Genomic DNA, 144,179 nt, shown 5'->3' on the forward strand with positions numbered 1-144,179 from the left:
TCAAACATATTCCTCTAGCTGGCTTTTTTACATCATTTATGCCTTAAGGCAAGAAACCATGTTCTCAGAAACAGGCCTTCCTAAAGATCATATCGTGAGCTCCTCTTCCAACCTTGTCCTCTGTAATGTCATATATATGTATATATAATAAAATGAAACTAACAAAATCCCCAATATGTGCTAACCCTCCCAAACTGATTTTTTAAATCTTTTATTTATTTATTATTATTATTTATTTGCAAGCAGAGAGAGAGAGTTGGCACAACATGGCCTCTAGCCAATGCAAACAAACTCTACACTCATGCACCACCTTGGGCATCTGGCTTCACCTGAGTACTTGGGAACTGAACCCAGTACCTTAGGCTTTGCAAGCAAGTGCATTAACCATTGAGCAATCTCTCCATCCAGAGAACATACTTTATTTTTCTTGGTTTTTTGAGGTAAGATCTCTCTGTAGCCCAGACTGACCTGGAATTCACTAAGTAATCTCAGGGTAGTCTCAAACTCACAGCAATCCACCTACCTCTGCCTCCTCAGTACGGGGATTAAAGGTGTACACCACCACGCCCAGCTGAGACCATACATTTTGTGGTCACATCTCTCCAGTCTGTTCTGGCCTGTGACAGTCACAAAAACGCCAATAAGTAGAAACAGGAAATTAATCTTTAAGCCATGCTTTTTGCAGAGATCTCTTATCTCAAAAGGTGGCAAATTCATACCCTAAAGGCAGTGGGGACAAAAGAAGTGACATCTCATCTCCATTCAGCAGGTTATATAGGAAAGGAAGCAAAATAAATCATTCCAGAGTTCAGTCTTGCCCCTCTCTCACATTAGTCACATTTCTAAGACTTGTCATGTCTGAGCCTGTCTCGTCATCATCACTTGCATTATTATCTGGGCTCAGGGATTTCTAGAAGCAGTTAGTATAGTTTGTGTCTCCTAGTGTCGTGCTTGTAGTGCAGGACCATCGAGGCTGGAGAGGTAACTCAGAACAAGTAAGCCACTAGCAGCATATGCCTGCTATTAACAGCATGCCCACCGAGATTTCTTTTTGCAATATGGAATACAAAAGGACCATCTGTATTCTATCCCATCTCTTATCACTAAAGATGTGGGCAGATGTAATGCAAACTCACAGTCTTGGGTGCTTAATTTGTTCTCCTGATTCACCATTAAAATCATTAATCAAATAAGCCACATAAGCTCCCAAAATCAAACGTGTTTCTTAAAGAGATTAAGTGTGTAAGGAAAATGTTAATCGCCTGAAACTTGAGTCATGAGGGAGGAGAATACATCCTTTTTACCTGGATTCTGTATCATTTATAGATATTTCCATTTCTTTGAATAGGTTTTACATTATTGAATAAGGAGATATCAACATAAAAGTTATTTTTTAATGCCACACAGATGAGTAATCTAAAGATAATGTTGTTCAAAGTCATTTCACATCAATACAAACAGCAATTTTTTCATGATCTCAGAGGAAGCTTAAGAGTAGGATTTAGTAAGTTATATGTAATGATATATTTTGGATGGTATTAAAAACAGGATACAAAAGATTTTTTTAATTTCTGATGGGCATGAGATGTTGGGAGATTAAAAACACTTTTAGTATCTTAAACTATTGTTTCATTATGGTTTTCTTTTCACAGTCTCAAAATTATTGGTATATCTACTGCTATCAAACTAGTTTGATTCTTAGTTACTCCCTCTTGATTTGGCTTACTAAGAGGCTCTAGTAGAATAACTCTGAGACCACAAATGAAGGACTGGGAGAATGACCAGAGACCTCATTGGTCTGTTTATTATTTTATTTTCAAGTGGAGAAAAGCAGAGAGAAGAGAGACAGAGAGTGAGAGAAAGGGCACACCAGGCCACTAGCCATGCAAACAACCTCCAGATAACATGTGCCACTTCGTGCATTTGGCTTTACATGAGTTCTGCGAATAGAAGCCAGATTGTTAGGTTTTGCAAGCAAGTGCCTTAAACACTGAACCATCTCTCCAGCCCCTGATCAGTAAAACAAAACTGGGTTCAAGTGCTGAGCATCTTTGATCAGGAGTAAGTCATCTAACTTCAACTCTTTCTGTTTGTGAAATGGAGATAATGACACCATAGTGAGCAACAATGATTACATACAGTCACTGACTTGATAATTGAAATTATGATGTCTTTTCAACTCTCTGAGCATTACTATACGGCCATTCTGTATTTCACTTTCAGTACATCATACATTAAATGTTCAACACTTTGTTGCAAAATAGGTTTGGTGTATGACAGCTCTATGCTGCCAGCCTGTGCAGCTTAGGAAATTCCCCTAGTCTTTTACAGACCTCAACTCAGGCTAAGCCCAAGATTCATGGCTTCAAGACAGGAAATATTCCAAGGAAGAGTTAGTAAGAAGGACAGTTGAAGTTTTTACTGAAGATATTTTAATATTTTATTTATTTATTTATGAGAGATAGAAAAAAAAAAAAGAAGCAGGTAGAAAGAGAGAGAAAGGGTGTGCCAGGACCTCTAGACACTGCAAACTCCAAACACATGCATTACCTTATGCATGTGGCTTATGTGGGTACTGGGGAATCAAACCTGGGTCCTTGGGCTTCACAGGCAAGCACCTTAACTGCTAAGTCATCTCCCAACCCAAGATAGTTTAATATAGACTTAAGCATGAGAGTAAGGAGAAAGAAGAGGTGCTCAGAAAGGAAATGAGAGCACATGCAGAGAGTATGGGTATGGGTTCCATTAAGAGAGGCACTCAGGGACAGTGTAAGACATATCAGGGTATTTTGAGGTAGAGTCTCATTTCAAGTGTCCTGATGGTGACCTTTATATAGAAATTTCAGAATCCTGTTGTATTGCATCGTGCAATGGACTTTTCAGGGACCCTCCCACTACTCTGTTTCCCTTCTAAATAATTGAGATTATTGGATGGCTCCAGAAATGCCACAACAATAAAATTAAACCAGGAGTCACTAGATTTTCACAAGGGATTTATTGCAAAAGGGATGAGATTCCTGGAAAATTAACAACTGGAAAAAAGAGAAAAGTCCCTAAGCAGTTAACTGTGCTAGAATTCTTGCTTCTATCAGTGACATGCTTCAACCAGATTCCTGATTTAAGGCTCCTTTCCTTTCTCATGACCTGAAAAATTTCTCTGTCAATTCTGCCTCAGCTTGACTATAAAATGTCCCCCATAGGCTCATGTATTTGAACACTTGATACTCAACTGATGGCACCATTTGAGAAAGTCGTGGAATCTTTAGGAGGTAGATTCTTAGTAGAGGACCTGGGTAACTGTTGATGGACTTGAGTCTGATAGCCTGGCCCCACTTTCTGCTTTCTGATAATGGATGCAATGTCACCAGCTGGCCCCCCACTTCTGCTGCCATGTCTTCCTCATCATGATATGCTGTATCCCATGGCACTGTAAACCAAACTAAACCCTTCCTCCCTCAAAGTGACTTCCTGTCACATTAAAGCAGTAAGAAAGGTAACTAACACAGAAAATTGGTACCCAGCTCCCTTATGGTGATAAATATGACCATGTGATTCATAGGTCTTTAGAACTGGTTTGTGGGAACTGGGGAGATGGCTCAGAGATTAAGGCACTTGCCGGTAGAGCCTAACAACCTGAGTTTGATTCCCCAGTACCCTCATAAAACCAGATGTATGCATCTGGAATCCATTTGCTGCAACTAGAGGACCTGATGCACACATTCTCTCTGTCTCTCTCTGCTTGCAAATAATTAAATAATTATTTTTTAAAAAAGAACTGGTTTGTGGAAATAATGTGGGAGAGTGGAATTTGGGGCTCAAAGCCCTACATTACTGTAAACAAAGCTTAATGGTTTCTTCTGTAACAGTCTGGAAGACCAGAATATTGACAGAAAGACAGATATTGTAAGCATAGATTATGAGATTTCAAAGAAGCATGAGGATTTATCAAAAACTGAGCTAAAGGTCATTTTTGCTATACTCTGGCATAAAACCTGGCAGCATTCTACCCATTCTCTAAGAACTTTAGTGAGGTCAAATTTAAAAATAATGGAGTAACATGTTTGGTGGGAGAAATTTCAAGGTGGGGTAGCATTCAAGCTATGACATGACTACTTCCCATTGATTTTATCCTGGTCTACACTGAAAAAATAGAAACCATTGGGGCTGAATGATATCTTTTAAATGTAAAGGGTAGTAAGGAGAACATGCAGGCTTAAAGTTGCATAAAAGGTAGGTCCTGGAAAAGAGGGCATAATTGTTAAGAGATTGGCCCAATTAAAGAGAAACCTCCTTCTCTGTACTGGAATAATAGGAAAGATGCCCTGTGGGCAAGACCCCAGCTATCAAAGGCACCAACTTGTGTAAGTTTACCTGAAAGGAGAGGGCCTGAACTGAGAGCTCAGCTGAAGGGGCTGTCTGCTCAAAACCTACCTAGGAATTTTGCAGATTCAGCCACCAAGGCATATAGATGTATCTTTAGCAATAAATGGGGGGCAGGCTCCAATCCAAGCTGTCAACTGAACCTGGCACTGTGGTTTAAGCAGTGCTGATTTTGCACACATGAAAGATGCAAGATTGAGGGTATGGTGGAGTCTTGTTCTGTGCTTCCAAAGAGCTGCTGAAGCTAGCCCATGTGTTGGATGGTGTTGTCCAAACTTAGATTAAGATGAGTGTTCTGGTTCCATTTAACATAAACTACACTAAGTTATGATTGCCTGTGTATATTTGTCTTCTTCATGAGTAGAAAATTTATGAGAATCAGAGACTAAAATAGATTATAGCACAAGGTCTTAAAACACTTAAGTAATTCCCTTAATTATAGTGGGATATCCATCCTACACAGGTGAGAGTCGAGCATAATGCTTATTAAGCACATGCGACTTGAAGTCAGAAGATTGTGTTTGAAACCACTCTCACTCTATGACTTAGGGAGGTTATTCCACCTCTGTGAGTCACTGTACAAATTATGAGTAGTAAGGCCTACTCCCAAAATGTGTAGTGAGGAGTAAATGCATTGGTATTTGTAAAAACAGAGCAGGAGCGGCACTAAGTCAGTAAATGTTTTCAAAATGAGAAGATGCTATTATCTCAACTTTGGCAAGTATGTAAGGAAACAATGCCTGGTTGGTTCATGAAAATAAGGTAGGATAGCGAAAGAAATTCTATTCAATGACACTAAGATTTTTTTAAAACAAGGTTTTAATTTATCCTACATGCCATCTGTAATAGAACAAAGAAAAACATCTAGATGCAGTAAAATTTAGTACCCATAGAAATGAGTACAAACATCAGCCTGCAGACACCAAGTCACTGACAGAAAACTCTTGACACATTATTGTCTACAAAGATAGAGGAGCAAGTCAGCTAATGTTTGGCTGGTCACAAAAGGGACATTCAAAAGAGGAATTCTTTTGGGAGCAATTTTTGGTCTGTAGAATCAATCAAAATTATCATAAATGTATTACTTAATGAATATCCAATCAACTAATTTTCCAGTGCACACTTTGTCTTACATCTTTGATCTTTCAGCCCACAGTTTTCAAACCCAAGTCTTGAATGAAACGGCAATAGTACATTAAAGTGAAAAGGAGAAAAAGCGAGTCGTAATCACTTGAAAGGGAAGATGGTACATATTAAATGATCTAGATATGTATGAGGGAACACTGGAGTCAAGCAATTGAAACCACTTCTACCCAAAGGGAGGGGGGGTTAAAATCACAGAGCAACTATCAATTTAGACAACAATGTGACGCCAAAATGAGTTAATAAGCGAATCCACTGGTACATCCCCTGCTGTGTCCTATGTAGGAGCAAATTCATGGAAACTGAAAAAGTTAAAAGCAACGCCTCAGAGCCAGGAATTTTGCAGTCTCCGGCTGACGCAGGGCCATGCCAGCCAGTCTCCTGTCGTGCCACCAGATGGACCGGCCTGTTAGAGCCACAGACATTGGCTTAGAGAGCGTGCTTAGCTTCTCCTTGGCCCCCTTCCGCATCCAGGGAAAATTCCAATGGCCTGGAAGACTCCTGCCCTGGGGTGCCTTCTCCCTGGCCCTCGTGCCCTTCTTTGGTCTCCTCGTGGATGGAGTGCGGCGGGCAGTCCTGCTCTGAGCTGCTCCCCACGTAGCCGGGCAGAGTCACGCGGCTGTGGAGCTGCCTGCCCGCAGCCCGGGTGGGTTTGCCCGAGACGAGCACCAGGCGCGTGCAGGCCCCGGTCTGCGACTGGCTGCTGCTGCTGTGCGTGACGGTGGTGAGCACCGAGCCGTACCTGTGGCTGCCGCACGGTGGCGTCCTTTTCCAGTCGACAGACAGATTCCACCTGCTCCACATCTTCTTCATCTCACCCTGAACCTAAAGCAAAGAAGCACACACTGCGCCTCAGAAACCCATAAGGAAGCCCGATGCTTGCCTGCATTCCAGTGGTATTCACCCACTGGGACTCCTGTGTGTGCAGGGGACTCTACAGGTCCATTCCCTCTCCACCTCAGAGAACCTTCCCCATAGGTATTGTTTTTGGATGAGCAAAGCTCGGTTCAGAAAGAAGTGAAGAGACTAACCCAAGGTTGGTTTTTCAGTAGGAAATGAAAAGCAGCTGATTGAAAAAAAGAAAAACATAATAAACTTTGCTTTATAGGAACAAAGAAAAGAAGGTACGAGGCTGGAGTGCTAGTAAGAGAGAAAACGATGAAGGCAGAATGTCACGGTAACTCCAAAAAGCCTTGTACTGAAGAGACATGACAAAACTCTCATGTGCAAAAGGTCTCACCCAAGGATGACCCTCCTGGTCCCCATTCAAGTGCTTGTTGGACTTAATGCAGCTTAATGCTGCAGGAAACTTCCATTATTTGTGCCAGAACACCTGATGTTTCTTAGAAGATTTGCTACAAAGAACTCCCCGTTGTACTGACCCCTCAGAGTGACTGACTATGGCCTAAAGGCCTTTGCTTCTGGTTAGAATATCAGGAGGATGTGGCCTCTGCCTCCCCTTTCTATGGGAAACCCCAGCGTAGACAGTGCAGGCTAGCAGCCATAGCTGGCCATACCCCACCCGACCAGCTCTGTGCTTTTTCCCTTCTGACCCTACGGTGCCCCCAAACACTAACCTCCCTGGTTCTCCCTTTGAAACATTCTCTGTGCAGATCAGAGCAGAGCTCAGTAATCCAACTTCTTACCCCTCTTCATCAGGTAAGGTAAGGACAGTACAGAAGTAAACCAGGGAACTAGCAAAGCTCTTTATGAAGAGACGGGCCTTACAGGCCACAGTATCCAAACCCTAAATGTGTTCAGAAGCATCTGGCGTTCTACAGCAGTAACGAGCATCTCTGTACTTCTGGGACTCGCCTCAAGTTCAAAATTTGAGAGAGAAAAAAGGGGGTGGCAACTCATCCAACAGCTGAAAGCTACAAGGCAAAAACGCATCACCAAATGTAGCTACTTTTTTTCTGGCCAATTCCTGAATGAATTGGAATGGTTTTATTACTATCTTATAGTACAAAAATAAATAAATAAATTAAATTAAATATTTTAAAGGTTTTTCCTTGGGAAACTTTTATTTGACTTTTTGTAGAACTGGCATCTGAAGCTCACTGCCCATACAAGTATCAATTTGTGTGCCAACAAGTTGTTTTTTTTTGAACGTGAGGCATTGCAACTGCATTGACACACCCTTAATTTATTTACACTAGTGTTGCTTTTTCAAAAATATGTATAATACATTTCTCTTCTTCTACCTACCATTTTATAAACACCTGGAAGTCCTATAAGGAGAATGCGGTCAGACTGCACTGGACACTTATAAGCTGCTACTTATAAACTTGTCCTCTAAGTTCCTATGCTAGTAACTTCCAATCTCATCAACAAAGTGGGGAGGTGAGCCCTGAGGGAGGTGTTTAGTCCTGGGAACTCCAACCTCAGGACTGGATGGGTGTCGATGAGAGAAGGTTAAGGTTACACATTTGATCTCTTCACCTCTCGCTCTTAGCTGTGTGAGCTCACTCGCCCCTCTGCTTTCCACCATGGAGAGATGCAGCAAGAGCGCCCTGATCCGAGGGCGGCCTTGACATTGGACTGCCCACCTTTGAGAACGATAAGAAATGGACCTCTGTTCTGTACAAATTCCTCTGGCTCTTGTGTGTTCTGTTGTAACAGCACAAAATGGGCTAACACACAACTTAATTGGGAGCTGGATCATTCAGATTTCCAGGGTTCTTTCAGACCTACCTCCCCATTGCAGTAGCAGTAGATGATCGACACGAAGAAACCCTGAAGAACAGAAAAGAACATGAGCCCGCCAACAACTCACGAAGCCCGCGGCATTAAGGAGTCTTATGACAAAATTCACTGGTTGAAAAACGTTTGGTTTTTTTGCTTTGTTTTGTTTTATGGTTCCTTCAGAAAATTATACAAAGTATTTTCTCCTAGTGTTTCCAAATCCTTAAGCTTATATTACATGGGTTTGCAATTTTTCCCCTGGTGTAAGCTGAGCCAAAATAACAAAATAAAGAACTCTGAAGCATACAAAGAACTGATGTATATTATGTCAGTTTCACTTATATTGCCACTCAAGGATCACATTAAACACATCCCCTGCTTGGTAAATATGTTTGCATGCGGTGGATACTAGAAACCACAGGCATAGAACATTATGTGGTGAGAGCACAAAGGATCTTTTCATTGATTCAAAAAATGTCTATTGAGCTCAACCACTGTGCTAAGAGCCGCTCAGCGTGATAGGAAGAGCAGCGTAAACAAAGCAGGTCTAGAGGAGACTTGGATAAAATACAGACCAACAGCCACAAGAGAAAACATAGGGTAGCCGTCGTAGTCCCGCAGGTAAAACAAATGTTGCAGAGAACAATGGAGTGGCTCTATTAGATGAAGAAACACTGAGGTGACATTTAAGCCTGCCTGAGTGACAAGAACAAGCAGCCAGGTCAGGTGTATGAATACTGAGGTGGCGGGGGGGGGGGGTGGGAAGGAGGTGGTATTGTAGGCAGCACACAGCAAGTGTGAACCCCTTAAGCAATGGCAAGGTATAGTGGCTGGAACACATGGGGCTCCGTGGTGTACAGCAGGAGCTAAAGTAGGGCAGGCTCCTGGCCATGCAAGAAATGTATGCCAGAAAATGATAGGTTTATACTGAACGTATAAACTTTCTACTGAGTGGAACAGGGAACCTTTGGATATTTTGGGGCAAGTAAGAAACGTGACCAAATGCACACTTGACATTTCTTCAGATTATTCTTCAGGTGTACTGAAGTTCCCTGCAAAAAGCCACCTCTATGATAAGGACTCTGCCGTCTGACTGATGAGAACCTAACGGTTGTGCAGCATTGGGATTTTGCAGGTTCAGAGCCAAAATGGCTTTGTGCTACCTTCAGTCCCGCTAATGGCCTTGTGTCTGATCTTTTGACCACCATGTAAAACCTCTGCAAAGTATTATAATTATTATAATATAGCAAATCATTTTCTTCCACCAACCCCACAGCTATGATTCCTCAGATGCCATCTGAAACCTAAAACCTCTCACAGGGAGTTTCTGGCTTTACAATAACCCTCCTACCAATGTCCCTGACAATGAAGGTGGTACTGCATTGACTGGTGGCCTTCCTTTCTTCTGTGACTATAAAAGTTCATGTACCTGCCTCCATGTTGGAATATGTTATTGCTGGCAACCTCAGGCCATGATTATTCATGTTCTACTCAGAATAATCTCTTTCTTATTATCTCTGAAGCAAAAGCTGTGTTATTTGTCCACATATATGACCGAGGAGGGAGATGGAAGGTGAAGAGTGGTCCACGTGAGGGACTATAGTCACCCTAGTTCAGCGCTGAGATAAAACCAGTGGCAGCACACTCCTCCTCTATTTTTTTTTTTTAAGTTTTCCTTTCCCTGCATTCCCTGCCTTTTCCTTCTTTTGCTTTCCTTTACTTCCCATACACAAAAGTGGAGGCCTTTGTGCTGCAAGAGTGATGTATTTTCCAACAACATGCCTTCTTATCTGGCAGGCCAGGCTTGTTTGTGTGAGAAACAGTTCCAGAGCTGCTCCTGCTGGGGTCAGGGGATTCAATCAGCCTCTAGGAAGGACCACAGCTCCAGAGGATACTGTCCTCTCACAGCCCGGGAAGGCAGGTACATTATTATATCAGAGAGAAGGGCAGAGAAAGAGGTCACAGGGAATTAATGACAACAAGTCACAAGAACCAAATGGCAAGTGCTGCTGTTCACCTGGAAGGAATTGAAGAAGAGCTCACAGTGCATGCGGATCTTCCACCAGAGCCCAGTGAAGGAGTGCGGCTGGCAGATGAACACAATGTAATGCACGCCAAACACCAGCACCAGGACCAGTGTGGACTTGGCAAGTTTCCTGGAAGAAAAACAGCAAGCCTTTCTATTAACCAACCTCAGGAACCTTGCAGGAGAGGCACCTTGCTGGGGAAAATTATCTCTGGCAGTGCTCACAGGAGCTAACTCCTCTCTAGCCAGTCACTGCCATTTGTTTTTCTCCTTCTTCCTCTTCCTCCTTTCACTTGTATAGTAACCCCGGGAAGTTGAGTCCTACCTCCCATGATCAGTACCACCTGTCCCTCATCATCTCTACTCTTCTTTGTGATAGCATATTACCAGCTGAAGTTGTCAAAGCCTTTTGTTCTGTTCTAAGTTATCAAGTCAATTTCTGTGTTTGAGACATAAAGAAAAATGTCCTCCCCCCATGTGAATGGCCTCCATGGTCATAGGAAGGATGTGGCATGTTGAGTTCATCTTAAAACCTGCAACTCTGGATACAGTCCATGCTTTCTTATGAGTAGCATGTGTTCAATTCCCCCTGCCTTTCTGCATATTCTCTGTCAAATACTCAGGTTTCCTGCAATTCTATTTTATCTAGCTTGCTTTGTTTGTTTGTTTTTTTTTTCCCCAAATGCAATGATATGACTGACATTTATCTCCTTTAACTTACCTCTTCATATTAATTTTCTTTTTTATTTAAAAGAATCCTGGGTTTTCCAATAGAGTGATGTGATGTTTGGTTTGAAATGTTAATTCACCTCAGTTAAGGAATGCCTAGAGAACTGGTAAGGCATTATTTTGGTGTATCCATGAAGGTGCTTTCAGAAGATGCTGGTGTGTGAGTCACTGGATAGAATGTGGAGGGCCTGTCCTTGATGTGTAGGTAGCACCCAATCAGCTGGGGGCTATAACAGAATAAAAGGCACAGGAAAGGAAATTTTACTTTTTAATTCTATAGTTGAAATATCCATCTGGCCTTTATCCTCAGAACTCTGTACTCTGTAGCCTTTGGACTGTAGGGCTTGTACCAGCAGCCCCTTGGGTTTTCAGGCCTTTTCCTTGGACTAGGGATGATATCATTTATGTCCCAAGGCTTTGGGGCTTGAATTGAGTCCTAAGTATTCCAGCTAGAAGGTGGCTTGCTGTGGCTCTTCTTTACCTCTATAATCCATGAGCTAATTCACCTCATAAGTCCCCTTTCATATGCTCATTGATATCTGCCTACTCTACCCACCCACAGACCAATGTATACATTGGTACACATTTATGTCTGTCCTATTGATTCTGTACAGAAAGGAGAGTCCCCAACTAATATAAATGGCTCGCAGTGATCCCCAACTATTTTGGTTTATGGCCTTGTTAGTCCTGTCTTCCTGTGGGCAGGACCAAGGCTTTGCTTCTACTTATAACAAAGATAACAGGATGCCACATCTATGCGATGTGTCCTGGGGCTGTAACTGTCCTATCCCAGCTGACTCTCTTTCTGCAGTGGAACAAGCCACCATGCTGGGAGACAGTCTCCTGAGAGCCCATGTGATAAAAAAAAAAAAAAAAAAAACTGGTCTTTGAGCATCCGCCAGTTAGTACTTGACTCTGCCACTTAGAGAGATTGTAGCTAATCCAACTTTCACATGATACCAGCTGGAATTTCAGTTATAGTCTAATAATAAACTGAAGCCAGAAGACCACACCCAGACGCCTGACCTACGGAAAGTGAAATAGCAGCGTTCTCTTTAAGCCACTACGTTTGCAGCAGCAATTCAGCTTGCAGCAACAGATATCCAGGCACAAGGGTGCACTAACTCTCTGATGGTTATTAGGTTTGTTTGTGTTGCACTTTTTATCCAATGTCAACTGTAGCCTGTTTCTTCCACATTTCTGTGATTTCCCCCTTTGTCTCTGAATCACTTACTACCCCTTCTCCCAGGAATCTCAAGCAATTTCACCTTCTCTTCTCCCTAGTCTTTCCTTCAGCTGCTTTATTTACTGACTTATTTTCTCTCTTGGAAACAAGCTGTGTGGGTGAGTTGAGATCTCACTCGTCTGAGATTAAAGAGAAATGGATTCAGAATCCAGACCTGGTTTTTTGCTACCTGTGCAACGATGATTTAGATTTCTGATCTCTAAACTGATGGAGTGGGGCCCAGAATTTTGCAAAAGATTTTTGCAGGGATCACCATTGCCCTGCATACACATTGCATCACAGCCTTTTTCAGCATCTGCAGAAGCTGGAACTCCCATAGCATCATAGTCAAACGCCTCAGCCAGATGTCTTGAAAGGTACATTTGCTGCACCTTTTCACTGGCTGTGGCATCTCTCAGTTGCGCCAGAACCAGAGGGACCCTTTGTCTTAGTTCCACCCAACTGCCCTTGACTCATCGATCCCTCTGCAACATGTGGGGTTTTTCCTCTGCTGGTCTAACTCCTCACTATAGGTATGTCTTGTCTTGCCTGTACAGTTCATGCATCAGTCCACATCAGTCCAACTCATTCAAGAAAGCATTCCTGGTAAGCAGTGGGTTTCTCCGACTGCCTAATCCTCTCAATTTTCAGAGGTCCTTGGCTGTGTTTGTTTGGCCTCCTCCTGAATACTGAGCAGTGAGCACTGAGTTCCTGGGACTACATTCCTGGGCAGGATGCTCTGAATACCAAGAAGACATTTTCATGTTAGAGACAGGGAGTAGAATCAGCTGAACTTGCACAACCTTAAAGCTCTTGTCTACAAAGAAAACCACATTCCCTTCTTTGAGATGCAGGGTAAATCTCCCTGGAGGCCACTCCCAAACTCCAGTTACTTTTGCCTAGTCCTACTGTGTGTGGCCAGGAACCTAAACCTAGGATCAAACAAAAATTAAAGCAGAGCAATAGATTGTGAAATAGTCACAGATGAAAAAGTTTAAGCACAGTTAAGTTTAATGCAGACTAAGGAAAAGTTGTATTAGGCAATGAAATCTATCATCTGGGCTTTCTCCTTCCCCCCCCCCCCCCATGATCAAGCTTTTTCACAGCTCTGTAGAGACTAAAGTTAAAGCGTTGAGAACAGTAGCTGTGTTCCCTTTCTATTGCTGTACAACCAAGCACCACAAAGTTACTGGCTTAAAAACAATCCCAGTGGTAAGAGGCCGCGGTATGTTAATTCTCATTCATTCTCATTCTCTCTCTCCTCTTTCTTCTAATGAATAAAAAATATTTTAAATAGAAAATAAAAGCAACCTCCATTTACTCTCTCAGCATCTATGGCATGCTGATGCAGACTCAGCATGGAGTCTTATACTTAGTAGGGGTCTCACAAGGCTGAAATCAAGGTTCCAGCCAGGGCTACATTCTCATTTGGACCTCATTGTTCCCTTATTAACTCATTCAGATTCCTAGAAGCCATAGCCAGGAGTCACTCCGTCACTACAGGCTACCTACAGATAGGACCCACAGGCCCTTCCAAGATGCCAATGACTTCCTTAAAGCCAATAAGAGAATCTCTCTCCCAGCCACCAGGATGGAGTCTGTGAACATATCAAAGTAAGAACTAGCCTATCTCCTTTACCATAAAATGTAACTCCCACATCACAAGATTTACACACATTCAGGTTAAGCAGTGATGGGGAAGATATACACAGGGCAATTACACTGAGGCTAGGAAACTTGGGGGCCATTTTTAAAATCAGCCTACCAAAGAACTAGGGTGCATTCTTAGCTACTGAAATGCAAATTATATCCAATAGAATGGCACTAATTTTTGCCCTGTAGGTACTGACAAGCTTTGCTAGTTTGCATCTACTTATAAATTTATTCAGTTATTATCTGACTGTTTGTTTTCTTTTGAACCAGTTGAAATATTTTACTACATCCTTCATTAATTATTGAATTAAATAAAATACTTGAAGTATGTTCCCTTATATTGTTTGTGCTGTGATTCTTCCTGTTAGAAGAAATGTGTTAAAGTCAGGGTGTGTGCACACACATACAGCATTATCTGTCTATCCACATCATGTCAGACACCCAGCAAGCCCAGGCATTGGTGCTTCTCGCTGTCTGTCTGGTCACCCATGCACACTGTCCATATGACCATACAGTCTGGCTTTCTACAGAGGCATAACTGTCAAATGAGATGAGTCAGGAATGTAACAACTGGTGGGGGTCTTTTGGCTTGCTGGAAATATATCAATGACTTCATGTCCAAGAGTAATACCCTGAGAGGAATACTTGATGTGCTATTTAGAAAATAAATGCCCAGCCCTTACACTATCTGGTCCCAGTCATTCCCCAGTAGAATGATTCTGGAAAATGTCTAATTTTCTTTTGTAAATCATGTTTAACTAAAATTTAAAAAAAGAAGGTGGGCACACAGGATCTTATTTATTTTAAGCCATTCTTTTCTTTAATTTATTTATCACAGAGAGGGAAACAGAGAGAGGGAGAAGGAGATTGGAAGCACCAGGGAAATTCCAGATGCATGTGCCACCTTGTGCATCTGGCTTGCATAGGTTTTGAACCTGGGTCCTTAGACTTCACAGGCAAATGCCTTAACTGCTGAGCTATCTCTCTGGCCCCTCTATGAAACCTTTCTTGATCTCTCCTGGACTTAAGTATTCTCTCTCTCCCTTGTTTATGTACATACTTATTTATTTCCCTCACTTTAGAAAAGAGATTCCTTCTCTCTCCTTCATCCCTTCCTTCCATCCCACCTACCCTCACAATAGTTTGTGGATTCCAGGAGTGAACTCAGCAAATGAAACTTGGATAATTAGCACTATACCCTGTTATATCTTATGCACATTGTCTTATTTCTTATTTTATTTTGATAATCATTTGAGAGAAAAATTGTTATCCCATTTCTAGATAATGATCAAAGTTCAGATGATGAAAGTACTCACCTAAAATTTCACCATAAGTAATCATTCCCTTTTTTTTTTTTTTTTTTTTTTTTTTTTTGCTTTTTCGAGATAGGGTCTCACTCTGGCCCAGGCTGACCTGGAATTAACTATGCAGTCTCAGGATGGCCTTGGACTCTGCCTTCCGAGTGCTGGGATTAAAGGCATGCACCACTATGCCCAGCTAATCATTCACTTTTAAAATCTGTCCTCTTTAGTATTTTACTACATTGGTTGGATATATTCTAAAAATGATAAGCATTAAAATGATTTTTGTTTGATATTGGATAGCAAGTCCAATTAGATAAAACATGCAAGTATTTTTCCTTGAGTCATTCACCTTGCATATCTCTTATGATGATCCTTTTTTTTTAAAGAATTTGAGTTGTAACTCAAAAGCAGAAAAATTATCATTCTGTTGTTAAATATGGTAGGCTAATTTTCTCATCTTAATCTTGTGTCAAACAACTGATAGGGATATCACTGTAGCTCAGTTGGTAGTGTGCTTGCCTAGGGTGCATGAAACCCTAAGTAGACCCAGCATGATGGTGCACACAAGTAATCTCAGCATTTGGGAGGCTGAGGTGGGAGGACCAAGATTTCCAGACTTACCTTAGTTATATAGCAAGTTCAAGACCAACCTGGGATACATGAGATCTTGCAGAAAAAAATAAAACTTGAGAATAAAATAAATGATAGTAAGGCCTATACCACTGATGGAAAATATATGAGGTGTATGTGAGTTCTCTAATATTTTTTAATTTTTATTTATTTATTTAGTTATTTGACAGAGAAAGAGGGAGAGAGAATGGGTATGCCAGTGCCTCCAGCCACTGCAAACGAACTCCAGATGTGTGTGCCCCCTTGTGCATGTGGCTAACATGGGTCCTGGGGAATCAAACCTGGGTCCTTTGGCTTTGTAGGCAAATGCCTTAACCACTAAGCTACCCTCCAGCCCAAGTTCTCTCTTATTTTTATGGCTGCATGTGAATCTGCAATTACCTCAAAATAAGGTTGTTTTATGAATTGACTATAGTAATTCATTTTCGTTTCAAACTGCTATGTCAGCAAAGAGATTTCAGGTATTTCCAGACATCTTCATTTGTAGGTAAGCGCATACTCAACTTGAAAGACTACAGCAGCTCTAACAGACGTTCTCAGCCTTCCAGAGTATTACACATAGAAATATGCTTCATAACGATTTCAGATACTACAATTTGACATTTTGTGTTGTTTTAAATTTTCCTTGTTCTGTTTTAGAAAAGGTATTTCAATATTTGTTAAACAAATGTTCAAAAAAAAAAAAAAAGAAGAAGCCAGGTGTGATGGCGCATGCTTTTAATCCCAGCACTCAGGAGGCAGAGGTAGGAGGATCACTGTGAGTTCAAGACCACCCTGAGACTACATAGTGAATTCCAGGTCAGCCTGGGCTAGAGTGAGACCCTATCTCAAAAAAACAGAAAAAAAAAAAAAAAAAGAAGTGGAGACTGTGTGTGTGCAGGGCTTTAATACTTAATTCTCATGGTAGGAATAGTATTAAAACAGGGACACAAATTTCATTTCCCCAAGTCTACTTGAAGTAAGGCTTGGCAAGTGAAGGTCTCAAATCAAAATACTAAACTGAGTATTCAAATTACCCCCTAGTTATCTTCCCCCTAGAGGGATTGCTTAGCGATTATGGCGTTTGCCTGCAAAGCCAAAGGACCCTGGTTCAATTCTCCAAGACCCACATAAGCCAGATGCACTGGGAGGCATATGCATCTGGAGTTCATTTGCAGTTGCTAGAGGCCCTGGCATGCCCATTCTCTCTGTCTCTCTGTCTCTCCCCCCCCCAAATAAATAAAACTTTAAAAATAAATAAATAAGGGCTAGAGTGATGGCTTAGTAGTTAAGGCATTTGCCTGTAAAGCCAAAGGACCCAGGACCCCATTAGCCATATGCACAAGGGGGCCCACACATCTAGAGTTTGTTTGCAGTGACTGAATGTCCTGGAGCACCCATTCTCTCTCTCTCACTCTCTCTCTCTCTCTCTCCTCTCTCTCTTTTTCTCTGTCAAATAAATAAGTAAAAATAAAATATTTTTTAAAAATAAATAAAATTGGAAGAAAAAGAAAAATATTCTCCAATGCATTCTTATATGTGGCTAAACTTTGAACATTATTCAAGACTATTAGCCATGTTTCAGTTATGGAAAAAGGTTCATTTAGCTGAAAAACATTTCCTGCCTCCTATTAGTCAAGACAAGAGCTAATTAACTTAGACTTTAAAATCTTCTGGGAATCAGATTAAAAGTTATTCTGAATTCTGAATAGTAGTTACAATTTAATTTTTTTAATTTTTTGTTTATTTTTATTTATTTGAGAGCGACAGAGAGAGAAAGAGTGTGTGAGAGAGAGAGAATGGGTGTGCCGGGACCTCTAGCCACTGCAAACAAACTCCAGACACATGTGCCCCCTTGTGCATCTGGCTAACATGGGTACTGGGGAATCGAGCATCGAACCAGAGTCCTTAGGCTTCACAGGCGAACGCTTAACCGCTAAGCCATCTCTCTAGCCCCAAGATTTGAATTTTTAATAAATTATTCTTCTAAATCATTCTAAGAAATAATACCTCTGTTGTAGATAAGTCAGCCCTCATCTAACCCCTGCCCAAGTTTGTAAAATCTCTTGGGCAACTTTTCCAGAAAACTGAAGGTTTATGGTATTCCAAGTCAGAGTGATTACAAGTTTACATTCAGAACAGGGATATAAATAGTCTTCAAATAACATCTCACTTTTCACTTTATGAAGAAGAATGAAAGGCTATTTATGTCCTCCACTGTTTTATCACCCGTGGCCATTGCCTTCAATGATGAGGTACAAAATGAGGCAGGCTGTAACAGTACAACATAGGTCCTTTTTTTGTTCTAAATTCTTAGGCACAATTTATCATAACTACCATTTTCAACTCACTGGCTTGTTCACAGTGTGCATCCTACAGAAAATCCAGGTAATTCCTGTACTCTTTGGTGCTCACAGCTCTGCAGTGAAAAGGAATGAATACTAAAAAACTTAGAGAATGTGTGTGAAAGAAAATCAAAATGCTAACTATGATTTCTTCCTTTTTGTGTGTAAGATGACATTTTGTAGCAAGCTGAGGTAGGCATAGATACCTCAAGTATGAAAACAAGTCCATATCTACCTGATTACTGGATGTGTGTGCAATTAGATAGAGACCAATATCGTACAAAATTGTCAAATGATCATTGGAAAAGATGGACATATTTTAAGGGTTTGATATTGGTTACAAGTACTCAATTTGCCCATATTTTAAATGAAAGACAAAGTAAAAGAACTCTCTCAACCAATGCATTTGAAAGTTCTTAAATTCAGTAGGTACCAATTCAATAGACGGATTGGATACGCTATAACACATTTATTATTGTGATTATTTTCCATTATGACATATTTTAAATGCAGAAAAGTTCATCTAAGATAATCACCAAGGGATATTGTGGGAATGTACATCATTTATATATAATTAACAATCTGCTGGGAAAAAATCAAAAGTACACTGAGAATTTAAGCACACTGGGATGATTTGGGATTAATTATATGTTGAATACATATACTTTTTTCAAGAAAATCATATAAGTAGGCTAAACAAAAATACACATTCACAATTAATCCCCTAAAGAAATTTTAGATCAATTGATATTTGTTCTTTAAATACCAGTCAAAACATTTCTTCTGGTGGAGGCTAATCTGGAATTACCTGTACTGCTTTCTCATGTCATGCCCAACTGCATTGGTCTCCCAAATTTTGGTAGCAAGAACTCTAACTGTATTCAGGAACAGAATAAAATTCAGCTGAAAAAGATAATATCACAAAAAATACTAAGTCTTCAAGACATTTATAGAAATTGACTACATTGAACTTTGTATTCAGACTCAAAATCACCCACTATAAATATGAACAAAGAAGTCTTAGGTAACATAGTAAAGAGCTACTGATTCTTTTTTAAAATGTATATATATATTACTTATTTATTTATTTACTTGCAAGGAGAGAGAGAAAGAATGGGTGCACCAGGGTCCCTTGCAGCTGCAAGTGAACTCCAGATGCAGGTGCCACTTTGTGCATCTAGTTTTATGTGGGTCCTGGAGAACCAAACCCAGGGTGTCAGGCTTTGTAAGCAAGTGCCTTAACCACTGAACCACTTCTTCATCCCAAAAGCTAGTGATGATTGATTTGTCTTCTCAAAACAAAAAGAAAGATAAAAGTTTCCACAGCACTAGAAACCAGAAATAATAGCAAATACTCTACCAGGATCTAATTCAGATCAGGTGAAGCCCTGTGATAGCAAAATCTAATAGCTGCTCTTTTTGAAATGAACTAAAATCTAGCTTCTGTTTCTATGTTCAGGGAGAAGAGTTATACAGTGGCTCAGGGAATACTGCCTTCTCCTGTGAGGTCTGAAGTGTATTGGGAGATTATGATAAAGATTCTTTTAAAAAAGTAAGATTTTGCATAAGAAAAGACCCCAAGTGCAGAAAGTTACATTTTAGGTGTGGGCACGTTGAAAATAATCAAATACTGCTTTTAAAAAAGGGTATTTGAGAACTAGTAGGAGGATGCTTCCACACAAATCATTTTTGAATACTCTAAGCCTCATATGAATATGGTATATTTTCATTATATGTATTCAATATGGATGGAAAATTCCAGTTCAAAGGGATTAATTGCTTTGACTTCAGCAGCTGAGCTACCAGCTCTCTGACTCCATGCTGTGTTTCTGACCACAATTTTATGCCTTCTCTTTAAGTCCATAAGAAAATGCAAAACATGAGTGTTGAGGATTTCCATGGTGGCTGCTTTCTGAGTGGACATATGTATTTCATGCCTCATTGTTTCCTTGATATCTAAAGCTACTGCCCATGACAATCATTAAATCTGGGTTGAAAATTTGGGGAAAATCTGATCTGTAACTAGTATAAAAGATTGAATGTTAGAAACTGAACCTTGAAATGCCAGAGCACTGCCAGCTGGAAACTATCACTTCCCCATTCCTTAAAATACATGAATTACAAATGGCTTCAGATAGGCTAACCTAAAGTTCTATCACATGAAAATACCCAAGACCAAAGACTCTGTCCTCAGATCAGCATACCATAGATAAATACTAAAACTTCCTAGAAATCTGACTGGAAGAGGTACATGCCAACTAACACAACAGTTGAAGAGTTTAAAAGAGCTCGGTGTGGTAGTACACACCTTTAGTCCCAGCACCTGGGAAGCAGAGGTAGGAGGATCACTGTGAGTCCCAGGCCAGCCTAGGATTAGAGTGATTTCCAGGTCAGACTGGGCTAAAGTGAGACCCCACCACAATAAAAACAAAATAAATAAATGAGGAACTAAGAAAATATATTTATGGTTCACCAAACATTATATTAAAAAAGTAAAAAAAAAATAGATGGAGTATATCTTCTGCCTTCAAATATAAATAAGTAAAATAAATACATATATTGATACATGTAAGATAGTTAAGTGAAATTCCAAATAATTGTTCTGAATAATTTGGGAAAATATAGAATATAAAATAAACATGAATTCTAACTGGTCACTTAATATTCTAAATGTTTTGCATGACTTGGCTCTTTAATTTTCACAACAGCTCTACATTACTATTCTCATTTTTCAGATGAGGAACAGGTTAAACATCATCCTTGACCACAGAGCAAGCAAGCAACTGTGCTAATGTTAACCATGCAGTTGGATCCCCTGTGTGTTCATAACCACTTCATTATGCTTCTGTCAAATAGAGTTAATGTGACAATAGATTTATAACACAACATATTTTTAAGTTATATTTATTTATTTGACAGAGAAAGAGGGAGAGAGAGAAAGAATGGGTGCACCAGGACCTCCAGCCACTGCAACCAAACTCCAAATGCATGCAACTCCAACTCTCATGCATCTGGCTAACATGGGTTGTAGGGAATTGGACCTGGGTCCTTTGGCTTTGCAGGCAAGTGCCTTAACCACTAAGCCATCCCTCCAGCCCACAACGTATTTTTTTTTAATTTTTTTTTCGAGGTAGGGTCTCACTGTAGCTCAGGCTGAACACAACGTATTTTTTTAAAGAGCAGGATTAATAAAAGATTATAAGAATGCTTATGTATTTACTGTCAAGTATTGAGATATATATTTACTTTTTCAACCTGAAAAATCAAGAAGTATGAGTTAATTTAGGTAGAAAATCCTAGTGGTTTGTGTGCCTGATTAGTGTCTAATGAGCTTTTAAAAATCCACATTTGCTTCTTTAAAAATGTTTATTATTGTGAATGGAATATAACATTTCATCTTAATTTCCCACCCTCTGTGTATTGAGATTTTGTTCCAAGTTTGAATGAATGTGTTCTATCTCTAAATAAATAAATTTTTAAAAAGTATAAGCAAGTTTTAAAACCAATATTAAAATCCACAGGCAATAGACCAGAGCAGCAAAACTGATTCAGCAACTAAGATACTGAAGAATCATCCCAGGTAGGTGAAAGAGCAAAACCTCTTGTAATAAGAGTTAAGGTGCTTAGGGGTCACGGAACTGAGAACCAGAATGAGAATGACGCTCATTCTGAAATGATTGTAACAAATAGAACAAATCAACAGAGATATAAGAAAAACTCCTTAGCCAGGCGTGGTGGCCCATGCCTTTAATCCCAGCACTCGGGAGGCGGAGGTAGGAGGATTGCTATGAGTTCAAGGGCACCCTGAGATGACAGAGATAATTCCAGGTCAGCCTGGACCAGAGTGGACCCTACCTCGAAAAACCAAAAAAGAAAGAAAGGAAAACTCCTACATTAAAGGAAGACATTAGTCTGAGACGGAAGAGTTACATTATATGCCAGCAAGAGGAATGAAAGGGAACAAGCCAAAAACAAGGCTTCTACCATTGCATTATGATTATTATATAACAATAAACAGCTATGACTGCCGTTATCACTGAAAGATAAGATCATTTAGGGCATCCTTATTCATGCAGGCTTCTGGGAGGAAACTTTCACCTGAAGGGCTACTTCAAGCAAGGCACACAAGAGAGGACAAAGGAACAGAGAAGGCATGGAGTCCGACTACTATGAAGCAGCCAAGAAAATAACACGGAAAATGAATCTACGTAAGAAAATGCAAATATGGAAACTTAGTTCTCAAAACCTAAATAAATTTGAGGAATTGTCCTTAGTGCATTAGAGATTAATGAAAACCAAGAGCTCAAAATTTCAGCAATGAAATCTTGGACTACTCAGACCTCCCTTCCTCTGAGCCTGTGTCCTGAGTCTGCATGAGTGACTCCTTCTCATTCCATGAACTGTGGCTCCCCATGGCAGATCACTCTCACATTCAGGAGGAATATCGCTTTTTTTAGAAAATGGGGTATTTGGCACATCTGAGTGTTTACTTGCGCAGTGGGAAGAGAAGTGGCACCCTACCCGTAGCTCCATGCACCCACGGTCATTGCTCCACATGGTGCCTGTACTATCCCCAATGTTTACTCAAGATTTCTCAAGGGAGACTGAATACATAAGTGAGACACGCACACAATGGACATTACTTATATTGAGGTAATTCAGCCTGTGCCCCTCTGAGACAGATTTCTCACTTCTAAGGGTCTTACAAAAGACATAATCAGAAAAAGTTCAAAATTGAAGTTCAGGAAAGGTGAATGTCACAAAACATTGATACAACTCTTTGCACTTGAGTTTATCCTCTCTGCATTTTGATATGTGCTAGAATTCATGTACACACACACACACACACACACACACACACACAGGGGTGGTGAGAGAAAGAGAGAGAGAATCCTAATTTTTCCTTCCAGAGAGGTCTAACTGACATCCATTTCTTTCTTTTTTTTTTTCCCTACATTCCCCTTCATCCTCCTTATCCCTGGAGGAGATAGACTAGAATATTGGATGAGGAAGGTGAGAAGAGAGACTGCATTTTCTTGAAACAGTTCTGCTATAGTCAAGTTCGCATTGCTGGTAGAAATCACCTGACCAAGAGCAGCTTGTGGGAAAAAGAGGTTTATTTTGGCTTACGGGCTTGAAGGGAAGCTCCACAATAACAGGGGGAAACGATAGCATAGCAGAAGGTGGACATCAACAACAGATGGACCATAGTAACAGGAGAGTGTGCCAAATACTGGCATGTGGAAACTGGCTATAACACCCATAAGCCTGCCCTCAACCATACACTGCCTCCGGGAAGTGTAAATTCTCAAATCTTCATCATCTGGGAACCTAGCACTCAGAACTCATGAGTTTATGGGGGGCCCCTAATCAAACCACCACAAGCTCTGTTGGGGAGCTTACAGTGAGCAGATTCTCTGCCATCTCTGCCATCCCTGAGCTGTCTCTCAGCACAGGATCCTCCACGGGAAGGTCTCTAACTCTGTGGACCTTCAATATGCCCTTGGCTAACAATCCCAAGGGACTTCCTCCAGCCTGGTCTCCAGCAACACTGAGGTTTTTGTTTTGATTACCCTCCCCTGGGTTGTAGGAAGTGGTCCAAGTGCTGTGTTAGTTACCCTGAAGCATCCTCCAAGTACTTCCATCGACCCATCCCGTACATGGGCTTACTTGTTGAACATGACAAATGCTTTTGCTTTGTTGATATGCATGCTGGTACTAATTACTGAGATGTTCTGCATGTGTATGTGTGTGACATGCTTGTGTGTGTAGGTGTTCGCAAGTGTGCGGATGCACGTGTGTGCAGGTGGGCATGCACATGTATGCATAACGGAGACCAGAAGTTGACTTCAGGTGTCATTCTCAATCATCTTCCACATTATTGATGGAGTCTCAAACCTGAACCCAGATCCTGAACCTAGATTCAGCTAGCCTATCTAGCTAGCTTGCCCCAGAAAACCCCTGTCTCTGCTTCCTGAGGGTGATCGGCTTTGATGTGGGTGCTGAGGATCCAAACTCAAGTCCTTCTGCTAGGGCAGAAAGCACTTTACCAACTTAACCATATCTCAACCTTAATTGATAACATTTTTTTTTTTTAGCTTGGCATAGTGGCACACACCTTTAATACCAGAAATCAGGAGGCAGAGGTAGGAGGATCACTGTGAGTTTGAGACCAGCCTGAGACTATACAGTAAAATCTAGGTCAGCCTGGGCTAGAGTGAGACCCTGCCACAAAAAAGTCACAAAAAAGCTAACATTTTAAACAATAGGAACAAACAATAATCCATATCAAATAGTATAGTTAGAATTTACAACAGCCATAAATACAAACTATATACCTCATTTCTTATCACTTAGAGTCCAGTTGGTATTCTAGTACAATATTTATGGTAAATAGTTGAGCTTTAATTTCATTTCAAGTGTTATGTCTGAGGGAAGACAGATTTTTCTCTATGTAAAACAATCAGTTCGACATGTGCAATTCTGTCACAGATAACTTTTATCCATTAAAAAAAAATCCTTTTTGCCAGTCTTCCTTCCCATCCCCATCTCCTGACGTTGGAGATTGGGCCTCTTTTAATAACACCCAAGAGAAATGAAGCATTGACCTAAACAGCAGAGAAGCTTCTATTCTGTCTCCTATTCATGTTACCAAAAACAGCACTGGACACGTTACTTCTAAAATGCATCACTTATCTTTTCCCTGCTAGTTTTTCTTAGAAGTACCATCTTGTTCCTGCTGCCAGGATTCTAAGATACCCTCTGACAGGTATGAGGAACAAAACAGGCCTGAGGAAGAGCCCCTGAAGCCCAGAGCTGTGTTTCTAACGCACTCTCACAGCACGCCGCCTCCTCGAGAGTCCCTCCAAGTCCGTCCTCAGTCACGCGGAGGGCGAGCCCTTGCCAGACACCACAGCCTATTTGTTGAACACGGAGATGAGCTCTCAGCACAATGCTGCTGCGAATTAAACATCTAACAACTGTAAATGCACACACTAAAACGTGCCGTTAAAAAGGAGCTTTCCCTGCTGACCCATATTTCTAATCTCAATGTGAATAATGTAAACTGCACGCTGTCGTAGTTACATGCATGCTGGGCATGGTTATTCATAAGTCAAAATCTCTACAACAGCACTGCCAAAGTAACGTGGGGGAGAATGTCCTCGAAATGCTTCCCAGCTTGCACATCCTTTGATTCTATGGCTTATTTTTGAGCCATTACTAGATAATGAACTACTGCCTGTGGAGAACCAAACACACAAATTCAAATGTGTCAGTGAGTGACTGACTTTGACTTCCATTTGTAGTTACTTGTTCCATTTTGAATGTCAGCAAATGTTTGCTCAAAGACTGACTTTCAGCTTTTCTGTCTCACCACTGCCATTCTACGGCATTGTTTGGCTGCGCCTGCTGTAAGCAAAGTGGCTGGGCTTGGCAGTGAACACCAGTAACCTCAGCACTTGGGAGGCTGAGGCAGGAGCATCAGGAGTTCAAGGCCAGTCTTGGCTTATAGCCCATTTCAGGCCAGCTAGAGATATGTGACAGTAATATGACAACCTTGGGTACATGATGAGAGGAAATAGATCCTGGAAAAAGCTTCTATCATTACAGCACATAGGATACATATGAAATTAGGAACTCATTTACATTTTTGTGGAAGATGTTTACCTTTTCTTGGTTCCTTAAAAAACATTCGCTTTGCTGGGCTTGGTGGTGCACACCTTTAATCCCAGTACTTGGGAGGCAAAGGTAGGAGGATCGCCTTGAGTTCAAGGACACCTTGAGACTACATAGTGAATTACAGGTCAGCCTGAACTAGAGTGAGACCTTATCTCAAAAAATAAAACAAAACAAAAAATATTTGCTTTACAGCATATTTACCTTCCAGCTGAATGCAGGAAGATGTTGTACAAGGAAATGCATTAAGGCTTCATGGGCTGTCCAAAGCAAAGGATTTCAGGACTGGACTATATGGGACTAACTAATCCCCAACACACAGCAAAAACGCAGCAGCCACCATCACAAGTCCCGAGCGGCTGCAGAACTGCACTTCCTTAGTCACAACAGCAGCTTGCAGTAGTTTATAGCAGTCCCCCTTACTTCCTATCTGTCTAGAAACACCATCAATAGTTGTCTCTAGGGGCTTAGGGAGATGGCTCAGCAGCTCATGGTTGCTTGCAAAGTCTGTCCCCAAGAAAGCCAGACAATCATTTACAGCAGCAAAAGACCACACACACACACACACACACACACACACACACACACACACACACACACATACACATAAATAATTTTTTTAAAAAAGAGTTTTCTCTCATACATTAATATAAGGGCCTTCAAATTATCATACTTGATGTTGAAGTCAACAGGACTACACACTTAAGGGTAGATAATCTGCATCTCTTAATCAGATATTTGTACCACTCAAAGTGTTCATCTAGTCCACCACGCAATGCCTCCAGAGTTTTCTTTCTAAAATGTGATGTTTCAGGCTGGGGCTATAGCTCAAGATTGCTTGCCTAGCATGCACAAGTCCTGGATCTAATCACCAGCACTGCATTAAAAAAAGGAAGAGAAGAAAAATCACAAGTATGGGCACAGGCTTGTTATGCACACCTGTAAAGCTAGAAGAAAAAACAAGAACACTCCATGCTATAGAGAAAGAACTTCCTGAATAAGACTCCAGAAGCCCAGGAAACTAGATCAGCACTCAGCTAATGGGGCCTTGCTGGGCTTGGTGGTGCATGCCTTTAATCCTAGCACTCTGGAGGCAGAGGTAGGAGGATCGCTGTGAGTTCCTGGCCACCCTGAAACTACACAATGAATTCCAGGTCAGCCTGAGCTAGAGTGAGACCCTACCTCAGAAAAAAAAAAAAAAAAACTACTGGGACCTCATCAAAGTAAAAACCTACTGTACAGACAAACCATCAACAGAGTCAATAGACATCCAACAGAATGGGTGAAAATCTTCACCAGCTATACTTCTGCAAAGGTCTAATATCTAGAATCTCAAAAAAAAAAAAAACTCAAAAAAACTAAACAACAAAAAATTAGACAACCCAATCACAAAAAAAAAAAAAAAGAAATGGGGTAGAGAACTGAATAATTCTCAAAGGAAGAAATATAAATGGCTATTAAACATTTAAGATGTTCAGCATCTTTAGTCATCAGAAATATGCAAATAAAAATGATTCAGATTTTTTCTCACTCCAGTCAGGATGGCATTCATCAAAAAATCAAAGGACAGGCTGGAGAGATGGCTTAGCAGTTAAACACTTGCCTGTGAAGCCTAAGGATCCTGGTTCAAGGCTTGACTCCCCAAGACCCACATTAGCCAGATGCACAAAGAGACACACATGTCTGGAGTTTGTCTGCAGTGGCTGGAGGCCCTGTTGCTCCCAGTCTCTCTCTCTCTCTCTCTCTCTCTCTCTCTCTCTCTCTCTCTTTCTCTCTCTCTTTCCCTCTCTCTCTCTCTCTCTCTCTCTCTCTCTCTCTCTCTCTCTCTCCTTCTTTCTCTCTGTCACCCTCAAATAAATAAATAAACAAAAAAAATTTTTAATCAAGTGACAACAAATGCTGGAAAGGCTGTGGAGAAAGAGGAACCCTTATCTCTTGCTGGTGGGAATACAAGCTGGTACAACCACTTTGGAAATCAATATGGAGACTCCTGAAAAAGATGAAAATAGGTCTACCATTTGACCCAATATACCACTTCTTGTCATATTCCCTAAGAACTGTATTCTTTACTATAGAATTCCTTGATCAAACATGTTTGTTATAGCTCTATTCATAAAAACTAGGAACTGGAATCAGCCCAGATGCCCATAAACTATTGAACAGATAATGAAGATAAGATACATATATACATTGGAATTCTACACAGTGGTAAGAAAAAATGAAATAATGAAATTTGCAGAGAAATGGATGGAGTTGGAAAAAAAAATCATTCTAAGGGAGATCACACAAAGAAAGACAAATGTCATATGTACTCTCTCATACGAGGGTCCTAACTGTGAGTAAGTGGAGATAAATGCAAACAGCAGTTAACTTCAGGAAGATGGACATAAAACTAGAGTGATACCAGGAAAGAGAAGAAGTGGGTGGGAAGAAAGGAGGGATTCCCCAACAGATTGGGGGAGAGAAATGTCATGGGTGGGAGGAGAATGGAGGGCGAGGTGGTGGGGAAGGTAGGAAGGGAATTACACAAAAATTAAGACAGAGTTAAAAATAAGTTCCAAACCCTTCTACACTGCTGGTGGGAATGCAATCTGGTCCAGCCATTGTGGAAATCAGTGTGGAGGTTCCTAAAACAGCTAAAGATTGATATGGCCCAGCTATAGCACTCCTAGGCATAGATCTGAAGGACTCATCTCATTTTCTTAGAAGTACGTGCTCAACCATGTTTATTGCTGCTCAATTTATAATAGCTGGGAAATGCAACCAGCCCAGATGTCCCTCAACTGATGAGTGGATAATGAAGATGTGGCACATTTATACAATGGAGTTCTACTCAGCGGTAAAGAAAAATGAAGTTATGAAATTTGCAGAAAAATGGATAGACCTGGAAAGGATTATACTAAGTGAGGTAACCCAGGCCCAGAAAGCCAAGTGCCACATGTTCTCTCTCATCTGTGGATCCTAGCTACAGATGACTGTGCTTCTGTGTGAGAAGGAAAATACTTAGTAGCAGAGGCCAGTAAGTTAAAAAGGAGATATAAAAGGAAGAGAAAGGAAGGGAGGAGGGTACTTAATAGGTTGATATTGTATATATGTAAGTACAATGATTAAGATGGGGAGGTAATATGATAAAGAATGGAATTTCAAAGGGGAAAGTGTCAGGGGGGAGGGAGGGAATTACCATGGGATTTTTTTTATAATCATGGAAAATGTTAATAAAAAGTTTAAAAAAATTAAAATTTAAAAAAAAGTAAGTTCCGGCCAGGTGTGGTGGTGCACGCCTTTAATCCCAGCACTCAGGAGGTGGAAGTAGGAGGATCACCGTGAGTTCGAGGCCGCCCTGAGACTACAGAGTGAATTCCAGGTCAGCCTTGGCTAGAGTGAAACCCTACCTCAAAAAAGCAAAAAATAAAAAATATAACAAATGTACTGGAAACCCTAATCCTGACTAGCATTCTACAAGATATAACCACCAATAGAGGAAGAGGGGGCACAGTCTGGACAGAAGGTGGAAAAAGCTTAACCTTACAAGCACGGACTCTGGCTGATAAATCCAAGGCACAGAATTGGGTTAACCCTCCCCCCAAAGTGAGCTGTTGGTCAGGGAGGCCCATGATGTCTCCAAAACGATGTAAACCATTGCCAGAACATTTGATTACCTGCCAGAGCTAAAAAGTAAGACTTTATTGCTGAAGACACCACAGGCTGCAGTAACAGGACATGGAAATACCATGTCAGAACTGAAAGGGAAGCTAGCTTCCTCACAGCTAGCACCCATAGTGCTGGAAAGCACTTCTGGAGCTTCCAGAGGACAATGGTCACTGACAGCATGAATAAACAGGGGACCCTGCATGCTACATAATCAATCAGCAAGACAAGAAGTACATACTTGTGCAACAGTGGTACACAGCCTCTACAGGTCACTGAGTGTTCTATGAGTGGACATGAGGCCCACTCAGTGGGAGAGAACTCGTATCTGGTACTGGAAACCAAGTCAGAATCCCATGATAAGGCAAGAGTGGGCTGGCACAGCTAAAATATCCTAAACAACTTTGCATACCCCCTTTAACCCAAATTGCTCTCAGGCTTGGTGGAAGAATCTGTTTTATTTTATAAATGACAGAGAAAATGGAGGAAAGCCTAGATCCATGATAAAACAAGAAGATAGCCAACTGCCCACCATGAGACTTGCCACCCCACCACACCACACCAAGAGAAATTGCAGAGGAAGCAAGTCATGAATATGGCTCTTACTGCTAGCCTGACAACAAGCCCCAGGGTAATGGTAACAAACACAATGATTAATCAAAACCTATGAAAGAAGAAATCCAGAGACAACAAAGAACTCAATACTAAATCAGATGACCAATAGGACTATCATAACTCAGGGAACATTGTGGAAGAGGGGGAAGAAAGACTGTAAGAACCACAACTGGGTAGGAGTGCCCTGAGGCACAGTTCCTCTGCTACCCCATAGGGACTGGCTGAGGCCTTCATGACCCAATAGTGATTACGATAATCCCCCTGAGAAGGGCCCCCAGGGTAACAGGAGTTAGGGCAAGGGGACAAAAGTGTATAACCTGTTTATATATATAAAATTTAAAAAATGAATTAACTGACAAAAACTTGACCTTTGAGAAAACTATAAATTTGGGTAGGACTTGAGAAGCCTATCACTTGATTGAGAATGAAGATGAATGAGGAAATTCAAAGTCTCAGATTTCTAGTAATACCAAACCATTCTCTATTTCACATTACTGGTATTCTTAAGGCCAGCTATACATGTCCAAACACAAATAGATTTCATTTCTAAATTCCTGTTTATATGCCAGTGGTTTTGATCACTTTCAACTAAATCCAGGGCCTAATTTCACAGGGGAAGGGCCCTGGCTTCTGGAGAACTTATTGAGTCCATTTTTGGCTCTTCTTCCAGGCCTTGCTGGCCTGCCTGTCTACTCCTCAGGCTGCACATCCACACTCATTCTAGTGATGCTCTGGAAGATGCAGAATCTAAAGGATGCTTTGTGCACTGCTGGTAACCAGGAAATGTTCCTCTTGTGTTTTGATGTTGTATAGAAGAATTTTGGAATTATCCTCATCAACATTAAGATTTGAAGGTTAATAATAAATTATGATATTTGGAAATTTTATTTTCATAAAATAACATTAGTTTAATGACTTTGGTCTTCTTACACATCATTTTTATGGGACTGGAGAGATGGCTCAGCGGGAAACAGCACTCACCACAAGCATGAGGACCTAGGTGGGCCTGAGAGCCCCAAGTTAGATTCCTCAGTACCCATGTAAATAGCTGAGCATGGCCATGCATGTCTGTATGGAGAACAGAAATCAGACAATCACTGAGGCTTATGAAAACAGTCATCTCTGAGAGTCACTGAGAGACTCTGTTTCAAGGAAACATGCAGATAAACAATGCAAGCAGAGTACCCTATACTCTCCTCTGGCCTATACACACACATACACACACACAACATGTGTATCTACACATATATATGTATATACCACACACACATCACACCACACCACATGTATTACACATACATGCCAAAGAAATCATTTTGACATAGGCTGACAAAACACGGGAAACAACAATGCTGCTTTTCAAACCCACCTTTACAAAGTCAGCTGGTTCCTCCCATATTTGCACATTATTCATCTCCAGACTTCAGTTCTTCTGAATGACTTGTAAGTCCTCAGAATTCCCCAATTCCATGAAATTTAGTTTCCTCTATATAGCACTTGGAAATTCTAAGCATATTCTATCAGATTTGACACTGAGGTATATATTAAATAGAATATGCTCTGTTATACTAGCCAAATACAGAAGTAAGCAAGAGACCCAGTTCAAGTTTCAAATTCATGGTAACTACTTTTTTTGATCAGGCACACAGAACATGTCTACTTGCAAAGACCATGGCACATTCAAGCACAAGACTAAGAGCAAGCAGATCTGATATTGTAAAGCTGAGAAACGTTTAACAGTCGAAATGTAGCCCTATAAATAGAAAGATGTTTTTCCAGCCTTTGTTCAAGAAACAGTTTGACATATTCCTGAAGGCAAGTGAAAAGAACATGGTGAAAAAAAAATGCAGGATGTCTGTTTTTGTCACACAGGCTCTATGACCTTTAGCATGGGCTCTACCTTCACTCTCTGGAAATGAAGGGTTGCCTAAAGCAGACTCAGAAGTTCATTTTCCCTAATTTTTTTGGTCTTTGTTTTATCTCTTCCAAGTTCTGAAAGCCACAAGGCTTATATGCCTGAGCACATGTCTTCTCCTAAACTCCTGTACTCTTAGTTCTTGGTGAGGTTTTCTTGGAAGACTGGCCACTCAATGCTGGTTGTTGCAAGTTTGGGTAACATGACTTGGCAGGTGCACAGTGGGCAAAGGGGAGTGAACATGAGTGGAGGAGTTCTAGCTGCATGATCTGGGGTGTCAGATTTTAAAGGTGTGCAGTACTCGCAGGAAGCAATGTGAATCCTCACGTTAGAACCCCAGCTCCTCTCGCCTTCACAGTGGCAGAGGTTACCCTGAGACTACACAGTGAATTCCAGACCAGCCATGGCCACAGTGAAACCCTATCTCGAAAAACTAGGGGAAAAAAATGTGGACTGCTTATTCTCCCCATTGAAAATGGTGGAGGAGACTTCCCTCCCCTCCTAAGAAAACTTTCTTATCTCTTTGAAAGACCTATAAATCTTTTTGTAGATCAGATAAGCCTTTGTTTATCTTAATTATTCAGGAATGCTTTATCAAAAATCTGACACCACTTCTTTAAAATGTAAGCTTTGAGGGAGGTAGTCTTCCTGTCCTGGGTTTTGAGGGCAAGTGGGAACCTAACTTCAGTAGACACCCATCTTCAAAGTTACCTCCTGCCACAGAGATGCTTACTTTGCCTCTATGTGAGGCTAATTAGCAAACAGGCAGTCACCCCAATTATGCAGTAAACTTAAGATGATTCATGTGTGCCAAATGAGGTAGGATGGTCCTTTTCCTTGAGGAGCAGTTATTGATTCGCTTCAAAACACCTATAGGGAGGGTTGGCTTTTCTTTGCTACCAAAAAAAAAAAAAAAGCTAGCATAATTCCTTTGCCTTCACAATCTCTTAGCAGATTGCCTATAATACACAGCACATTCTGGTTTAATAATTCATTACTAAAAGTGTTTTTTTTTTTTTCTATACTACATGTGGTAATTTGAATGGATGTCTCTTAATAGATTCAGGAGTTTATTAAAGCATTAGATCTCCAGCCACCTGCCTGGGGGAAGTGTCACTATGAGTGGATCCTAGGGTCCAGCCCTAAGGTGTGTTTGGAGGCGGGTCTGGAATTCCAGCCTAAAGATATATGCAGTGCTGAGTTCTGCTGGGGGTTCTGGAATATGCCTGTCTGTGGTGTGGGTAGCGGTTACTTCTCTCATGTGTGGATCTGTGAAAGGGGACCAGCTTCCTCCACCATTATGGAACTTCCCCTGGATGTGTAAACTTCAGGAAATCCTGTTCGTTCGGCAGGGCGTGGTGGAGCACGCCTTTAATCCCAACACTCTGGAGGCAGAGGTAGGAGGATTGCCGTCAACTTGAAGCCACCGTGAGACTGCAGAGTGATTTCCAGGTCAGCCTGAGCTGGAGTGAGACCTTACCTCGAAAAAGCAAATAAATACATAAATCCTGTTCCTCCCATTGACTGTGCCTGTTTTGGAAGTTCATCCCAGCAATGTGAAGCTGACTGAAACACTACCCTTATGGAAAGGGCATCTGTGTTTGGGGTTTTGTTTTTAATTATATTTCCTAAACCAGATGGGTAGGTACATGCCTGTAATCCCAGCACTTGTGAATAGTCAGGGGGCTCAAGAACTCTAGGTTATGCTGGGCTCCACAGTCAGTTCAGGTCAACCTGGGGCTCCATGAAACACTGTTTCAAAAGTGGGAAAAAGAAAATTTCCTTGATAGCAGAAAGCTAGAAAGAGCCTTGCTCCCAGCATGGAAACAAAGAAATGCTGGGTAACCTGGATTAATTAATTAATTTATTTATTAACTTTATGTTTTTAACTCACCAGAGAACAAAGTTACAGGATTACCAATTACCACGAATTCTATGAAATGACAGGCACCTCTGAAGAGTGATACAGGGTTAAGGACTTGACTTTTGGGGACAGAGGCCAAAAGATGCAAAATTATTAACATCAAAAAAATTTAAAAAAGAAACTGAGAAAACAAGTTAATTCACAGTAACAATAAAAACAACAAGATACTTCACCAAAGAAAGGACTTATAAACTGAAAATTAAAAATTCCAAAAAGAACACTAAAGAAGGCAGCTATCAGAGGAAACATTCCATGTTTATGGGTTGGGAGTATTAATATGTTAAGATATCCATGCTACCCAGAGAGATCTCCAGCTGCAGTGAAATCCCTGTCAATATCTCACTGCATTCTTCACAGAAGTAGGAAAAAGTATGACAAACTTCATTTGAAACCTCCCAAGACTATATGTAGATAAAACAATTTTAAGTAGGAAGATAAAAGCTGGAGGTACCACAAAAAGTTCAAAATATGTTACAAAGCTACAATAATCAAAACCACATAGTAGCAACATAAAAAATGGCACATAAACCAGTGGAAGAGAATAGAGGGCCAAGAAATAAACCCATGTATCCATGGTGAAGGATTTGTCAAAAGAGATGAGAACACACAATGTAGAAAGAACAATTTCTTTCATAAGTAGTGTTGGGAAAACTGGTTATCCATATACAGAAGAATAAAATTGGATCCTCTTCTCATACCACTTACTAAATCAATTCAAAGTAGACTAAAGATGTAATTAAGTGAAGGAAAACTTTAGAACAACTAGAGGAAAACTTAGTGGCACAGCTTCGTGGCATTAGTCGGGACAATTTTTTTCAAAATAAAAACTGAATGAGTAAAATCCTAACAAAGACAGTGTGGCCCAGGTCTGTGGTCTAAGCTATTTTTGCATATAGTCATGTATACAATTTCTAAACTGCCGATATATATGGCTATGTATATGGTCACTAAACTACTGACGTATGTAGTCTCCCTCCCAAGAGTGACCAGGCTTTCTTAGTTTTTCATAAACTGCCCATGTGCAAAAGATGACTGTATAGACCATATTTGGGTAGATGCCTATAATTCCAGCCTAAGGAAGAGGCAAGAGGATCACAAAGTCCAGGCAAGACAAAGAAGACAAGGCTGTACCCTCCCCACTTCACATCTCCACAGAGACCAGGGAGAATAGAAGGTTGTCAGCCTCCATGCATGGATACTGGATTTCTGTCCAGCTGGTTTGCTATGAGATGTCATTAGGTAGCAGGTTTCTTTTTCATCAAATAGTTACTGGATTTAGAAATGGTATTTCACATAGAAGCAAGAAAGTGAACATGAAATAAGAACTTTATATAATGCTCTTCTCAAGGGACACATGGTAAATCATAGAATGGTTTACCCCAAAAGTTACAAAATAAGGTATTCTACTATCAAACACAAACAACATTAAATATTGAAGAACAATAAGAAGTAAGAATTACACCATTTGTGTACACATTTTTACACTTTTAAAAACAGTCAAAGCTATGACCTTGTTGCCTAAGGGGAGTGATAACATTCTGTAATCAGAAAGCTCTGCATAGCCAGAGGACTTTTCACAGTGTCGCTGTGGAGGGCCATGGGGTCAAGAAGCCAAATGGCATCTGGAGGCCCTTCAGATAGATATACAGATATATAGGGTGAGTGTTCTAGCATTACATTGTATAACTTTCTAGAAACACTTTTATGATCAAGGGTTGAGGCTGGATGTTTACCTGGGTTATGGGCAAATTGTTTAAACATAAAAAACAAATTTGATAATATTTGAAACGCTCCTGGTGCTAGATACCAGCCATTCCTTTGAATGCAGTCCAATTATTAACTCATGCCACTCTGCTATTTTTTTGCTCATTTTACTGATGGCAAAAGTGGACCCTGAGTTTAAATAATTAGCTGAAGGCCACCGACACAATAAAATTCCAGCCTGTTATACCTCAGACTCTAACAAAGACATTCTGGCCCAGAGTTTCTGCTCTTAAGTGCTGTGACACATGTCTGTATGATGAAGAAAAGCCCGTGTGAGGACCACGTAAGATGGAACCTAAGAGAAGAATGAGCCAATGCAGGTGACAAGCAGGAGAAAAGTATATACCAGGCAGACCAACCAGCACAGACAGAGGCTGCGGCCTGTTCTCAGATCAGAACTAAACTGCACTGTATGAAGCTAAGGCAGCCCAGGCAGAAGGGGAGACGCTATGAGGCTAGGAAGGAACAACGGATAAGGCATGGAAGCCAGGAAATGAGTTCTGGATCTAAAGGGACAGTCCCCAACACTCCACAGCCTTGGCCTCCTAACATGATGCTATGCTGTAGCCCCTGCTGTGAGAGAACTGATGTACCCAACTATCACCTCCCCTCTCTTACAAAATTATTGTATTGAACAGGGAGGCAGATGCCTGGAGGTAAGCTGACCTCCAACAAAACCATGCCACAGGCTTCCACTCTGTGCCTAACGTAATGGACCCAGGGACAAAGAATCCAGTAAGCCTAAAATGGGTGAGGATCTTACATCCCACAAAACCCGAGACTCCAATTTTCCCACCAAGTGGAGGATCTTTAAGGCCTCATTTTCCTTGAATTTAAAAAAAAAAAAAAATCTTCTTAACAGACTAGAGGCAACCTGGAGGCCCATGTCCCTTCTCCCCAGGCAAAGGGTCTTTTTAATTGTCTCGCAGCTAAATTTACACTTGTTCTCGTCTTCGTCTCACAGCTTTCTGTAAATTCTAAGATGACGAGAGACAGTGGGGAGGGAACTAGACAACCCAGTCCCAACCCCTGGTTTGGACGTACTGTTGATAAGCCCACTTTCCTTGACCATTTCCAGTTCCTAATGGTTTCTAACCCAGAGGAACTCAGCAGCAGGTTTATGGACCTAGTAGTTAGTGCCCAGCAGCACCGTTAGAGCCAAATCCTGTCTACTCATCCAGGTAGCACAATAGAGCAGAGTGAAGGCCAGAAGTCCTCACAAGTTGACATGGAAAGGCTGGCAACCCCTACCTGGGGCTAACTAAAACTGGCCACTAACACAGAGCTACTCCACAGCGTCTGAAGATGACCTTTTGGCTCCTCATAATAGTACTGAACCACTCACCTCTGGGTGGAGATTTAAACGCTAACGAGACAGGAAGCATGAAGCTGGACTTGGAACTGCTTTTCTTCTCATGAGCTAGGATTTACTATCAATCACCACTCTTTGTCCAAAATCGGTATTAAGTCATCTTTCATTTTCTGAGCACCAATTTTAATTAGAAAGTACTGGTCTTTGGACCAGTTTAAAAAAAAAAAAAAAAAAACAGCAAGTAAAAATAATCACTTCTCCTAGAATCCAGGTTTGAAAACGTGGAGCTGGGACCCCTAGATGTCACCCCACTCCAGTCCCCAGCATTTCTCTATGCACATACCAGGTGTTTCAGTGTTTCCCTTAGCTACCAGGTCACCAGCAATCTTGCCACCTGGTGTGACACTGCCTTCCACGTTTCCATTCCCAGGGCCAGCTCTGTCTCCAGGGAGCCTCTGTTCTTAAGCTTTTTAATTCTTGATTCTCAAAATAATTCTTGCCTTTCATTGCAAACTCCACCTTAGATTTCTCTTTGTAGTTCTGCTTTTTCTTCCCTTGGGATTCTATCTGCCTATTTAATTTTTCTCTCTCATAACTCAGGTTTCTCTAAATTATTGATAAAAAAATAAGTGAGATATTGACTTCAAGTTATTTATTTTTACATCTTATGAGAACTTTCAAATACATTAGCAAATTGCGGGTAAATTAAGAGCCTTCAAGGAATTTCTGGTACCTCTAAGTTGAAAATAATGAAACCACAGGACAACTCGGAGTGGATAGAAAGTTGCTCTTGAATCTCTTCTGGGATTGGTGGAACTAATTGGGCCATGTCAGAATGAAAATCGAATTTAAGGATTCTTGCTTTTGTTCAAGAAGAAGAAAATTGCCTTCCACTTGTTTTCTTCAAATTTACTGAGTATACCAACATTTTTACCCCTACCTCACCACACTTTGGATAAAAATCATGTGTTTCATTAAAAAAAAAATGCCTGATGAGTTCCTTTTCTACACTGTCTTTTGCTTAATTTTTTAATAATTCTGCAAAGATTTCTTGGGCTTAATAAGTACTTCTACCTCATTAAATAAAAAAAATAAATAAGTAAAATGTATCTACTGCATAAAAGTATAGATTTATTGTTGAGCTTTAAGCAAGAACTCTTGCTTTACAACCCTAGCACGAGGCATTGACAGTACAAAAGGTAATGAGATATAAATTGTGCCCTAGAAGCTAACTGCAAGCTATGAAAAAGCGCACATGCAAACGAGAAACTCAAGAGAAGGGCTTGGAAGTGTGGAGAGGGAGAAAGTTGGATGAGGCAAAGGAAGCCAGAGCAATGGACACAGGACCGATCTCCATGAGGTCAGGTCTTTCAGCTCCTGGCGGCTCCTGGAGATGCAGCTCCAGCTCAGGCACACCTGGTCAGCAGGTTCACATAGCAGCATTTCACTTATTGTAAATGCTAAGCGTTTCATTTAGCGTGTTTGTGTCTAGTTCCTCCATGCACAAATATTCATGGATATAATGAAATCTCAGATCTGTCCCAAATGCTACCCGAGTAGAGGAAAGACGTACGCTTTCTGAATGAGCCTCTGTGTCAGCCACAGACAGGACTATGGCCCCCCACCCCTAACTGTCCCCACAGCCATTGCTGTACATGTAAGACTTCCCCAAACTTACTGCACCCTAAAGCAACAGACTAACTTTCTCAGAAGTTTGGCAGCAGTTTAATTCATTATTTAATTAAACTATGCAAGTTTCTTCGACTTACCCCGATAGCTGCCAAGATTGGAGCTTGGTAAATCCACCTATCTCCAGCACTAAGTTCCCAGCACCTGAGACATGGAAAGGAACTGTCACGAATAAGCTTGGCATCATAAATGTATCATGAGAATAAAAGTAGCATTTTAAGTACCCAAAACTCAAGTCTCAACCTCTGACTAAGAAATAAATAACATGAAAAAAAAATCTTATCATGAAACATCTAAACCAGTTAAAAACATGTGTTATGGGCCCTGACATCCATACTATTAGATAGCCCTATGGAAATGACGTATTCTAGATCTTGACAAACTACTTTTATAGTAACATAAACATAAAATACATAAAACTTTGTTTCTGCAGCCACAAAAAATAGTTATCTATAGTGCAATTGTCACCTTGATTTGATTAGCATCAAAATGAGACATAATAACTAAAAATGTCTCTCTCCTTCAGAACTTAGAATAATCTTGTTTCTTAAGTCCACACTAGCACTGACAGCAGCACAAACCACTCTTAGTAACAGAAACATAATAATAAGCAACTTTCAAAAATAGTTATTTATTTGAAAGAGAGAGAAAAAAAAAATGGATGCACCAAGGCCTCTTGCCACTGCAAAGGAACTCCAGAGGCATGCAGTCCTTGTGTATACGGCACTCTGTGGGCACTGGTGAATTGAACCCAGGCTGTAAGGCTTTGCAAGTAAGTGTCTTTAACCACTGAGCCATTTCTCCAGCCCAGAAATGACTTTTTCCATAGAAATGAGTATTAGCTGTCTTCAATGGAAAGTAATTTATCAGTTGGATTGAATGTTTCTGCATTTGTAAATTTTCAGTATTATTTTTCTTCATATAAAGATGTGTTTATTTCTTCCACCTAATTGTTACATTTATTTTCTTATTCCTAAAGAGAATGTAAGTACTAGAAAGCAGAGACCAGAGATCAGTATGTGTGTGTGTGTGAGAGAGAGAGAGACAGAGAGAGATGTTGTGAGGTAATGCATGTGGCTTAAGCACTATTTACTGGTTCGAGGCTCAATTTCCCAGGGCCCACGTCAGCCAGATGCACAAGGTGGCACATGCATTTGGAGTTCATTTGCAGTGGCTGGAAGCCCTAGTCCACCCATTCTCTCTCTGCCTTTTTCTCAGTTGCTCTCAAATAAATAAATAAAAATAAACAAAAAAAAATTTTAATTGGGGGGACTGGAGAGAAGGTCCTTGTTTGCAAAGTCTGACAGCCAGGGTTTGAGTCCCCAGTGCCTACATGAAGCCAGATGCACAAACTGGTTCTTGTATGTGGAGTTCATCTGCAGTGTCAAGAGGCCCTGGTGAGCCCATATTCATTATCTCTCTCTCTCTCTCTCATAATAAGTTAAAATATTTTTAATCTGGAGATATGATAGTTTTTAATTCTATATGATAAATTTGTCAAGAAGTTACATTTTATAAATGAACAAGTTATAGATAATAAAATGTAATTTAAACTATTTTTTTTTTTTGAGACAGAGTATCATGTATCCTAGGCTGACTTCAAGCTTACTACATAGCCAAGAATGATCTGGAACTCCTGCCTTTCTTCCCAAACGCTGGCATTACAGGTGTGCACTACCGCAGCGGATCCGGTGCAAAGCTGGGGATCAAATCCAGGGCGTTATGCAAACTAGCCAAGTGTTCTACCAACTGAGATACATCTCCAGACTGATTTTCAATTCTTTTCATTTTCAGTACACATCTAACTACTACACATTTTTAATGTTTAATTTTCATGGATAGGTACTATATTTTCATTTCAAACATCAAGATATGTAAAAATACAAGTACTGAGATGAGTCAATTTTCCCCATGTTCTTGCCAACCAATGCACTTGCCCTCCTTATAGATAATATCTCAATACCTTATTGCATATTCTTTCAATGTTTGTGCACATCCAAATGCACAAGCATAGTCTTATTTTCTGCTATTTCTGTTCTTTGGCTCTTTTTTTTTCTTTTTTTTTTTTTTTTTTTGCAGTAGGGTCTTTCTCTAGCCCAGGCTGACCTAGAATTCACTCTGCAGTCTCAGGGTGGCCTCAAACTCACCCATCTCAGAATACAATCAATGAAGCAGTAATTAATACCTATTTACTCCTCAACCTCCTTCCTCTGGAAATTAAATAGCAGATGCTGCAAATTATTTCATTATGCACAGAGCAACAATATAGATAACATTAATCCAATTTATTAACTGTCAGAAAAAAAATATAAACCTCCAAAAATAGTAAAAGCAAGTGAGACATGCAAATGAACTGAGGTTTTTAGAACTGAGACAATGTGATGAATAGGGAGTTGTTGAGAACTGGGCAGTGTTGGAAAGACTGCTCCTAAAGACACCTCTGGAGCACCTGGTCTTTTAGGCACAATGAGTGGCAGGTTGTGTGTGTGTGTGTGTGTGTGTGTGTGTGTGTGTGTGTGTGTGTACGTGTGTAGAAGTCAGAGTATTGGTCCTCTCCTTCCTCGTTTCTCATTGTCAGCTGCCTCACAAGCTTTGAGATTCTCTCAACTTCTTTTTCCATGTTGTGATTACATATATGTGCATTCTATGAGTGCAACTTCACATGGGTTCAAGAAACTAATTGTCTAATGGTCAAGCTCACAGCAAACATTTTTTTAAACATTTTACTTACTCATTTACTTATTTGAGAGTGAGAAAGCAAGAAAGAGGTAGACAGAAAGAGAGAATGGATGTACCAGGGCCCCCAGCCACTGCAAACAAACTCCAAATGCATGCACCACCTTGTGCATCTGGCTTACATGGGCACAGGGGAATCGAACTTGGATCCTTAGGCTTTACAAGCAAATGCCTTAACTGCTAAGCCATCTCTCCAGCCCAGCAAACATTTTTTTAAATTTTTTTTTGTTCATTTTTTATTTATTTATTTGAGAGCGACAGACATAGAGAGAAAGACAGATAGAGGGAGAGAGAGAGAATGGGCACGCCAGGGCTTCCAGCCTCTGCAAACAAACTCCAGACACGTGCATCCCCTTGTGCATCTGGCTAACGTGGGACCTGGGGAACTGAGCCTCAAACTGGGGTCCTTAGGCTTCACAGGCAAGCGCTTAACCACTAAGCCATCTCTCCAGCCCCCAACAAACATTTTTAAACACTGAGGTATCTCCCCAGCCCAAATGACAGGTTCATAAGAGTTAGATGGTTATGTACTACGACATTTTTTTAGTGCCCCCTGATGAACTAATTTCTTTTTTTACTTTGATACACACACACAGAGAGAGAGAGAGAGAGAGAGAGAGAGAGAGAGAGAGAGAGGTGGACACAGAGAGAGAATGAATGGGTGTATGAGGGCCTTTAGCTGCTACAAACAAACTCCAGACACATGTGCCATCTTGTGCATCTGGCTTATGTGGGTCCTGATGAATTGAACCTGGGTACTCTGGCTTTGCAGGCTAAGCCATCTCTCCAGCATAAAAGCCAATTTCTAAAGTAAATACTTAACAATTCAAAATATGCATACTAGTTTAAGTCAGAGAAAGGTTCCTAATAAAGAGGTCTGCTATTGTGAAGTGTATATTGGTATAAAATGCTAAATTGTATTTTGATAACAGTTTATGTGTTCTTAAAAGAACAGAAAACTTGTGAGACACATGCTAAATAATAAGGGACAAAAAATATTCCTAATAGGAAATACTAAATATTCTTAGTTCTTTGTTTCTTGAAAATCAGTTGAAACTCATTCTCTCACACAGCCTTGTTCAACGAATGAAAATAAATCCTAGAGCTATGTAGCAGGTAATTGGGATGATACAGCTATAGCCAGTGTGCTTACCCCTCTGTCTCTGAAACAGCAAGTGTGTGTCATTGGCCCAAGGCCCTTCCATTATAGGTCTTGTGATGGTTTATATTGATTGTCAATTAGGCAAAGGACCTACAATCACCTGTGAGGGATTTTCTTGATTAGGCTAATTGAGGTGAGAAGACCCACCTTAACAGAGCTGCGCAATTCCACACTGGGATCCTAGGCTGTGTAAAAAGAAAAGCTGGCTGAGCAGTATTCCTTGATTTCTGTGCTCCACTTCCTCACCGTGGACTGACTGTGACCAGCTGCCCCAAGATCCTGCCACCATGCCTACCTGACCATGTGGGATTGGAACCCAGAACTATACACTGAGATGAGCCCTTCCTCCCTTAAACTGACTTTTGTCAGGTTTATTTTTTTTCCTCAGCCATGAGAAGGTAATTGATACAGTCCCTTTCTGCAACCTTATCTCTTTAGCGCTGGCCTTCATAACCATACCTCATTCCCCATACCAGTGGGGAAGGCCAATATGGCAATGAAAGAAACAGGAAGCATGAGCCTTGCCTACTTCAGGGTAGGGTGCTCCCTCTACCAGCTCACTGCATATCTAAGCATTAGTCCCTCACCAGTCTCTGTCCCTTTGCTTCTCAAGGCATTTTAAATTGAATTCATCAGCCATCTAAATCTGTCTCATGAGCCTTTCTGTTCTATGACATTGAGCTAGACAGTTTGCTGGTAATACACTGGACTGCACTGCATCAGGGCAACTTCCACATGACATCCCTAATGGACAAAGGCAACAAAAAAAGAGTAGTCAGTGTGCATTCCAATCAGAATGCTGAAGTCTGCAGAAAACCTGGGGCTCTCTCTTCCCTTGTTCTGGTTTTCACTTACCTGGCATCAGCCAGAATGGCACGTGCCACTGCCCAAGCCACAACAAATACTGCTGGAAACCCTGGAATTGGAAAAAGGTTTAGAAAATATATTTATCTTAGGACCAAGTATTTTTTTTTTTTTTTTGCATGGGGAAAGTAATACAGGGAAGAGTGAACATAAGAGAATAACACAAGGGGAATATCCTATTTGTAGTTAAAAGAGAAAAAATAGAACCAAAATTATATGTGAATAATTCTGTCTAATTTCATCTCTTTAATTTAAGAAATAAATGAAACCATGAAGGACAAATCATCCCTGAAAGTTTGAAGATGAAGTTTGGTCTAGTTTTCACTGGAAGGACTTGGAGGAAAACCACATTTGGAGAGACCAGAGGTAGACAGAGGATGGTGTACTCTGACTTTTGTCACACTGTCACAATTTTTGATGAATGAGGCAATAAGAGAGACAGAAGAGAGGCTGTCCTTAAAAAGCTTAGAATTTTTTATCATTAGAAAAGTGGCAGGCAGAGGAGGCCACACAGCAGGTTATAAAGTCAGGAAGACTTGACCACCTTAGCCTCTCCCTTTCTTTTTCTCCTACTGGCACCAAGAACAAGCGTTTCTCTGCATTAATAGTTTAGAAAAGGGCCACAGCTATGACCATGATGATTTGTGCATGTGCTATATCAAGTCTACTATACTGGACTTGCATGAGTCCTTTGACCACCAGTAAAGGCTGACTGCTCCAGGTAATTACACCTTGGCATTATTCCCCCCCCCCAAAAAAAAATCATAAGCCAGAAATTATAGGGACCAATACATTAGGCAACTGAAAGATTGAATGGCTGACTTTTGATTATGTAACACTTATGAATGAGGTTTAACAAAAGGAACTATGGAAGGTATAATTAAAACACTACCATGGAGACTGACTGGTGCATTCATAACCTCTATGGTGAATACCAATAACTCCACTGAGGAAGACCCTCAGTGGAATGGAGGCATGGAAGAGGGGATACAAGAGGATTCCATGAGGGGAATGGGAACAGCACATGATCTGTTCATTAACTAATAAAATAATTAATTAATAACAATTACACTACCAAAGTTAGGAACGACTAACAGAAAGGAAACATTTTCCTGTATCTTAGCACATTTTTACCAAACACAATATTAAATTCTTTATTTAAAAATAAAACCAACAGGGCTGGAGAGTTGGCTTAGCAGTTAAGCACTTGCCTGTGAAGCTTAAGGACCCTCGTTCCAGGCTGTATTCCCCAGTACCCACGTTAGCCAGATGCACAATGGGGCACACGTGTCTGGAGTTCATTTGCAGTGGCTGGAGGCCCTGGCACACCCATTCTCTCTATGCCTCTTTCTCCCTGTCTGTCACTCTCAAATAAATAAATTTTTAAAAATTTTAAAAAAGATTTAAAAATAAATAAATAAATAGAAATAAAACCAACACATATGAGTAGAGTATTAGAGAGATTGTTCAGTGGCTATGCATACTTCCTGTGTAAGCATAAGGACTGCAGGGCCTGAGTCTGAATCCCTAGAAGCCACATGAACAGCTGAGCATGGCCCCCACTCCTGTGGACAGCAGAGATCAGAGAATCACTGGGGCTCAGGAAAAAGGCAAGCTCTGGAATCAGTGAGAGACTCTGTCTCAAGGAAACACGTGGATAAGTGATAGAGAGAGGATACAATGATGTTCTCCTCTGGCCTCTGCACACATGTTCATAGGCCATGCACATTTGCATGCACCACACACAAACCAGCTCATACCACACTCATATGCTATTCACACACATTCACCCACACTTGTGGTAGTTAAGGTATTCTTTCTACCAAAAAGATGAACAAAGAAAAGACTGGGATGAAGAAGTTTCTTCAGGAAAGATTGGAAATAAGTTGTCACCCCTTATAGTGACTTTAACCTCAGCCTGTCTACTTGACTAGTGAATTTTACAATCCTATATTCCTTTGTGTTCTTCTCTTGCTTTAATCCGCTTGAAGTCTGTTGTTTTTATATCAACATAGATCTGCTTAGTTGTGGTTATTTCTTAGGTGTAACTTGCATATTCTTTTTATCTACCTTTCCACTTGTGTATTCATCCATCCTACCATTTTTCCATTGAGCACTTAAATGCCTATTTGCATGCCAAAGATTAGTTTAATCTTAGAATTAAAACAATGGACAAATAGATAATATTTTTGTTTTCTCAAAATGTATACAATAGGTGCTTCAGTTGCGGATACTGAGAAATTGAGCTGGAATAATCCTTGAATAATATCAAGTCCATCAACATTTTTATATGGGTGATGGAAAAAAGCTAAATCAGAGATCCAGAGACACAGAGGTTCCCAAGAGCCCATCACTGAAGCAGACCTAAAATGAACTCAGCATGGCTCAGGGAAATTGGCAGAAGAGGGGGCTGAAAGATTGTTAGAGCCACAGTTGGGACATTACACACAGAGACATTGCCTCTTCCCCATAACTGATGGCTACCCCCACAATGCATGAGCCACAGTCCCCATGGGGACAAGTGGCATCCCCAATGAGGAGGGTCCCTTCCAAGGGCGGGGGCGGCGGAGGACAGGGAGGAGGGTAAGAATGGTACCAACATGTGCTGTTTACATACTGAATATGTCCATAACTAACAAACAATTAAAAAAACAGAAAGAGATATCAAAATAGAAGCACTTATAGGAAAATGGATGGGTTTAATGGAACTGCAGTGGGGGAGGGGAGTTCAAAAAAGATGATGATGGGATAGGATGATGTTCTAATTATAGTATGTTTATATATGAAAATTACTAGTAAAATAAAGCATACTGTTGTAAATGAGACAAAATTAATAAAGATAATGTCAATTATCAATTTATGCTTGTTTATCAGTTATCAACTCATGCTTATTTTCAGAAAGACAAGAATGATATCAGGTAACTGGAGGGAGGGTTAGGCATAGCTATTTCTGATAGGATGGTTAGAAAAGGCCTATCACAGATAGTTTTGCTTTTCTTCTGTGTTGACTATTGTTAAGACATCTGTTTCTTTGATCAGCATTTTCACATTATCTCATGCTCAGGTCTACATCATCTGATTCCTTCATAATCTCCTAATGAGGCAATTTCCTGTGTCACATTTTATGTTTTGATTAATCATGCTGGAGATGGCAGTATATTTTAGATAATGATTATTTTAAATATTTTATATCAAACCTGGTGGGTTTTTTTGTTTGTTTATTTTTATTTATTTGAGACAGAGAGAGAGAGAGAGAGAGAGAGAGGCAGAGAGCAAGAGAGAGAATGGGCACGCCAGGGCTTACAGCCACTGCAAAAATCTCCAGACACGTGCGCCCCCTTGTGCATCTGGCTAATGTGGGTCCTAGGGAATTGAGCCTTGAACCGGGGTCCTTAGGCTTCACAGGCAAGCACTTAACTGCTAAGCCATCTCTCCAGCCCATAACCTTTTTTTTTTACATGTTATCCAGTTCTTTTGTTATAGTCACACAAAGTGGACTAAGGTACAGATTTTAATACAACTCTACCTTTAAACGATATTACTGCTAAGTGAGTGATTAAAAAACATTCACTAAGGACAGGAGAGATGGCTTAGCAGTTAAGGTACTTGCCTGCAAAGCCAAAGGACCCAGGTTTGACTCTCCAGGACCCATGTAAGCCAGATGCACAAGGAGGCACACACATCTGGAGTTTGTTTGCAGTGACTGGAGGCCCTGGGGCACCCATTTTCTCCCTCTCTCTCTCTCTCTCTATCTCTCTTTCTCTTCCCCACCCTCTATCTGCCTATTTCTGTATCTCTCTCTCAAATAAATAAATAAATAAAATTATTTTTTAAAACATTCACTCAGTTGAGATTGCATAATATACAGATAACACAATGAAATAGAGTGTTCTATGATAATTTTCAGAAAACACAGAATGTGTAAACTTTCTACACAAGAGCATGGCAACAGGAACATAACCATATGGAATTACCAGGGTAAATCCTTTTATATGTTAATACGCACATACTGGCATCTCGTCTGGTGATTGAAAATTAAAGATAGAGATTAAGCACCACATTCAATAATAATAAAAACTAAAATTAAAACCTTTAAAATATAAAAACAAATACAGAAAAATATACTCATGAAAGTATGAATAAAATCCAGAGTCCAGTGTCTTATTTACAGAACAGAGATAAAAATACAGAAATTTAAGGGTGTGTCCAGTTGAAAGAAAAAAGCCTTTTTTCCTCTACCCATTTTGAGGGATTAAAAAAATGAATAAAAATAGTTATTTTAATTATTTGCCTACAGTTGAGTGAAGGTCAGATATAGCATATTTTTCTTTGGATTGTAATTTTCCTTCCTTTCCAATATATTTAGTGATTAAAGTCAATATGAATTGTAACTTGGTGTGAGTTTCACTTCTGAGTATTTTTGTAGCTGAAGCAAGTTTAAAGCTATAATTGTGCCCCCAAGAGAAGCCAACCAAGTTATATTTTTCAATAAGTTATATTTTTACAATAAGTAATGTCATTTGGAGAAACTATGGAATTAGGTTCACTATGAATTTTCACAAGGGATCCTGCAAAATAACTATAATGGCTTTGAAAAATAAAAATAATAAAATCAGACTGAAAATATCAAGATAAAGGAGCAAAAATCTGTTAAGCAAATTTGAGTAAGAATAGCTACTTCATAGGGGCAAAGAATCAGTCTTAAAGGAATATTATTCTTCTTTATATCACATATGCTCTGGAAATTTTTTTAAGAACAGTGGTGCAAAGAGAAATTGAGAAGCTAGACTAACTACTGCCTATGACCCTACAAAGAGTGTGCATTATCATGTGGGATGGTGGGCGATCACATGAGCATACTGCTGCATGAAAAATGCCTTCCCAGTGAGCTTCCCTGAGACCCCTACATGGCTTCTACTGTGTTCTTAACCTACCTCATGGAGTGAGGAGCTCAGAAAGTAGTGCTTCTCGACTGAAGGGTCAATCACTAGGCCAAAATTGTTGTGGACAAATTAACAAATGTTATAAAGGAAAGTTAGAAGCTGTGGTGGTTTGATTCAGGTGTCCCCCATAAACCTAGGTGTTCTGAACACCAGTTCCTAGCTGATGGAGATTTGGGAATTAATGTCTATTGGAGGCAATGTATTGTTGGGGGTGGGCTTATTTATGGTTGTTATAGCCAGCTTCCCCTTGCCAGTGTTTGGCACAGTCTCCTGTTGCTACAGCACACCTTATGTTGTCCAAGGGATGATGTCTACCCTCTGCTCATGTCATTGTTTTCCCTGCCATTGTGGAGCTTCCCCATGGAGCCTATAAGCCAAAATAAGCCTCTTTTTTTCCCACAAGCTGCTCTTGGTTGGGTGATTTCTACCAGCAATGCAAACCTGACTGCAACAGAAGCCTATATTTTCATAGAAGCCCACTAGAAATTTGGGGGTGGGGGGGTTATTGAATATTTTATTTATTTGAATGAGAGAGAAGGAGAGAGAAAAAAAATAAAAAGAATGGGCATGCCAGGGCTTCCAGCTGCTACAAACGAACTCCAGATGCATGTACCACCTGGCTGATGTGAGCAGCTTTTTAATCTCATGCACTTTGATGTGTCAATTCTTGGTATGGTTTCCTGAGATATGGGGTTCTGTTGAGAAAGCAACTGCCTATGCCTAGAGTTCCTGCTGTACCTCCTGTGTTTTCCTCTGGTAGCACCGAGGTTTCAGGTCTTGGATCCATTTGATCTAATTTCAGTCTTCCATAAGTGAATATCCAGTGTTCCCAGCACTATTCATTGAAAAGGTTGTGTTTTCTCTCACCTGTGTTTTGGTACCTTGCCACAAGTTAAGTGTACATAGCCTCGTGGGCCAGCTATTGTATTCATTTATTGTCATGTCTGGTTTTGTGCTTGTATCGTTCTATCTGGTGTTGTCATGCCTTCTGTATCATGCCTTTGGTACCCCCAGCATTGCTCCTTCTTGCTCAGGATTGCTTTGGCTGTTCAGGGTCTTTTGTGCTCCTATATAGATTTAGGGTTTATTTTTAAATGCTTTTAAAAAATATTTTTATTTATTTATTTATTTATTTGAAAGAGAGAGAAGAGGAGGCAGAAAGAGAATGGGTACACCAGGGCCTCCAGCCACTGCAAACGAACTTCAGATGCATACAGCCCTTGTGCATCTGGCTTAATTGGGTCCTGGGGAATAGAACCAGGGTCCTTAGGCTTCACAGGCAAATGCGTTAACCACTAAGCCATTTCCCCAGCCCTTAAATGCTTTTTTGTATGAGAACTTGAAAACCAGTTTCTAGGGTTTCATTGTGACAAACCCCACACTTCAATATAAAAGCCGCAGATAAGAAGGAAGACCCTGGGGCATTTGTCCTGTGGATATAAACTGATCCTTGCATTCATGATCTTACAGTAGAGGTCATTACCTTCCTAAAACCTAAGACCAGAACAATACTTCCCGTCAAAAGTTTGACTTAAAGGATAAAGGACAAAAAGAAAGAGATATCAAAACAAAAGGACTACTCAGAAAAAGGAGGATGCTTAAGGAAATAGGGGTAAGAGAGGGGGACAAAAGGGGCCAGTACGCGAGAACTACCATCAAATTCTAATATATTCATATGTTAAAATTCCCAATTAAAAGTGTTTGAAAAAATTTTTCGAGCTAATGGGTAAATAGTGGCACGTCTGTTATGGGGAAAACCATCTGCCCTTTAATTGGACTGGAGGCCTGCTACATGAGAGGAAACACATCCCTGATACTGAAAAGCTACAACAGGGGTAGTCATGAGCTCAAGGGTTGTGATATCTGCTGCTGTCTGGCTAAATGTATATACTATGCTCACCAAACAGCCAGTAAGCACTTATCTTAATGTTCATACCCATACAGTAATGCTACTCTCCCTTTTGGTTAGAGAACCTTCTCTTTTCAGATGGCAGTGGCCCTGGGATGACTCAGAAGGCATCATGGTGCTGAGAAGATATGACAGAGGAGTGCTCAGCACTGAAACATCTCTATCACACCTTCCAAAGCTCAGGGTCCATTGCGGAAAAGGTGGCAGAAAGAATGTAAAGGCCAAAGGAAGGGTAGGACTCCTTACAGTGTTCTCCAGACACAAAATATCCTGGATATCCATGACTTCACAATGCCTGACACTACCTATGCAAGACCATCATAATTGGAGGAAAAGATGATGCCATCAAAATAAAAGAGAGACTGAGGGGGAAGGGGATATGATGGAAGTGGAGTCTCAAAGAAAGTGGGGGAAGGGAGGGAATTACCATGGGATATTGTTTATAATTATGGAAGTTGTCAATAAAAAATTATTAAATTTTTTTAAATGTCTATTGCTTTGGACCAGAGAGATGGCTCAGCAGTTAGATGCTTGTTTATAAAACCTGACAGCCAAGGTTTGACTTCAAGTACCCATGTACATCTTGATGTACAAAGTGGTGATGGGTCTGGAGTTTGTTTGCACACCCATACTCACTCACTCTATCTCTTTCAAATAAATAAAAGCATTTTCAAAAATTAAAAATAAAATTTCAAAGCCAGGCGTGGTGGTGCATGCCTTTAATCCCAACATAGGGAGGCATAGGTAGGAGGATCTCCATGAGTTTGAGACCACCCTGAGACAACATAGTGAATTCCAGGTCAGGCCTGGGCTAGAGTGAGACCCTACCTTGAGGGGAAAAAAAAAAAAAAAAAAAAAACCTAAGAAAAGGAATGTTCTTGTTTTGTTCAGAAGGGAAAAAAAAATCTTTCATATCTCGCCTTGATCCCCTGAGGGACTCTATCCTATGCTGAGCACCTCATCAACTGAATATTAAACTAGCAATTGAGACCTATCATTGTTATAGGGTCAGACTCATCTCTATTTTAAACACTTCTCCATGCTGGTTTCCAGCAGCCCAGCATCCCATGCTCCATGTCATATTGAGGCTGTGCTTGACACAGTAATTGCCCCAATGCTGGTTCAGTCATTTGTTGAATGTGAGCTAAATATTAAGTTTTTAAACCCTGCCAAAAGTCATTTGAAAAATAGTCTTCTAAATGGTATGGCAAATCTCTATAATTAATCTATAATTTGCATTGTGTTAAGTACAGTCAGGAGAATCTTATAAATTCCTTTCTGGCATTCTTACTATAATAACCTAGAAAAGCAAGTCAAAAAGAGCTTCCAAATTCAAAAATCAAAAATTTTCTGACAAAAAGCTGATAATATAGACACTGGCATAAGGTATGGGCCTCAAAGTTCTAAATGTGTGTGTGTTGTGTATTCTCTCAAATGCCCCTCACAGAAGCCTTGCAAGATTTTGGCCTTGAAACATCAAATATAAATTAAGCTTGAAAAGTTTGCTAGTCCTTGGAGAATGATAGAATTGGCATTAATAATTGTTATTTCAAAATAGAGCAGTGAAACAAAAGAGAGGTGATAACGATAAGATAGGGAAGGATTGTTTTAGGAAAACAGCTGAAGGATTGCTGGCAATGGGCATGGAAGAATTTCCTCAAAATATAACCAGTTAAAAGGGAAAGATGGGCTGGAGAGATGGCTTAGCGGTTAAGTGCTTGCCTGTGAAGCCTAAGGACCCCAGTTCAAGGCTCAGTTCCCCAGGTCCCACGTTAGCCAGTTGCACAAGGGGGCGCACGCGTCTGGAGTTCGTTTGCAGTGGCTGGAAGCCCTGGCGTGCCCATTCTCTCTCTCTTCCTCTATCTGTCTTTCTCCCTGTGTCTGTCGCTCTCAAATAAATAAATAAATAAATAAAATGAACAAAAAAATATTTTTTTAAAAAAAAGGGAAAGATGAGGGGCTGGAGACAAGGCTTAGCAGTAAGGCCCTTGCCTGCAACGCATAACGACCACAGTTCAATTCCTAAGTCCCCACATAAAGCCAGATGTACAAAGTGGTTCATACAGCAATGCCAGGATGACATTGGACATATCAGTAAGCCATGGGACATGCAAGGACAGTTAAGATAGTAGCCAGTGGGGATGATGTCTTTATTTTGTAGGTATTTATGCATAAGTACATGTATCTATTCTTCTCTTTTGGGATAGATTTCTGAATTCGAGCCAACAGTTATACTATCAAGATCTGGGTCATGTGACCTCTCTTTTTCTTAGATAGCAGTGAGTTGACAAAAGCCACACCCCTTGTCACAAAGAATAGGAACCAAAAGAGGAAAGAATAGAGCATCAAAAACATCCCATTTATCCTTTCATTGAAACAAACTGAATAAATTTGTGCCACGAGAGAGGTAAAAATGGTTTTCCTATTGAAGGGTAAGGTGATAATGTAATAATGGCATAGATAAAAATGATGTTATCTATTGTAACATATTTTACAGTTACAATGATTGCTACTGATCTCTGTCTCTAGATGAAATTATGTCAAGTATCTTATGTAGAATAGTCTGGGTAATATTCATGTAGATTCACACAAGTCAGTCTTTACTAAAGTAAATATTACTTGTCATTAGTCAATAATCTAAAATCAGCCTCTAGTTTAGCCAGATAGGCCAAATGACCAAATGGGTACAATAGTGGCATGTCTGTTCTGGGGATACCAACTGTAGTCTAACTGGACTGGAGGCCCACTCTATAGGAGGGAATACATGGCTGGTAATGAAAACCTAACCAAAAGCCTATGGCAGAGGAGGTCATGAGCCTTAGTGCTGGAAAGCCTGCTCTTGTCTGGTTAAATGCATATATTATGCTCACCAAACTGCACTGAGAGCACTACACTTAATGTTCATATTCATATAGTAATGCTACTCTAACTCTTGTTAGAGTAGCTTCTCTTTTCATATGACAGTGACCACTGGGATGACTCAAAAAGAAACGTAGTGCTGAAAAGAAGTGACAGAAGAGGGCCCACCACTAAAACATCTCACACCCTCCAAGGCTCAGGGTCCATTGTGGAAGAGGTGGTGGAAACCATGTAAGAGCCAAAGGAAGGGTACCACTCCTTACAATGCAACTGTCCAGACAGAATTTGGCCTCTATATCCACGACCTCACAGTGCCTAGCAATACCTACACAAGACCCTCATAACAGGAGGAAAAGAAGATGACATCAAAATAAAAGAGAGACTAACAAAGAGAGGGAGAGGATATGATGGAGTTATGAAGGGAAAAGTGAGGGAGGGAAGGGAATTATCATGGTTTATTGTCTGTAAGTATAGAAGTTGTCAATAAAAATTTATACATTAGCCAGGCATGGTGGCACACACCTTTAATCCCAGCACTTGGAGGAGAGGTAGGAGGATCGCCATAAGTTCGAGGCCACCCTGGGACTATATAGTGAATTCCAAGTCAGCATGAGATAGAGTGAGACCCTACCTTGAAAAAAAAAAAAAAAGAAAAACAATAAAAAAGGAAAAATATACATTAAAAAAATCTAAAATCAATATATTTTACATTTTCAAACTTCTTTTAACTTAAAAAAAGCAAAGTAGTTCATGTATCTGGAGTTCATTTGCAGTGGCTAGAGGTCCTGATGTATCCACTCTCTCTGTCTCTCTCTGTCTCTCTCTCTCTCTCTCTGCTTATAAGTAAATAAACACTTTTTGAAATTTTTTAGAGGGGGAAAGATGATAGAAGTGCTTACCCCAGCCTATCAAGATGAAGCCCCACAGGTATTTGGTATCCGAAAAGAATGACACAAAGATTAAGTTATGCAGGTAGAGCCCTTCCACCAAGATCCAATAATAGTTTGTAGCCAAGAAATAAATAAACATCACAACAGCAATCTTGCACCCAACCTGTTATAAATAAACCAAAATTGCATCATATTAGAACTCTTAATTGTACTGGATGTCAACCTGAGATCACTAAAAAATAATTCTTGCATTTTTTGATAGACTAATAGGCCAAGATTATTAAAAGAACCAAGTTATTTTAAAGTAACATTTTCAGACTACAGACTTGATTCTATTGAGTGAGTTTACTTTTTTCTTTTGGAAGTTGCCAAGTTTCATAATTCTGTCATCATTTAAAAAATAATGCAGGATTGTCACAGGAAATGTGTACAGAAAACCACAAAGAATAAAATATTATTCATGTTTATTTCATGAATTTATTTTAGTTTGGTCTTTTTTATGTCCCTAATGCAGGAAAAGTACTAATAATGAAGCTGATCCAAAGTTAATGACTGAAAACATTTCACATGCCTAAGAATCTGTGATCAGCTGATGGTTCTGCTGGGCTGGGCTGGGCTCAGTGTATCCTGCCCAGGCTCCCCTGGGAGTAATACACTATCACTTCTACTACATGCTACTGGGGAATGCTAGTCACAAAGTGGCCAGGCTCACACACAACAGGGACAACGATGCTACAGGGAAACAACAGAGATACAGACAAGACATTAATTTGACCAACAAAATAATCTGTCTACTACAACTGAGTTCTAGAACCAAATCCAATTTGATCCAATTTGCTGAGCTATTGTGTGACTATTTACTAACTGATAGTGGGACATTCAAGAGCAGTATCAAGGGTTATGGAATTTTATATTGGAACAAGACTGGGCATGCAATGGAAGAACTAGATATCATGGGCCTATAAACCCAAAGATCCTTCCTTGGGAAAGAGGTAACCCATGATAGCTGCTATGTTCTATACATATGCCATTGCAATCTTATGCTTTCCCAGAATGTTCTTGAGGAAATAGCCCACATGAGTTATTATACATAAGACAGAAAAAGTCTTCTAATTTTATTATCTTAGAGATAAAATAATGCAAAGAAGTTAACAAGCATTTAGGAGACCATGAAATTTTACTTGTTTGTAAAGGTATATAAAATGCACGGGGAGAGAAAATGGTGAGAACACTTACATACTGTGATTTGCCCACAGAAGTTGTTTCGATGGTATTCTGCAGGTCACCCTGCATAACAAGAGTCTGCAGGGCCTCTGTGCCCAGGTGCGCCTGGGCCACTCTGTCCTTCACAAAGATGCTGGCAGCTCTCAGCATGAAAGACACAAATAAGTGCAGGTGGATATAGTTCCTGGTGCAATGCAATCGTCTACACAGAGAAAATATTCATTGTTTAAATTGGACAAAACTAGAAATGGAGGAAGAAAATTCTTGAATGAGCTCAATTCTGCTCCTCCAAAAGGAAAGCAAGATAAGTTCAAAACCCAAATTCATTATTGTGTTTCCAATAAAAACAACTTGGAAGCCGGGCATAGTGGCGCACACCTTTAATCCCAGCACTCGGGAGTCAGAGGTAGGAGGATTGCCGTGAGTTCAAGGCCACCCTGAGACTACAGAGTGAATTCCAGGTCAGCGTTGGCTAGAGTTACATCCTATCTCAAAAAAAAAAAAAAAAAAAAAGTGCTGAATAAACCAACTAGTCGATCAGAAAAGAAATTCTGAATTCTCAATAGCCCATGTGTCTCATAGGATAAACATATGTTTGGAATGCACCTCTGCTGTCTTTTCTTCGATTAAATCTTATTTATACTCAGATATCATGAATATCACATCTACATGCTGATATTAGACAATTTAGAAGACACTTTTGTCCAGTAGTAATGAAATCATTTGGGAAAACATGAAACTAGTCATTACACCAAGAATAAAACACTTTAGTCAACTCCATGCTACACCACTTTGTAAACAAATACACTTAAATCACAAAGGAATTATCTTAAAGGTTTCATACACTTTTGTTGCTTTAAGCTTTTAAAGAAACCAAATTTAACTAATTATGCAAATGAATTATCAAATAACCCAATAATAATAGCTTTTATTAAGATTTTGTGCTAAAAAGAAGTTGGCAAGGGCCATAGATTGTGTGAACCTTCATATTTGCAATGGATAGGAGTCACTTGTCCCTTCTTGAAGAAAGGAACTGGGAACCACTCACCTGAAGTAGCCAATGATGAGAATAGCCACAGCCAAGGAGCCAAAAGAGACAGAGTAGCCAACAGTGTACAGCACATGGAGGCTCTCAAAGAACTCTTTCTGTAGGAGAGAGACGGCCACACATGAAGACGATTGCCAGGAAATTGAAAAAGCAATTGTATCATTTGAGTGATATTATTTCTAGTTCTCTTCTGCTTTTATGAGCTGTAATTTATATGTAATTAAATGAACAGGTATAAAATAAGCAGCTTGATGGGTTTTGACACACCAAGTTCATTTGTGCCCCCTTGCTAGTCAAGAGCCACCCACCCACATTCCCACAGAACCACATTTCAAACTTCTGTCACAAATGAGTTTTCTCTGTTCACATTCTTCATATTCTTTTAGAGTGTTCTTAGACTTCTTAGAATTACAAACTATATCTCTTTTGTCAACAAACTATTTTTGATAATCCTGAATGCTGTTAACATGTATTAGCACTTCATTCACTTTTAATCTTTTACTTTAAAATGATAGATTGATTTTTTTTAAAAAAGTCGAAAAATATAATAAGATAGGTTCATGTGCCCCTTGACCAGTATCCTTCTATGGTTACAGCTAACATAACTATACTAAAATATCAAAATCAGAAATTCAATACTGGTACAATATACTTCTTTTTTAATTTCTTTTTTAAGCAAGCCCAGAAGACTGGCCTCTTTTTTATGCAGAGAGAGAATTGGCACACCAGGGCCTCAAGACACTGCAATTGAACTCCAGACACGTGGGCCACCTTGTACACATGTGTGACCTTGTGCTTGCATCACTTTGTGTATTTGGCTTACATGGGACCTGGAGAGTCAAACATGGGTCCTTAGGCTTCACAAGCAAGCACCTTAACCACTAAGCCATTGCTCCTACCCCAATATACTTCCTTATAACTCATTTTCTTGTCATATATGTGCATTTTCATAAGCATCACTGAAATCCAGACACAAAGGTATTCTACTAGCTCAAAGATCTACCTGGGTTTCTCCCTGTACAGTAACGCCTACCTTCTCCTCCTGAGTATCAAACACCTGACAACTGTTACTCTGTTTTCCATCCTATAATTTTAGTATCTCATAGTGCTCTGTAAATGGAGTCGTATAGTATGAGATTTTAGAGTTAGGCTGTAATGTCTTTGAAATCTACCAAAGTTGATGCACCCATCAAAACTTCATTCTGTGTGTACAAACTATGTGTATCCTTATATTGGAATGAGTTTCCTATAGATGGTAACAGTTGTATCATTTTTTAAAAAAACTTTATTTTTATTTGTTTATTTGAGAGAGAGAGACAGAGAAAGAGGCAGAGAGAGGGAAAGAGAGAATGGGAGCACCAGGGCCTCCAGCCACTGCATATGAACTCCAGACATATGTGCCCCCTTGTGCATGTGGTTTACATGGGACCTGGAGAATTGAACCTGGGTCCTTAGGCTTCATAGGCACGTGTCATAACTGCTAAGCCATCCCTCCAGCCCTGTATCATATTTTAATGGACCCAGTCTGCTTATTTATGTATTTAAATGATTTTAATAGAACACTAATGTACTGATGCTATGTCCATCTTTTTTTGTTGTTGTCTTACTTTAATTATTTTTACTCCTCCTACTATCCTGTATGTTATTTGAACAATTTTTTGAAATTCTATTTTGTTATTTTGAATTGTATTTTATTTAAATGGCTATTCTAGACACCACAAAATAAGCAGGATGTAGAGATTACACAGCTGACTGGAAAGTTTGAACATTGAATTTTTATCTTTCTTTTCAAATTAAGCCCCCAATGTTATAAATTTCCTCATAAGTTCTGCATGTGTGTTTTCCATATTTTTTATATATATGGCTTTTATATATTCTCTTCTAACTTTTGCCATGTCATATTATTCTTAAGTCCTTGTAAGTTGTCAACACACTTTATTATCTTGATTTTTATGTAATCAGTTTGTAGTCAGAGAACATATTCTAAGACTTCAGTCATGAAACTTAATGAGAATTATTTCATACACCAACATACATTCTATCTAGGTGAGATGTTGGTAGGTACTTTAAAAGATGTGGATTTGGAGGACTGGAGAAGTGACTCAGTCAGTAAGCACAAGATCCTGAGGTTGAACCCCAGTACTCATGTAAAAATATCTGGGATGGTGGTGGTGATGGTGCCCACCTGTAACTCAAGCACTGTGGTTAATTTAAGGACTATTTGAAAGCTGTGAAAAGGCTGGGTATGGTGGTACACGCCTTGGGAGGCAGAGGTTGGAGGATCACCATGAGTTCAAGGCCACCCTGAGACTATATAGTGAAATTTCAGGTCATCCTGGACTACAGTGAGACTGTATCAAAAATGGGGGGGAAAGCTGGACTTCTGGGTAAGATGGTGGCACAGGAGCCACACCAAATCAGCCTAGGGAGGGATTTAAGCAAAACCACAGCAAAATATACTCTTCTTCTGAAAAGTGAAGGTGTATAGGTTTTTATTAGCCACAGAGGAGAAGCAGGAGAGACCAAGATCCACCAGAAAGGAGGAAAAGGGCCACAATCTTGCTGAGGTGCTTGCAGCTGCAATCCGTGTGATCTGCACACCCATTGCCAAGCTGAAGGAGCAGAGATCAAACGGGGATTTATCAACCTCCTGGCAAAGTCAAGAAACCTGAAGGGGAGACAGTGGAGATCATTTAAGGAGCTGCTGAAAGGGATACAGGTGAGACCACTCTCCCATCCCCCAACCATCAGAACCCTGAAACCACTGGAGAACATAATCCAGCCCCCCGTGGCAGGGCATCCAGAAGAGTTGATCAGAGTACCAGGTCCACAGCACAGCATGAAGGGATCAAGGGGGACACACAGCATTGGTGAGATTGGAAGTCATCCCAAAAAGTAGTCATCCCAAAAGGTAATGAGGCTGACTGACAAAAAAGCAGGTACATAGGCCTGTACTGGAAGTGCTAATCTCTCTTTCCATGTCAGGGCAGGTTATGGGTGACATATTATTGGTTGGCCTTACCATTCTCAATTAAGCTGTATTTCAGGGTTGGCTATTGTTGCCTTTGATGCTTTCAGATTTATAGGGCCTTTGTCTCTTTCTTCTGTCATTATTGGGGGCAAGGTCTGATTCAGATCCAGGCTGACCTGGAACCCAATTCAGAACAGAATTCCCAGCCTCCCAGTGTGTAGAGCAACACACCCTTCGGGATTTTGGCTTTCTAAGGCTGTTTGTTTTAATCTCCACACTTGCATACTCTGTGCTGGGTTTCAGTGAATGTGTATTATTGCTCAGTTGAAGTTTAGAACTTGACAGTAAATTATTCCACCCAACCCACTACAATACTTGAATATCAGGCAAACTTAACACCTAGGATTACTTCTGCAGTTAGATTGGGGTACAAGAGCTACACTTAGTACCTTAAACTCATATCCTGAAGGCATATGAAGTTGGATCTCTACATCTAAGAACACTGCAAATAAGTAGAAAACCCAAGCATCAAATCAACTCAGGATGCAAAACTCACTACACAATAATACAAGAAATACAAAGAAACAAGACAGTACAATCCCACCAAAAATTATAAATCCATCAGAAATGACCCCCAGTGAGGCTGTTTTAGATGAAATGCCTGAAAAAGATTCAAAAACATGATTTTACCTATACTCAAAGTAATCAAAGGAATTAAAGAAGAAACCAAACTCATGAAAAAGAACACAGGAAAGAAGCTTAATGAAATAAGGAGGTCAATACAAGACATGAGTAAGGAAATAGAAATACTGAAGAAAAAACAGAAAGAAATTCTAGCTCTAAAAACACAGTCAGTCAAATAAAAAACTCTGGAAAGTCTCACCAGTAGAATGGATGAAGGAGAGAACAGAGTATCTAAACTAGAAGACCAGGTGACAGACCTAATATAGTCCAACAAAGAGAAAGACAAGCTAATAGAAAGGTTTGAACAGTAATTTCAAGATATGCAGAAGCTGGGTGTGGTGGTGCATGCCTTTAATGCCAGCACTCGAGAGGCAGAGGTAGGAGAATTGTTGTGAGCTCAAGGCTACCCTGAGACTCCATAGTGAATTCCAGGTCAGCCTGGGCTAGAGTGAGACCCTACCTCAAAAAACAAACAACAAAAAAAAAAAAAAGCCAAGCATGGTGGCTCATGCCTTTAATCCCAGCACTCGGGAGGCAGAGGTGGGAGGATTGCCATGAGTTTGAGGCCACCCTGAGACTCCATAGTGTATTCCAGGTCAGCCTGGGCTAGAGTGAGACCCTACCTCCAAAAACCAAAAAAAAAAAAAAGAATTCAGAGTATAGTAGGAGGAGGATTTCACTCCTAAGGCATAGTAGGAGTGTTCAAGCAAGTTATAGATGAAAATTTTCCCCAAATTGGGCAATAAATGCCAAAGCAGATACAGGAAGATTTTAGAACACCAAACAGACAAAACCTGGAAAGAAGCTCTCCTCACCATGTTATAATTAAACTACTAAGCATGCAAACCAAAGAAAATATATTGAAACCAGTTAGAGAAAAAGCAAGTCACCTACAAAGTTAAGCCCATCAAAATAACAGCAGATTACTCAACGCAAACTTTAAAAGCCAGAAGGGCTTGGAATGATGTATTCCAAGTTCTGAAAGATAATAACTGTCAACGAAGATTATGTTATCCTGCAAAGCCATTGATCCAAATTGATGGAGAAATAAGGACATTCCACAACAAAAACAGGCTAAAGGAATTTATGGCAACTAAGCAAGTTCTACAGACAATACTTGAAGGAATCCTTCACACTGAAGCAAAACACATACATGAGGAAACAGGAAAAACTAAAGCATATTCAAATAACAGTTAAAAAAAATTCTCAAGTTCAGTAGATACCAGCAAATGTTCAGTTTTTATTAGTTATGCAAGTCATATATTGACATAAAATTCATCTTCCACTATCAGTGAATATATATTTCTGACAAGGAATGAAATTATCTTGAGGCATTTTCTACTAATTCAGCATCAGTATAAGCTTATAACAACCTCCTTATATTGATTAATGTTGTCTAAGAAGTTTCCATCTTGATGTTCAAAACTACAAGTTGTGAACTACTTAAGAGCCTGTTGAAATGGTAATCTTTTGTGGTAGAAATGGGGATGGAAAGGAAGTTCTATTGATGCAAAACTAAACAATTCTTCATGTCCATACAAAGTATATTCATAATTTTAAAATGATTTAAAATTACACAAAAAACTGACAAAATGGTAAAAGTAAAAGAATATCTTAACTATTCAAAAAAATCATTTAATGCATAAAGTGACCCTCCTAAGCAAAAACTATTGCCTTTTATCATTTTTAAAGCTGTGGTGCCTAATATGCAGTAGTTCTTGCATTCCAATCTACATTTTCACAATATGCACAGAGTAGGAGAGGAAGAGAAAAGTCAATTTGCTTGAGGTATTAAAAAGAATCAAATAACACAGATGTCTTGGTTTTTCTCCTTCTGTGCTTTTTAAATAAAATAGTATGTGCTTAAAATAAATTTAAAAATAAATAAATCTTCAACTTACCCACTTCTTCCCTACTGATCTCTCTCCTACTTCCTTTAAAATTTTTCAGGTATTAAAAAAAATGTCCAATGTTGAGTATGAATATGCTCAGAGTCTTCAGAAAAATTGTTATATATTCACTTCTCTATCATATACATATATCATTACCTGTTTTTACTTACCAGGAGGTTAAGCATGACTTTTAAACCACTAAATCTAACTTTTTCAGGTTTACATATGATTAGTGTACCACAAACAGCACCAATATGAAATGAGGATGTGGGGACTCTGCCCTAGATTGTCATCGGTGAATGCCATATCACATAGACCTGCACTCACCCTTGGTTCTCAGGTCACTCACATCTGTGAACTGAAAGTATCGCACTGGAAAGTGTACATGATGCCCTTCTTTCCTCCCTAATGCTACAACTTCATTGTATACTGACGAAACTATCTACTGGCAAATCTTCTGAGACAGAAAATGTGTCTGTACAATGTCAAACTTCTTCAGGAATATAGATAGTGAGATGAGAGGCAGTTAAGAGGGACTAGTCAGGTGGTTTTGGTACATAGGCAGACAGCTAGGGAAGGCTCAGGAGAAACCTTACATCACACAGTCACCCTGCCTTCCTCAGCAGCAGAACTGGAATTCAGCTTCTGCTAGTCTCTCCCAATCAGATATCCCTTTCTCTCTCCCTCTCTCTCCCTCTCTCTCCCGTTCTCTCTCTCTCTCTCTCTCATCTCTTAGTGTACCCTACTCAGGTATGCACCCCTTCTCTGTGCCAAAGCCAATTGGCTTTCACACTTTACACAGCTGTGCCAACCTCTTTAGAAACAACTCCATGATTCCAGATAGTCCTACCTGGGCTCACAGTGGGGGTGGGGAAGGCGGGGTCCCTCTTCTGTTCTTTGGCTACTCACATCTCCACATCTGGGTCCCAGCACCAGTAAGATTATGTCCTTCCCACTCTGGAAGCTTGATATTTCTTTGTTACTATTTTTTTGTTTTTGTTTTTGTTTTTTTTGGATTTTTGAGGTAGGGTTTCACTCTAGCCCAGGCTGACCTGGAATTCACTATGGAGTCTCAGGATGGCCTCGAACTCACGGTGATCCTCCTACCTCTGCCTCCCAAGTGCTGGGATTAAAGGTGTACGCCACCACACCCAGCTTTGTTACTATTTTTATGACCTTTTCATTTTCTTGAAAGCACATGCCTTTTTAGGAAAATCCCTTTTCACATATTTGTTTCCAGGGCCCATGTCTGTTAGACTCCCACATGGGCTCTTGGACCACATGGGTAGATCCATCATTCCCTTCCTCCTAAGCAAATTCTCCCTCTCCCTCCCTTACATCCCTGATATTTCTCAATAAAATGCAATGGTTTACAAATTATCCTTCTCAGTATTGTTTTGCCACAGTTCTTTGGTAAAAACAGACACAAATTCAGGGTTTGAAGTTTAAGGACTGTTCCTGAACCCCATGAATCTCATAACATAGTCATTCATAGACAATTAAGAGTGAATCATAAATCATGTTACTGACTACCTATTTGAATTTTTATGCATAGTGAAGCAGAATATAGAATAATATAAATATAGTGATATAATATAGTACAGATTTAATAGGTATATATACATGTATGTTTCTCTCAGCCAGGTAACACTAATGTAAGACAAAGGCCAGAATGGTTCAGATGTATCTGATAGGATTCCACCATTGTTTTATCATTCATGGTCTTCTGACCTTTAATAAAAAGGATGTTTCATATAATAATTAACAAGCAAATATTACATAAACAAGATTATTTTTCTACCCCTTGGGGACCCACAAACACACACACAAAAAAATCGTTACCTTTCCTATGCTAATATCTGGCTGCAGAAAGCAGTCAGAATAATTAGCCCATGTTTTATTTGCACTATGAATAAAATCCCATGTTCCATTGGGGGTACAATGTCGGAAGGCAACTCCTGTAAAGACATGAAAGATATTGAGTTGAGATTGTTAAGGTCTGTCTATAATCAAAAACAAAAGAAGAGTAAATTCTGTTTCCAATTGATCATTTCAGAAAGGTTCAATACCTTTATGATTGAAGTCGTAAATATAAGGAGGACATGGCACAGCTAACATCTTCCCCACTGTTCCTCTAGGCCAACATATGAGTCCATCCCATTCTGGAGAGCAATTACCTTCTGATGAGGAAAAAAGAATAATGAAAAACAAATAAAGATAAATGAAAAGATAACAGAGAACAAACACATATAAAATGCAAACTTCCAGATCACTACGTGGATCAAAATGCAAAACAGGACTGGAGAGATGGCTTAGCAGTTAAGGCTCTTGCCTACAAAGCCAAAGGAACCAAGTTTGATTCGCCAATGCTCACAGAAAGCCAGATGCACAAGATGGCACAGGCATCTTGTGTTCGTTTGCAGTGGCCAGAGGCCCTAGTATGCTCATATTCTCTTTCTCTTACACTATAAGTAAATTACTTAATTTAATTAAATTAAAAATAAAATAAATGCAGCCAGGCGTGGTGGCGCATGCCTTTAATCCCAGCACATGGAAGGCAGAGGTAGGAGGATCACCATGAGTTAGAGGCCACCCTGAAACTACATAGTGAATTCCAGGTCAGCCTAAGCTAGAGTGAGACCCTACCTCAGAAAACCAAAATTAATAAAATAAAATACAATAAATGCAAAACAAACTGGTAAGTTTGGAAACTAAAATGAACACAGATAGGAGACAAATGTCCCTTAAATCATCTGCTTGGTCTCTTGAGAGACTCATTAATAAGAAAGACCCTTTGACTTGCAAAATCAGAATATCCAAATGATTCTATTATATTAGCTTTAGCATTTATTGCAATTAATCTATAAGAAAGACAAGAAGTCACTGTGAACAGGCAGTGCACAGTTCTTCCAGCTATCATAGAGAACACAAAACAAATTCAAACTTTGGGTTTCTTTTCATCAATAATTTCATTAATTTCTTTGGGGTTCATCTCAAGCACAACTGTCAAGGGCTCTACTCTTCTTAAGAAATTCAGAATCTCATTATTCTTACAATGTCCACTGCCACTATCATAATCCTCATCCAATCACATGTCCAGCAAGGTCTTCAGCTGGTCCTCATTCAATTCTCTCCTTATTTCCCTCCTCTCCTCTTCCTTCTCTCCAATCTCTCACAATTTTCTCTACCTCTCTCCACCCACTTTTTTGCTGGTAGTTCTCAATGTGCTGGGACTGCAATATTTTGGGAGAAAGAGGGAGAGTGTATAGAACAGACCAGGCTGTGTTCCAGTCTCTCCCAGCAAAAGGAAATTCCTGCAGCACATACCGTGTTCCCTGAAGCTCACAACACAGTGTTGTAAGGCATCCCAGGGTGACTCAGCTGCCATGCAAGATGTGGACATACAGTGGGGAGTCACCTACTCAGGGAACTTTCCTGTGTCTGGGGCCCAGAATCAGGATGAACCCGAGGCACCCATTGTTCCTTGCTGCCTATCTATGATAGTAATAAAGCCACTTTATGTCAGCCGTTGAGCCTATGGGTAGTCTGTCTTAACTTGATTCAAACAACTCGGCAACTGATGACACACTCACATTTATTCTTAACATGATAGCACCAAATCTTCCAAAGTCTCCCCACCTTACCTTGAGCCACTCAACAGCTCAGCCTGCTTTCCCTGGGTTCAGTGTGTCCCTGACTTCCTCCACACTTAATCCCTTACCTCCTCCAGAATGCTACCCAAATGACAATTTCTGTGGAAACACTCCCTATTTAAAATTGCATCTTGGGCCTGGAGGGATGGCTTAGCACTTAAGGTGCTTGCCTGCAAAGGACCCAGGTTCAATTCCCCAGGACCCACATAAGCCAGATGCACAAGATGGTTCATGTGTCTGGAATTCATTTGCAGTGGCTGAAGGCCCTGCCACACCCATTCTCTCTCTCAATCTATCTATCTCTCTTTCTCTCTCTCTCTCTCTTTCTCTCACTCTCATAAATAAAATAAATAAATAAAATAATAAATAAAATTGCATCTTGACACATCCCTTTCCTCTTCTCCTCATGTTACTTCCCCTGTATTCTCATGACATTCCAATATTATGTACTATTTTTCTATTGTTTTCTAAAGTCACAGGATTTAAGAACCCTGAAGTAGAGATGTTGTCTGTTTTGTCTCATGCATGAGCTGTGTTCCTGGCACAGCCCCTGGCACTTGGTGGAGCTTGACAAATATTCAGTCAGACCTGTCCTCCTCAGGGCTCTTTTCTCTGGTCATGCATTGAATTTCCAAGAAGAGTCTGTCAGCCATGTCAGTCCCCATCTTCCCCAAAAGTCCCTTGTCATGAACTCTGCATTCATTTTCTATTGATACTAAAACAAAGTTCCATAGATTTAGCAACTTAAAAGAATACAGATTCATTTTCTCAGTGTCTCTGGAGGTCAGAAATCTGGCAGATTCAGTGGGACCTTTGCTCATGAACACACAAGACCAGTTTCAAGGGCTGGGCAGAGCTGAATTTCTATTAGGCAACTCTGGGAACCTATTTCCTTCTTCATTTCAGTTGGCAGAATTCACTTTCATGGTTGCAGAACTTGGGTTTTCTTGCTGACTTGGTAGTGGCTTCTCTCAGCTTCTGGAAGCTGTTTGCATAATTGGCTCCTGGCCACAGATCTCAATTTTTAGTCAGCAAAGCAGACTGAGATCTGATGATTTGAATTAGTATCTCTCCTCTCCTCCTTTTTTCCTCTCCTTTTTTTTTTTTTTTTTACAATTCTAATTTTATTGTCTTCCTCTTTCATTTTAAGGGCCCATGTAATGATTATATTAGGCAAACCCAGATAATGTACAGTAAGTTTTACATCTTAAGGTCCATAATCTTAATTGTATCTGCAAAATCCCATTGGCATGCATCATGACATGCACAAGCATAGCACCATGTGTTAGGGATGGGAGTGTTAGGGACTCATTACTCTGCTACTATCCATAGTAACTCTCTCATGTTTAGTCACCAGGTATGCTGTCTAAAGTTGAGGACTTTTGTTCTAGCTAATGTTCATGGCACCCAGTTGTTCACTTTGAAAAGTTGGTATAATGGAATATGATGCACATACTGATTACCTTAGAAAAGAATTCAGCCTAAACCTGGAATTAACTTATTACTGTCCACCCACCACACAGAAACAAACAGGTGACCTGTTTTAGGGATTGCTGAAGTAAGAAGAAAATGTCTTCCCTCACCCACACTGTTCTTGAAGAAGAGAACATTTTCTTAGAAACCACTGCCCTTTGCTGGCACAATAAAAGCCTGGCTTTACACATAACAGCAACCCAGGAGTCCATCCCACTGTCTCTTGCTCTTGAGAAAGGCTCCATCTGTTTGCCTGTCTGCAGGTGGTTGTTGTTGGTGGTGGTGGTAATTCTTTGTTTTCCTCACTATATACAGTGGAATGAATCCATCAGCTATGTCTGAGATACTCATCTACATCTTGACAGATTCCATGAACTTCCTATCCATTTACTTTGTTGGTGATAGCGGTGGTCCTTTGTTTTCCTTATTATATACAGTGTAACGAATCAAGCTATGAATCAGCTATGCCTCTCCTATATCCTGATAGAATCTCATATAACATCCTAGCCACTTACTTTGTTGTTAACAAATGTGGTTTCAACCAGATGCCTCCATAGACTTCTGTGTTTGAGTTCTTGGCACCCAGCTAATAGCAATTTGAGAGGTGTAACCTTGCTGAAGGAGGTGTGTTGCTAGAGGTGGGCTTAAGGATGTTATAGCCAGCTCCCTTTTTCCAGAGTTCATATTGCTGCATTATGTCAGCTGCTGTGGCAAGAAGTGATGTCCAGCCTCTGCTCTACCATCCTTTCCTTACCATCATGAAGCTTCCCCCTCAAGATTGGAAGCTAAAATAAACTCTGCTCCTTCAGCTGCCTTTGGTCAGGTGTTTTGTCCCAGTAATAAGAAGGTTACGATGACAAGAAGTCACATATAAGCCAGGCGTGGTGGTGCACGCCTTTAATCCCAGCACTCCTTCCTCTTTCTCTTGTTCATCCCAGCATGAGTTGAACTCTGTGCACTGCCATGTACTGTCATTAGGTTCAAAGCAACAGGAACAGGCCAGGCTTGGTGGCGCACACCTTTAATCCCAGCACTTGGGAGGCAGAGGTAAGAGGATCGCCCCAAGTTCAAGGCCACCCTGAAACTACATAGTGAATTCCAGGTCAGCCTGGGATAGAGTGAGACCCTACTTTGAAAAACCAATTTAAAAAAATTAGAAAAGCAACAGGACCAGTCATGAACTAAATATTCTAAAATAAACTTTTTCTCTTTATAAGTTTATTTATCCCAGTTATTTGTTACTGTAACAGAAAGTTAACTCTACTCTCCAATGCATATGTAGCCAAAGTCTACTTCACAACCTACATAAACTGGACCTGGAAGTATGGCCCTACCTAGAAAATCCAAGTGCAATAAAATGTGCTATGTTTGGGAATGAGTCACATGATAAAATTAGGTCTTCATAGAAATGTAAAACCAAAAAGTCACCTTATCTTCTAATTATTCAGTTTTAAAAGAGCTACAAAAAGATTTTTTTCTTATTTTGAAAGGATAATTTTATAGTCTGTAGAAGCTGCCACCTTATACATGAATACACACAGCCATGCCCCTCACAATTCAGAAAACCAACACCCTCCCTCCAAAAAAAAATTGAGTAGATCATATTCATTTATCTGGTGGCTCTTTGACAATAAGCATAATGAATGAATTCACAAAAGGTTGAAAAGACTGGGGAAGTCTGGACCTCAAACAGAACATACAGAGATCTTAATTAGCACTATCTCCCTGGTCATCATGTGAGTAAATACTTTCATTATTTGGCACAAAACTAATTAATTGACTAACGACTTACCACTATACCTTTATAAATTAACACCATTAATTATAATTCTGCAATCTTTTGCATGTGCCAAAAAAAAACTAATTATTGTGGATGCTTGTTATACCATGGTATTTACACAGAACAGCCTAAAATTTGGAGAATCCAGCTTTTATCTATTCAACTCTTCAGTAACTCATAACAAAATATAATAATAGCCAGGCATGATGGCACATGTCTTTAATCCCAGCACTTGGGAGACAGAGGTAGGTGGATTGCCATGAGTTCAAAGCCAGCCTGAGACTATATAGTTAATTCTAGGTCAGTCTAGACTAGAGCAAGACCCTACCTCGAAAAAAACAAAACAAAACAAAAAAAATAATAATAATACTTAGAAGTATAACCAGAATGAAAGCAATTTTAGTTCTTTTTAATCCTTGAGTAATTTTATAACTAGATATTTGTATCTATATTTCCCTTTCTTCTCATACACATTTGGAAATTTTTATGTGTCTTTAATTATAAAATATTTCCAAAGCCAGATGTGCTGGAGCATGCCTTTTATCCCAGCACTTGGGAAGCAGTGGTAGGAGGATTGCTGTGAGTTTGAGGTCACCCTGAGAATACATTGTGAATTCCAGGTCAGCCTGGGCTAGAATGAGACCCGACATCAAAAAAAAAACAAACACATATATATTACCAGAAGTAAAACAGATAATACTACTAGAATTGATAATTGTTAGCATTTTATAACATTTTATTTCATGTAACTTATTTTTTGTTATAATTTTATAATAATTATTGACATCATAACAACTCTCTTCTAAATATTTTGGTATCTGTCCCCTATTATAAAAGCATCGAAAAATGAAAAATTTTAAATTAGTTATAAAATTTTAAATGTAATCTTATTTTTAAATTTTTTTTCATTTTTAAATTTTTTTAATTTTTAAATTAAATTAATTAATTTTAATTAATTTTTAATTTTTTAAAAGAATGTTTTTAGCTAATTTACACATAGCTAAGCATTTTCATTAAAAGGTAAACTGAAATTTTTTATATAAAGCCTTTAAAGAATGTATCTTTCCTCATTTATTACTTATTCACATACATAATTCACATATTCATAAACATTAGGTATCACATAAGTTCATATATCCAGTTAATTTATTCTTTTATGTTTAATTCCTACAGTATGTGCCTGATTTATTCTTACCAGCCTTTGCCATTCACTCTTCCTAGAATGTTTTCATAACAATCTTAACATACAATGTTTGATTTGTTGCTTCCTGCTCTACACACATAATTTCTACTCCTTTATTTTTTTTAACTTTTTTATTGACAACTTCCATGATTATAGACAATAAACCATCAAAATTCCCTCCCTTTTCCCACTTTCCCTCCACAAGTCCGCTCTCCATCATGTGCCCTGCCCCTCTCAACTAGTCTCTTTTATTTTGATAATGATGACATTGTCATTCTTCCAGGACGCTTTCCATGACTGCTCACTGATTTAGATGGTCTTGCAGTAATTTCAAGTGTGACTATCTCTGTTAAAATTAAATACACCACCATGAAAGATGTCTAACATGCTCATGAAACCATCAAGCCCATGGGGCAAAGGAAAGCATCTTATTCATGTTTTCCAATACTTACCTGTGTAGGTATACAACATTGTTTAAAATATTTACTTAACAGCCTCTTGCCATGGCAAATGAATGCCAGAGGTATGTGCCACTTTGTACATTTGGCTTTATGTGGGTACTGGGTAATCCAACAAAGAAAGCCAGCTTTGCAAGCAAATGCCTTTAACCATTGAGCCATCTCTCTAGCCCTACACAATAATATTTGTTGAACTACTAAAGGGACACTGAAGGTCATGGTGAACTAGGTAATATCAGAGTTACCTTCCAGCTCAGCATTTCATGAGACTTCATAACAAAGAGTTCATCTCCCCCTCATAGATAATGTTCCTTGCAAATTACTAACTGTGCTACTCCTTGTTAATAGATTTGTAAATCTCAAACTAGAGTCAGTGCTCTTTAAAAATAAGTTGATCAATTTCCTTTGGGACACTATTAGACTGACCATTCAGAAAACTTACTTCTAGTGGAAGACATCTACAATGGCTAGATCAATATAAAAATCTTCTATCATCACCAGATATGGTGGCTAACTCCTGTAATTCCAGCATTTGGGAGACAGAGAGGAGGACTACCATGAGATTAAAACAAGCCTGGGATACAGAGTAAACTCCAACTTAGTCTAGCATAGAGTGGGATCTTGCCTCAAAAACAAAATATCTTCTTTCTTTAAGCTGACTACCTAGTAAAAGAAAAACGGGCCAAAAATAGGGCTAGTTAGCCCTCCATTTGAGATTTACCTTAGAAACCTCTGCTAATTTGTTAATTTAGAGCTTGAGTATTGGTAGTGCTAAAATAACAAAAGATAATCAAGCCAGGGACATGATGAGGAGGCTAAGAAATTGTGCAGGAGATACATCTATGAACTCAGTATCTCCAAAAGTTGGCACCCACCATTAAATGAATAAACAAGAAACAAAATGATTCTTCTGATAGTGATGGGTCCTTTACAAACTTGGGTAGATTTAGAGTTAATGAACAGTAGGAAAAAAAATTGTTATCATGAATTTTTTTAACCACAAGCCCATCCTCATATGTTGTTTTAAGTTTAAAGCAAATTAAAGTCAGTAATTCTTCTAATTATAACAATGCAGAAACAGGCAAAGATTTCTCTAGGGAGTTTTTAAACAAAGACCTCTAATTCCTCATCACATATCCTATGACACATAAGGAAATGCCACCATGTGTGGTAGTCAACATTGGCCAGCAAATGTCACCATATGAGGTAGTCAGCATTGCCCAGCAAATGTCACCATGTGTGGTAGTCAGGACTGGGCAGCAAAGTCAATGGGCATTAGATTTACCGAATTCAAATATAAAATATATGTCAAAAATAAATAAAGAATGAATTACTACTGAAGGCATAAAACTACCAAAATTGAATGAGGAGATTTCAGCATACTTTTGAATTAACTGTAACTATAGAGATAGTATAGAAACAGTTAAACAGAAACAGTTATTTTTTATGGGGAGGAGGGTTCGAGGTAGGGTCTCACTCTAGCCCAGGCTGATCTGGAATTCACTATGGAGTCTCAGGGTGGCCTCAAACTCATGGTGAACTTCCTACCTCTGCCTCCTGAGTGCTGGGATTAAAGGCGTGCACTACCAAGCCTGGCTCAGAAACAGTTATATTCAACAGTTGCTACAGAAAGCTGAAGAGAGACTTGGTAAACTGGAAAATAGTTCTAAAAAATTACAAAAACTGCAGGAAAGAAAAAGAAAGAAAGAGATAGAGAGAGAGGGAGGGAGGGAGGAGGGAGGGAGGAAGGAAGGAAGGAAGGAAGGAAGGAAGGAAGGAAGGAAGGAAGGAAGGAAGGAAGGAAGGAAGGAAGGAAGGAAGGAAGGGAAGGAATACAATGAGCCCACAGAGGTCTTGTATTTGTACACACAAAGTTCCAGGAGCCAGTAGAAAGACTGGAGGGGAGCAAATTTTCAAAGACAATATAACAAAATCATCCTCATCCTTGAATAAAGACACATGTGTTATGCAGGGTTGGTTTATTTATTTTTTTCAGTTGGGATGATTTAAGGGAAGAATTTATCTGGGCTCACAGTTTCAGGGGTCTTAGCCCATGGTCCCTGGCTCTGTTGACTCGGGACCCATGGTGAGGAAGGACATCACAGCTGAGTGACTATGTGGCAGAGCGTGCTCACCACAGGGCACACGGGAAGAAGAGGGGGCCAGGAATAAGACACAGCCCCAAGGTCACACCTCCAATGACCCACTTCCCTTAGCAAAGCCCACCTCCTAAGATTTCCAAAACCTCCAAAAATAAGCAAATTGAGAGTCACACTTTCAATGCATGAGTCTTTCATAGAGACATTTCATAAACAAGCCATAATATCCCCAAATCCTCAGATTCATAAAATCCAATGAACCTATACCTGGATATAGAGTGAAACCTAATAAATTAAAGCCAGAAGCTATGTTCTTTGTTCCCCTGTTTTTAAATTTAAAAATTTTTTATTTATTTATTTGAGAGATAGAGACAGATAGAGAGGGAGAATGGGCATGACAGAGCCTCCAGCTTCTGCAAACAAACTCCAGATATATATGCCACATTGTGCATCTGCTTTAATTGACTATTGTGGAACCAAGCCTGGGTCCTTTGGCTTTGCAGGCAAGCAGCATAACTGCTAAGCCATCTCTCCAGCCCAAAGATATGTTCTTAAAAAGAGCCAGATGTCTCACTGTCTTAGAGATACTTTCTTAACCACGTTTATTGCCACTCTATTCACAATAGCTAGAAAATGGAACCAGCCTATATGTCCTTCAAGTGATGAGTGGATAATGAAGATATTGTACATTTATACAATGGAGTTCTACTCAGCAGTAAAGAAAAATGAAATTTCCAGGAAAATGGATGAATCTGGAAAGGATTATACTTAGTGAGGTAACCCAAGTCTAGAAAGCCAAACATCACATGTTCTCTCTCATAAGTGGATCCTAGCTACAAATGACTGGACTTCTATGTGAGTTAGAATAATTAAAAATTATAATTTAATTAAAAATGTAATGAATTTTTGAAAGAACAATTAACCATCATAGCATTACAGTTTATGATATGTACCTCAGGAAAGACTAGATAAGCAATCGCTGTGTGTAAAGACTATTTAAACACCATAACTAACAAACCTGACCTGATGACACCACGAAACAGTGAGAATGCAGACTCCTATGAAGATGACATAGAACATTTCTCAAAACTGATTGTAACAAAAGTCATTAAACTTCAACACAGGTTTATTTTTTTAATATCAGCATCATGCAAACCACATTATCTGATCATGACCAACTGAGAAATTAATCACAGTTTCTAAAACATTTGAAGACCAATATAAACAGCTATCAAACTGTATGTTATATGAGGCAAAAACTCAAGGACATTGCTGCATTCAATTTCTTGGAGTTTAGAAAATTCAGCCAGTTAAATCCCACCTCCCACTTGAATTTAGAAGTACTTAAGAGATTACACAGAAAGTGACCAAATGGAAATCAAATTATTTTATTATCAAAGGATTTTCTTTTTTAGAATGAGGCTTAGGTGTGTATGAATCAGCTTGGTTATTTGATGCTCCGAACTCAGAGCACTACCTAAAATCATAAGTAGTATCCCTAAGGAGTGGGCTACCCCTCCAAGCTCACTGCATAGCCAAAGGCCAGCCAGCACGCATGTCCCCTCCAAGCAGACATATCCCAAAGAGAGGCCTGACATGCACAGGTTCAGCTGAGCATCCCACACTCACTAATCAGATGAGTAATCTCATCCATAGGAAAGACAAAAAAGCTTTGTTCTGCTTACATGCCTTCCACATGGAAACACAGATTAGCTGATGAGTTCTCTGTAGCACTAAATGAGGTGGAAAATTAGCAATTTTGGGGAGCAAGACGAGGGTGCAGAACACAAAGGACGCAGTTTTCTTGGCATCCTTACCTCCCTCCTGGAGCTGAGCTGTGATGCTGAGCTCACATTGCACTTGCGCTTTCATCACCAGGGCCATCTGCTCCTCTATAGTGACGGTGCCGTCAGAATCCAGCTATGGAAACAAACCAAAATGCTATTCTCATCATCTTAAAGACAAGACACAAGCTTTATTGCATTTCCTAATGTAATTGACAATGAGTTTTGATGTCAAGGGAGCTAGAATAATCCTTTGTGATTTTTTTTTCCACATCCAATTTCAAAATCCACTGGTATGGTTTGACTGTATGATGACCTTTGTAAATTCATAATCTGAATGTTTGGTCCCAAGATGATGGCATTATCTGGAAACATTCTGGAACCCTAGGAAATGGGGTGCAGCTGGAGGAATTAGGTCCTTAGTGTATTATTCCAAGCTGGGGAGATGACTCAGTAGTTAAAGACACAGAAGGATCACTGTGAGTTTGAGACCACCCTGAGACTACATAGTGAATTCCAGGTCAGCCTGAGCTAGAGTAAGATCCTACCTTGAAAAAAAAAAAAAGGGAGGTGTGTGTGTTTCTCATCCTAGAGCTAGAAATCTACACGTCAGCCAACTGAAAAGAAAAGATGAATAAAAAGAGAAGAAAACTAAGGACCAACCAAAGCAGGAGTGTGGACAAAATGGTTACCAGAACATATGGGAACTCATGTTCATTTCTGGTGCTTTTAACCTTGATGATGTGGGTATGCAATCGTACAAGCTGGCAGTCTTTGTCACAGACCCAATCATGCACTTGACCCTGACTAGAATCAGGGACACTAAAGAGGAGCCTGGGAAGAGGGAGCAGCACCCGTGAATGTGGTTGCTGTGCCACACCAGTGAGATGACCCAGCAAATGGGCAGCATGTGTGGCATATAAACGTGTCCACCTTGCCCATATGAGTGTGAAAACAAAATAGCAATAGCTACAACACTTAGAAAAATGTCTCTTAAGGCTGACCCTAACCAGAAACAAAGGGAAGGAGGATTGTGGGAGATGTAGTTCAGTCTTCCAAGCTAATACATTAAAAGCACACATGCTCATTTCTCTAAGCTATTCATTTACAAAGAACTCTGCAACAAAGGCATACTTCCCTTGAACATGGTCTGACTCATTTGGTACCAAGAGTGGTTCCAGAGGAACAGAATCATAAGGAGGACCAGCACCTACATTCATTTCCAAAAAATGTATGACAAGTTTCATGCAACACTTTTTGGCTTAAAAACAAGAACCATCAATTGTCTCCCAGCTTGGGTGAGTGTGGCTCTGGGTTCTTATGAGGCAACGGACAAGACTTTGGTCATGGATGCTGTCACTTGGAAACTTGTCTGAGGACCACTCACATAATCTCGGATAGAGGGTTCTTAATTTCTCAGTGGTGGTTGAGAGGAAGCCTCAGTTTCTCACTTCATGATTCTTTCCACAGGGGTGCTTAAGTGTCTTTATGACATTGCAGGTGGCTTTCCACTGAGAATGATGGAAGAGAGAAAGAAGAAAGCACAATGCTTGCATGATCAAGCCTCAGGTGTTGCAAGGGTCAGTTCCTGCATATTCTGTGTATTTAAGTTGAGTCTTCAATGCTCATTCAAGAGGAGAATTAACCTCCACCTCTTAAAAGAAGGTATCAAAAAATATAAATGGAGCTGGGTGTGGTGGTGCACACCTTTAATCCCAGCACTCGGGAGGCAGAGGAAGGTGGATTGCTGCGGGTTCGAAGCCACCCTGAGATTACCTAGTGAATTCCAGGTCAGCCTGGGCTAGAGTGAGACCCTACCTTGAGAAACCAGTATTTATGGGCTGGAGAGATTGCTTAATGGTTTAGCGCTTGCCTGTGAAGCCTACGGGCCCTGGTTCGAGGCTCGATTCCCCAGGACGCATGTAAACTAGATTCACGAGGCAGCATGCAATGGCTGGAGGCCCTGGCACACCCAATCTCTCTCTCTCTCTCTCTCTCTCTGTCTGTCTGTCACTCTCAAATTTTTCAAACAACCACAATTTTCTTCATGTGGCTGTTTTTAGGTGAAGAATACTATTATATTTTCCATCTATTCATTAATAATAGTCTAGAGGTTTGTATGTCTGTTTATGGTTAGGGACTTTAAGATTCTTGAATAAACATGATGACAAGACCAATCATTTTATCTAAGGGGCAAATTCCCAATATTATAATTTTTCAAACCCTAATCTTTTGTTTTAGCCTGCACTTACTTTCTAGAAGCATTCTTTATGGAAAATGAGAAAACAATTTTCTTTATGTTGTGCAATAATATAATATGCACTGAAAAGTGGAAATGTGTTTACACTATTAGCCATAAGAGATTGTTTTAATTTTATTTATTTATCTATTTATTTGAGAGAGAGAGGGAAAACGAGAGGCAGAAAGAGAATGGGCATTCCAGGGCCTCCAGCCACTACAAATGAACTCCAAAGGCACGCACCACCTTGTGCATCTTGCTCACATGGGTCCTGGGGAATCAAACCTGGGTCCTTTGGCTTTCAGGCAGTATTTTAACCACTAAGCCATCTCTCCAGCCCCATAGGAGATTATTGATAATTATTATCTAAAATGATATATAAGCAGCCCAGATAGCTTAGCCAGTACAGCATGAGACTCTTATAATATAAATAAAATATATCCACAATTTTATATACACACAATATATGTATACATTACATACATAATATATTTTGTGTATACAAGAGTATACTGATGAGCTTAATAGAAATGAAGGATTCTGAAAAACACTAATTTAAGACCTAATTAAACATAAAAGGTTACCATGTTCCTGAAATTTATGGTTCCTAAAAATTATGTATATTCTTTTCTAATGCAGTTCTAGCACAAGCTAAGATTTAATAAATAGTCATATATATGTACACACACATATATGTATATATATATATATTTAGAGATTTCTGGGTTATATTCATAACTCAATTCACAGCTCACCTTTATTTCAATGGCTTTTAAAAGGAAGAAAAGATAAGCAAAAACTAATTTGTGGATTTTGGAATAGATAGCAGGGTTTTAGCTGGCAAGATGACATGACAGCGTTCTAATAGTGAGCTATAAGAACTTACAGAAAGAAGGTGCAAGAGGAAAGATAGAGGGAAAGAGAAATAGAAGAAGGGAGGAGAGTAGGCAACAGGAAGGGGGAGATGGGAGAGGAAGGGAGGAGAGCAAAGGAGGGATGAATCACCTAATGAGCATGATGGGAAGCCATGACCCTTCTCATTCAGTCTTCAGGAATAGGTACCAGTCAAGTCGTTTTCTTCACTTTTTCTTTTTCTGGTGGTTGTTTATTCAATTACATAGTTGCTTTCGTTTACTTGACTCCTAGGAAACACTGGGTAATTTCTAACCAAGTTTCAGAACTATAAATCTGATTCAGGGAAATCTGATTTCAGTTCTCAAATGGGAACATTTCAAATCACCTCTTGTACCACTTTTACTTGAACATACTCATTTTTGTCCTTTTGAGCCTATGTGGCCTTTTTTTAATTGGGATAAACATTTCAGGAATACAATCACCTCATAAATTATAGCTCCTAGAGATATTCTATTCTGAAAACTGTGACCAGGTTAGCTAGGAGTTTTTTTATTAGAACATGCTAATTCGTAGTCTATTAAATTGATTTGCAGTCAGTTCTAGCAAGAGCACAAAGAGACCTCACGCGCCTATTGTGTTCTCTTCTTCCTTTGCTGTGGACACAAGCGTTCCTTACTGCAGAGTGGCATGAAAATGACAGTGGAATTAGACAAAAAAGCAGTTTTCCTATTCAATGTCTATTACTCCAAAAGGAACAATTACATCTAAAACAAAATGTTACATTTAGAAAAGAAAAAGTTAGTCATTTTCCTTGACAAGTTGATCATTTATAATTTGGAATAAAATGATGAATTCCAATGTCACATAATTAAAGGCTAAGAGAAGCACTAGTGAGTGTTTTATTAAAAGCTCCTGAAACTGTCAGTATAGATACAAATTGTTAATGTCAGAATATTAAAATCCTTATGATCATAATGTTTACACTTAAAGTAAACTTGAATCTATGTAAATTAGATGTTTTTAAGAGGAAACATTCCAGACATCCATGTCTGGTACAATAGAGGAGACATATATTCTCCTCTCCCTACCAGAAAGTACCCTGGACATGAGATATGATGTGAGCATGAATAAGATTCTGAAAAGTGGAGAGAAGAAAGATCAGGCAGGAACCTCAGATCTTGGCAAATGACGCTGTGGTAGAAAGGCACCTGCACTTTCTCCTGAGTCATATACCACCAACTTGGAGCTAACGTCGCTGGAAATGCTGAAAACTGAGAGGCAAGGACAAAGTAGGCTCAAGAAAAGCCTGCGAAGGATGGAAAGAGGAAACCTAGTAAGGCAAGAAACTTCCAGACACTAGTAGTCTGACCCAGCCAAACATCACACAACCTATTCCAGAAAAGGCAATGCAGGGAGCCTAGGTTTGAAGCAAGGCTATAAGAAAACACCATTAAAATCTTCCATGCTGGTTTGAAAGAAGGAAGAAAACTAGACAGTAGACAGCATGTAAGAAATCTTTATCTGACCAAAAAAAAAAAAAAAAAAAAAGTGCTCCTTCCCTTTTTTCCTGGACTGATGGAGAAAGCCTAGTGGAAACTCAGCCTAGGAGTAACTAGCCTCACAGTGGGACTACTGGGAAACCTAGAGATTTCCTGTCCATCAGCAACAAGAGGCAGTGCCCGTGGTTGCTCACTGAAGGGCCTAAATTTCTACCTCCACTGAGCAATAACAAGGTGATACTCCCATTTCACCAGCTACATCAGTACCAGATAAAGTAGAAGGCAGAGCAAACAAAATTATCCAAGACCGAGAGGGACATTATGTAATGATAAAAGGATCTCTTCACCAAGAAGACACAGCTGTGCTGAATGTGTACCAGCACCAAACACAGAGCTGGAAAATATGCGAAATCGAACTTGAAGCAACAGAAAGAAGACAAAGCCACAACGGTAATGGGAAAATTTAACACCACTCTGTCAATGATTGATAAGACAAACAGCCCTATGATCACAGGGATACAGAATTCAACAATGCCATCAACCAACACAGCCAAATAAAAGTTTACAGAACACTTCATGCAATAATATGCTGAATGTATTTACCCTCCACGTATATGTAAAACAAATATCAAATTAGACCATGTTGTGGGCCATAAAACAGATTCTCAGACCACAGTGGAATCAGGCTAGAAGTCATTAACAGAAAGATAACAGGAAAATCTCTAAACACTTGGACACTTACCACATTTCTGATTTATGATTCAAATAGCAAGTCTCGAAGGAAATTTAAAAATACATTGAACTGAATGAAAATGCTACCTATGCAAATATGAAGAGTGCAGAAAAAAAGAGTGCTAAGAGAAACATAACACTAGGCACATATATTAGGAATGAGGAAAAGTCTCATTAATAATTTGACTCTATTTCAAGAATCTAGACAAGGCCAGGTGTGGTGGCACAAGCTTTTAATCCCAGCATTCAGGAGGCAGAGGTAAAAGGATCGCCGAGAGTTCAAGGCCACCCTGAGGCTTCACAGTGAATTCCAGGTCAGCCTGGGCTACAGCGAGACCCTACCTCAAAAAAAAAAAAAAAAAACTAGACCAAAAAAAAGCAAAATAAGACCAAATCAAGGAGAGGGAAGAATATGAGGAAGACACAAGGAACCACAAAAACAATACAGAATATCAGCCAAGCCAAAACAATTCTTTTTGTTTGTTTGTTTGTTTGTTTGTTTGTTTTTCGAGGTAGGATCTCACTCTAGCCCAGGTTGACCTGGAATTCACTATGTAGTCTCAGGGTGGCCTCAAACTCATGGCAATCCTCCTATCTCTGCCTCCCGAGTGCTGGGATTAAAGGTGTGCGCTACCACGCCCGGCCAAAACAATTCTTTAAAACAGCTGGTAAAATTAGGAGAAATTCTAGACAAAGAAAAAAGAAATTATAGAAATTCAAAATAGGTAACTGCTTGTCAGGGAAAAGTGAGAGTGGGAAGGGAGAAGCTGTGGCTATGAAAGAGCAACAGAGGGAATCTTTTCTATGACCGTTGTTCTGTTTCTCAAATACATCTTGGTTGTGATGTTTTACTATGATTTTGTTGCAATTGGAAGAAACTAGATAGAGAATAAATGACTTCTCTTTATAGTATCTCTGACAAGTGCAAGTGAATTTATAATTGTCAGAAAAGTTTTCAAAAGCACTTTTCTAAGATTAAAAAAAAAGTAATATCGGCTGGAGAGATGGCTTAGCAGTTAAACGCTTGCCTGTGAAGCCTAAGGACCCCAGTTTGAGACTCGATTCCCCAGGACTCACGTTAGCCAGATGCACAAGGGGTGCACCCATCTGGAGTTCATTTGCAATGGCTGGAGGTCCTGGTGTGTCCATTCTCTCTCTCTCTCTCTCTCTCTGCCTCTTTCTCTGTCACTCTCAAATAAATAAATAAAAATACACGCACAAAAAAAATTTAATGTAATATGGTGCCACTCACTGGTTACATGCACTTCCTGTGCAAGCATGAAAGCCTAAGGGAGCCTAAGCCCGCCCTGTAACCCAACTCCTGCCGGGGAGCTGCAGGCGTACGGGACCCGACAACACACCATACACACAACGTACACACTGCACCATACACACAACATACTATACCATACACACAATGTATTGCACCACACCATACACACAACACACTATACCACACCATGCACACAACGTACACACCACACCATACACACAGTACACTACACCACACCATACACACAACACACTACACCACACCATACACACAACGCATTACATCACACCATACATACAACATACTACACCACACCATACACACAACGTACTACACCACACTATACACACAACACACACACACACACACACACACACACACACCACATTACCAAAACAAAGTAATATACAATAATATCATGTTACACATCTCAGGTAGCTACAGGGAGGGTTTTGAATGTTTTCATCACTGGCAGTTTATGAAATTTCTCAAGGAAATCTCATCTAAATGTTTGAGGTGATGGGTAAGGTGATTATTGTGATTTGATCAAACACACTTTGTGTACATGTATCAAAACATATTGTAGCCTACAAACAGCATAATTATTTCATGTTTATTAAAAATTTTTAACATTTAAGGCACAATATAATAAAATATTGCTTCATTCAAGGAAATGGCAATTTGTCACAGGTGATTGTAAAAAAAAAAACAAGGTGTAGAAAAATGTTTTAAACATAAGTATCCCATAATTTTGCAAAAAAAAAGTCTCATAAAGTTTCCTTTTTATTTTATTTATTTGAGAGAGGAAAAGAGGCAGAGAGAGAGAGAGAGAGAGAATGGGTGTGCCAGGGCTTCCAGCCACCACAAATGAACTCCAGATGCATGTGCTACCTTGTGCATCTGGCTTACATGGGTACTGAGGAATTGAACCAAGGCCCTTTGGCTTTTCAGGCAAACGCCTTAACCACTAAGAAGCCATCTCTCTGGCCCCACATAAAGTTTCTTTCCTCTTATTTTTTTTTTTTTGTTTTTGTTTTTGTTTTTTGGGTTTTTGAGGTAGGGTCTCACTCTGGCCCAGGCTGACCTGGAATTCACTATATAGTCTCAGGGTGGCCTCGAACTCATGGCGATTCTCCTGCCTCTGCCTCCCGAATGCTGGGATTAAAGGCGTGCACTACCACGCCCGGCCATAAAGTTTCTTGAATGGATACAATGCCCCTTACAAAGTTATATTAAGTATTTACAAATTAAATTTGACTTTTATTTTAGATAATAAAACTATATTTTTTTTTAAATGATAAATTCCCTTCTAGACAAACGTGATGGTTAATTCTGCATGCCAAGTTGTGTGAACTGTGGAATGAATGCCCATCAAACGTTGTTTCTGGTTTGTTTGTGAAGATGTTTCCATGTGAGGTTAGATTTGAACTGGCGGACTGGACTCAGTGGACTGTGTATAGGAGGTCTTCATGCACTCTGTTGAGGCCCTAAAAGAACAAAAAGCCAAGGAAGGAGGAATTCACAGCCCCCCCTCCCGCACCTCAGCATTTGAGATCTCACCTGCTCTAGTAACCTGGGCCAGGTTATTTGCACCACCAGCTCTCCTGGTTCTCAGGCCTTTGGGCTTTGACTAGATCATACCACCAGCTTTCCTGGGTCCCTGGCTTATAGATTACAGACCCTCATACTAACTCTATGATGTTCAGTTACTCCCTCATGGCAAAGCATTTACATAGATCCAAGGGTCCTGTTTCTCTCAAGAACTCTTAATACTCCTGGACACACTATTTTCCATAGCCTAAAAAAATGGATGAATGGTATGGTTTAGCTCTATAACGTCCTACAAAGGCTCCTTTGTTGAAGGCTTGTTGCACAGCTAGTGGTGCTAATGGTGGTGGTAGAGACTTCACAAGGTGAGACTTAGTTGGAGGATGTGAGTCAATAGAGATTCCTCCTTTCTCTGTCTCTCTCCCTCCCTTCCTTTCCCGCCCCCTCCCTCTCCCTGATGCCATAAATATGAGCTCCTTTACTCCACCACGTTCTCCTCACCACGCTGCCCGACCTCACCATGACCCAGAAAGAACAAGTCAAGGTCATTCTTTCTTCCTGCAAATTGTGCATGGCAGGCATTTCGTCTCACCGACAGAAAAACCACCGCAGCGAGCGCATCTACAAATATAATTTGGGATGGAGTTCAGGCCACTTCGTACCCTGTAGTACTGATGAGCCGAAGAGCAAATAAACAAGGCTCATAAAACTTGTAGTGCCGGTTTTCAGATAGTCCTCAAGAGTTTATAGACACTTAAAAAATGTTAAATTTCACTTTCTGAAATGCAATACATCTTTCAAGAATATTCCTGGAGGTCGAGGCTGCACCACCCCCTCCCCTGCTCCCCACTCAGCCCCCCAGCCGGTGGCACATTCGGCAGCGGTTGCCGCGGCGGCCCCGCGGTGGTCTTCCCCAGAGCTGCGGGGAGGAGGAGGAGCTGCGGGGAGGAGGAGCTGCGGGGAGGAGGAAGAGCTGCGGGCGGAGGAGGAGGAGCTGCGGAGAGGAGGAGGAGCTACGGAGAGGAGGAGGAGGAGCTACGGAGAGGAGGAGGAGGAGCTGCGGGGAGGAGGAAGAGCTGCGGGCGGAGGAGGAGGAGCTACGGAGAGGAGGAGGAGGAGGAGGAGGAGGAGGAGCTGCGGAGAGGAGGAGGAGCTGCGGGGAGGAGGAGGAGCTACGGAGAGGAGGAGAAGGAGCTGCGGAGAGGAGGAAGAGCTGCGGGCGGAGGAGGAGGAGCTACGGAGAGGAGGAGGAGGAGGAGGAGGAGCTGCGGAGAGGAGGAGGAGCTGCGGGGAGGAGGAGGAGCTACGGAGAGGAGGAGGAAGAGCTGCGGAGAGGAGGAGGAGCTACGGAGAGGAGAAGGAGGAGCTTCTGGGAGGAGGAGCTGCTGGGAGGAGGAGCTGCGGGCGGAGGAGGAGGAGCTGCGGGCGGAGGAGGAGGAGCTGCGGGCGGAGGAGGAGGACCTGCGGGGAGGAGGAGGAGGAGCGGCGGGGAGGAGAAGCGGCGGGCAGAGGAGGAGGACCTGCGGGCGGAGGATGAGCGGCGGGCGCGCGGCACAGTCGCCCGATCCCGGAGAAATTAGACAACCAATGGGTCCATCCTGGCAAGAGCAATGCCCGCGACTTGGAGACGGTGGGAAGACGGCGAAATGAAGTTGTGGTTGAATTAAGGAAGAATAAAAGAGATGAGCACCTCTTAAAGAGGAGGGAACTACCACCAGAAGGTAACTGTGAAGACGCTGAGACAGGGGGCCACGATCCAGTGCGAAATGCCTCTCTAGAAGCTGTTGCTCAAAATGCTTCCAGTGATAACCGGAGAGTTCAATTAAGGGCAGTGCAAGCTGCTAGGAAGCTTCTGTCCGGTGATGGAAATCCACCAATTGATGACTTGATAAAGTCTGGAACATTGCCTGTTTTAGTCCGTTGTCTTGAAAGAGACAACAGTCCTTTACAGTTTGAAGCTGCGTGGGTTTTGACCAACATTGCGTCTGGAACCTCTGAACAAACACAAGCTGAGGTTCAGCCCGAGCCGTGCCACTTTTCCCGAGGCTTCTCCATTCACCCCAGCAGAACGTGTGTGAGCGAGCAGTTTGGGCATTGGGAAACATCATAGGTGATGGGCCTCCGTGTCGAGATTATGTCATAAGTCTTGGAGTGGTAAAACCTTTACTTTCATTCATAAGTCCATCTATTCCCATAACATTCCTACGAAACGTTACTTGGGTTATAGTCAACTTATGTCGCCACAAAGACCCACCGCCGCCAGTGGAGACCATTCAGGAAATTCTTCCAGCTCTTTGTATTTTAATTCATCACACAGTCTGGGCCCTTTCTTGCCTTACAGTGAACAGATACAGATGGTAATCGACTGTGCAATCGGTCCTCATTTGGTTTCTCTACTCAGCCACCAGGAAGTTAGCGTTCAGATTGCTGCACTTCGAGCTGTGGGCAACATTGTTATTGGCACCGATGAGCAAACACAGGTAGTTTTAAACTGTGATGCTCTTTCATACTTCCCGCACTCCTGACACATCCCAAAGAGAAAATTAACAAAGAAGCAGTGTGCTTCCTCTGGAACAGCACCGCAGGAAACCAGCAGAAGGTTCAAGCGGCAATTGATGCCAGCCTTGTACCAATGATAATACGCCTTTTGGACAAGGGGGACTTTGGCACCCAGAAAGAAGCTGCCTGTGCCATAAGTAACTTAACAATTAGTGGAAAGAAAGAGCAAGTGGCCTACCTTATTCAAAAAAATGTTATCCCACCTTTTTTGCAACTTGCTGACTGTAAAAGATGCACAAGTTGTGCAAATAGCACTCGATGGACTAGGTAACTTATTAAATGGGTCTAGAAGAATGTGGGGGGCTGCAGAAAACTGAGCAACTTCAGTATCATGAAAATGAAGACGTCTACAAACTGGCCTATGAGATCCTTGATCAGCTCTTCTCAGCAGATGAGACTGATGAAGAGCCTAGCCTTGTTCCAGAGGCAAATCAAGGTGGAACAGATGGCTTCACTTCATCTGCAAATGTACCAACGGAAGGGCTCCAGTTAGAGAGAGATGTTGTGGAAGTTAGGTAGAATTCAACACTGATATATCTACATACATATAAATATACATATACATACATACACATATACATATATATGTATATGTATGTATGTATATATATATATATATAGAAAGAGAGATTATACATACACATATACATACATACATACATATATATGTATGTATGTATGTATATGTATATATATATAGAGAGAGAGAGAGATTTTATTCATCAATCTTGGCTCATGGAATCTGCTGCTGTATTAACCTGGGAGAGAAAAATGTGAAGATTCCATATGGAATCACAGAAAATGCCCAAGTGAGGTCAAGGTTGTGTGTGGATGCGAGTGAGAATGAGTGGCCAAATGTAAGGAAGACTTGGCATGAATGCTTACTTAATACAGGTCACAGATCTTCAGTGCCTGAGAAAGAACACTGACTTGATCTCAACTGAGGGAAAGTGAAGAATTGTCATCCTCCAGCCTCGTATGCATAAAAGAGAATGCCCATATAAGTCAAGCAAAATGAGCCCAGGCCAATCTAGGGCTCTTCACTCATGAAGCAGGCTCCTAGTCCTGGAGTGACTGTGTACGAGAGTGTGGTTGTGGTGCTGTATGTGGACGCATGCAAGCTTGATTCACCTTCAGGGGGCTGATAATAAACCTAGTAGCTCATCAAAGCGCAATCGCAAGTGTTAATGTGCATTGCACATGACAACAAAGCCTGGTTTAGCCGCAGACACTGGTTTACTCTGCAGCCTGTGTTTTTTATTACCCTCCTACCTTTTTCTTCTCCCCCCTTTTTATTTTGGTTTAGTTTTTATTTACCTCATATGGGTTTTTTTAGTTGCTTCTCAAGTCACAAAATTTGAGGAAGGTTTCCTTGTGCATTTGCCCCAGATGAATGCTTAATACTATGAAAAGCTTTCCATATCACCAGAACTAATTTGTGTATATTTTTGCATGAAAAAAGTCATAAAATTTCCTCAAAATAGACTATGTTGCAGTACACAAGTTGTCATAATAGTATAAAACAGCAAAATGTGTTTTAAAAGCCATTCATTTCCAGAGATAACATAAAGATCTTTGCATGAGATAAATCTATAGCATAGTTCATTTTCAGATTTTATTGAGTCCTGTAAAGAATAATTAAAGTTTCAGTTGTAATTGAATACCTTGCTGTGTTTAAATGTTATTTGTTTTCAAACTTTGGTTTCTACGACAATTATATGGAAACTTCTAAAATAAAATTTGGTGCATATAGCATATATACTGCTGAATAAAGACCACAAAAGTAGATGTACAAATCAGGTAATGGTCTGAAAACCTTTAATAATATGCCTAATATGCTCAATTGTTTTAGAATCTTAGATGTAGGCAAGCCATGAACCACTTTAGAGAGAAAACTTTGTATTTTAAAACTTGGTAAAAGTTATGCAGGTGGTTTTTATAAATTGGAGTAATACCTCAGTTTTGAGATTATACACACTAAATTAAATGTGGCATAAATTAATTTGTACAAAAAGAACTCTTTACAAGGCGGCTCATTGTAGGAAATCCTGTGCCTGCCCTTTTGAGCACAGATGTTGCATGAACAACAGTTTGCTATAAGAAACAGACCAGATTAGCCACCATTAACATCTAGATCTACTTTGTGTTTTAAAATCAACTGGTAATTCTGAAACACTGTAGAGTGGATAAAAATTACCTTGTGATCATAACTCTTTGTTGAACTAGAGTATTTTTGCACTATTCCTTATCATCAGAAACATAGTTAAAGTTTAAAATGAGAAGCAGCAGAAAACTAGCTTGTAAAATTTATCTAAGTACAATACAGGCTAGGCTGCCTTAGGGAAATAAACCTTAAAACTTAAAGCAGTGTTTTTAAGAAAAGAATAGTCCTGAAATGGACAGACAGCTCAGTCTTTAAGGTGCTTCCTTACAAAACCTAAGGACCCAAGTTTGATTCCTCAGTACCCACGTAAAGCCAGACATGCAAGGTGCCACATGCATCTGGAGTTCATTTGCATGGCTGGAAGCCCTGAAACACATTCTCTTTCTCTATCTGCATATCTCTCTCAAATAAATAAATAATAAGAATATAATTCCTTTGAGTATAACTGAAGCTTTCACATTTTGAAATAAAGTTGACAGTGAAAATATTTTAATTATTTAAAGGTTTTAAATTGCCAGGGCTGGAGATACAGCTGAGCAGTTAAGGCCATTGCCTACAAAGCCTAATGACCTGAGTTCAATTCCCCAGTGTCCACATAAAGCCAGACACACAAAGTCACGCAAGTACCTGGAGCTCATTAGCAGCAACTGGAGGCCCTGGCACGCCCACTCACTTTCCATCTGTCTGTCTGTCTGTCTCTCTCTCTCTCTCTCTCTGCTTACAAATAAATAGAATATTTTTAAAAAACTTATTTTGAGGCTGGAGAGATGGCTTGGTGAGTAAGATAATTGCCTGCGAAGTCTAAAGACCTATGTTCTCCTCTGCAGATCCCACGTTAGCCAGCTGCATAAAGGCGAGACAAGTACAGGGCTGAGCATGCCCAGTAGGTGGTGCAAGCATCTGGAGTTCAATGTCAGTGGCTGAGGCCCATGGCCACTTCTCTCTCTCTCTCAAGACAAATTATTGTTTATAACATTGAATTAAACACGGAAAAGTAATCTATTGTAATAAACTGATAGCTTTGAGACCGATATGTTTGTATCATCTACTTCTAGTTAAATAACCACCATGAAATTATCTCCATGATATTTTTTTATTTTTAACTCAACAAAAATAAGCAAAACAAGACAAATATATAGCATAAGTATGTACAACAAACACACACAAACATACTCAAATCCACCAAAAAATAATACAAGAAATGTATCAAGGCTTCTCAAATTCTTAATCCTTTCACAAAAAGACATCTAACTCAGAACTAAATCTGAAGACCAGTTTTTATTTTACATTTCATTATAATAAAAACTCCCATGATCTTGTTAATACAAAAACCCTAAAATTATTTAAGAAAAATATATTTATAGGGTGGCTTACTAACAGTTAAATGACAGTAGAAATGTGATCACATTGAGCTGTCATCCTTCAAAACAATTACTCATCCCTTTCAGTCTAACTACATATGAATTTACTGCAGCTATTTGTGGAGGTACAATTACCACCTAGAGACAAAGTGTGGTTAATTCTTCTAAGAGTCATATAATTATTATAGAGAGGCAGAATAGATTAGTGGTTGCGAGGTATTGGGGGAGGAACAGGTTATGGTTATAATGGGATAAAACAAGTGATCCATGTGGCTGAATGGTTCTGTATCTTGGCTGTGGTAATGCTCATAAGCAACCGCACATGTGGTAAGTCTGATGAAAACTAAGTGGACTCATACAAATGAGTGCACAGAAAGCCTGTGACATGTGGGTTGAATAGGCAGATTACCTCAGTGTCAACTTCCTGCTCTGATAATACACTGTACTTATGAAAGATGTTACCACTAGGAGAAACTGAGTAAGAGGAATTCAGTATACTTGGATTATTTATGTTGCAGGTGAATGACTATGATCCTCTTAAAATAAGCTTCTTTTGAAATTCATATGAAAAAGTTTTTGATGAACTTGTTTAGTTTCATGACTACAAATAAGAGAAACAACTACATTTAAACTAAGTAAACTACAGTCAATTAATCTGTGCTAAACTAAGGTTAAATATAATAAAATTATTTGTCAAAGATTCAAAGACTGAGGGAGGGAAGAGCTGGGAAGATGGCTCAGTGGTTTTAAAGTCACTTGTTTGTAAAGCCTACTGGCCTGGAGTTTAATTTCCAAGCTATTGATGTAAGCCAAATACAAAAAGTGAAATAAATGCCTGACATTAATTTACAGTAGCAAGGGCAAGAGGCCCTGGTACACGTGTACACACACGTGCATGTGCACACACTCACATGGAAACAAACATTTTTAAAAAAAAAAATTTGAAGGCAGCCATGCATGGTGGCACACACTTTTAATCTCAGCATTTAGGAGGCAGAGGTAGGAGGATCACTATGAGTTCAAGGCTACCCTGAGACTACTTAGTGAATTCCAGATTAGCCTGGGCTAGAGTGAAACCCTACCTTGAAAAAAACAAAACATAAAAAACTAGAAATTTGGAGGCAAAATAAATCACATAATATGCAGTATCTCACAGTTTATAGGGTTCTAAAAATGAGAAATTTCCTGTCTTCTTTCTGTAAGGATATTTCCTGTCTATTTAATACTTCTCTTAGAACCTCTTTCCCTCATAGAGGCCCTGCATAATTCTTGTATTCATTCCCAGCTATCTTGTCTTTAAACTGTTACTAGACTAAGGACACCTTATTATGCTTGCTAAAGGGGTGTTTTAGATAGAAGGATACTGTTGTACTTTTTTCTAATTTTAGTTTCAATACTGATCACAGCATTGAGCTTCTTGTAGCTTTAAGACATTTTAATAAATTCTCATGACTTTCCCATAAAATATTTATCAAATCCATTAAATAAATAAAACTTAACCTGTGCATAAAGTATTTGTGTTAACAGAAAGTTGGGACAGATTTTACTGGTTTGGCAGTGAGACATAATGCTGATCTGTTTTCGTAATATTTGGCCTCTTTCTCCCATTAAGGTATGACTGACCTATGTTGTTACTCCTGGATTTACTGTTTACTAAACTCCTCTCATTTTATGTAGCTTATTCTGTCTCTATTCCTATCAGACCATAGATTTCTAACATGAACAGTAGTACTTCCAACTCAATGAATACTTGTATTTTATGAACAACCTTATTGGAAAATAATACATCTCAAATTTGTCAAATAAATAAAGCTATTTCTTGTCCTTAACACTTATTTTAAAACAGTCTATATTACATTTAAGAGAGAAAATATCTATCTATAGTCTGGATATAGTCTTTGGCATATCAATTTCCTCTGTCTCCTTTTCTATGTACATCCTAGTACTCCATTCCAGGATATAGCAAAAAAAAAAATTCTTATGATTATATAAAATGAATCCTTACTACATTATCACAGATAAATATTAAAACTGGGGGTGACATTTTAGCAGTGCCACAAAGTGGCACGATGTAAAATGAACATACAAATTTCAGTAGCCATTCTATATGCAAACAACAAATGTGCTGAAAAGGAAAGGAAAATAATCCCAGTCACAACTGCCTCAAAAGAAATAAAATAACTTTGAATAAGCCTAATCCAGACAACAAAAGACTCTCTACAAAAAAAATAAAATAAAATAAAAAACACCTTAATACACTGAAGATAGAAATTGAGAAAGACATTAGAATATAGAAAGACTAGGGCTGGAGAGATGGCTTAGCGGTTAAGCGCTTGCCTGTGAAGCCTAAGGACCTCGGTTCGAGGCTCGGTTCCCCAGGTCCCACGTTAGCCAGATGCACAAGGGGGCGCACGCGTCTGGAGTTCATTTGCAGAGACTGGAAGCCCTGGCGCGCCCATTCTCTCTCTCTCCCTCTATCTGTCTTTCTCTCTGTGTCTGTCGCTTTCAAATAAAAAAATTAAAAAAAAAAGACTTTAAAAAAAAGAAAGACTATCCATGGTCATGTTTTAGAAGAATCAACATTGTGGAAGTGGCTAAACTACCAAAAGCAATGCAATCCCCATCAAAATCTCATGTCATTCTTCATGGAAATATAAAGAAAATCTTAAAATGCATATGGAAGCACAAAATACCCCCCATAGCCAAAGACATCCTGAGCAAAACGAATAATGCTGTAGATCTCACATGCCTGCTTTCAGGTGATAGGACAAAAGCACCAGGGTGCTGACACAGCAGCACACATGGAGATCAAAAGAATAGAAGGCTCGGATCTCAGACCCACATAGCTACAACCACCTGATTTTTGACAAAATGTACATTGGAGGGAAAAAATTCTCTTCTTCAACAAATGGTGCTGGAAAAATTGGATATGCACATGTACAAGAATGAAACCAGTTCCTTACCACTGGCTCAGTACAAAAACCAACTGCAAATGAATCAAAGACTTACTGTGAGACCTAAAACTGACACTTTTAGAGGAAAAGGTAGGGAAAATACTTCAAGATATCAGCAAGGTCTTTCTGAATAGCATTCATGTCACCCAGGAAACAATACCAGCAACTAACTAATGTGGTTTCATGAAATTAGAGGCTTCTTTACAAAAACGACTGAGTAGGGAGACAGCCTATAGAATGGGAACTCTCTGCTAGGTATACATCTGACAGAGGATTGATATCTATAATATACAAAGAACTCAAACTCAATAATTATAAATAGTCTAATGAAATGAATAGATAGTTCTCTAAGGATTCTACACAAATGTTCACTAAACATATGAAAAAATGTTCAAGCTCAATAGCCATCAGAGAAGTGCAGGTTAAAACACCTGTTGTGCCAGTAGGCAGAAGGTTAAGACACAAGGTTTACCCTGAATTCAAGGCTAGCCTGGACTATCTAGTGAGACCCTGCCAAAGGGGACAAAAAGAAAAAAAAGCATTTTTCAGAAACAATACTAAACTTGGAGATGGAGATACACAGTGAGTACAATTCTTGCCATAGAAGTAGGAGGACCTAAGTTCAGATCCCCAGAACCCACATTAAACTTTGCATGGTAGGTAGCATGTGTCTATAGTCCCAGAACTCCTACAGTGAGAAGAGAAGTAGAGACTAGAGAATCCCAGAAAGCTCACAAGCCAGCTAGCCCGGCGTACAGGGCAGCAAACAAGAAACCCCGTAACAAACAAGGTGGTAGGCAAGGATTGACACACAAAGACTGAGTGGGAAGGTAGGAAATTTATGTCTGGAGCCCCAGTTTATACACATATATATATATTCTTTTAAAGCTAAGTGTATATTGACAACCTGAAAAAAAAAATCTAAGTTAGATCACAAAATCTTTTACTGCTTATATAGGAATGAGATGAGAGTCACACAGTAATAAAATGAGTGTTCCTATAGGAAGGCATGGACTGCAAGCCAGACCTCTCCTGTCTCACACTGCACTCCCTGTTACTCGAGACAGTTAGTTAGAGGCACTGTTCTATCCTGGAGCTCATTTCATTTGGAAATGAAAGCAGACGGCACGTATCAGTATCCCAACAGTGTCACCCAGGTTGCAAACATAACAAATGGTCAAGAAGATCAGTTCCTTCAGGCAGTTGGCAGCTAGAATTTGAGATTATAGAAAATCAGGCTCCAGGCCAAACTACAGATGAGTAGGTAACAGCAGCAGTGGCCAGTGTCCTACCTATTTGTAACCAGTGCTACCCCTGAGGCAACACATCTGTCATATAGCACAGCTGTGACCCTCAGGCTTGCCTAGCCTTTGAGAGACTAGGAAAAGTAACATGGCTGATATCCATCAGCAGTGAGAAGGCCAATTGTGAGCAAAATGAGATTAAATCGCCATTAATAATATTGTCAGCAAACCCTACATTTGTGTGTTTGGGCCATAGAAACTCTGTGTATTCTTCAACAGCAACAACTATGCACATAGATTAAAAGCACAAAAGAAAACTGCTGTGGGCATTGTAAATTAAATAACTTTCTGTGGATTTACAAAGGGAAGGTGAGCCCTCAAGCTAAACCATAGTTGTCCGCCTTTCTGATGTAAAATGACATGGCTATCCATCTGGCCACAGCTACCTTCATGAATGAAAGGGAAGAGCCAAAGAGAAATGATTCTTATTTGAGGAAGAATGGAAAACAACTGAGGAGAGGAAAGATGTGTGAGCAATTTAATCGATAGTTCTAAGAACAGCCAAAGGCTTTGAAAACAATAAAAGTTATGCAGTGTTACAGAAAGCAAAGTGAAATCCAAGTGAAAGAAAAAAAAGTCAGTTACATTTGACAATATTGCATGAGACAAGTGTAATCTGGGTCCCCCAAGTTTTGAACAGGGACAGGGAGGAGAAACACAAGAGGTAGAAAGAAGGTTCAGAATAGTTAGGCTGACTCCTGACCCCCCCCCCCCCACACACACACACAGGAACCATCATTACAAGTTTGTTTCAGGGCTGGAGAGATAACTCAGTGGTTATGGCACTTGCCTGCAAAGCCTGACAACCTGGGTTCAACTCCCCAGTACCCACATAAAGCCAGAAGCACTAAGTGTATCCGGAATTCGTTTGCAGTTGCTGGAGGCCTTGGTTTGCCCATTCTTTCTCTGTGTCTCTCTTCGATGCCTCTCTGCTTCCAAATAAATAAATACATAAATAATAAAAAGATTTCTTCTAAAGTTGGCTTCACATATTGATTGACTCAAATTTAGAAGCATTTCTAAAAACGCTGAACATGATCATTTTGGAGACGTGGTCATACTGTGTTGGCATTTTCAGTCATTATACAGTGTCTGAAGGATAAAAGGCCTCCAAGTAGTTGCTGAGTTGAATTGTTGTTTCTAGTTTGGTTAGGTTAGTTACTCTTTGTTTTCCAGGATCTAAGCAAAGAACAAACCTTATTTTGTTGTATATGGAAAAGTGTATCAATTACACACTTAACTAAAGAAAATGAAATTTCTTAGCACCTATAGCTGGATGCACAAGTGGAACAGGCTTCCAGAGAACAAGAGAACCCCAAGCCAATGAGGGCTGAGGTTTTTTTTTTTAATTTTTTTGTTTTTATTTTTATTTATTTATTTGATAGTGACAGACAGAGAGAGAAAGAGGTACACAGAGAGAGAGAGAGAGAGAGAGAGAGAGAGAGAGGGAGAGAATGGGCGTACCAGGGCCTCCAGCCACTGCAAACAAACTCCAGAAACGTGTGCCCCCTTGTGCATCTAGCTAACGTGGGTCCTGGGGAATTGAGTCTCGAACTGGGGTCCTTAGGCTTCACAGGCAAGCATTTAACCACTAAGCCATCTCTCCAGCCCTGAAATTTTTGATTATGCACTTTTTTTTGTTTTGTTTTGTTTTTCGAGGTAGGGTCTCACTCTAGCCCAGGCTGACCTGGAATTCACTATAGAGTCTCAGGGTGGCCTCGAACTCATGGCAATCCTCTTACCTCTGCCTCCCGAGTGCTGGGATTAAAGGCATGCGCCACCACGCCCGGCATGATTACGCACTTTTTTATGTGTATCCTTACTCCGCCATGTGTCCTTTTTACTTAACAATTATTCAATGAGGAATGGGAGGATGGAGGAGAGGTAATCAAAATGACCATTCACTATCCACACAAAGTTTTTGTGGAGATTACAGAAAGTAATGTGGATAGAGTGGTTAACTAGCTTTTTATATGGAAAACACTGCATAAGCATGGCCTATTATTACTATTAGAAAACCTATACTCATGTCACTGTCAAAATCTATTTAGAATAAACATAATAGAGGAGGAAAAACTGAAAATAATGATTATAAAAAGCCTTCAGAAATCAGTCAGACTTACCCTTCTTTGGCTGAAGAACTGTAATTTGCATTGTATAAAAAGAGAATAAAAGAAAAGACAATATATGTAAGGAAAAGAAAATTTCCTATGACTGCAAGAAGGGAGATGGAAGTCCAGAATGGAAGCAAAGAATTCATCTTTGCATTGTTGACAGTCTGTCTCCTCCATCAGAATGGGAGCTAATTCAGGATTGGCCCATGTGCCAGTCACTCTAAAAGCCTGCCCAGTGAACATTAAATTTAGTAGCTTAATGAAATTCTTATTGAACTGAAACTGAGAAGACCTAGGGAAGAAAAAAATGTCAATTACTGGTGATCTACATTTTTATTTTAAAAGGTTTTGATTTACCATTTCTTTATTCAACACTCACTGTAGTGCTGTAGCAGCAGAGAATGGGAACCATATTCCTTCAAGTATTTGTTGACACTAATATGGAAAAGACACTACAGATCGTATGTCAGGAGACAGATACACAAAGAAATTCAAGCCGTGCACCTGGCCCTTAGAGAGGTCAGGAAGCATGATGATATGGTTCTTACATGCTTTAAGCATGATTTCCATGAGTGGTAAAAATAACAGAGTTGGGAACAATATGTCATTACCAGTATACTACTAACATGGTGGGGAACAGTATGCTCTACGACTTAATTTTACAAGACGTATTTAAGGACTCGGGAAAGCCCTATGATTCTTCCCAAGGAAGTTCCAGCTTCTAGAGAACTCTAGGGCTCAATCAACAGGAAAACCGAGCTGAAGTTTTGCTAGAATGAGTACCAGGAGATTTGGATGTAACGTTATGCATCCTATCCACCTAGGAAATCAGACAGCACAATGTATGTTGACAGAAATTTCACTTCATTGCCAATTACATGCATGGGTGCATTCCTAAAAACTTGTTCCTAGCAGTGTCGGCAGGAGGATATGCAAGCTTAGACTTCGCTCATGCCTACAAAATTACTTTAAATGTACTGCTAAGTAATCCTTGCTTTCAGAGGGGGTGGGGGGAAGAAAAACTGTTTTAAAACAATTTTTAAAATCTCAAATAAAACAGAGGTTGTCTCATTATCTAAGTAGGATAAATTGTTCTCATTTAGGAAATGACAGCCAATTTGCAATCTGATGTAAATGGTTTCATAACAGACAGGTAGAAGCTTACTTTGGACCTTTATACACATACGCGAATCCAATCTTACCACCTACATATTTTGCCAGAAAGTATTAAACAAGTTTTATGGCTGTTTGCTGAATGTTTTAACTTCTTCTAATCTACATTTATAGATTAAGTGTTTTACTTACTTTTTAATTCAAGTAGCAGTATGTAACAACTTTTAATCTATGATTATGCAAATAGTTACCAGTATGCAGTGAATATGAGCATCTTTTGGGTACCACAGGCCATGGGAAGATGACTAACAATCATTTCATGCCACAGGCATCCCAATATCTAGGTCAGAAATGCAGTATAGAGAACATGTCCTTTCTTTAAAGAACTTATGAATTTAAGGGCTGGAGAGATTGCTCAGTGGTTGGATGTGCTTGCTTGCAAAGCCTAATGGCCTAGGTTCAATTTGTCAGTACCCAGGAAAAAAAAGATGCACAAAAAAGCGGCACATTCCTCTGGAATTTGTTTGCAGCAGCAAGAAGCCCTGGAGTGCCTATTCTCTCTTCTCCTTCTCCTCCTCCTTCCTCTTCTTCTTCTCTTTCTCTCTTTCTCCCTCCCCTCCATCTCTCTCCTTGCAAATAAGCAAAAAAAAAATTTTTTTAACTCTTATGACTTTAGCCCTGTGTGGTGGTACATGCCTTTAATCCCAACATTCAGGAGACAGAGGTAGGAGGACTGCTGTGAGTTTGAGACCACCCTGATGACTACACAGTGGATTTCAGATCAGCCTGGACTAGAGTGAGACCCTACCTTGCAAAACCAAAAATAAATAAATCAATAAATAACTTATGATTTTAAAATAAAAATAGTGCATGTTGAAATTTAAAACATTCACATTAACCTAATATTTAATGTAAACAGAATTAGTAAGGATATTACACCTAATAAAAAACTAGAGCAGATGGGCTGGAGAGATGGTTTAGTGGTTAAGCGCTTGCCTGTGAAGCCTAAGGACCCCGGTTCAAGGCTCAATTCCCCAGGGCCCTAGTTAGCCAGATACCCAAGGGGGCGCATGTGTCTGGAGTTTGTTTGCAGTGGCTGGAGGCCCTGGCGCACCCATTCTCTCTCTCTCTGCCTCTTTCTTTCTCTGTCTATTGCTCTCAAATAAATAAATAAAAATAAACAACAAAAAATAAAGAAATAAAGGCGTGTGCCATCATGCCTAGCTAAAAAAAAGAAAAAAGAAAAAAACTAGAGCAGAAAAGAATGGTTTAAAATACTCATAAGAATCCAGGAAAGAACAGAACTCACTAAAAATGTTAGATAAGCAAATAAGGATTAGGAAAGGATGAAAGAGGAAAAGGGGTATGGGGGAGGGGCAGGGGGTGAGGGCAGGCGAGGGGGGGGGGGAGGGGGGCTGTGAAGCTGGTGGTTCAGTGGATAAAGCAGTTGTCACTCAAACCCAAGTACCCAGTTTAATCCTCAGAGCCCCCATAAAAGTAAAAGACCAAGGCAGGTTTCTGGAATCCTTGTATCCTGATAGTGAAGTAGGAAAGAGAAACAGGAGAATTTACTGGAAGCTCTTGGCCAACACAGCAAAAGGACAACTGTAGAGCAAAATGAAGAAAAAAAAAAAAAAAAAAAAACCTTGCCTGAAAATGAGGTGGGATGGTGAGAATGGACCAGAAAGCCTTTCTCTGGTCTTTACATGGACACCATGCCATGTATGCTCCCACACTCTCTCACAGATGAACACATATGCACATTTGTACTTACATATAAATAAATAAATAAATACATAAATAAATAAAATTTCAGGAATTAGTACATCACTTCCAAATATCTCTGAGTGTGAATGGTGCTTCCCAAATTAAAAACACAGATAGAGGCTGAGTTTGTTTTTTTTTTTTAAGCCTCAACTATTTGTTGTATGCCAGAAATGCTCCTCACTGACAATAACACTGACTGAAAGAGAAAACATGGAAAACAAAAATGGTCCAAGTAAACAGAATCGGAAAGCAAGCAGGTGTGCCTGTGCTTCCATCTGACAGAGCACAGCACAACGATCGGTCTGCAGAGAAAAGAAGGCCATTTGACATTGATAAAGGACAAGTCCATGAGGAATACTGCAGTTATAAACACAGACGCACAGAGCATTGGCACAACTAACTTCACAAAACAAATGCTACTGGACTGGGCATAATGGATCAGATAGGCCTCAGCACAATACCAGCGGATCTCTTCAATTCTGCACACTTACTAATAGGTGGGTCATCCAGACCAAAAACAAATCAACAAAGAAACATCAGATTAAACTACAAATAGATAAAATTTCCTTAATAGTAGATTATTCCATCCAACAATCGAAGGATTCATCTTCTCCCCAACAGCCCATGGTATTCTCCACAATAGATCACATCTTACAATATAAAGCAAGTGTTTACACAAAAAAAGAAAAACTTCTTGTGTCTTATCAAATAGTAATGGAATAAAACTGGAAATCAACACCAAGGGAACTGACAAAAAATATATAAACACTCTTAATACAGAACAATATACTTTTCAATGAACAGTGGATCATTGAAGAAACATTTCAAGGAAACTCTTTATAAAACTTTTAGTTTTTCTGGAAGTGGTGGCACATGCCTTTAATCCCAGAATTTGGGAGGCAGAAGTAGGAGACCCACCATGAGTTCCAGGCCAGCCTAAGACTACATAGTGAATTCCTAAGATATGGGAGTTCTGTTCAGAAAGCAATTTCCTATGCCTACATTTCCTGTTATGTCTCCTGTGTTTTCCTCTAGAACCTCAGGAAATCATACCAAGAATGGACATATCAGATTGCATCAAATTAAAAAGTTGCTCCAGCCAGGCATGTTGGCGTATGCCTTTAATCCCAGCACTTCGGAGACAGAGGTAGGAAGATCACCGTGAGTTCAAGGCTACCCTGAGAATACACAGTGAACTCCAGGTCAGCCTGAGCTAGAGTGAGACTCTACCTTGGGGAAAAAAAAAAAAGTTGCTCTACATTAATGGAAACAAGAGGAAAGGAAAATCTACAAAAGGAAGAAAAAAAAAGTCAAGGGCTGGAGAGATGGCTTAGTTTCGGACAATGGAACACTCAGGAGCCATAGATCATTGTTAGAAAATTTTCAGTGCCAGGGATGGGATACCTCCAGTGAGTTGTTGGCCAGGGAGGTCCCTGATGCCCCCAAAACATTATAGGCCATTGACAAGGCCCTTGGTTTCCCACCAGGAATAGATGGTAAGACCCTATTGCTGAAGAATCCACAGACTTGGGCTGCAAGGCCACTGAGAAATCCTGTGGGAACTGAGCTGATAACCTCCTCCATGTAGACCAGCTGACAGAAAGCTGGAAGAAGCCATTCTACATGTAGTTCAATGGGAGAAAGAGATACCACCAGTGAAGATACTCAGCAGTGGACACTGCAAGCCTTATAATTGGCCAGCCAGCCCAAATGAGCCATAGGGTGCAATAGTGGCATGTCTATAATGGTGGAAACCAACTGCCCTCCAATTGGCCTGGAGGCCCGCTCCATGGGTGGTGGGGGGGGAACACATCCCTGATACTGAAAACTTAAAACAGGGGTAGTCCTGAGCCCTAAGGGTGTAACATCTGCTGATGTCTGGAAAAATGTATATACTATGCTTATCAAACTGCCCAGTAAGCACTTCTCTTAATATTTATACCCTTATATTAATGCTGCTCTCACTTTGGGTAGAGAATCTTCTCTTTTCAGATGGCAGCTTGGGATGACTCAGAAGGTATTATAGTGCTGGAAAGAAGTGCCTGGAGTACTGAGTAACATCGATCACACCTTCCAAGGCTCAGGGTCTAATGAGGAAGAGGTGGCGGAATGAATGTAAGAGCCAAAGGAAGGGTAGTACTCCATACAACGTGCTCCCTCCAGACATAAACTGGCCTGGATATCCATGACCTCATAGTGCCTGACACTACCTACACAAGACCATCATAAGAGGAGGAAAAGATCATGACATCAAAATAAAAGAGAGACTGACTGAGATGGGGAGAGGATATGATGGAGAATGGAATTTCAAAGGGGAAAGGGGGGGGGGAGTATTACCATGAAATACTTTTTATAATCATGGAAAATGTTAATAAAAATTGAGAAAAAAATTAAAAGACAGACTAATGGAGAGAGGGAGAAGATATGATGGAGAGCAGAAGTATGAAGGGAAAAGTGGGGAAGGGGAGGGAAATACCATGGTTTGTTTTCTGTAAGTATAGAAGTTGGCAATAAAATATATATATATATATATATATATATATATATATATATATATATATATATTTTAAAAAGAAATGAAAATCAAAACTGTGTTAAGATTGTACCTTACATAATAGCCAAGAGATGGAATCAACCCAGATGTCCATCATTAGATTAATGGATAACTAAGAAGTGGTATATCTACATGATAGAATTCTGCACAGCAGTAAGAAAAAAACGACACAATGAAATTTGAAGAAAAATGGTCAAACTTGGAACAGATCATTCTCAACGAACTCACCCGGTCACAGAAAGATAATCGTCGCATGGTCTCCTCATCTGTGGCTCCTAACCTGAATCTGCCCACGAGGCTGACATACCTAATAAGCATCTAGAGGACTGCACAATAGGGACGATGGGGTGGGAGGGGAGGGTAAAGGTGGGGTGGGGGGGCAAAAAACTGGACCCAAATGGAAATGGTACCATAAAATCCTACATCCTGAAAGATATACTAAAGAGTTGAACCTTCATCAGGTGCTAAGAGAGAATACCTGATTTACAGGGGTCTGGGGATAGTATGATAAAGACTATCCTCAATCTTCTCCTATTTCTCTCTCTCTCTTTTCTGTCTTTCTCTTTCATATTACCTATATTTTTCTTCCTTCTTCTCCCTTGGCATTTACCTGTAACTCCCAGTACCAGCATGTGGGTACCATCTACAACGAGCTGTTGATGAGAGAGACCTACAAGATTTCCCAAAAAAAGACAGATTTCTGTCAGAGTACTTGATGAGCCACCAAAGGTTAATGGTAAGACACTACTGCAGGAGACACCATATATTGTTGGGACAGAACATGGAGCGACCTGGCTTGAAACTGGAAGAGAGACAATCCCCAGACAGCTAGCTAGTCTAGTGCCAGAAGGTGCTACATGAGTGACTGGGAGAAGATGACAAACATCTGTCTAAGCAACTCATGGTCTAAGCTACTCAACAGCCTGATGTGATGCTCACACAAGTGCAATAGTGGCACACAGCCATGGTAGGTTACCAAATGCTTTTGATTTGGCTAACAGATCTGCTCAGTAGAATAGAACCCATACCTGGAATTGGGGAACAAGTCAGAACCATATCCAAAAACAATCCTGCTCTCCAATACCAAGCTCCCATCAATAGTTGGCTACAAGAGGGCCTACACCTATTAAACTCTCTCTAAAATAAGAATGGGTATCCATGTATCTTGCACTGTCCTCACTCTCCATCAGAGAATTTGCTTCTCTTTTTCAGATGGATGCAGAACCTGAGGACAGATTCAGCCCATCGTACCCCACCAGGGCACCAGCTGAAGCCATAGAGTTAGTGGGATAATGAGCAAGAGATGCTTTCTTGGTGAACCTGGTACCAGCACAAGGATGAAGGAGATAGACACAGAGAATACTCAACTCTTACCAAGTCAGATATCCAGAGACACTGAGACTCCCAAGACATCCTGTCATTGAAATAGACCTAAAGTGAGCCCAACATGGCTCAGGGAAATTCACAGAAGAGAGGGCAGAAAAATTGTTAGAACCATAAGTTGGGTCATTATGCACAGAGACATTGCCTTTCCCCCATAACTGAAGCCCATCCCCACAATCTGCAGAGGAGGGGGGGACAACAGAGAGAAGGCTCACAATGGTACCATCATGGCTGTATACACACTATATGCATGACTAATAAAAGAGAGAGAGAAAATGTAAGAGCCCAAAGAAGGGTTTACGATGCACTCTTCCAGACAGAAAATGGTCTGGATATCCATGACCTTGCAGTGCCTGACAGTACCTACACAAGACCCTCATAATAGGAAGAAAGGATGGTGTCATCAAAATAAAAGAGAGACTGATTGAGAAGGGAGGGGATACAATGGAGAGTAGAGTCAGAAGGGGGAATGTGGGAATTACTATGGTTTATTGTCTATAATTATGGAAGCTGTCAGTAGAAATACAAAATATTTTTTAATTTTTTTATTTATTTGAGAGAGAGAGAATGGGTGCACCAGGGCCTTCAGCCACTGCAAACGAACTCCAGACACACGCACCCCCTTGTGCATCTGGCTTACGTGGGTCCTGGAGAATCAATCTGGGATCCTTTGGCATTGCAGGCAAATGCCTTAACCGCTAAGCCATCTCTCTAGCCCACAAAATATTTTTTAAAAGATTGTATCTTACCCCATTAGAAAAGCTATCATCATGAAAACAAAAAACACCAAAGCTGATCAAGATAAGGTGGAAAAGGGAACTCTTATACACTGTTGATGGGAAATTAATGTGGAAATTAGTATGGAGGTTCCTCACAAAACCAAAAGTGGAACTACCATACAATACAGCCATAGCACACCTATATACCTGAAGAAAATCAAAGTCAATATACACTAGAGCTACCTGGATATCCATGTTTACTGAAGCATTATTTCCAATAGTCAAGTCACAGGATCAGCCTAGATGCCTATCCACAGACAAGTAAATAAAGAAAATTCAACGTATATAAGAAGCAGAGCAGCCGGGCATGGTGGCACACACCTTTAATCCCAGCACTCAGGAGGCAAGGTAGGAGAATTGCCTTGAATTTGAGGCCAGCCTGAGACTACATAGTGAATTCCAGGCCAGACTGAACTAAAACAAGACCCTACCGGGGGGGGGGGGGGGGAGTAGAGCAGTTTTTGGCAATAAAGAGTCAAACCATGTTGTTTGCATAAAACTGGATGGAAATTAAGATCATGGAATTGAATTCAATTATCCAGACTCAGAAAGCCAGGTACCATGTTTTCTCTAATATGCAGAATCTAAGGGGGGTAACTATCATGAAAGTAGGAGAATGATATGAGGGGACAGGAAGGGAACAAGTTGGAGGGCAGAGGGAGACAAGAGAGAGCAATGTGGAGGGGGGTCTGAACAAGACCAAAGTACTTTACATGCACGTATGAAAATGTCAAAATCAAACACATTGTTTCCCAAAGTAAATATGTGGAAATGGACCACTAGAATAGGTATTATCCTTAATTTTAAATCATTAGAAACAATCCAACAATCCTATCAATATAAGAAACATAAGATGTCAACGATAAGTACTCCTATTCAATCTTGTACTGAGGATTCTAGCTAACGCAACATAAGACAAATGATAAGAAATAAAAGACAGATGGGCTGGAGAGGTGGCTTAGCAGTTAAGCGCTTGCCTGTGAAACCTAAGGACCCCGGTTTGAGGCTCAATTCCCCAGGACCCACGTTAGCCAGATGCACAAGGGGGCACATGCATCTGGAGTTCGTCTGCAATGGCTGGAGGCCCGGCATGCCCATTCTCTTTTTCTATCTGCCTCTTTCTCTGTCTGTCACTCTCAAAAATAAATAAAAATAATAAAAAAATTTTAAAAGACAGATATTAGAGAAAATCGCTATTTAGAAATCAACTTGATAAGACTACAGCAATCTCTAATAAACAGTACAGATTGTCTATGTTGGCAACAGCTGATTAGAAAATATAAGGGAAATGACAGTTGTGATGACGACAATGGGAAGAGTGGCCACTTACACAACCACAACAGGACCTAAATGCTTCTCCTGAGACCTCATCGTACTCCACAAGCCAATGACATGAATTCAGCGCGAGGTCATCCCCAGGTTCCAAATTAAAAAACTAAATACAGTTGAAATGTTAAAGATAGGTGGAAAGGAGGAGACCCAGACTCCAGTTTCTGTTCTAATATCAAAGGCCATAATTTTTCTCCCACCAGAGTCTATAAAATCCCATCTGCCAATAGTCTAGTGACTACACTGGAAACCTAGCCCATTTATTTCTCTTTTATGAAGTGGAGAGAACTCTGGAAATGACAAACTCTAAGAGACACATGGGTCACCAGCAGTACTTGCCTCTGTAACATAGTTCTGACAGAAGCAGGTCCAGCCCCATCAATAGACCCAAGTACACACCTCTGCCCCAGATAAGAGAGGCCTTTAAAATTAAAACTGGAATAAAATTACAACTAAAGACTTGAGTTCCCAAGTTCCCAGTGTGATTAAAGATTCTTTCCTGAGAATAAAGGAGATATAAATTAGCTTACTCAAATGTTTATGGAGAAGTATTTCATAAGAAGTTCCAAATAGTTTGTGTAATCCCTTTTTTTTTTTCCCCTAGGTAGGGTCTCACTATAGCCCAGGCTGACCTGGAATTTACTCTGCATTCTCAGAGTGGCCTCGAACTCAGAGCAATCCTCCTACCTCTGCCTCCCAAGTGCTGGAATTAAAGGCATGTGCCACCATGCCTGACTTGTGTAATCCTTTTATCTGTGAGTTATAAGCCAGCAGGAATCTTCTGAGGAAAAAAAAAAAAAGTTATATGCACCTTTAAAACAACTTAGCCAACCTTTTTCTTTCTATTATATCCTCATTGTGAATATCAGTTCCGTATGTAGACTCTAGGATGCTCTATATAGTGATGCCATTAAATTCATTTTTGTAATCATTTTAAGCTGCATAATCCAATATCCAGCCATCTAGTATATATCTCATAGTCAGCTACCTAGAAACATAACTCATCAAACCTTTACCAGACCATTGTCCTTTCTCTTGAACGTGCCTTGGAAGTATCTCTTGAATCTACCTACTTCTTCGCACTTCAACTTCTACAAGATCATACCTGTGACAATCAAGAGTGCTGCAGCTACCTGATTCTCTACTCTGTCTTCAGAATGAAAGCAGGAAGGAGATATTCATCAAGCACTTATCAATACATGCTTTATAACAGCTGTTGGTAAAATGATTAAGGTGGCCAACTGGTACCAGAAAGAAGATAGGTTCTGAAGAAGTCATGAGGAATAAAAAGGCAGCATTACAAGTGGAGGGAATCCACTGGCAAATGCTCACTCGCCCACTGAAAAGCCTGCAGCAGCTTCCAGCCACATCTAGAAATAACCTCCGTCCAATAATCATTTTGTGAAAAGGAGCTTGAGAGCTGGAGAGATGGCTTAGCAGTTAAGGCACTTGCCTCTAAAGCCAAAGGACCCAAGTTTGATTCCCCAGGACCTAAGTAGGCCAGATGCACAAGGTGGCGCATGCACCTGGAGTTCCTTTACAGTGGCTAGAGGCCCCAGTGTGCCCATTCTCTCTCTCTCTCTCTCTCCCTCCCTCTCTGTATCTGCCTCTTTCTCCATCAAAGAAATAAATAAAATTAAATTAAATTAAAAATAGCTTGACTAGCACACTACAAGAAAAAGAGCTGATCTTTTCATTCTCAGCAGCCTTATAGCTTCATGTTCAAATTCAAGACTCACATTCTGTGGGTAAATGAGGCTGTTGCCTCCATTTGTGGGGTAAATGAAGCTCAAACTAAATGAGATGCTTAGAACCATACAGCCACTCAAATATTCTACATGCTAACCCAGAGAAAAGGCAAAAGCAAGAGAGAGGGAGAAGAAGGGTGGGCACATGTTCTAGAGGTGATAAAAACAACGAAGGCCACTGACAGGCCAGCAAAGCAAACCTGTGGGTGTTGGCCATAACGTTCCAGGTTTATTCACAAAGCACTGGAGAGGTGCTGAGGAAATGTGATGTCCTCCTCTACTCTCGGTGCTGTGCCAAGGAAAGGCCAACCCTGGCCCCTCTCCACCTCAGTGACTCTGGGCTACCAGGTCTGAAGACACTGTCCACAATTACTGTAGCCACCGAGAAGTCTGCCCACTGGGGACACAAGGTCTCACTGTAACTAGGAGACACATGAAAACAGCCCTGGCTGTCCGCAGGAAAGGAAAAGTACAAAGCAAGCACTCGGTCTTTTGCCGCAATGGAACTGTGGGAAGAAGCATGGCAGAGGCATCGCAGCAGTCACATTTCAGCTCGACTCTGCCAAGGACAGCTTCCTGGCTTGTCTGACCTTGGAGACGCTGCCCATGTCCGCTGGCTGCCCTCATGCTTCTCTCTCCCAGTGATGGCTTGTTGGTAGTTCCATCTGAGACCACAACTTCCAGTCAACACCAGACACAAGTACACAGTGCCAACTGGCTCCACTTTCCACCTCATCTTCTTTGATCCCTGTCTGCCACTCCTGCTTCTCCATGCCCCATGTACATCTATGTGATGCGCACAGACGTCTTTTATCTGAACAACTCTACACAATATGCATTACTGTTTCACATCCATGAATTTGAGCATGTTATTTGTATGATATCATTATCTCTTCCTTTCCCTATTATTTCTTTGCCTGCTTTTATGACTTCATACGTTGGTTCACATTCATCTAACCCTTTGCTTATTGCTGCTGCAATTAATCCCCTTAGCAATACTCAGAATATGCCCATTTCTCTAACAGCACAGAGCTGCTGCAATGCTCATGAGGGACCTGTATCAGAAATTCAGTGGGACAGATCCCACAGGAGGGTATGGCTGGGATGAAGGGCATGTGTGTGCATAATTTAGCTAAACACTGCACCTGGTCTCCACAGCCAAGGCATGGCAGGAAAGGGCAGCCCTGAAGTCTGAAGCCAGAGTGAAAACTATGGTGAATGCGCTAGCATCTCTCAGCCCATTTTCCTCCTTTGCAAAAATGGAAGAAATAACAGGGCCTATCTTTGGAAGTTACTATGAGAGATCAATGGGATTAAAAGCTTAGCACATTATTGTGAAATTTAGTGCTTATGTTATCTTGTTTGCCACTGAGTAAGAGATTGTTGATTTTCCTGTAAACTCTTGAGTCTTCATAGTAGAAGGTTACTCTCTCACTGCACAAAGGAGGGGCAATAACATCCAGAGGCTGGGCATGATGATGCACGCCTGGAATCCCAGCACTCCAGCACTCAGGAGGCAGTGGTAAGAGGATCGCTGTGAGTTCAAGGCCACCCTGAGACTGAGACTACATAGTGAATTCCAGGTCAGCCTGGACTAGAGCGAGACCCTACCTTGAACAACCAAAAAAAAAAAAAAAAAAGAATCCAGGTTTGTTCCCAGTTAGGTCGAGTGGTCGAGTATTACCAGAAGATGAATCTTAATGCAACTTTCCAAGTTCCCAGGCAGCTGTCCCTTCCCCTGCACCAGAACATCCATGGCAGCACTGGTGGTCCAACTCACAAAAATGAGTAAGAACTACAAACCAAAGCTGCCCATTGGTACCTGCTCACTGCTACTACTATACAGGAATATGTGTGTGTGTATAAAATATTTTATTTGTGTGTGTGTGTGTGTGTGTGTGTGTGTGTGTATTTCCACACAGCATTATGAGCTGCTGGTAGCATTTCCAAATATGATAAACCTTTGTACTGAATTTTCAGTGCACACATCATGTACCACACTAACCCATATCCCGAGTCCAGAGTCACAGGTGACTACCTGAGTCACATAGGGACTACCTCACTCTCAAGCCCAGCCGAACGGATGTTTCTTGATGATTTTGTACAACAGCCCTAAAGCGATGGTGCTTTAAGAAGAAACTACCCATTGGTCTATAAAGAGCACAGCCAGATGATGGCCTCCAGCTTGTCTGAGCACAGGGACAGACCTGGCCATTGTTCATGTCAAGGGCTCCTTCAATGGAGGATTTTATTTTTTCAGAACTCTGCACTGTTTGTCCAAAACTAATCAATTACCCTGCTGGTCTGAAACTAAATCTACCCAAGCCTGGGTCCTTGCCCTTTTATCTTCCACAGGCATTATCCTCTCTCATAAAAAATAAAATAAAATCTTGCTCCCTAACTCCCACTCAAAGTCTGCTGCCAAGAGGACCGACTGGCACAGTAAAGAAAATGCTGAACTACTTACATAGTGGTCCTCAACACCATGTGATAATCAGGCTCTGTAATGACATACAGTGTTGTCAGCTGTGCGTAAAGGCAAAGGGAGCTCCTTTCCCAACCAAAACCGCAGATCTTTCAAAGAGTTGATGAGCCCCGGCCATCTATGCTGTGACATGATGCAATATCTATTGACCATTGAGATGGATTCTACACCAGCCCACTCTGCTTGGATGATTTCCCTTTGGTATCCTTTCACATATATATTAATACAAGCATATAATTATTAGGATATATGTATAGCTAGGAATATGTTCATGATTCACTAGGCACTCCAAAAATAAATTGGAACAGACTTATTTTTCATACATATAACTTTATTTATTTATGAAAGAGAGGAAGGAAGGAAAAGAGGGAGGGAGAGAGGGAGGGAGGTAAGGAGGGAGGGAGAGAGGGAAGGAACGAGCAAAGGGGGAAGGGAGAGAGAAAGAGAAAGAATGGGTGCACCAGGGCCTGTAGCCACTGCCAACAAACTTCAGATGCATGCGCCACCTTGCGCATCTTGGTTAAGTGGGTTCTGGAGAATCAAGCCTGGGTCCTTAGGCTTCACAGATGAGCACCTTAACTGCTAAGTTATCTCTCCAGCCCCATACATACTTTTTCGCACTTAAACTACAGAATCAGCAGCTAATACATGGATTAAATGTGTACTTAATCTCTCTCAATTCTCCAATTTAACTCGTGAAATTTAAGAGTATATAATGACCATAAGTTAAAGTAACAAGCCAAGGATTACAAAGTCAAGACATTTTAGTCCAATGTGACTCTTTTGAAGATGAAAACTGAAGGTCATAGAGTGTGTAAAATGTAAAGGTAAATTGCTTTAATCTATAGATTTTCTTTAAAGTTTAAAAGATTCAGAATGTAACATACTATTACACCATCACTTTAAACAAGTCCTACATTTTATATATATATATATATAAATATATATATACATATATATATACACACACATAATACATATATATTTTTATATATAAAGTCAGGAGGGATTTTTGACACTTGAAGACATTTGGCAATGCCTCCCAATATTTGTCATTGTCACAGTGAGGGCCAAGGGGGCTGCCACTGGCCTCTAGTGGGCACAGTCCAGAGATGCTGCTAAATAAATATCCTACAGCATATAAGACAAGCCCCAAAGAATTACATGACCCAAAAGGTCAATAATGCTAAGAATGGAAACTCATGGTTTAAAGTTATTTTAAGAAAGGTATGCAGTTTTCTGATTGTTTTCTTAACAGAAAAGGGAATATTCTACTCGGAATTTCACTGTGATTTTTTTTTCTTTATTGTACTAAATAACATCTCATTTCCTGAGGAAAGTAATCTAGAACATGGGATGAAAGAAATGGTTAAAATAGATCTTACACAAGAAGATCATAGTTTTTTTTTATATTTTTTGTTCATTTTTTATTTGAGAGCTACAGACACAGAGAGAAAGACACATAGAGGGAGAAAGAAAATGGTGCGCCAGGGCCTCCAGCCACTGCAAACGAACTCCAGACGCGTGCACCCCCTTGTGCATCTGGCTAACGTGGGACCTGGGGAACCGAGCCTCGAACCAGGGTCCTTAGGCTTCACAAGCAAGCGCTTAACCCCTAAGCCATCTCTCCAGCCCAGAAGATCATAGTTTTAAGCATATTATCTAACTATATCATGATACCGAAATGTGAGGGGTACACTAAACACCATTAGGGTTCTAGGATGGTAATGAAAATTTATCATCAAATCTTAGGAACTTTTCCCCATACACTCATATTCCTTCTGATAACTTAAGGATTTCTTTTCAAGCTAGAGGGGACCCTACTTTTAAGTGTTGGTTGCTAATCTTACTTGTGTGTCAACTACGTGTGACACACAAATCTTTTTTTTTTTTTTTTTTAACAGAGTAAGTCTCCATCGGGTATTCTAGTCACATTAAGCCAAAGCCCAGTATTCACAGGGCACCAATTCCCTACAATTCCCTTATAACTTTAATGTGTATTGTTATGGCTGTGCCAGGTAGGTTTTTGTTTTTTTCTTTAGAGTAATTAAATCTTAAGCTGGTCGTCTAAAAGCTCAGACAGTATCCGTACATGAATCAGTGCTTTTAGTTCTTTCGCCTCTCAGATTTTTTTTTTTTAAACTGGAACTTTGACAGTCAGCGTGCGCCCTCTACTGAACCGTAGAGAGAAAAAATCGTGAGTCCGGTTTAATTAATTGGCTGTTAAAACTGTAGAAGGAAGACCCACCACACAAATCCCTAACACCTGGGAGAAATAAAACATAATAAAAATGACTGTAAACACACTTTGCTTGACTCCCGCCAAAAAGGGAGGATGAGCTGTGCCTTGCACATTAAAGAGGCTCCGTTGTGAAAAGACAGCCCAGAAAATGCCCAAGCGATCTCAGCAACGGAAAAACGACCGCCGCGACTTAACAGTGCCGCCAAGCCCGGTATTTCACAGGGCATTTGCATTCCGATTAGTTCCTTTGCTTTCATGAGACAGGATCCTGGATCACAGAGATCCACCCTTTCAGACAGGAGAAACATCGCTCCTAAGTTTTAAGTTCCCAAAGCGATGGTGAATTGCCAGCAGACAAAGAAAGAAAGAGAAGAAGGGAGGGAGAGACAGAGAGGGAGAGAGGGGGGGGGGAAGAAAGAAAGAAAGAAAGAAAGAAAGAAAGAAAGAAAGAAAGAAAGAAAGAAAGAAAGAAAGAAAGAAAGAAAAAAGAAAGAAAGAGGGAGGGAGGGAGGAAGGAAGGAAGGAAGAGAAAGAGGGAAAGAAAGAGAGAAAGAAAGAAAGAAAGAAAGAAAGGAAGGAAGGAAGGAAGAAAAGAAAGAAAGAGTGATGGAAAGCCGGGCGTGGTGGCGCACGCCTTTAATCCCAGCACTCGGGAGGCAGAGGTAGGAGGATCGCCGAGAGTTCGAGGCCACCCTGAGACTACAGAGTGAATTCCAGGTCAGCCTGAGCCAGAGTGAGACCTTACCTCGAAAAAAACAAAAAAAAAAAAAACAAAAAAAAGAAAGAAAGAGTGATGGAGGGAGAAAGAGAAAGAAGAAGGAAGGAAAAAGAGAGAAAGAACGAAAGAAGGAAGGAAGTACGTAGGGAGGGAAGGAAGGAAGGAAGGAAGGAAGGAAGGAAGGAAGGAAGGAAGGAAGGAAGGAAGGAAGGAAGGAAGGAAGGAAGGAAGGAAGGAAGGAAGGAAGGAAGGAAGGAAGGAATCACTGGTGAAGAAAGTTCCTTCCAGCATCCCGGCACCAGGGTGCCGCAGCTTGCGGACGTGGGGATGCAGGAGGAGCGGCATCCTTCCCGCGGCGCGGAGCAGAGCGCAGCGCTGCGCCGCGTGCGCGCGCGAGCCGGGGCGGGGGTCGGCCAGGGGCCCGCGCCTTGGTGGAGTGTGGGGGCCCCCTGCTCTTACCTGCGCTCGGACCAGGATACAGCTGCAGAGAATCAGCCATACCCAGACGGAGGGTGAAGCCTCGGGCGCTGTCATAGCCAGACCGTCCGGAGGCGGCCGCGGGATCCCTCTCCCCGGAGCCCGGGAGAAGCCTCCAACTTGCCGGCGCCGGGCAAACTTGTAGCTGGCAGCGAGGCGCGGCGCGGGCGACTGGAGCCCAGGGATCGGCGGCGGCCGGGGATGCTCGGACTCCGAATGTGGCGCGCCTCGGCTCCCGGAGGGTCGGGGTGCGACCCGGCGGGGAGGGGAGGGCCCCGCGCCCCTCCGAAGACCGCGCCTCTTTCCCGAGTCACGCAGCCCCGCAGCCCTGGAGCCCCGAGGCGGGCGAGCCCGGTGCGCGGCCGCCCCCCGGCCCCCGCCCCTCGATGCTCACGTCGCTGCTCCGCTCCGCCGGCTCTTGCGCCCGGACGCCATCCGTAGGTGCGTCCTGCGCCCTCCCGGAGTGACCCAAAAGTTTTCTCGTGCCCAGATGCGCGCTGACCCTTAGCCCGTGAGGATGAAGATGATTCCGAAGCCCGGCGGGTCCAGGCTCTGCGGCTGTTCGCTAAACAGTCCACAGCCTTCCAAAGTCCTCCGATTCGCTTTTCTCCTAAGCACTATGCACTATAATATTCCAGGGGCACGCGGGGGTGGGGGGAAATGGGTGTGTGTAAGAAGGGAAGATCGCGCGCCAGCCACACATTGCAAATAAAAAATAAAAAAAAAACACGAGATTTTATAATGAGGACTCAATGCAAGCCCCCGATGTCACGTACTGATCACCAGAGGCAGAATCTGGATTGTCATTAAAATCCATGTTCCAGGGCTTTCCTTCAGACGCACTGGATCATTGTCGTGAAATATCTTTAAATATACAGTTTTATGCAAATCACTGAGGATCGCCTTCAGTAGTTTTTCGTGGAAATTGTTAAGAAGGGTATGCTCAAAGTGAAGACTTATTGTGAATATTTAAAACTTAAAACCACGAGTCTCGGGGAAGCATTTCACAACCTGCATTCCTACCTGTTTTACTAATTATGTTCAGGGACTTCACAACTTTTAGCAAAAATGACATCTCCTGGGCTGGAGAGATGGTTTAGCGGTTAAGAGCTTGCCTGTGAAGCCTAAGGACCCACGTTAGCCAAATGCCCAAGGGGGCGCACGCATCTGGAGTTCGTTTGCAGTGGCTTGAGGCCCTGGCGAAAAATTAAAAAAAAAAAAAATCTTAAAATAAATGTCATCTCAGTATTGTCTTATCTTCTTTAGTCTATCAGTAAGGTTTATTGGCTGGGTGTATTACATTTTTAAATCTCCTGTTCTTACTTAAGAGAACTTAAGTGGACTTTTTTTCTTTTTAATTTTTTATTTATTTATTTGAGAGCGATAGACACAGAGAGAAAGACAGATAGCGGGAGAGAGACAGAATGGGCGCGCCAGGGCTTTCAAGCCTCTGCAAACGAACTCCAGACGCGTACGCCCCCTTGTGCATCTGGCTAACGTGGGACCTGGGGAACCGAGCCTCGAACCAGGGTCCTTAGGCTTCACAGGCAAGCGCTTAACCGCTAAGCCATCTCTCCAGCCCCTTAAGTGGACTTTTATTCTAAAGCAGGATAGCTTGGGTTTGGATTCTGGATTCTAACAGTATACCCTGTCCAGATTACCTGATGGCCTCATTATGTATTTCATCTGTCTCTATTGTAAAACAGGGGAAACAAGAGAGCCCCCCCTCGCGATAGTTCTAAATGCTATTATAAAGTGCCATAGCCTGGTTGGCTTGTTGACAAGCAAAACCTTCTTTCTCATAGTTCTGTAAAGTCTAAGATCAGAACCATGTCTGATGAAGACCCAGTCCCTCACTGACTGTCAGTTCTCCTTGCAACCTCACATGGAAGAGGGGTGAGTGATCTCTCTAGGGTCTCTCATAAGGGTAATATTCCACCCACCCACCCCCCTTTAAGAGATCTTCTCATGAGCTTGGTGTGGTGGCACACGCCTTTAATCCCAGCACTCAGGAGGCAGAGGTAGGAGGATCGCTGTGAGTTCAAGGCCACCCTGAGACTACATAGTGAATTCTAGGTCAGCCTGGACTAGAGTGAGACCCTACCTTGAAAAACCTAAATAAATAAATAAATAAGAGATCTTCTCATGACCAAGCACCTCACAAAGCCCACACCTCCAAATAATATCACCTTAGGTGGAGGACTTTGGCATATGAATTTGATGAGAACAAAAATATTTAGACTGTAGTAGGTACTCTCACAAAAGTTTACAGGAAAGGTAGAATGAGTTAGCAAAAATAAAACCTACCCCAAGGGAAATACACAGTAAGTGCACTTGCGACAATCAGTTCTAAGGTTGTGACTGTTATGACTATGACTGGTTCCCCTTGGCCTGTGAAAAAGGCTGTGGTGAGTTGGAATGTTTCCTGTTTATGTAGAAAAACACTGTCTCAACCAGGCGTGGTGGCACACACCTTCAATCCTAGCACTTGGAAGGCAGAGGCAGGAGAATCACCCACCATGAGTTCCAAGCCACCCTGAGACTACATAGGGAATTCCAGGTCAGTCTGAGCTACAGTGAGACCCTACCTCAAAGAACAAAAAACAAAAAACAAAAAAAGAAAAACACTGTCTATATTTAAAATACCAAATCTGTAACTCAAATATGGAAATGCTTGGAAACTTCATTGTTCCCTAACTTTTAATGTTTTAATCAATGTGGAAGATTTATTTTAATGTTTCTAAATTTATCAATTTTTGTTTTTGCAGTGCAACTGAGAACCTCGCCCAGGCTAGGTAAGCAATGAGCTGCATCCCTATCCTGTCCCAATTACTTTAGAGTTTCTTGTTTGGCTTTTTTTGCTAATATTTTCTATATTTTATTTAATTATCTATATCAGGGAGGGAGAGAGAGAGAGAGATAATGGGTGCACCAGGGCCTGCAGCCAGTACAAACGAGCTTCAGATGCATGCTCTACCTTGTGCACCTAGTTCATGTGGGTACTGGAGAATCGAACCTGGGTCCTTAAGCTTTGCAGGCAAGCATCTTAACCACCAAGTCATCTCTCTAGCCCTTTTCTTTGGCTTTTTATATGAAGACATTTCATGCCTTTATTTCTATATGAATTGAAAAGTTTAGATTTTTCCATCTTTTCTTACTCAACCTTACTATCATATTATCTTATATTTGATAGTTTGAAATATAAATTTTACAGTAAGTTAACAATTTCTCCAAGTACATATTGTTCATGTAAGATCTCTAGTGCCTTACACTAGGTGCCAAAAAAAAAAAAATGTCAGTAGTTAAAGAGAGAGAGAGAGAGAGAGAGAGAGAGAGAGAGAGAGAGAGAGAGGACTGGAGAGATGGCTTGATAGTTAAGGCACTTTCCTGCAAAGCCAAAGGACCCAGGTTTGATTCCCCAGGACCCATGTAAACCAGAGGCAGAAGGTGGCAAATGCTTCTGGAGTTTGTTTGCAGTGGCGGGATACCCTGGCATGCCCACTTTCTCTCTCTCTCTCCCTCCCTCCCTCCCTCCCTCTTTCTCTCTGTCAAATAAATAAATAAAAATAAAATATTTTTAGAAAAGAGAGAGAGAGCAAGCTAGGGAGATAGTTTAGTCAGTAAAGCACTTGCCATTCAAGCATGCAGGCCTGAGTCTTATCCCTTCACTGATAAAGAACTGCTAGACATGTTGGTACTCACTGTAGTCCTAGCGCTGGAGAGGCAGAGACAAGTGGATCTCCAGGGCTTGCTGGCCGGTCTAGCCTAATTGGTGAGCTCCAGGTCAGTAAGAGGTCCTGTCTCAAACAGGGTGGACATAGTTCCTGTGAATGACACCCAAGGTTATCCTCTGGCCTCCCCAGGCAAGTGCACATATATTTACATACATCTGTGCACACATACACCTACCCATGAACACACACGCGCATAAAAAATAACACTTTTGACATAAGAAAATAGTTTATTCTAAGCCAAAACACAAGTAAGTATGCCCAAGGGATTAAAACTCAAAACCCTAGAAACACCATTTCCCAAACAACACAGTCTTCTGTGAGGAGACCATATAAGCTTCTGGTAGGCACAACATACAGTGAGTCATCCAAGCAGAAAGGCTTCACAGAGGTGGGGAGGTCTTCCACGAGATTCAGTAAAGTCAAGGAATTTCCTGTAGGATTCAACTCACTCCCAGGTTGCAGTGATTTAGATATGGAGTACCCCCCCCACACACACACACACAGACTTGTGTGTTTGAATACTTAATCCCCAGCTTGTAGCCCTGTTTAGGAAGACTGTGAAATCTTTAGGGGATAGACCCTTGCTTGAGGAAATGTGCACTGGGAGTGGGCTTTGAGGTGTTGTAGTCCAGACCTACTCTATTTTCTATCTTTCTCTCTCTCTTTCTCTCTCTCTCTCTCTCTCTCTCTCTCTCTCTCTCTCTCTTTTCTTCCTTTCTGCTGATGTGATGATGTGATACCAGTTTCCTGTTCCTGCCATACTTTCCCTGCCATGATAGACTCTACCCTCTGGACCTGTAAGCCAAACCTTTCTTCCCCTAACAAGCTTCTGGTTGGGTATTCTGAAAGAAACTGATATACACTATAAGATTAAAGGGGCCCAGGGCTGGAGAGATGGTTTAGTGGTTAAGCACCTGCCTGTGAAGCCCAAGGACTCTGGTTTGAGGCTCAATTCCCCAGGACCCAGGTAAGCCAGATGCACAAGGGGGCACATGAGTCTGGAGTTTGTTTGCAGTGGCTGGAGGCCCTGGTGCACCCATTCTCTCTCTCTCTCTAAATCTCAATCTCTCTCTCTCTCATATTTAGAGAAAGAGAGAGATTAAAGGAGCCAGAAGTCCATCAAATCTAGTATACATTTTAAGATTTTTATCTAGCAGTTTTGGAGGCCCTGGTGCACCCATTCTCTCTCTAAATCTCAATCTCTCTCTCTCTCTCCCTCTCTGTCTCTCTCTCTCTCTCTCATATTTAGAGAGAGAGAGAGATTAAAGGGGCCAGAAGTCCATCAAATCTAGTCTACATTTTAAGATTTTTATCTAGCAGTTTTGGAGGCCCTGGTGCACCCATTCTCTCTCTAAATCTCAATCTCTCTCTCTCTCCCTCTCTGTCTCTCTCTCTCTCTCTCTCTCTCTCTCTCTCATATTTAGAGAGAGAGAGAGATTAAAGGGGCCAGAAGTCCATCAAATCTAGTATACATTTTAAGATTTTTTTTTAATTATTTATTTATTTATTTATTTATTTGAGAGCGACAGACACAGAGAGAAAGACAGATAGAGGGAGAGAGAGAGAATGGGCGCACCAGGGCTTCCAGCCTCTGCAAACGAACTCCAGACGCGTGCGCCCCTTTGTGCATCTGGCTAACGTGGGACCTGGGGAGCCGAGCCTCGAACCGGGGTCCTTAGGCTTCACAGGCAAGCGCTTAACCGCTAAGCCATCTCTCCAGCCCCATTTTAAGATTTTATCTAGCAGTCACACACACAAAAAAAAAATGCTAGGCCAGACACAAAGGAAAATAAACACAACTTAGATTTCTTGTTCTACAGTACACTTCCCCACAAGGTCATAATGCTCCAAATTAGTAAAATGCACAGAACATGGAAGCACAACACAGCATCATTTACCAAGGGATCTACGTTTTTAAGAGGGAGATATTTTGAAGGAACATGGGGGACAAAAGCCTGCTACTGCCTCTGAAATCACAGCTGCAGCTCCCTAGACGCTGTGCTGCGAGTAGCGGCTGGGGAAATAAAGCAGTGTTAACAGCTGAGTGAACATGGCTGCCTCCCACTTCAGCCAGGGAGGAATCCCACCTATGGATCCCTAGCAGTAACAGACAAGTTCCCTCTGGGGATCCAGCTGTTTGGTCTGGGGCTGCAGCTGGAGGTTCTCTGTGTGGAGCTCAGGAAGAAGACACACGGTAACAGGGAAGAAAATCCAAGTCACTTGAAGCGAGTTATTGGTCAGGGCTTATCAGAAGAGGAAAAGTTCTGTACACGGCAAGGGTCTTTGCCTAGATTCCATGATGATGTAGAATGGCTCACAGGCAAATGACTTTCTCTCTCTTTAATCTGACAAGGTTGTTACTAACAGTAACCGCTCACTTCACAAGGTTCATGTGAGAAATAAGGAATCTTGTCTCAGCTGGGCAGGATTACACCAACGACAGTACTCTTGGTATTTGCAGAATGTTTCCTCACAGGCTATCACATTCAATTTATAGTTATTAATATACAAAGCCTATCACAATATACTAATTAATTTGTAGCTTAAGAAAACAATGAAAGGGAAGCAATAGTAAATCTTTAAATTACCTTCTGAGGATTAAAGGGAATAAATAATAAACCCAAGGCCAACCTCAGTCAACATAAAGCCTAAAGAAAATTAACAAGTTGGGCAATTATGTGTTTGGCAACATCCACTGGCCCTCCTTAAATCTATATTTAGTCTAACCTGTTAAACAACAAGTTTTGCATGTGTTTCGTGAATAGTGAGGTGAGAATTTCTTTTTAATACGTAACACGTTTTCTTTCCCATTTCTCCCTCTATCTGTAGACATGTTCAAACATGTCCTTTGTGTGGAGAGGAAGGGATCTAAGTCCCCTCACCAGGGGCTCTGGTGCTGCTTGTCCTCCGCCAGTCAGGAGAATGAACCCTGCCTCACAAATCCAGCAGTGTCTACTTTTAAGCATCAGGACTCACTTTCACTATCAGAATTGGGTCACCTTGCTGTGAGGAAGTCAAATAAATCCACAGAGAGGTCCAAGAGACACAACTAAGGCTGTTATGTGTCCACCCTGATGTTCCAGGCATCCTCCAGCACCAACTCAATCGATACAGAAATGAGCCAAGTGAAGCACCAGCCCTGTCCGGTTCACACATTTCTGAACTAAATGGCTGTACTATAAGCCAGTAAGTTTAAGGGCTGGATGCTACACAGTAACAGTACCTAAATCCTCTCTACCCATCAAAGTCTTGTCTCTGTGCTGTGAAGACCTCAATCCTCCATTAACAGAGAATATGAGAACAATTTGGTTTTATAATTGTCAGCCCACTTGTGACCAGAAATTAATCCTGCCCAAATGTTCACTGAATAGGAAATTTTTCTGCCTTTAGAGCTCTATTTTATTTTTTTTCCCAAGTCATATGGCTTTATCAGAGGTGGCATACTCCTCTGTCAAGAATGTCTGAAAGGGGCTGGAGAGATGGCTTAGTTGTTAAGGTGCTTGCCAGCACAGCCATAGGACCCAGGTTTGATTCTCCAGTACCCAAATAAAGCCAGATGCATAAGATGACTCATGCATCTGGAGTTCTTTGGCAGTGGCTAGAAGCCCTGGTGTGCCTATTCTCTATCTGCCTCTCTCTCTCGAATAAATAAAATATTTTTTAAAAAAGAATGAGAGCTGTGGATTCTTTTCCATTAATGCTATAGGATCCTAGAATATTTGTACTTGAAAAATCTCTAAGCTCCCAGTACTGAAATCATCCCTGCATATCTCCAACCATATTCCCCCCACCATAAAAACAGTTCTAGTGATAAGAGCCATACTACTGCAACAGTAGCAATGTTTTTTGTTTTGTTTTGTTGGTTTTTTTGAAGTAGTGTCTCACTCTAGCCCAGGCTGACCTAGAATTCACTACGTAGTCTCAGGGTGGCCTCAAACTCACAGTGATCCTCCTACCTCTGCCTCCTGAGTGCTGGGATTAAAGGTGTGTGCCACCATGCCTGGCTAGTAGCATTGCTTTACATAGGAAGTATCTGACAGAGTTGTCATCAGAGATGACATGACTGACTGCAATAACTCATAGAGTATTCCCTTTTTCCAAATGCCTTTTATAAATGTATACCCTGCAAAATATGTGAAGAAACAACATAATTCCAATCCCCCCAAACAGCCCTAACTCATGGGAAAATGACAACTCAGAAAGCTAGGACAGATGGGCACACAGCAGCAAATGGAAGCTTCTGGCTAGTCATTTATTTCAACATTTCTCAGTCCTCTTACTATCCTCTGCTGCCCTTATGCAATGCACTTTAGCATTTGTAGAGAGTTTCACAGATGTACTAAGTGCCTCCCAATGCAGTTTTCCATTTTCCCCACAGAGATAACTTCCTAGTCGAATCGCATTTCAGAAAGAGATTCTTGTTAAATTCAAGGATTAGTCACATTTCAGGCAGTATGACATATCTGTGGGCAATTTATATTTTAGTCTTTCAGCACAGGCAGGCCTATGCTCCAAGAATCAACTAAAAAAACACCAAGGAGAAAAATTTAGCCTAGATAAGAAAAGCAATATATATATGTAGTGAAGCCTGGCATGGTGACACACACCTTTAATTCCAGCACTCAGGAGGCAGAGGTAGCAGGATCGTCCTGAGTTCGAGGCCACCCTGAGATTACATAGTGAATTCCAGGTCAGCATGAGCTAGAGACTCTCCCTTGAAAAAAAAAAAAAAGAAAAGAAAAGAAAAGCAGTGCTCCCTTAACTTAAAGATGATTAAGAAAGAACACTGAACATCTCAATCTAGTTGTTTCTTTATCACTTAAAAATGTTCAAGAAAGGGCTGGGCCAGAGCCCAGGTGAAGCCGCAGAGGAAATGCAAGATGAGCAAATGTGCTGCTTCCACTGAGAGCCTGACAACCTGGGCCAGGGCGGTGAAGACAGACACTGAGTTTACTCAACACACACCAAGCAGAAATCCAGAAAGGTGCTAAGAGCTCAACACTAAAGTACACTTAAAGCACACCCACAGAGGCTTAACTTAGGGGAAGTTGTGGAAGAGGGGGTGGAAAGAATGTTAAAGCCATAGGGTGGGAAGGACGATCCAGAGACATCACCCTCCCCACAGTGGCAGACTGCTGCCCTCGCAACTCATAACCCACAACTCAATGGCGAACATCAGCATTACCACTAAGAAGGGCCCTCAGTGGAGTAGAGGAAGGGAAAAAGGAAGTGATGGTACCAACATTCGATGTGTTCATACCAAGTTTCTACTTAACAAAAAATAGAAGGGACTGGAGAGATGGCTTAGCAGCTAAGGTGCTTGTCTGCAAAGTCTAAGAACCCAGGTTCAATTCCCCAGTATGTATGTAAGCTAGATGCACAAGGTGGCACATTTGTCTGGAGTTTACAATGGCTAGAAGCCCTGGTGTGCCCATTCTCTCTCTCTCTTCCTTTCTCTCTCTCTTCCTTTCTCTCTCTCTCTCTCTCTCTCTCTCTCCCTCTTTCTCTCAAATAAAGAAAAGAAAATATTCAAGAAGCCCTTTGAACAACATAATTTAAGATTTTTAAGACAGGGAGCCATCAAAGCTTATAAATAATGTATAGACACCAAAGATCACTATAAGAAGAAAATATTGATTCAAAAAGAAATTAACATATTGGTTTTGACCTAAAGAATTTTTTTTGAGAAACAATCAACATAAACAAAATATTCTACTGTAGAAATAGCTACAGGGTGCAGAGTGAGGGAATAGTTAGCTTCAGAACTTCCAAAAGTGGGGTGGAAAAGATTTATACAGTTTCTTACATGGTATGCCAAGAGAGTGAGCACTTCATGAATGGCATGTGCTCAGCAAGAAGCCTGCTGTGTTATATAAGGCATAAAAAAGGAACAAACTCCCATGTTGATAAGAACAGAAAAGTGAGAGAAGTCGAAGGAGTTGGGACCCCCTAAATGTCTAGCTAAGATAGAATTTGAAATGGAATGACAGTCATGCACGGACCTCTACGATGTTTTGTAGGAAGTCTGCTCTCTTTTCTGTCCTGCAGTGAAAAGGAAACAGGTATCTGAGAAAAAAAATGTGATAATAACTACAACACAAGAGGTTCTGTGCCAGACACAGGCAAAGAGAATGAGCCTGTCCCGTTCCCAGGTGCTTACAAGAGGAAGCCTTGAAAATAGTGGACGTCATCTTATTCCTATATGGGTGAGAGCTGATTCCTAGAAGAAATATCAGAACTAAGTGTGGAAGTGGACATCTGTGGGCCAATGGACACTGGTTCATGGCAGAGGGAAGAACATTTGCAAAGGGAAAGGATACAGGAAGCATGGTGGACTTTATAATATCCTATGTGCTAAGGAGGAAGGACAGTTGCAAGCTCTGCGGGTGCAAATGATGAGCAGGGAAACATAGAAAAGAACAGAGCTGAGACACCATGAAAGAACATGTCAATAGGACTGGCATTGGGAGAAAAAAAGGGAACATGGAATTTGAAAAAAAAAATGGTTCTGGTAATATTAGAACAGGTACTATTATAGGAAAAAGTATTATATATACTGCCTTTATGGAGGGCACTCTAATATAACCATTCTCATCCAAAGCATACAGATGGAAAGTACAGGAAGACTCAGAGACTAAAGAGAACGTGAAGTGGGAAAATGGAACCACAGTAGGTACTTTGTTTTGGACTTGTCTTTGAGACCTTGAAGAAACTGAATGTGTGTAAGAATATCAGTGATATTATCATAGAATTTGTGCTCACACATCTAATATAGCTGAGCATGACATATCATACTGAACTACTTCTGCAGGAATTTGGAGTGCAATTAATGAACAAGCATAACATTTGTAAACCAGGTCTACTAACTGTATTGAATCCAGTTGGTTTCTAGTCTCAAACTGTTAGTTTAACAACTGTCAAATGTATAGATCTACTGTAAAACTTGGTTATATTTTCTTCACAAATGGAACTTTTATACTCATACAAACAAGTTCAAAAGTCACAAATTAATCTGTGTAAATCCTAACCTATACATCAAATATTTCTTGATGAAAGATTATCTTGATTAATTGACTAAAGTACATATGAATTATATTTCCAGTCAAATATCAATGTGTGTTAGAAATAAAAATAATAACTCCTAGCAATTACATTTGATCTAATTGTAAAACATTTAGATTAAAATTAGTGATTTCCAGTCAGGGATATTAGCTCATATCTATAATCCCAGCACCTAGAAGGCTGAGACAAGAGGATCATGAATTCCAGGCCACCCTGGGCTACAGAGTGATTTCCAGATGAGTCTGAGCTACATAGCAAGATTTTTATTTCTTAAAAACCTTTTAAATAAGTGAACAAAATTAGTGATGACTTTTTCCATTTCTAAAATAACTTTCCTAAATTAAAATAAAGAATGGGGAGCTGGATAGGTGGTTTAGTAGTTAAGGCGCTTACCTACAAAGCCTAAGGACCCATGTTTAGCTCACCAGATCACATGCAAGCCAGACACACAAAGGTGAGGTAAGCGCAAAGTCACATATGCCCACTTGGTGGTACAAGCGTCTGGAGTTCAATTACAATGGCTAAAGCCTTGCTTTAGCACACCAATTCCCTCCCTCTCTCTCTGTCTCTCCCCCCATCTCTCTTTTGTGTGTGTGCTCTGTAAAATAAATAATAATAATAATAAAGCAATGGAATATTCTAAGTTATAGATAGTATAACAAATTGAGGGCCAAAATACCTGGTAACATTATTTATTCTGAAGCATCCCTTAGCTGAGCAGAGCTGAGATTTTTCACTGGATTAATTAGCAATGGAAATAAATTTTTCCATACCTGGAAATATAAGAATGCATTGAAGAGTAAAGAGAATACATTTTCATTTGGCATATTCCCAAAGACAGGTACTGATGAGCAATAACTGGACAATATTTTAGTATTTTCAGGACATTTTACAATAGACAAAAGTCTTCCACCATCAGCCTGTGAGTTACCTTTTGAAGAATGGAAGCATTACTCTTTAGAATTTATATTTTATTTTGCTTTCAAATATTCCACTAGCCTCTAGATATATGACTATTATAATATTTATTTGTAAAAGCACAGGTAAAATAGCTAAATAAATAGCTTGGATTTTAAGAAGCGTTTCCTTTTTTTATATGATGAAGCTGAAAATCTACTGGAAAGGTTTGATTTTCTCTAGGGCTATTAAGGTAGGTTAAAGGACCCCAAGACAGGGTGAATACAAGGCTAAGACGCCGGAAGATATTAATGTAGAAATTTGCAGTTTTACTGTACATGGAGGAAAGAAAAGATGACCAGCAGGCCTAGAAACTTTTCTCAAATAAATTTCCCTGTGAACGTGATGCAATGGGACGCCCCACAAGCACCTGCAGGCTAGTCGCTTAGCTAGACGGACTGTCTGGAGTTAGGAGCTGCAGAGTTTACCATCCTGCTTCATTGTGAAAAGCATGCAGATTAAGCTGAACACAGAGACATGAGTGATGTACCAGAGAAACTGGAAACAAGATTCCAATTGTCTTCTCTCAAGTAGAATGCCCTGATTGACAAGGGAGAGTTCTCACATTTCAGGATCCATCACGCCCCCTCAGAATAACTTTTCTTTGCAAATGATCTTTGTGTTTAATTCTCCCAGCAAGGGCACCTGACCACTGTATAACCATGGTAGTTCCTCTACAGCTTGGTTGTAGAGTTTTTATGACCTACCCAGATTCTAGTCCCATCCTTACCACTCTCACAGGAAAAAAAAAAAAAAAATCATTCCCCAAAGAACATCACATTGTTAGCATAAACCATATGATAGAGTATGGCCTAGGCTTCAGGCATACAAAAACAATCCTCTTGTACTGGGGAAACGGCTTAGCAGTTAAGGCATCTGCCTGCGAAGCCTAAGGACCCCAGTTCGATTCCCCAAGACCCATGTAAGCCAGATACACAAGGAAGCGCATGCATCTGGAGTTTGTTTGCTGCAGCTGGAGGGCCCTGGTGTGCCCATTCTCCCTTTCTCTCTATCTGCTTCTCTCTCTCTCTCTCTTTCTTTCTCTCTCAAAAAAATAAATAAAATTATATATATTATATGTATATATAATATTTAATATATGATATAGACATATATGTTTTTTTAAAAAAAACTCTTGAGATTAGGGAAACATCTCATAGCTAAAGAGCTTACTTTGCAAGCATGAGGACCTGAATTTGATCACTGGAACCCACATTTTAAAAGCCAGGCATGGTGATGCCTTCTTGTAATTCCAGCATTGGGTAAGCAGAGACAAGTCGATTCCTGGATCTTGCTAGGGAGCTATCTGGCCTACTTACCAAGATCCAGGCCACTGAGAGACCTTGTCTCCAAAAAGGTGGACTGAGACCCTGAAGTTGTCCTCTGGCTTCATACACACATGCGCACATGCACATGCTCACACATGCACATGCACCTGTATACACATATGTGTCTGCACATATACACAGAGAAGAAACTCTCTTGTCTTGCTGAGTGTGCCAGAGATGCAGGGGGCTTAAATCCCAAGGCCTGCCTGAACATAGCCTTTCTTAAGAATGGGCAGGATTTGAACAATTTAGACCTGCTGAGTTAACTTTTTTTTGCTCACATGTTATGGATTGAATTTCCAGGTAAATATGCAGATATCACTTGCTAGGAAAAGAAAGATAATGGATCACACATACCAATGAAATGTTTTTAGGAAGACCAGTAAATCTGTGGGTTATTTTAGATTTTCAGTAAATCTACCATTTACAGTTTATGGGGGACATGGCTTGCCGGAAAATGGTGAGCGTGAAGGTGACGTGTGTGGGGACTAGGCTAACAGTGGTCAGTGGGGTAAGAGAGAGGCCCCCCATCATTAAAATCACTCCTTTTGAACAAGATCTCTGCATATATTGCCAAGGACCTTGTCTATTTATCTATCACCAAAACTCATCCTATGCATGAGAACACATTCACTTTGGTAAGTTGTGCTGAATGGTCTGAGTTCTCTGAGAAAATATGTATTGTTGTGTCTGCTATGAACCCTCTCCTCTCCCTTGAATCTTTAGTTGCATTTGTTGGTGGCAGGAGTTGGAATTCAAGAGAGTCTGATTTGATAATCCCACCCATTATGCTGTCACAAGACCCATAAGAGACCCATAAGCCTTCTCAGCGTAAGATTCAAATTATTTTAAGCATGTACCAAATGGCACAAAATTGAGATAATAAATTAATTAGTAATACAATGACTTTGTGATAAAAGAAATATCTTTAAACAATTTTAATAGAACAACTTAAGGTCTCAGGAGATGGCTCAGTGAGTAACAGCTCTTTCTCTACAAACAGGAGGACCTGAGATCAATCCCCAGCACCCATATAAAAAGGTGGGCATGGTCTTACATACTTATAGCCCCAGCACTGATGGGGGTATAGACAGGAGGATCACTGGGGCTCCCTGGTCAGCCAGTTTAACTGAAAACTAGGGAGCTACAAGTTTATTGAGAGAAGTAAGACACAAGAGGGATAGTGGAGGACAACCCACCTCCCTCCCCCCCTCTGGCTTCTGCATACGTGGACTCAGAGTATCTGCATCTGCACACATATGGATACCACATACATGCATACACCAAAAAATCTGAACAATCTAATTATATTTCCAAACAGCATCCACACATCCCTTACATAGCCTATAGGTTATCTCTATAAAAACTTGCATAATGTCTCTAAAAGAAGCTTTTTATTTCGATTATAAGCATGTGATCGATGTTTTTCTCCCCCTGCCAAGTTTTATAAAGTTTGAAAGCCCATCCAGCTCATCCTCTGACTCACCATGGCCATTTAGAATAGTCAGAGCACTGACAGTAACTGTTACAAAAAGTCAACATTCCCAACCAGAACACTTCCTACCATACCAACCACGACCGTGAGACCACAGGGAGTGTGTAGGGCATTGACCTGAAATGTGCTTGACTTCTGTAGTACAGCTGCATCTGATTAGAATTGCAAGGAATACTAAGTGGAACATATACTCATTTCACATAGTTAAAATTAAATAAACATCACCCTTGTATTAAGGATAATGAGGACGTATCTACTCTGTGACTTTTTTTTTTCCAAGGAGTAAAAGAAACTAATGTTTTATGGAGAGATGGCTAAGCTGTTAAAGTGCTTGCTTGCAAAGACTGATGGCTCAGGTTTGATTCTCCAGTAAACCCACATAAAGCCAGACACACAAAGTAGTGTTGTATGGGTCTGGAGTTCATATGCAATGGCAGGTGGTCCTGGCATGGCCATACACTCTCTCTTTCTCTCTCTCTCTCCCTCTCTATTTGCAAATAAATAAATATTTTTTTAAAAACTCATATTTCAATAGAATGCCTAAGAAAGCAAATTTGGTTTTTTACATGATTTGTGTGATTTAAAGAATACTAAGAATCAAAGACTGCATTGATTTCTTATGGTATGGTTTAATTTTAGGTATGATGAATAGATTTCCTTCTAATAACACATCAGTTGCATTTTTCTTCTTCACTGGATAATAGATATTTACTATCCACAAGTATTCTCTCATGTGTAGTGTTGGGAGACCTCCCCCCAAAATAATCTAAGTACTCTCTCACAGATAGTACTACCACCAATTTGTTCATCTTTCCAACAATTTATTTTTGTTGTTGTTTTTTGTTTTTGTTTGTTTGTTTGTTTTTGGAGATAGGGTTTTACTCTCGCCCAGGCTGACCTGGAATTCACTATGCAGTCTCAGGGTGGCCTCGAACTCACGGTGAACCTCCTACCTCTGCCTCCAGATCACAGGGGCTCCCAGTGGGATTAAAGTTGTGTGCCGCAACAAATACTTACTGTGGTAGACACTGTGTAGGCTATTTGTTGATGTGTTTACTTGTTTGTTTGTTTTGGTTTTTCAAAGTAAGGTCTCAGTCTGACCTGGATTTTACTATGTAGTCTCAGAGTAGCCTCTAACTCATGGCAATCCTCTGACCTCTACCTCCCAGGTGCTGGGATTAAAGGCATGAGCCACCATTCCTGGCTCTGTTGATGTTTTTTTAAACATAAGAAAAACCTTCCTTCAAGGACCTTAAATTTTTGCTCATGATGGCTTATGATAAAATATCACATGTTTGTCACACTGTGTAGAAGCTTAATCATGATTAATTACTTCTTCTTGTGGTTACACACAGACTCACTGGGTGGATATGCTAGTCCAATCTTACACAGTGATGACAACCTTTAAACTAATATAAGCTAAATTCCACTGGGGGGATGTGCTATTTCAATCTCACACAGTGATGAAAACCTTTAAACCAATACAAGCTAAATTACATTTATAGGCTGGAAATTAAAGATTGATTTAATTATTGGTCCTCCAGTACTTCTATTATCTTTTGGCATTTATGAGGGTTAATAAAATGCTATGGTTCTGCAAATATAACTATCAGTAATGCACAATTGTTTGAGTTAATTAAGCAGAACGATTGTCAAGACCTAAAAATAGTAAGAAGGAAGAATTTTAATGAAATGGTGCATAACGCCACAACCCTGCATCAAGTGCAGATAATCTGGACAATTTCCCTAATAGATTGTATGGGTGCAAATGTGTGTGTGCATGCACGCATGTGTGTGGGTATGCGTAGGTATTTGCTTTAAGTATATCATTCTATAAACTATGACATATTTATGATGTTCATACTAATGGAAAATAAACTGGCTATGAGAAATTTCATCTTTTCTAATATGTTAAATATTATCCTATGCTTAAATACAGATGTGATAAGAGAATCTCCCCATCATGAACACACTATTACTATTAATCAGAATCTCTTAATGCTAAGAAGGGAATGAAGATGTGGGTGCCCAAGCTACTTCATTAAACTCAATACATTCATGAAAGGTTTAACTAATCTTCCATTGCTTTCTCATATGGTGTCCAAGAAGTCAAAACTATGGAATGTTTGTTGCTTATATCCATGAGTTCTTACTGGTACTGGAGGTATTAGGCTCAGACCCCTAGTAACCCTCGTAGCATGCCAGGTCCAACCACACATTCACATTAAAGAAACAAGAAATAGTGAACATTAGAAATAGGAGATCTGTTCAATATGGCCACGCTGGGAAAAGGAACAAAAAAGATGTAGCAATACCCCACACCCTAAGTCCTCACAAGGTCCTAACATGAGGGTTAGGTTTAAATCTATGTCAAGAGATATGCATTGCCCAGCAGGCCCGGTCAAGGTGGAGTCCCACCCATCATTGTCCAAGGTTGAGTCTATCCTAAAAGATGGTCTGACACATTGCCAGCATTGTGTGAAGAAACAAGTTTCTCTTCGAGCTGGCACCAGGCTTCAGTTTTCTCCTTTTATCAACATGAGATTCCTAGGGAAAATCCAATTCCTCAGAGTGTCTTGTTTTAACAGTTTTAAGGTCAAAGGGAGGGCACAAGTGTCTTTTTAGAATATCTTTGTTTCTATCCAGACAATTACATCACGAAATGTTAGAACCTGGGGTAGTATTCTTTCTCCTGGTGCAGAGACCAACTAAAAATTGCCTATGAAGCTCCTGGAAATAGAAATATAATCCAATACCAAAGAAGCAGAAATATAGGGGTCCAGGCAGTGAGCTGATACATCCCATATCCTAATAGTCTGGCGGAGGTTTTGACAGTTTTCTTTCTAAATTCATATTTATCTGTGTGCTTATACTATACCTTATAATAATTCTTATCTCAACATATGCTTTCCAGAGAAATTACTATTACTTGGTATTTCAAAATATCAGTTTCTAAAGATTTATTTAATGCAAAGAAGTTCAGGAATTGCAGTATCTCTATACCAACACAAAGTAGGCTGGCAGGGAGATATATATGACTTAACAGGCTATCTCCAAGTTTTAATGGATAGGGTTCAGGAGTTGATACAATTGGAGAGAGCTCATTGTAATGTTGGAGGATGACATGGAATGTTACCTGAGGTGAGGCCTTCCTGAGTATGGGACTGATGCAAGTGGAGGGTAGATTATTAGACCATTTCCTGTTAACTCATAGCACTATCCATGACTGTATAGCCTGTCTACCCAAGGAAGCATGGTGCAAAATTTATGCAGTGGCTTTGAGTGGGGGAGTAATGGATCGAAACCAAGGTTCTGTCGCTTCTGAAATAAAATACTTAACCCAGGAACATCCTTTTCCTTTCCCTTTTAAAGAAAAAAAAAAAAAACAAGAAGAAGGAATAAAAGAAGAGGATACCTGTGTAGAGATCGGAAATGACGATGTAATCAGTTATTGAAATGCATGTGATCACCACACAACAGAGAATAATCACCTGGACAGACGATTGCAGCATTGTACCATCTCTCACTATAATGCTCCAATCATACAATAAAGAAATGAATATCTAATAATAAAAAAGTTCTGACAGACACACACACACACAAAAGAAAGGAAATCACTCCAATATGATTCTGCCTCAATCACTTTCATAAGACAGAATGATCATCTAGCTAGAACTGAACTATATTTTAAAGAGAGGATTAAATTCTAATGTAGTTAAATGGTTTTGATTTCTAAAATTTCTAGAATTTTCCCTAAAGGAGTCAAAGCAACATAGTAGAAGCTTCAGGGATCAGGCAACTATATAGTGAAGAATATGCAGAATGACAGAAAATGAGAAATGTGTGTCATTTGTGAATGTGGTATTATAAGTCAAGAATTACCTATTGGGTGGATTTAAGGTAAGTTCTTTGGTGCCTAGATGTACATTTGAAAATACAGATCTGTCCACCAGGACTCAGCACAATTAGCCTTAAACTTTAATCCATATGTTCTAATAAATGTTTCTCATAGGATATTTTTGCAAATTCAACACTGATATTAATGCAAGATTTGGGGGTTCAGGAAGGTCTCCCAGACTTGTGTACCCAAAATTTTTGGGTCCTTATCTAGGAAAAGGCTGGAGCAGTTACACATGCACATGGAAGACAGGATCTAGAAACCCATGCAAAAAAAGATTTAGAAGAAACCCTCACACATTCACGTGGAGCAAAGCATCAAAGCAGGAGCCCTGCACCTCCACACAAGAGAACGTTAAAAGGTACAGTGGTGATGGCTTGAGGAAGAATAACAGAAAGAAAGTATAAAGCAGAGACCAGAAGATTCAGAGGCAGGAGAAAGGAGTTGAAAGTACGCACATGGTAGACCCCAAGTTTAGAGGAATTACATACTTAGCAGGCCCAGAGTTTGGAGGAAATACACACATGATAGACTCAGAGATCAAAGAAAAACATGTAACCAAAATGAGAAGGCACCCCAAAGCAAGAGGCAGGTAGAAGGCAAGCAAGGAAATACCAGGCTGACAGAGCAGTCTTCTCTGTGACTTACATGCTCATTCAGACAGACTAGATCACAGGGAAGAGAGGGAGGCTAGTAAGAGAGAAGTCCTTTATAACTAGTTAAAATGGATTTGGGGACTGGAGAGATGGCTCAGCCGTGAAGGCACTTGCCTGTGAAGCCTAAGGATAAGAGTTCAGTTCCTCAGTACCCATATAAAGTGGTACATGCAAAAAGTGGCACATGCATCTGGAGTTCATTTGCAGTGGTCCTGGCATGCCCATTCTCTCTCTCTCTCCCTCTCTCTCTCTCTCCTCTCTCTCTCTCTCCCTTCCTCCCTCAAATAAATTAATTAATTAAATATTTTTAAAAAGAAAACTTTTTAAATAAATTAAGGTGGATTTTGTAGTCAGACTCAGGTATGTAAGTTGTTGCAGGGTTGACCCAAAGACTAGCCTACCTAGGTAATGTGCTAGACTGTGGAAGCAGCTCAGGGCACGTTAGCCGTTGTGGTTAAAACTGGATCAGACACAAATTCCAGTTCTGCTAAAGAAGGTGGAGTATCATCTTTTGGTTCTGTCTTTGGGCTTCTGTTCCTAACTAAACTGTATTTAAAAAAAAAAAAAAAAAAAAAGCCAGGGCTAGAGAGATGACTTAGTGGTTAAGACGTTTGCCTGCAACATCAAAGCATCCCGGTTCGACTCTTTAGGACTCATGTAAGCCAGATGCACAAGGGGGCGCACGCATCTGGAGTTCATTTAAAGTGGCAGGAGGCCCTGGCATGCCCATTCTCTCTCTCACTCCTCTTTCTCTCTCTCAAATAAATAAAAAATAAAATATTTTTTTAAAAAAATAAAGTGATCTTTCTCTCGCCTCCTTATATACAAAACTGTTTTTAAAGTTCTGGGCTGGAGAGATGGCTTAGCGGTTAAGCGCTTGCCTGTGAAGCCTAAGGACCCCGGTTCGAGGCTCGGTTCCCCAGGTCCCACGTTAGCCAGATGCACAAGGGGGCACACGCGTCTGGAGTTCGTTTGCAGAGGCTGGAAGCCCTGGCGTGCCCACTCTCTCTCTCTCCATCTGTCTTTCTCTCTGTGTCTATCGCTCTCAAATAAATAAGTTAATTAATAAAAAAAATAGAAAGTTCTATCTCTGGAAATAAGATCATAGGATGAGTCTGATAACAATAATGCAAATAGAAATCAGACCTCATCAAGCAGACAGCATCTGACCACATGATCTTTTCTACAAATGTAATAATAAAAAAAGTCCTTAGAAAGAGAAAACAGAGTGCACTTTACATTTAAACGTGCATGTCTACATTTAAATCCACCTATCCCACCCAAACATGATGCTTGTATATACCGCATAGCAATTGAGTTATGAGAACACAACTGCAGAGCTTAGCATGGCATCAACAACCAGTAAAATGATGAGCATTAAATCGACATCTGACTTTCTGTGGAATAAGGAGATTAGGACACTTTCTTAAGCAGATATATGGGACAAATTAAAATTTTAATAATTCACATATTTTCTACAATTTTCAATATCTATGGAGACAATAGGAAAGTTGGAAGCAGGGGACGGCGACATAGCTGCTTAAAGTAATTACCCAGTTAATATGATGAAGGTGCATCCCCAAATGTCTGAGTGAGAAGTGGGCAGCTTCTTCCTGCGTGTCCCAGGTGGGCAGCACTGCTTCCTTTGATAGAAGTTCTTCTTCAGTTAAATACATTAGTGATTTGGGCAGTTAAGTTCCCTCACGTTTTTCAAATCCTCTGCAGTTTATTCTGGATATAGGTCTTTGCCCACAAAGTTGAAAGAGGCCACATCAAGGCTGAAAGCCTGAGGCCACTTCAAATCAAAGCCCTACAAATGAATTTATGTTAGGAGATAGAGTGACAGTATGTGGTGGAAAACTAGAGAACGGACTGCTACATAAAAGACGACAGAGGTGGGCATGGCGGTACATGTCTATAATCCCAGAGCTCTGAAGGTAGAAGCGAAAAGAACAGGAGCTCAGGATCAGTCTTGGTTAAACATCAAGTTTGAGGTCAGGTACATGAGGACCTGTCTCAAAAAAAAAAAAAGACTATAATCCAGGATAGACTTGCAAAGCCTCCCTGACTTCTCTCATTGCTCTGAGCCCTCAGGAGAGGCCAGCCTCTCTCTAGAGTGACTGTAGATCTTCCTGCTGCAAAGACCCTTTATGCTACAATAAACAGAAAAGCACTTCAGAATTTCTATTACAGACAGCAAACACCAACAAAGGTGTCCTGATTTTGCCAGCTTTATCTATAAAATTTACATAACAATTTTAAAAGTATTAATTTGGAGGCAAAAGGGCTACCTCCTTATTTTAATTTGCATTTTGTTGAAGTAGAACTCTTTAAATGTGCTTATTAGCCACTTTTAATGCTTGCTTTTAAAACGACCTGTTCATATCCTTTACCCAAAAGGCCATTTTTTAAATAATCACAGCACAAGTACAGTTGGATTTAAGGGCACTGTTTCCTGGAACAGATTATCTTCCTGTATATTTTAAAGAAAAATACTACACAAAGGCATCAACATTGTCATGTACTGAATGTAACCTGGGAAACAAGTGTAAATAGAATTCTTCAATTCTTTAAAAGCAAGAGTTTTTATCCTAAGAAGGGAAAGGTAAATGAGAAATGAATAGTTTTCAAATGTTTGTGCCTCTTTTTAAAAATTTTTATTTTATTTCATTTCATTTCATTTCATTTCATTTCATTTCATTTCATTTTATTTTGGTTTTTCGAGGTAGGGTCTCACCCTAGCCCAGGCTGACCTGGAGGAATTCACTATGGTGTCTCAGGGTGGCCTTGAACTCACAGCGATCCTCCTACCTCTACCTCCCAAGTGCTGGGATTAAAGGCATGCGCCACCACGCCCGGCTTAAAATTTTTATTTTTATTTATTTATTTATCTGGCATAGAAAGAGGGAAAGAGAGAGAGAGAGAGAGAATGGGCCTCCAGCCACTGCAAATGAACTCCAGATGCTTGTGACCCTTTACGCATCTGGCTAATGTGGATCCTGGGGAATCGAACCTGCATTCTATGGATTTGCAGGCAAATGCCTTAACCGCTAAGCCATCCCTCCAGCCCTTATTTTTGCCTCTTTTTAAATTCCAATTCTAACCATTAGAGACAGACTCAGTGTTTATATTTGCATGCCAATTATCTCTTTTGGAAGTATCAAATAGATTTTTCATTGTTTTATGGGACTGCATTAGTTACTTCCCCATTACTAGAACATAGTAGCTGATAAAAACGCATTTAGGAGAGAAAGGGCTTATTTCTGCTTGCAGCTGCAGAGGGTGGAGTCCATCACGGTGGGGAACACAGGGCAGGAGCAGGAAGCTGGAGTCACATCCCATCATCAGGAAGGAAGTAGAAAGAGAGAAAACACCAAGTGAGGCTGGACTATGGAACCTCAAGGTTCCCCAGTCTTCCCAAACAGCGCCACCAGCTGGGGATTAAGACTTCAAGCACACGAGTCTATGGAGATATTTTGCTCTCAAGTACATTCTGCCTCTAGCCCCTACAGACTCATGACTAGCTCATGATGCAAAATTCGCTCAGTAGAATTTTAGAAGTCTCCTTAGCTTTGACCATCCAGCACTATTCAAAAGTCCAAAGTCTCTTCTGAGACTCAAAGCAGTCTCTTAATTGTGAGCCCTACGAAATCATAAACACATGTTACACATTTCCAACATAAGCAGCTCAGAGCAAACATTTCCTTGAATTTTACTGAGGAAAAGGTGTATAGCAAAGAGTGAGGTTCAGAAGGCAAAATTAGCATGTGAAAGAAGCCAGTTGACAAAGAGCAACAATGAAACACCTCTCCCCTCCCTTTTCCCACTCTACCACTCCTACCCACATGGTGCAGGTGCTAGAGTCACTCCAGAGTGCCTGAAGGTGACCTATGGCTCATTGCAATACTGAACGGTACACTCCTGGGTGGAGAACTAAGATGCTAAGGAGGCATGCAATGCATGAAGCTCTATGTAGAGCTACATAGATGGAACATGCAAATGACACTAAAAGTCCAAGCCTGTGACATAAAAGCACTGATCTTTTGAATTTTTTCTTTTTTTATTTGAGAGCGACAGACACAGAGAGAAAGACAGATAGAGGGAGAGAGAGAGAATGGGCACGCCAGGGCTTCCAGCCTCTGCAATAGAACTCCAGACGCGTGCGCCCCCTTGTGTATCTGGCTAACGTGGGACCTGGGGAACCGAGCCTCGAACAGGGGTCCTTAGGCTTCACAGGCAAGCGCTTAACCGCTAAGCCATCTCTCCAGCCCAGCACTGATCTTTTATACATCAGTCCCCTTAGGCTTCTAAACTTTTTGTTCTGGGCAGCTTCCTCTCTCTGGAAAATGCACCATCTTGTAATTAACCATGACTGCTTCTGCTACTATCCATGTGTCTCTGCCCAGTTCCTTGTTCCAAGACTTAAGAACTAGGAAGCCCTCCAGAGGTGCACTGACTGTGTATACCACTTCCCTAAATTTTTGCCTTGGAGATACATGAGAGCAAATGAGTAGACACACCTTACCTGTCATTCATCCTCTTTAACAAATTCTGCCCAAGGTCTGGAAATTAATGGACACACATTATACAAATAATGAAGGGCAAATCAAACTTTAGTTCCAAAGTACAATAAAGAAAAATATTTAATACTTTACAATCTCTGACTGCTTCTCTTGGAGTGCAGTGTTTTTCCTCAGTGATTAATTTCTAGATTACATAACATTTTACTATACATATTTAAAAAAAAAAAAACCCTTGGAATAAAAACCAAGAGTTAGGACTCCTGGAAATACTCAGAAAGGAATCTAAAACAGCACAATACAGAGCTATCTACACACTCATGTATACCATAGGGATTCCTGCACATCCGTGTTTATTGGAATATGGAAGCAGCATAAATATTTATAAACAGAAAAATGTATTAAAAATATGGTACACATAAACACAACAGGGTTTGATTTGGACATAAAGAATTAAATTATGTCTTTTGTAGAAAAATGAGTGGAACTGGAGATTACTGTGGTAAGCAAAATGTCAGACTCAGAAAAACAACTATTGTATGTGTTCTCTCAGACACAGAATCTAGATTTACAGTATTTGGAAGGAGCAAGAAGACCTAATAGAAGGGGAAACAAAAGAAAGGAAAGGGGTAAATATGAACAAAGTATATCAGATGCATGTGAAAATGTCACCATGAAACCCATTATTTTACATGCCAATTTTTGTAAGTTGAGAAACAAAAGAAAGTAAGTGAGGGGTTGGATCAAGCCTACAACTGCCCATTAGGGTAATAAAGAAGTAGTGAATGTGTCAGTGCACAGGTGCAACCCTCAGAAGACACTAATTATGAAAGCACCAAGTCAGATCCAAAGAGCATCCACCATGGGAGAGAGAGCATGGAAGTCACAGAAGAATCGATGCTGAAGGACCAGCTTTATGAACTAGGGCACACTAACAGCATGAAGTGAATGTTGAAGAATAATACAGTATGCTGGGCTAATAACCACCAAATTGAGTTGGCAGCTTAGGTGATGGGCATTGCCATGCAGGGATCCATCCATAGGGAGTAATACGACAACATCTCTAGAAAAGCTTAAGTTCTTTCGGTCTCTGATAGAGAAGTCTAGACAAGGAAAGAGACCACCTACATAAAAAAATATGAATCTATTTCTGAGAGGTAGGAGAGACCAGACTCTAGAATGAAGTGGGATGGAAAAATTGAAGCAAAATTGCCCAAGATGTTTCCTGTGAGTCTGCTTCAGCCACACTACCACGTTTTACTTACCAGTTGCTACATGGATACTCTGAGATGCTATTGTTAAGATTCTCTTGGGTTGTAGATATATAATGTCAAAATAGCTCACATATTTCCTCATTTTTAAAAGATGAAGCATGATAGAACCATTCTGGAAAATATTTGATGGTTTCACATTATTTTTAAAATATATTTATCGTATGCTTAGGAATTTCACCTGTAGTTTGACTGTAAAATGTTCCCCTGTAAGCTCATGTGTTTGTACACTTGGTCCCCAGATGGTGGTGCTGTTTGGTAAAGTTATGGAACTTGTAGAAAGTATGGACTGGCTAGAGGAAGTGGGTCATTGAAGTTGGGCTCAGGGAAGCTCAGCCCACTTCCTGTTCATGCTCTGCTTCCTGATTGTGGCTACATGACCATCTGGCCTCCATCTCCTGCTGCCATGCCTTCTCCACTATGATATGTATCCCCTTAAATCTGTAAGCCAGAATAAATCCTTTCTTTTCTCAAGATGCTTCCTGCTAGGTATTTGGTCACAGCAATGAGTAAAGTAATTGATACGGAAATCTGATAGTGAGAAATGAGACCACTGCTGTAATAATCCTAAACAGTGTGGTTCATAGGCCTTTGAAATTTGAATATGGGAGGAATGCATAAGAGTTTGGAATGGTGGGATAGAGAAGTCCCATAATGTTGTATGCACACCATAAAGAACTATTCTTTTTTATATATTTTATTTTTATTTATTTGAGAGGGAGAGAGAAAGAGAGACAGAGAATGAATGGGTGCACTAGAGCCTCCAGGCACTGCCAAAGAACTCCAGACACATATCTGGCTTATGTGGGTCCTGGGGAATCAAACCTTGATCCTTTGGCTTTTCAGACAAGCACCTTAACAGCTAAGCTATCTCTCCAGCCCTTAAGGAACTATTCTGATGGGAGTTCAGAAGGACAGAATGCCGAGAGAAATGTAGACAGTGGAGATCTGGCTTATGAGGTTTCAGAGGGGAATGAGGATTACCACGAACTGGGCTGGAGGCAGTTCATGTTACATCTGGAATAAAGTATGGCTGCTTTCCACCTGTATGTTGAGAACCTGAGTAACCCTGAATTTAAAAGTAATACACCAATGTGTTTGGCAGAGAAAATTTCAAAGCAGGATAGCACTGAGTGTGTGTCATTGTTACTACTCAGTACACATTCAGATCTACAGCAAAAGAGAGCAAAAATATATGGAAAAGCCAACTTTAAAGAGGAAAGATTTCTGAGCAAATTTAAAGCTTCTAAGGAGTCTAGACAATAAAGAGTCTGTAATTGTTAAAGAGATTAACATCTTCAAAAATCCGGACATGGTGGTGCATGCCTAAATCCCAGTACTCCAGAGGCAGAGGTAGGAGGATCACTGTGAGTTCAAGGCCACCCTGAGACTACATAGTGAATTCCAGGTCAGCCTGGGCTAGAGTGACACCCTACCTTGAAAAACCAATTTAAAAAGTGAAAAACCAATAAAAAAAAAAAATAGAGAAAGAGAGAGATTATCAACTTAAAGAAAAACCTCACTCTCTCCACTAGGACAATAGGTGCCCTGAAAATAAGCTTTCCCTCCACTCCTGATGGAAAGCTCTAATTTGTGATAATGTAAATTACTTTGGAAGGAGAAAGCCTGAACAAAAAAGTGCCACAGGAGTCCCAGTTTAAAACTGACTGCCTAGGAAAACATTTCCACAAATTCAGCAACCAAAGCACATAGATCCCACTATACCTTGGTCTAAGGGTACCAAACTTCATCTGAATTTCCAGAAGACTTTAGCAGCAACACCACCCACATACTATTGGCTTTACAAGCATGAAAAATGCAAGATTTATGAGGCCAGCCTCTTGCTGTATGGTTTCAGAGAAACACTAAAGAAGAGCAAGGAGTTAGGGTCAGAATGCAATTTGCACTGTGAGATGGTTATGAGTCTGTGGATTCCAGGGGCAGAATGTTGTGGTTTGAATGTATGTGCTCCATAAGCTCAGGTGTTTTATTAAGCTTGTAACTGGGTTTCCAGCTGGCTGGATGGATGAGGTGTCACTGGGGGAGAGGGTGGATCCTGGAGTTTAGCCCAAAGGTATGTGGGCATCAGATCTGAATTCCAGCCTAAAAGCACGCAGAGAGGTCCGAGCTCTGGCAGGGTTCCTGCTCCTTGCCACCCATTCATACTTGCTGATTTTGGTTTTTAGGGGCTCTTTGGTTGTTTCTCTCTGCTTGGATGTATGGAAGCAGCTTCTTCTGCCACTGATGGAACTTCCCCCCTGGATGTGTAAGCTCGAAATAAATCCCTTTGTCCCCTAAGCTGTTCCTGCTTTGGATGTTCATCCCAGCAACATGAAGCTGCTACAACAGTACATTTGGGTAGGAATGCAGGCCTGACCCTGCTGCAGTCAGTTTCATGTTGCTGGCAGAAGACACCTGACCAAGAACAACTTGTGGAAGGAAAGGGTTTATTTTGGCTTACAGACTCAAAGGGAAGCTCCATGATGACAGGGAGAGATGATGGCATGAGCAGAGGGTGGACATCACCTCCTGACCAACATCAGATGGACAATAGCAACAGGAGAGTGTGCCAAACACTGGCAAGGGGACACTGGCCATAATACCCATAAGCCTGCTTCCAACAATATACTGCCTCTACCAGGCTCAAATTCTCAAATTCCCACCAGCTAAGAACCTAACATTCAGAACTCGTAAGTTTACAAGGAAACACCTGAATCAAACCACCACAGCCCCCAAACACACCATTTAACTTGACTTCAGGATCCACTCCCAGTGATACCTCCTCCAGCCAGGTGACTGGAGACCCAAGTTATAAGCTTTAATAAAACCTGTGAGTCTATAGTGGACATACATTCAAATGACCACACATGGTAAAGCAATTCTTGAAAAAAAATGACAGTTTCTTATTAACATCTTTTCTTATTGTTTTAAAATATATACTTATCATATGCTCTAGGAATCCCACTCATTGCGGCTTGAATGCAAAATGTCCGTATTAGGCTCATGTGTTTGAACACTTGTCTCCTAGCTAGTGGTGCAGTTTGGGAAGGTCAAGAACCTTTCTGAGGTGTATCTTCCTGGAGGAAGTGGGTAACTAAAAGCCAGCCTTGAGGTTTTATAGCCCAGCCCCACTTCCTGTTTGCTCTCTCTTCCTGAGTCTAGGTGCAGTGAGACCAGGTGGTCTCCTGTTCCTCTTGCCATGCCTTCCTCTCCATGATGGGATCTACCCCCTCAAAACTGTAAGCTGGAATAAACTTTTTCCTTCTTCAAGCTGCTTCCTGTCAGGTATGTGCTCACATCAATAAGTAAAGTAACTCATTTACCACCTCTGTACATTTACCCAAGAGAAATGAAAATCTTATTTCTACAGAGAAATGTATTTTACTGCTCTATGGAAATTTTATTCAGAAAACTAAAAACTATGAATGACAAATATCTGTGACTATATATGGATAAACATACTGGATGTGTCTCCAATTTATTTACCAGCAAAAAAGCAGCAAAACAAGGGCTGGAGAGATGGCTTAGCAGTCAAGGCGCTTGCCTGCAAAGCCCAGGGAGCCAGGTTTAATTCCCTAGTAGCCACAAAAAAAAACAGATGTGCAAGGTGGTACAAGCATCTGGAGTTCATTTGCAGGGGCTAGAGGCCCTGGTGTGCCCATTCTCTCTCTTTCTATGTCTCTTTCTCTCTCTCAAATAAATAAATATAATGTTAAAAATAAAATTAAAAATATAAAAAAGCAAAATAAACTACCAAAATATGAAATAATATGAATGAAAATCAAAAACATTATGCAAATTGGAAGAAGCCAAACATACTGAACTTGGTAATATAATCCTGTGATCCCAGCATTTGGGAGGCTAAAGCAGGAGTTACAAGTATGAGGCCAGCCTGCACTACATAATGAGATTTTTCTCAAGAAAAAAATAAATAAGAGGAGGAGAAATCAGCCTTAAAAGTTGCATAGTATTTCTCCTTGGCTGTGTATGCCACCCCACTGAATCTTTGTCTCATCCCACATGTGAGTAGTTAAACAGAGGTAATGGATACACCTTTATTTCATATCCATGCTCTTTAGCAAAACTTGCCCAAGTCTAATAATCCCTTCACATATACACTGTGTAGATAAAACTCCATTTCTAGTGTCCTACTTGAATTATGGAAATGTCTGTTTTCTTATTAGGATTCATTCGGTTCTACCCAGAATGATCTCCTCTTTGATGACCTCAAAGTCAGCTTATTAGGACAAGTCACTCAAGGGGAAGGTATTGACTGTACCGGAATGTAAGGCATTGGGAGCCATCTTAGGTTATACCTCCACAGACAATTATGAGGAAAGACTTACATTCCCATATTGCTCTTTCAGATGTGCTAGTGTTGAGGATACCTTCTGGTTGCTTGAATGAGGCACCTGACCCAAAGCAGCTAATGGGAAGAAAGTTCTTTTATTTTGTTTTATACTCTTAAGGGGAAGCTTCATTATATAGGGGACAGCATGCCATGAGCAGAGGCTGGACATCACTTCTGTCACAACAGGTAGAAAACAGCAGCAAGAGGGTAGCCAAGGGTTGAAGAGATGGCTCACTGGTTAAAATTATTTGCTTACTAAGCCTGATGTCCCAGGTTAGATTCCCCAATTCCTGTGTAAAGCCAGGTGCACAAAATGGCACATGTGCCTGGAATTCATTTGCAGTGTCAAAATGCCCTGTGGCATGCCCATTCCTCCCTTCTCTCCCTTCTCTCCCTTCCTCCCTCCATATCTCCCCCCCCTTCTCTCTCTCTCTCTCTCTCTCTCTCTCTCTCTCTCTCTCTCTCTCTCTTTGCAATAAATTAATCAAAAATATTTTTTTAAGTAGTGAGCTAAACTCTGACAAAAGGGAGATGGTTGAAAGACTCCAACCCTGCTCCCAGCAACAGGTTGCCTCTGACAAAGCTCTGCCTCCTAAATGGCCATTGGCTTGGGACAAAGCATTCAAAGCACATAGGCTTAAGGGGACATCTGATTCAAATCACCACATTCTATCCCTGTTCCAAGCAAACTCGTGGCCATAAAGATGTAAAAATGTATTTAGTCCAACTTTAAATGTACCCCATAGTTTTTATCAATCCTAAGATGTTCAAATATCCACACAGTCCAAGCTCTTTTAACTATGAGCCTATAAAACCAAAACCACATACTACCACAGAGTAAATGTGCACTCTACAAAAGATGGCATTTATTGCAGTCAGGTTGACATTGCTGGTAGAAATCACCCAACCAAGAGCAGCTTGTGGGGGAAAAAAAAGATTTATTTTGGATTATAGGTTTGAGGGGAAGCTCCACGATGGTAGGGGAAAATGATGGCATGAGCAGAGGGAGGACATCACCCCCTGGCCAACATAAGGTGGACAATAGCTACAGGAGAGTGTGCCTAACACTGGCAAGGGGAAACTGTCTATAACACTTATAAACCCACCCCCAACAATACACTCCCTCCAGGAGGCATTAATTCCCAAATCTCCATCATCTGGGAACCTAACATTCAGAACACCTAAGTTTATGGGGGACACCTGAATCAAACCACCACAGCATTGCAAAAAAAGATTGAACCAATGAAAAATCTAAAATAAGCAGGGTAGATATCAAATTTTATAGTTCTGTGTTCACCTGGGACCCACAATGAGGTCTCTGGGGTTCCAATGCCACTCCTTCAGCCGGGCTGCCCACAGCCTGTGAGAAAACACCATCCTGAGTCAACAACTCCCCTCAGTAGCTGTCCCATAGTCCTAGCATCTCTGAAAATCCTGGATTCTCCAGTGTAAACCATGATTCATTCTCATGGCTCCACTGGCCTTCCACACAAAGACTCCAAAAAACCCTGTCTCACATTGCCCGGTTGCCATTTCCAAAACACAAACTGTGTTACAGATCCAATGACCCTACCTTTCCTGTATTTGCTACACACTCATAATACCAGGTAAGCTGCCAAATTTGTTAATCCAGCGGGGAATAAAGACAACTTTGAAGAGCAAGCAAATACCTCAGCATTCTTCATACTGTACTAATATAGAACAAATGACCCACTCTCAATGGTGGCAATCTCTCAAACAATTAAAGCTGAACTGGGCTGATATGTCCTGCCCAAAACTTTCATTTGTTTCTGTACTGTATCCATGTGCTCACACCAACCCATTTATTTTAAACTCAACCCTATTCAAGTTCTCAGGACACAACTAGACTCACACAAACTGCCTTTAGCCCAGTCTGGACGAATTTCTTTCTTCCCCTCATAACCTGAGCCTATATACACCACAGTTATTTTTGCATGTAGGTTATTTAACTCTGACTAAAATAATCCATGAAACTCTGCTTATTTCACTAAGGTCTCTGTTAGGCCAAGGTTTCAAATTCTTCTACCTTTCTCCCACAAATCAGTTTCAAAAGATCAAAAGCCACAAAGTCAGGTTTCTAGCAACAACCACCACAGTCCTGGTACCAACTTTCTGCTGTAGCTACCCTTCTCTTTGCTGGGATAAAGCACCCAGCCAAAAGCAACTGGTGGGAGGAAATTTCTTTATTTTGGCTTACAGTTTTGTGGGAAAGCTTCATAATGGCAGGGAAATCATGGCATAAGCAGAGGCTGGACATCACTCTGCCAGGGCAAGGGGAAAACAACAGCAGAAGACATACCTTAACTTTAGCAATGGGCAGCTGCTTATAGCATCACTAAACCCACCCTCAAGGACACACCTTCTCCAGCAAGAATCAACCTACCAAATTGCCATTATTTGAGGAGAAAGCATTCGAAGCACATGTGTTTATGGGAGACATCTGATTCAAACCACCACAGGTAGCATACTGCTTTGTGAGTGTAATTCATCAAAAATTAAGTGTATTTAAGAATATTTTGTATTATAAAAATTCAAGCCAGGCATGGTGGTGCATGCCTTTAATCCCAGCACTCAGGAGGCAGAGGTAGGAGGATTGCTGTGAGTTCGAAGCCAGCCTGGGACTACAGAGTGAGTTCCAGATTAGACTGGGCTAGAGTGAGTAAGACTCTACCTTGAAAACAACAAGAAGGGCTAGAAAGATGACTTAGTGGTTAAGGTGCTTGCCTACAAACCAGAGGACCCATTTTTTTTATTTTTTATTGTTTTTAATTTTTATTTATTTGAGAGCGACAGACACAGAGAGAATGACAGATAGAGGGAGAGAGAGAGAATGGGCGCGCCAGGGCTTCCAGCCTCTGCAAACGAACTCCAGATACGTGTGCCCCCTTGTGCATCTGGCTAACGTGGGACCTGGGGAACCGAGCCTCGAACCGGGGTCCTTAGGCTTCACAGGCAAGCGCTTAACCACTAAGCCATCTCTCCAGCCCCAAAGGACCCATGTTTGATTCTCCAGGACCCATGTAAGCCAGATGAACAAGGAGGTGCACACATCTGAAATTGTTTTCAATGGCTAGATGCCTTGGTATGCCCTTTCTCTCCCTCCCTCCCTCTCTCTCTCTGTCTGTCTCTCTCTCTCTTTCCCTATTTCTCTCTCTCTAAAATAAATAAATAAATTAAAAAAGAAAACAACAAGAAATTTCAAGAAACTTCAAGAAATTATACATTTTATTCCTGTCAATTATATAGACAAGCCAATTTCTAGTGAATGTTTAAAATGTGAAATAATGAATGCTGTGGTAATACCTTCAAGGTTCAAATAGACTTTTAAACTTAGGTATTCAATAAAGGGAAATAGGTACTTTATATATTTCTATTATTTTTTATAATAACTCATAGAGGTAGATATTATTAACTGTATAGTACAAGATGCAAAG

General features: G+C 40.5%; 1 protein-coding gene across 2 annotated transcripts; it reads right to left on the reverse strand.

Moving 5' to 3' along the window:
- Window positions 1-5,220: 5,220 nt before the first annotated feature.
- On the reverse strand, window positions 5,221-111,576 carry Pth2r (parathyroid hormone 2 receptor). Of its 2 annotated transcripts, XM_012947738.2 has the most exons (13): window positions 111,435-111,576; window positions 74,289-74,391; window positions 63,895-64,005; window positions 63,668-63,783; window positions 56,279-56,376; window positions 55,243-55,432; window positions 54,016-54,169; window positions 43,397-43,457; window positions 38,724-38,787; window positions 18,908-19,002; window positions 10,226-10,364; window positions 8,218-8,259; window positions 5,221-6,348 (listed from the first exon to the last, which is right to left on the reverse strand). In XM_012947738.2, the coding sequence occupies exons 1-13, from the start codon at window positions 111,507-111,509 to the stop codon at window positions 5,953-5,955; spliced, it is 1,644 nt and encodes a 547-aa protein (XP_012803192.2). In that variant the 5' UTR covers window positions 111,510-111,576; the 3' UTR covers window positions 5,221-5,952. The 2 variants fall into 2 exon arrangements, with proteins under 2 accessions (XP_012803192.2, XP_045003764.1); XM_045147829.1 differs by lacking the exons at window positions 74,289-74,391; window positions 111,435-111,576 and adding an exon at window positions 74,157-74,254.
- Between the last annotated feature and the right edge of the window lie 32,603 nt (window positions 111,577-144,179).

The sequence above is a fragment of the Jaculus jaculus genome, chromosome 4 (genome assembly GCF_020740685.1).
Source record: "Jaculus jaculus isolate mJacJac1 chromosome 4, mJacJac1.mat.Y.cur, whole genome shotgun sequence".
Taxonomy (NCBI): domain Eukaryota; kingdom Metazoa; phylum Chordata; class Mammalia; order Rodentia; family Dipodidae; genus Jaculus; species Jaculus jaculus.

Coding starts and splice junctions, on each gene's coding strand:
- Pth2r (XM_012947738.2), bottom strand. CDS start 111,509: ATGACAGCGCCCGAGGCTTCACCCTCCGTCTGGGTATGGCTGATTCTC. Junction 63,784..63,894: donor TTACGACTTCAATCATAAAG/GTATTGAACCTT, acceptor ATGTCTTTACAG/GAGTTGCCTTCCGACATTGT. Junction 6,349..8,217: donor ACTGCTACTGCAATGGGGAG/GTAGGTCTGAAA, acceptor TCTTTGCTTTAG/GTTCAGGGTGAGATGAAGAA.